This window comes from Heterocephalus glaber, unplaced genomic scaffold, assembly GCF_053883595.1.
Source record: "Heterocephalus glaber isolate CG9 unplaced genomic scaffold, H.glaber_assembly_v1.0 deba00001504, whole genome shotgun sequence".
In the NCBI taxonomy this organism is placed as follows: domain Eukaryota; kingdom Metazoa; phylum Chordata; class Mammalia; order Rodentia; family Bathyergidae; genus Heterocephalus; species Heterocephalus glaber.
In genome coordinates this window covers 49,388,629-49,522,193 of record NW_028258324.1, presented here as the reverse complement: position 1 = coordinate 49,522,193, position 133,565 = coordinate 49,388,629, and the positions used below count along the sequence as shown (strand labels likewise).

Here is a 133,565-nt window from a genome sequence, read left to right as displayed (position 1 = left end):
GAAGCTCCTTGGAAGAAGCAGAAGTGAGCCTTCCTTCTTCGTTCCCCTCTTTATTCCATTCAAGGTACAAGCCTATTAGTTGGTGCCCCTCACACCCATAGTGGTCTTCTGTCTTCAGTAAATCTACTCCGCCTCACCCAGAACTATGCTAATCCAATCAAATGGGTGTTTCTTACTCAAGTTGACACCACAGTTAACTAACACAAGAATAGTCCCTAGAAATGAAGTTGCTATACTGTAATCAAGGACAACCCACATTGTTCCTCTGAATGTCACTTAGTCCATCTGCAAAAATAATAATAATAATATCCAACCATACCTCCATGGGACGATATGAGAGTAAATGAATTGAAAGAGTGGCTATAAAATTCAAATTTTGAATTGAGTCCAAGATCATTCTATTTTTGAAAATGTATTTTTTTAGAAAAGGAACATTGAAAATTTTCTCAAATTTTATTGAAAAACATTCTCTTGTTGAATAATAATAGGAGATAAAATACACCACAGTTGTACTTCTTCTCCCTTTATTAATGAATTGAGCCACATCAAAATGCAATAAAAAAGGCTATAAGAGACTCCTAAGAATCATTCCAATTTTTATCAGTCATTTGCCCTTCCATAAAGTAAGGATTTCTATTAAAATGGTATTACATAGAAATGGAATTTTAATGTGTGGAAGTACTTTAAAATCATGAGACCACCTGCTAAAATGTAGGCTTATTTCTATTTTTTCCTTCGACATTGCAAGTGAAAGAAACCAGATATAAATGAAGCTAGAAAATGCAAAACTAGAGACCAAATAAAATGTGTTGCCCAAATATCCAACTCAAGACAACCAGAGACAGTGCTAGGCTCCGGAGGAACAATGACCATGGGAAAGGAGATATTCCTCCTAAGCAGAAAGACAGACAATGCAAAAGGCAAAACCCCAGGAGAAGGAGCAATGTATGCCTGGAGAACACAGAGAGGGATGTCACAGCCCAGCTGAAAACATGAATTACTTACCAAAAAGGTAGATGCCCTGAGAGCCACGAGAGAGAAAAAGTGCAAGGAAGTTGAAAGGGCGGGCACTCTAGAGGGAAGCAGACTCTTCATAGAACAGGAGAAGCAAGCACTTAGTGGACTTTTATTAATAGTCAAGCTTAACTCTTATCATGTTTAAAGTGATGAAAGCATTTCAATTAGAGAAATGTTGAGGTTATAAGCATAAAATTTTATACATTGTAAGTATTTAGGAGATACAAGTACTTAACTTGACCATCACTGAAGAATTTCAACTTGAAAAAAAAGAAAGAAGAAATGTGTATGGGAGAACAAAAAACACAACAAACAAGGTTCTTCCAGGATATAAACTGAGCAGCTTGGAGCCTGTAACACCTCCACTGATCCCTCAGACACAGCTAAGAAAATACATTTTCTTTCACTGAATTCCTCCCAAGTGTACAAGAAGTAGGACTGGGCCTCCCACGGGACCATGATGGTAAGAGCCACTGCTATGAGTCTTTTACAGAAAGGAAAAATCAAGCTCCAACTAAAAGCACTCAACATACTTAAGAAATCAACAAGGTCACAAATCACTATTACTACTATCTCCCGCTTGGCTTTTTCTCCTTGCTGCCAGATAGCGATACTGACAACATGTTACGTTTGAAAAGCTGGTCCCTGTGCCCAAAGCACCTTCACATGCATTAGCTTTTTTGATGTTCATCACAGGCCTGTGCAGTAGGTAGGGCAGTTGTTTAACTAATGAGAAAATAAAAGCTCATAAAAGGAAGGTCATACTCTACAAAGAGGTACATTGAAGTTAAAAATCCAGCTCTTACGGTCTATACCTGTTCCATCTTCCATTTCCATTTTAAGCTGCATAATGACCATGAGACTAGTTCAATTCCAGAAAGAATGAAACCTGTAGCAAAGGCTTCTAATTTTTTTGAGAGTCCCTTGGAGAAGTAGATGCTGTGTTTTAATACTTGAAAGGGAGCAGACCAGGATGGGCTAAATATCTCATGTAAGAGATACTGGCAGCAGGCTGCAGTTGCAGATGGGCAGAGAGAGAGAGACCAGGGTGCAAGGCTCCAAGCAGGGATTAAACATCAAAATCAGAAAGAGAACAGCTGTAGCCCCTTCACGTTGCAGTTTTAAAATTCCAAACATGTAAAGAACCATAAAAATCACAAGTAGGCCCCTGGATCATAACAGATGAATAAGGGATTTATAATCTTTAAACTGCAAGGAGAATGGCTTACATTTGTACCATTTCCTATTTTGATTACAATCATTGTCCTGAGAGCAGATTCATGTTGTGCCTTTTCTGATTCTTTTTGCAATCCATCACAAGGAGACAACAGAATTGTAATTCTGCTGCACATTCTTTGAAAGACAATAAAAGCCTATGTAACTTCTGACCTTTCCCAGTTGCTTTGTTTTTGGTTTTTTGGTTTTTGCTTGTTTGTCATAATTTGACTGGGCAGTCATTTTCTATTGTGGCCTGTTAGCCACTTCATTAACCTAGAAGGGCAAGAGGGTTTGGGCAATTAGTTTCCAGAATATTAAAAAGGTTAAAGCCAAAAAGCCTTCTTCTTAGTACTTTTCATAAACAAATTCAGGTATTACATTCTGATATCTTATTCCAGGCTCCCAGCCTGTAATTATAAGAAATGTCACAAAGAACGGCTCTCACTGAGTTGTTCTAAATGACATCTTTCTAACACTTTCTGACCAAATGTAGTTTATATGTCAGTAAACCTTGGAGAAATTTCTGTACCCTTCCTTCCCTACAATGCTGGAATACAACAGAATGTTCTTTATTCCTTAGAAGTGACTTTTTTCAGCTCCATCTGTTTTTCTTTATAGTAAAGGAACTTCTATAAAATTGATAAAGACCTCTAAAACAACAAAAAATTCTCATTTTTTTCTAGAAAGTCACTGCCTACAATATGATGAGTATATCAAAGTTCAAATGCAAAGAAGCAAAAAGACCTTAGATCCAGTGTCTCTGGGCTCTAGTCTTGACTATTAACTGTTATGTCCTAAAGTAGGCCCATAGAAGCATGCCCTTACCTGTATTATTGTGCTATATATATGCAACTATCTGAAAAACTATAGCTGCACCAATGCAGAAAAGCAAAAAAGAAGACATGGATTAGTGTTACATTTTTTTCAAGTGTTTTTTAAATCCCACAGTTGGGTAACTGCGGCATTGACATAAAAATACAGTAATTTTGTATTTTCATATTGATTTTTATATTTTATTTTGATTATGTTTTTAACATTTAGTCCAGCTGTATTGTCTAACTTACTATAGCATAGAAAATATATAAAGTGAACTGTAAGGCCTTGGGTTTGATCCCCACCACCACCGGAAGGAAGGAAGGAAGGAAGGAAGGAAGGAAGGAAGGAAGGAAGGAAAGAAAGAAAGAAAGAAGGGAAGGAAGGGAGAAGAAAATATACATTTTTCCTATATATATGAGGATCAACCACAGTAACTCTCTGCTATTGTAGCCTAAACTATTTCAACACAAAGAGTTCTCTGAATTGATGCACAGGTTCTATTTTATGAGCAAGACATCCCAACTTTGAGTCAGCAGTCTTTAGTTCTTAAAAAATTAGTCTATTCAAAATGGTCTATTAACCTAGTCTATTCAAAATAATTTTAAAATGTATATCTTTTAAAGGCATTCTTGATATATTTTACTTTTATGTTAAGTATTCAACATTCAGTAATACGAATTTTTGACTTACATCACATTTCAATTTGGATTAGCCACAGTGAAATTTTTCATATATATATTGAACATAAGAAACTAGTATCATGCGCATAACTTATCTGATGATGATAGAATTGTATTCCTTTCCCCATCATATATATTATATTATAGTATATTATAGCATATTATATTATATCTGCCAAAATGTGGCTTCATATACAGGCGACAGGTGATATTTGGGATTTCTGGGGAATTTCTCTTTGAAGGCTGCAAATGTTGGGGTAAGTCATATCATGCATTAGGTCATTTCCACAAATGCTTTAAGATAGATGTGGTAACCTCAGGAATTCTAGCAGCTAAATAAACAGCTTCTTGTTTGTTATTTTAATTGTGGCCATTACACAAACATAAACAAAATATCCATTCTGCTCTTTATCATTTACATGTACAATTGGCAAGCAGCATTTGAACAACAGTGTTGTCATTTAGTTCTTTTACAAATACTATTATTCTCAGACAATACATTAACTCATTCATTCATTTAATTTATTCCACAAGCTTTCAGGGACCATCTACTATGCAGACAGTGTGATGGTAACTGGCATGAGATATACAAAACTGAAAAGGAGATGATCCCTGAATTCAAGGCGCATATAGTCTAACAGAGAGGAAAACATAAAAAGATAAAAGACAAGATAAATAAAAAATAAAAACAGAAAAATCACAAGTACTATTTGTTAAGTGGTGAAATTTAAGTACAAACAAAACTCTAAGCAGGCTTGTCAAAGGAGGTATTATATTATTAGGGTTAGGTTTTAAAGGAGGAATAACACGCCTCCAAGTGGCAAAAGCTCAAAGGACATCCCAGATATAAGAAAAAAGCAAAGGTGATGTGTGAAGAGGGAATGTAATTTTAGTTTTGAGCTAAGCAAAATATAAGAAAAGGAAATTTACTTTCCATTGCCTCCTAATACTATACCCTAAATTACAAGCCAAAGGCAAAACTCCAATACAAATAATTTGAAACTTAATTTCTGTTCCTCTCTAGTGATGTGGACAAAGAAAAGATTTTGTTACTAATAGCCACAAAACGGCAACTAACTCGGGTGCCATGTGCTTTGCACATCATCATCTCTCTTGATTTTATGAGTCTTAGGGAGTACTCCAACCAGTCGTGAGCATTACTAAGACCTACTTTGCCTCATAATAAATGTTTGGGCTGGGATATGAGATGTTCTCAAGGGAGTCAGCCAGGATTTCAAACCAGAGGGTCCTCAGCAATGTGGCTGTGAGCAAATGGCTCCCAGCTTCTTGACTCATGAGCATTGCCAATGTTCTTGTACTGTGGAGTTTACCACAGAGCAACATCTCAAGGTGTTTAATACTTGTACCTAGCAATGAAGCTGTATGGAGAACATATTTTCTAGCCACAAAATAAAAATTCACAGTGTGATAATAGAACCTGGTATCTGAATGTATGAACATCATTTACCGCAATCATGTCCCCAAGGAAGATTCACTCTTGGTACCTATGCTATTCAATAAAAATATAAGGCCTAAGTGCAAACAACACATGCAATTTTTAAATTATCTATAGCCACATTTAAAATTAATTTTAATAATATGTTTCATTAGCCTAGTCTATTCAAAATAATTTTAAAATGTATATCATTTTAAAAGCATTCATGAGACATTTTACTTTTTATGTTGTGTTCAACATTCAGTAATTTATTATTACATAAAATAATATGTATTTTCTACTTACAGCACATTTCAGTTTGGGCTGGGCACACTGAAAGTCCAAAACAGCCATGTGCAGCTATTGGCTGCAGTACTGGGCAGCACAGTTCCATGACAAAGCGGCTCCCTGTGGTCTTTTCTTTCCTGCACCATTCTGCATTGATTGAAATCTCCAAGTAAGTGAAAAATTAGCCAGGGTTAATCAATAGTCTTGCTCAGGACATAAGGCAAATTCTCCTTTGTTCGCTCATCCATCTATTTCTGCAGTTAGCAAACATTGGCTCAGCAACTATTACCGTGTGACAAGTTATATGTTTTGTGAGGAAACACAAAATTAAAGAGAAGAAACTGGATCTCTGCTTTCACAGTCTAGTTGAAGAAAGACAAGTAAAACAATAATAATGCAATGCCTTGAATACTTTGACAATCTGAGCCCAGGGAGCCTTGGGAACCCAGAGGCAAGTCAGGAAATGAGCAGCGAAGAGAGAGCTGGGAAATCACACTGAGCACTGCAGGACTAGTCAGAGTTTAGTTGTAAAGCAGAGGAGGAAACACACATAGCAGAATAAGGATCATGTGCAAAGACCCAAGGCACCATTCTACAGAAGTCACAAGTAAAATCTGTGGTAATGATGAATTCAAGGCAAATATCTGCAAACTGGTTTTATAATCAACATTCCAGATGAAACTTAACAATTCTACAATTTAACCTGCGAATGTATGGTGCTGGATATGCATGGATGTAAGACATTGTCATAGTTGTTCAAATTTACAGGATTTTTAAAAAGAACCAAAGATTGCTGACTAAGTTGGGATGTCTTGCTCATAAAATAGAACCTGTGCATCAATCCAGAGAACTCTTTGTTGAAATAGTTTAGGCTACAATAGCAGAGAGTTACTGTGGTTGATCCTCTTAGCTTTAATGTAGAAAACAAGGTTCCTTGATATCTGCCTTGCCTACATCTCCAGTCTGATCTCCACCTTCATGTCTATCCAACACTCACATTCATATATACTGTACTCTACTTGGAGTACATTACTTCTGTTCCTCAAACACATAGCTAAAGTCTCTTTCCAAAAAAGTCTCATGCTTTTTCACCTCTAATTTCCAGAACTCACTGCCAGTTTCTTCTTAAACAACTCTTTAAAACTCAGCTCAAGTGCAGCCTCCTTTGAGGCAACCTCCCCATACTTTCCACTGTCTCTCTTTGGGTGGGTGCTGCCCTGTGTGCTCCCATGGACCCCTATAAATAGCCCTATCATAGCTTTTTTTTGTATCACTTCTTATCACCTTCCACAAGGCAGTTAAGTCCTATGGGGCAAAGAATACTTTTGCTTCTCTCTCCCCAGGACCTACTCAAATACTCAAAAAATGATTGATAAATGGATGAGTGAATGAAACAATCAATTAATCATGTTGTATTTAGAACAAAATGATGCACACTGGAGAATTTATGTGTTGTGGATAATTTAGATACAGAAGACAGAGTTGTACCTAATCAATCAAATGTTTTTTAGGCAAAGTAATTCATGATAAAAGGCATGAAAGTTTGTAACTAATTTAAAGGAAGGCAGATTTTGGCTCAAGATAGAGCTTCTAACAGCCAAAACAATATCCTTGACATGTTGGTCTATCTCAGGAATAAGCAAATTATGATTATGAGCCAAATCCAGTCCAACACCTGCTTTTGTAAATCATGTTTTATTGTAAAATAGCCACACTCATTTATTTACATTTTATCCATAGCTACTTTTTACCACATTGGTTGAGCTGAGAAATTCACCACAAACCTGGGGGCCTGCAGAGCCTATGATATTCACATCTCACTCTTTACAGAAAAGGTTTGCTGATTCAAGATATACTAATGAAGTTGTAAGTTCCCATTATAGCAGTTTTCAAGTAGCAACTGAATCAATCCAGGATGTGAATGGGACATGATCTTTAAAGGGGAAAATAGTAACCTTTAAAGTTCTTCCCTTCTGTGCAGGTCTACAGTTACAGGACTGCTTTCCATGACAAAAACAAGCCATATTCCCTAATTTGTCTTTGATTGACAGCCCTAAAATGGACAGTATTGCTGGTTATGGAAAAGGAAACCCTTCCTTATGTTTCTATCCATAGTTCAATTCACACAGCCTAAGTACAGCTTACTGCCTCTCTGAATAATGAAGGAAATAAATTTATGGGTTCAAGCATCCCCAGGGCCCTACCACAGGAAGTAGTTACAACTGATTCAAAGGAATCTGATCTGAAAGTAACCTTATCTGTAGCTGGCTCGGAGTATCCCACCAGACCTAAATCCAGGCTCTCTCTCTTGACCAAAGGGCAGCCCTTCAGCATCTGCTGAACCTGGTTTTAGGAAGCCAGGTACTCAAAGCAGAGAGGGGAGTCCCGGCAAAGTTACCCTGGAGCAGCCACCATAGCACATTTCTGTATTACTAGGTACACTGTTCTATAAATAAAAGAGGCACCAGCACAAATCCCAAAGACTCTTCTGAGTTGTCTACATGAGCTATCCACAAAGACTCATTCCATCGCATTACAAGTATCTACAGCCGAATATGTCAAGTCCTGGAAGATGCTCAAAGATAAAGGCAGCTGAAAAGACGCTGAAACATTTGGGGTAGAAATTATTTATAGCTGCTGTTCACTTCTTTTCAATAGTCTCAATGAAAGCCCCTGATGGGTTTTAGTAAATCTTCCTTCTTTTCCTCTCATGTATGAAGTGATTTTTTTTCCTCTCTTTTTAACACAGCAGCTCAGACAAGGAGTTGCACTCTTGCTCCCAGATTTCTGCTGAATCTTTTTATCAGTCTGAAGAAATTGGCTGTTTTAGGAGAGAAGAACTCTCTCCAGCCTTGTGTCCTATAAAGGAAAGATCACGTAAGTTATTGTTATCCAGGGTGAGCTGGAAGATACTCGGTGTTTGTTTTCCCTCCCCCCTATCTGGGGCTGGAAGATACCTGCAGCAATAACAAAATGATAGAGAAGATTTGCTCCCATGAAGCCTTACTGAAATGCTCCAGTGGAAGGAGTAACTGCAGGTCTGAAGGGAGCCATCGGTCAATGGGATTCAGAGCAGTGCTCCCTCCTCTGAACTCCTGTGGCACCCATTGGTTGAACTAGTCCTTAGCATTTATGAAATCCTGCTTTTCTCTGTTGAATGTGTGTGTATCATCCACTCAAATCATGTATAAAATTCCTTAAGAGCACTTTAATGTCACATGTTCCTCTCCATTTGTTTTTAGCACAGGGCTTTGAAAAGTATTTTTATGTGCTACTTCTGAAGCTTTTGAACTAGTTTGAATACACTTTAAGAATTGCTAGAGGTTTTAAGAGTAACCAGAACATAAAAGATATGAGGGCAGATTGTTGTTGTTGTTGTTGTGAATTCCTCAGATTTTTTTTATTTTAATGTAAAACAAGTAGATATTAATAAAGAAAATATATAAGCCATTCTATGAAAAAATAATTTTTCATAACAAAGATAATTAGAGAATAACAATGGTAAATACACTGTGTACCATTAGTACTTGGATGGAAGATTTTTCTTTTAATACTTCTCTGTGATGGGTGGAATAATAGCCCCTACCCGAAGATGTCCAATTTTAATCCCAAAACTGTGAATATATTATGTTCCAGGGAAAAATAAAGTAGTAGATGAATTAAGATTACTAACCAGATGACCTTAAAATAGGGAGATAATCCAAGTAGACTCTATATAATAGCAAATGTTCTTTAAAGTGGAAGAAATACATAGAAGAAAAGTTAGTGTTAGAGTGATGTTACGTGAGAAAGACTCTACCAGCCACTACTGGCTTTGAAGATGAAAAGAGGTCACAAGCTAGCAAAGTAAGTGGCCTCTGAAAGCTACATAAGGCAAGAAAACGATTTTTTTCCCCTAGAACCTCCAGAAAGGAATGACATCTGGCCACCAGTCAATTCCTCTTTTTCGACCAAGTTCTGGCCCTCAGAACCACAAGATAATAGAAGTGTGTTGTTTCAAACCACTAATTTTATATAAATTTGTTACAGAATTATAAGGAACTAATGTATTCAACTATCTAAGTCTTTTTCAAAAAGAAGGAAAGTTTAATATTTGAGCAATTTCCTTCCTAATAGATTCTACCTTCAAGAAGACCTAAGTCTTATTTGATCACATGATAGATTTCTACGTGACAGAGACTAAGGAGTCAAGTGACTAGACTCCTCATAGTCCTCATATTTTCATGCCAGACAATATCTATGGTGGAAGGCAAAGCTAGCCTTGGTCCTACAAGAAATGAGCAGTTATCTCTGTAATGTGATTTCACAAGAAAGGATAACATTGCCTCCACTTACTTCTCAAAAAATGCCCCTACACTTCCCCACTGAGCTCTAAGAACTGTGAATGTAATGTCACAGCCACTTGAAACAGGGCACCATTCTGCTTCCTGTAAGGAAGTCTTATATCTCTAGATATCAAGGGTCTAGTTTTCACAATGGATAGCCACTTGTCACAGCATGCGGATGACAAAATGTCAGTTTAAAAGTGGTGTCTCCAAACCCATTAAGCAGCTGATATTGCCAACTGACATAGGCTCAGAGTCAATGCTAGCTGGACACACAAGGGAACATACTGAGACCAGTATTTTCTAGGCCAGGTCAGAAAGGAGAAAGAATTTGGGCTCCAAAGACCATTTTTGCTGGGTGTATTACAATGTTGTTTACTGTCAACACTTAAAGGGGCAGGCTCCTCAGTTCAGTCTGTATAAGGTTGATTAACATGGAAGGGCTGCAGAAGCTGCCTCCTTTACATTTTCCAAGTGAAATAGGAGCCTCTAGGGTTCTTGTAATTGTTCCGTGCTGAGGTACAAGCCTAACACATTTATGGGAGTAGGCCTCTAGCCACTTCTTATGAATACACATAAACACACCTTTTATTACTCAATAACGTTTTCCCTATTGCAACTTTTTATGGATCACTAAAAAAATGAAACTTGTAATTTTAATTTTTTCAGGAGAAGAAACCACAGAAATACCAAATCTTCCAAATGGGAACTTCTCTTGCCTGCTGCCTAAACTAGAAATTATTTGTCAAGGGAGTGGTCAAGGTTTCTGCATCAAGAACTCAAGATATTAATTTGGTCCAAATCCAACTGATTTGCTCTCTAGAATGAGTTGCTGAATTCCTCTTTATGAGCCCCAAACCTCTTTCTGTGGGGTGCTTAAGATGCAATGCAGCAGAATTCATCAGCTCTCCTTGCCTGTGGGATGTGCTTCCCACTAGCTCTGTTACAGTCAGTACTCCAGAAGAACAAGAAACCTCATCATCCACATATACCTTTCCACTGCCACTTCCACACCATGAGTCCAGCCCTGCATGATCTATCTGGACTATCACAATAGCTTCCTAATTGGTGTCCTTATCCCCCCTATCTGATCTCTGATTTTTATAACCACACTGCCGGGTTAATCTTTAAGGAAAGATAGAACTGTATTGCCCATTTAGATGTTTCAATGGTTCTCCGTTTTTTACCAAGTGAAGTTCAATCGCCTTGGCATTTGACCTCATACATCCTGGCCCAATTACCTTTCCAGATGATCTCTCATTACTTTCCTGCACATATTCTCACTGCTGGCAATTTGGAAATATTAACACTGTGCAGCACACCCCACATGTGCTTTTTTAAAAGTCTGTCATTGCAAGCTGCAAAAACTGACTCTGGTTACTGTAGCTGGAAGTAAGCTGGAAGAATGTGTGGAAGTTCACAAGAACTGAAAAGTTGGGACCAGAAAGGACAGGAATTAGAGTAGTTCAAGGGAAAATGATCTCAGAGTAGCAGGAACTGTTAGACAATCTCTTTGAGGCACAGGCAGATTGTATAAATGAAACCCGAATTTCTGCCTTTTTTTTTTTCCTGCTCTGCTTAGATTGCAGTGTCAGGGAGTATTCAGTGGTCTAATAGTTGTGTCTAGAAAAACTCAGAACACCTTCATAGATAAGTTTACCAACTTTACCCAATGGAAAAAATCCACCCCAAATAAATCACTGTTGTGTGTTAAGCGGACAAATATTAGAGGGTAAGCAGTCAAAATGAGTCCTACCTCTGACTCACCATCTCCACCTAGAATGTGCATTTTCTACCCACTGAAACTCTGCCCATGCTTCAAGAGCCAATTCAGAAATCACTGTGGATGCTGAGCTCATTTCTCATGTGGTGAACTTCTGGTTCAAAGTGTGTCCTCCCTCTTCTGGTCCTTTTCATCTTCTTCCTTGTTTTGCAGTTTTTATGTTTTATGCTCTTCCTCACTATATTTATAATGAGACAGTCCCCCCCGCCATGCTTCAATTTCTACATCTATTAAAAGGAAATAGTAATAGTTCACAGGATCATTGTAAGTAGTATTAACAGCTATCTGTAATCTAAATTTTCACTGCCTAACAGATAGCAAGCCATCCCTATGCACTTGTTGTTCTTTTTATTATTATTTTTATTAACCTGCTAACATCATCATTATTAGTGTATAATTCTTTGAAATGGGAAACCATTATTCATTCATCTTTAGAGACCTTAGTCAAATATTTTATATACAAAAATGCTGTATCTGGCAAGTTAATAACTCAGTAAAGCAATCAATCAGTGAAAGAAAAATTTGGAAGCTGGAATTGAAACTGAGATTGAAGTACACCTGCCCTTTCTACTTCGACCAACAAAGAAAGGAGACCTCAACTGTAAGAGCAAAAATCATCATAGATGTGCCAAGAAATGGATAGGAAGAGGGCTTTGCATTGAATGTTTCATGGGTCCAAGGCAATTGGAGATACAGCCCCAGTTCTGTTTGGTTTTTTACAGCAATAAACCATGTCTGCAGACGATTTTAAAACTGGTTACAAAAACAAAGAAGGAAAAGAGAGAGGGAGTAAAGGAAAGTGAAGATTAATAAGAAATGCAGTGTGATTCATGGGTGATAGGAAAGACAAACACACACACACACACACACACACACACACACACATACCAGATCTAGTTTTCTAACCCTGCCAGTGGCCTACTTTAGATGTCTATGGTGCTGAGAGTGAGTACAACTATAATGTAGTGGTATTTCTTAGGTGTTCTTATTTCTCAAGGTTACCATTGTGAGTCTACTATTTGTGCATTCAACCTAAATCTTCCTCAAATCTAGTCACAAGTTCAGTCTCTGCTATGTTCTACTTGTATCTAGAAAGCTTCGCTTAAGTTTCATCTGGGTGGCTTAGGACAGATGAGAAAAAAACAAGACTTTCCAACAAAAAACTAGGGAAACTTACATTTAAATCTTGCCCATGCCACTCACTCAATAGCCTTGGGCCAGGCATTCATGTTCCTTCCTTCACTTTGGTCCATTTAAAGTTGATATAATAATCTTTAGATGAGTGCATTAAAGGTTAATTAGATTTTAATGTTTTCATGCCACTCAGAGTATGATTAAGATTATATAAATGGTATACTTTATTATAGATTCTGGATAAGAATTCTTTTTTGACTATATCTATATCCCTACCTATTCACTCTTCTGTTCTCCATATCACTATGTATTTTACACATTTTGCATAATCCCTAAAGGACTACAGCATATGGTTATGGGATTATGCACTTACACTTACATCTTTTTTTTTTTTTTTGGTACCCAGGATCGAACCCGGGACCTTGCGCTTTCAAGGCAGGGAGGCAGGCAGGGGAACCACTGAGCTAAATCCCTGGCCCACATTTACATCTTATTGATAATAGATATGTTCATCCCTTCTTCAGATTTTCCAACAAACAAAAGTAAAGCATTTTGAGGAAGAGGTGCATTATTCTACTTCACAAAAAGATATTAAGGAAACATCATGACTATACTTCATATATCAATAGATAGATAGATAGATAGATAGATAGATAGATAGATAGATAGATAGATAGATGTTGGGAACAATGCTACCTAATTCTAGGGAAAAATCATTTGATTAGGCCTAGTTCTTTCTGTCTACAGGCCAGCTATGGCATTCTGAGACATAATTTCATTTTGGCCTCGGATCACAATTGAGACCTTAGTGATCCTGTGATGCTCCAGGGCAAGACCACACCTGCAGGAGACACCCTGGGAGGAACCAAATCTTCATCTGCATAGTTCCTGAGAGGGACCAAATCTTCTTCTACATAGTTCCTCATTGTTCTTAGATTTCATCCCAATGTGAAGTACTGAACTCTACATATTCATTTGTTACATTTGTTTCTCCCAATGTACTGAATAAACAGTGCTGCAAGCACAGCAGACTTCATTTGGGTGAAGCCAGGACTTTGGAGGCTTCCAAAGCCAGGGCTTGGGAGGCTCCCGTAGGGTGAGCTCACCATTCCTGAATTGCCACTGGTGGTCTTTGTGTGGATGCTCATGTTCTGCATCCCAGCCTCCAGCCTGTTCTCCTCGCCCTCCAGCAGCTTGTGGTAGGTGGAGATCTCTACAGCACCAGCTTGACTTTCATGAGCTCCTGGTCCTCGTGCAGCTGCCACGCCATGTCCTGCTTCGCCTTCTGCAGGGCAGCCTCCAGCTGGGCCAGCTTGGCATTGGCGTCCTTAATGGCCAGCTCCCCACACTGCTCAGCATCAGTGATGGCAGCCTCCAGGGATGCCCTCTGGCCTTTGGGGGCCTCAATCTCCACCTGGAAGCAACTGATGCTGCTGTTCATCTCAGAGATCTCACACTTCGTGCAGCAGAGGTCGTCCCCATCCTTCCCAGCCAGAGTCTGAAACTCCTCAAACTTAATCTGGTACATGCTCTCGGCCTTGGCTGGGCTGTGGTTGGCAATCTCCTCAAACTGGGCTTTGACCTCAGCGATGATACATACTGTCCAGGTCCAGGGAGTGGCTGTTGTCCATGGACAAGACCACAGATGTGTCTGAGATCTGAGACTGCAGCTCACGGATCTCCTCTTCATACAGCTGCCTGAGGAAGTTGATCTCATCGGTCAGCCTCTCCAGGCAAGACTCCAGCTCCTCCTTGTTCATGTAAGTTTCATCCACATCCTTCTTGATGAGGACAAATTCATTCTCCATCTCTGTAGGCTTGTTGATCTCATTCTCATACTTATTCTTGAAGTCCTCCACCAGCCCCTGCATGTTGCCAAGCTCTGCCTCCAGCTTCGACTTCTCCTGCCCCATTGCGTCCAGCTGCCACTGGAGGTTGTTGATGTAGCTTTCAAACATATTGTCCATGTTACTCCGGAATGTCTTTTGTTGCTGTAGGAGGCTCCACTTGGTCTCCAGCATCTTGTTTTGCTGCTCCAGGAACCACACCTTGTCAACAAAGGAGGCGAACTTGTTGTTGAGGGTCTTTATCTGCTCCTTCTCCTGAATGTGCACTGCCTGGATGTTGGGGTCTACCTCCAGATTCAGGGGGTTCAGTAGGCTCTGGTTCACCTGGATGGCTGTGATGCCCCCCACAACCAGCAGCCCCTCCATAGCCGCCCAGACCCAAGGCTGCCCCGGAAGCTGCTGCTGCTGCCCATTTGGGAGAAGCTGGAGGAGCTGATGTGGGAGCCCAGCCCGCTGGTGTAGGAGAGGCTGCTGAAGGCCCAGGGGCCAGAGGTGGACACCTTGTAGGTCTTCTGGGTCACCCTCATGGACATGGTGGAGGCTTCAGTGAAGGCAGGGGCTTCTGGGTGCTCCAGATCATCCTGGTGGCCATGCCCTCTGTGATGTACCTGGACCACTTCATCCATAAGATCACCAAGATGGAGTATGGCAAGGCTGACAAGAAGGCAGCTCGGAGCAAGCCCTACTCCATGCACTGGAAACAGCACTGAGCTCTGGAGGAGATGGAAGAGGACCACGAGGAGAACCCTCCTGAAATAGATTCAGGAGAACCAAATGGTATTTCAAATATAATATACATATAGTAGTTACCTCTTGCATCAGACTTCCAAGTTCCTGGCATGTAACCCTTTAACCTGAGCTACTCCTCATGGAGTGGTTTTTGAGGCCCAGCATTTCCTATTCCAGCCCTGGCTCTGAGTCCAGAGATGCACTCTCTAATGAATGTCTTCTCTCCAGATGGCCCATGTCTAACACAGAAATTTCTCTCAAGTTAAGTGTGAAGATCCCAAGCAAGTCCAAAAAGTAGCAATAAATGCTGCTCTCATTAACAGCCCATGGACTTGGCTCTTCTCTAGCACTGAAGATTGTATGGCTGCCGAGCCTGTAGAGTTGAACAGAAAAATACCTCTGTTCTGTTTGTAGATTTAATACTTCCAGGTGGTTTTAAGAAAACTCTATTTATTTTCCTTCTCTTCCCAAAGCTTTTGTTCCATGTGTTCACACTAATATATAATCTCACCACACACAAACACAGATCGTCCAGATAAAACAAGACTCCACTCTTTAACAGGAATGGCTGTGCATGTAAAGACTTGGGAGTCTGAATCTCAGAAGAAGCAAAAAACCATTCATCAAGTACTTACTGAGTTTTTTCCTAAAACTCAGCTTATTGACAATTAGAGGAGGCAAAATCCTTGTCATAGGATAGGAGTGGCAAGATGGCAAGTTACTTACTGTCTTAGTCACTTTTTCATCACAGACACAAAACATGACACCCACAACTTAAAGGAAAAGAGGTTTATTTTAGGGCATGTTTTAGAAGTTTTGGTCCTTGCATGACTGGCAGAATGGGGGAAGCCCCTGGGCAGAGGAAAGCTGCTCATGTCATGGCGACCAAGAAGCAGAGAGTAGAAAGGAGGGAGGAGCCAGGAGGGAGATACACCCTTCCTGGTCACACCTCTGTCACACCTCTAGTGACTTCACCTCCTAACAGCCAGCCAGCTGCAGCCCCCGTAATCCAATCACCTTCCCCAAGCCCCACCTCGGAGCACATGAAGCTTTGGGGGACTTCTAGATATAAGCCATAGCACTTACTCTGCTTAATTATCTATAAAATGAAAATAATAACATCTACCCTGCATGCCACTAGGAAATGAAAATAATACACATAAAATCTATTAAAGAGCTAATAAATATTCAACATATACTTAAAGAAAACATACTATGCTAATTTTTAAAAAGACAAGCATTTTTCTTGCCTTCATAGAGCTTTTATTCTTACTAGATTCCTTCTTTCTTTTTCCTCGAGGGTTTCTAAGCAAGGGAGCAAACAGTGATGCACTAGAAGAAGTTTGCATGGACTTGCAAAAGTTAATTATTAAATATTTAGGACTAGTCTATAAACCATTGGTAACTTGAATTGTAGGAGTAGTTTTACCACACAAATTTGCAAACACTACAATTTAAGCTTCTTTTTCCAAAAAGCCAGTTTTCTAGCACATCTTCAGAAGCAATGTTATAAAAGTATGAGAAATTCTGCATGGTGGTATAGGGATATAGATATAGAAGGGATAGAGAACTGGATAGACATGAATTAAATTCTAGCCCTATAGCCTACAGGCTGTCAGACTTTGAGCAAGTCATTTGGCTCCTCTGGACCTTATTGTTCTCATTCATAAAATGGCAGAATAATGTAATCCACCTTTTGTAGTGTGCCATTACAAAAATACATATACTGGAAGGTGAACTACCATTCTCTCACATTCATTTCTAGAGGATGAAAGTACAAGTCCAAGGTGCCAGCAGAGTCAGTTCCTGGAGAGAACGCTCTTCCTGGCTTTCAGAGGACTGCCTTCTCCCTACGTCTTCACAAGGTCTTTCTTTACTGTATGCACATGGAAAGAAAAATCAGAGTCTCTGGTGTCTCTTTTTATAAGGACACCAATTCTACTGGATCAGATTCTTCTCCATGACTTCATTTATTTTTAACTACTTCCATATATATCCTTTCTCCAAATGCTGCTTCATTGGCAGGTAGAGCTTCAACATTTATGAACTGAGGTGGAAGAGACACAAACATTTGATCTTTAATATTATCTCATAGGTTTCTTGGGAAGGTAAAGCAATATACAATAAGTAAATACAGTGCCTAGTGCTTCACAAGTGCTCAGTAAGTATTTACTGTTAATACTACTGCATGTCATAAAAGTGAATCTGGCTTGGTGTGATGGGAAGGGAGACTGAAGAATGGAAGCCTAAAGTCAAGATCATTGAGTGGGCTATTGGAAAACCCAATCGCTCTCTAGACAAAGACAGAGCCTATCAAATGAAAACCCAGCAAGATATAAAAAATAAATTAGATATGGAGGTAAAAATAAGAAATCCTCTGAGATAGCTCTAAGGAGCCTGGGTGAATAGGAATTAATGTAAACGATAAAGATGAGAATCTGTGATAGGCCTGGGTGAGATACACCAAAACAATAGAAAGTTTAAGACAATCACCACAAATTCCAGTTTCTGACATTATGTATTTATTTACAAAATATTTCATTGTAAGGAACACAAAATGGTCAGAATGTGATCCCCATCTTTACTATGCCAATTTTCCAGTAAGGGAAAGGACATGAAAAGAAAATTGTCATGCAAGGTTGAAAGAGATTCAGACTAGGTACAGAAGATTTTCCAAAGAAAGTGTGGTAACTTCTTGCTGGGGAAAAACTAGGATTCCTTGAGAGTAGAAGCATGAGTCATGAAATACAGATTGGGTTTGGATAAATACGGGGATGGAGATTTGGATAGAGAGTGGCATCCTCATAGAGGCTTCCCTCTAGCAGGAGCAAAAGCACTGAAGTAAGAAAATGTATACAAGGGACAATTCAGTTCAGTTAAAGCATAGCAAAGGTAGCCAATTGGAGAGTGGTAAGAAATTAAGCTGGAAATGTCATCTAATATCAAACCACAAAGGTTCATAATAAAATCTGGGCTACAGAATAGGAACTTGATTTAGTAGGAAGTGCTGTGCCCCTACCATGTTGCTCAAATATAAACATCTTTCACCATACCCACAATTGACTGACTTAGACTCTTACATTCCCTAAGTCTCTAAACTTTTGATCAGCTGTGAGAGTGGTGTTTCTGTGAGAGTGGTTCTAAGGACTGAACCCCAAGACTTCACACTGAGCTACACACTTAGCCCATTTTTTAAAATTTTTTAGCAAGGTCTTGCTAAGTTGTCAAGGTTAAGCTCAAACTTATAATCCTCCTGCCTCAGCCTCCTAAAGTGTTGGGGTTACAAATTGTCCATCATGCCCATGCTGTGCTTTTAAAAAGCCTAATTCCTGGAATTTATCCACCTGCGAGTCCTTCAGCAACTAGTCTATCCAAGTTGATTCCATACTGCTCCATTTCTCAATCTCTAAAAAACTAAACTATTTCCATCCTTTAACTACCTTAGCTTTTCAACCTCAAAGCTTCTTCTGAAAGATCAAACAGAAAAGTCGAGCTGCTGTCACTTGTACAGTAGTTCATGAATGAGCTGCTGCATAGACTGCCAGGGCCGCCATAACAAGGTCCCATGACCAGTGGCTCAAACAATAGAGATTCATTTCCTCTCAATTCTGGAAGTTAGGATCAAGGATTCCAAAGGGATGGTTTCTTCTGAGGCTGGAAGTTAGGATCAAGGATTCCGCAGGGATGGTTTCTTCTGAGGCCTATTTCTCTGGCTTTTAGATAGCTATCTTCTCACCATATCTTCATATGATCTTCCCTCTGTGTGCCCCTGGCATCTCTTACTCTTCTTAGAAGGATATTAGTCATATGGGATGGGGGCTTACCCATACGACCTCAGCTACGCTTAACTTTATAAAGACACTGTCTCCAAATATAGTCAAATTCTGAGGGACTGGGGGTTAGGACTTCAATATATAAATTTTGGGGGAGGAGGAGAATTCAACCCATAACAGCTATTCAGCCAAAAACAAGGTAGGGGTGGGGTGGGGGGTAGGTATATCTAAAAACCCAGACAACATACCAAGAACTTTGGGAAGGTGTCCTCTGAGGCCTACTACTCTTTGGCAGTTCTGGGAATCAAATCCAGGGCCTTGTGTATCCTATGCAAGCACTCCAACACTAAGCTACACTTCCAGCTCCCTTACTGTTTGTCTGCTGACAGGAAGGACCTTAGAAGAAAGTCACAGGAAAGGTGTGAAGGCTGAAGTGTTTGAGGCTCCAGGCCTCATGAGTATGAACACCTGCACTCTGTCTTTCTCACTTGCATTTGTTCCCTACACTTCTTACTGCCTCCAAGCTCCTCTATGAGGTTGTGAAATTCTGGGAAACATGCCCAGTATTTTATTTATGTCCATGGGCCTAGAGGTCTGACACAAAATAGGCACTCAATAGATGATGGTTGAAAGAAGAAGGAGAGGAAAGGACAAAAAGGATGGAAGAAAGTGGTAGCAGGACAACAGGACAACCAGGCTCCTTTACTCGGATACATGCCTGCATCCATGTTTAGATTTTTAACTTAAAAAAGAGACCACACTCTAGAATCATTATATTCTCCTAGCCAAAATACCTAAAATAAAATCAACATGTACTGAACATTCAATAAATGTTCACTAAACTGAATTTCCTTAATGAAGTGAATCTGTTTTCTTCCTTCACATTTAGAGGGGATGATTTGTAGATTAGCCCTACTTAGAAGGCATTCACATGATATTGTACAAAAGTGACTTCAAAATTCAAGATTATAATAGGCTTGTTATTATTATTACTGTTATTCCAAAGTGTTGTGCACTAGACTACTTAAAAATCCCATTGGTAGAAGAAACCAGAGTCTTTTAAAGAATCAAAACTTAAGCAACCTGCCTTCTCCCTCTCTCCAGCACACTACCAAGAATTAATTACCTATTTGGGGGGAATGAACAGAGCATTATTCCATCTAGAATGGGAAAACCAGGCCCTCAGGACTCAGAGGGCTTCAAAGCTGAGCCTGCTAAGCTGCATCAATTTAAGGAGGATTTAAATGCTTTACCCTGCTTTCTTTCTGTCAGTAGTGAATCACATTGAGACAAGGAGGTCTGGCAGTAATAACCAGGATCCTGAATGAGGTCAGCTGCCACAGTCTATCCTAGGTACCTAAAGACTAAAAATGGTGGCTGTGTCTCTGGTCTTAGCCCACCTTCAAATTGTTATTTAAAACAAGGATTAGAGATTAGAGAGAAGTTTTCAGTTAAAAACAGATGAGTTTCTCTCAATTTCTAGGGAAATTAGGAATGCCTAGATGCTGCTTCTGATAGAATTGGCTTCTATTAGTGTACTGCAGGGCTGGTGCTGTATGATTTGTGCTTTATAGAAACCCAAAATCATTGAGCGCTCTGAAAAATAGCAGCCAAGCTGACTAAGCCTGGAGGAGCTCCTTTATCTGTGTCCCTCATCATTTTCCAATACTTTTTTTTTTCCTGCACCAAGTACTCCGATGAAAAGACAGCCACCCATATAAATCACATGAAGAGGTAAGGTGATGTGTTCTTTCCCTTTCTAAAATAAATGAAATTTTAAGCCATTAGCAAATCTAGAAGTGCACCAGTTGTAAAGCTCTCCACAAGCTTTCTATGTGGTAATTGGGGCAGAAGAATTTACTGACTTATTCAACAGACTTTTCTCGAGCACCTACATTATGCCAGGAATTGTTCAATTGGAGCTCATTGTCAAGAATTTGTGGCAGAATATTGAAAAGTGTATTCACTATAAACATATGTTGGACTGCCCCTCAATTTTGATTTAATTCAAACAGTTAAAGGTGGTAAATTAATAACTGCCACAAATTGTCATTTTCTAAGCTGTACTTGATGCTAGGTGTTGCTGATTGTATCACTTGGGCTAAGGTGTTGTGATTGATCTAATCAGTTGTCCTTCCTGGTATAATGAAAATGAGATAGCCTCAGAGTCATTAGAGACTCAAAACCTAAAGAACAGCTATGTCTGGAAGAGACCTCTGAGAAGCAATGATTCCATAAAGGTTCTAAATACAAGCAACAAAGAGACTTACAATAACCAATTTCTAAAGATCAACCTAGGAATTAAACCGAGGACAGTATCAATAACAAAAATGAGAAGACATTTAAGCAAGGCACAAACTCAGACTTCAACCCCACTAAAGGCAAATTCTGGGGAAAATGAGGTAGAAAAGTCTGATAATCAACCAGCTGGACACCCTGAACTTATAGCACAGGAAGTAACAAAACAAATGACTGAGTCTCTAGTAAAATTTAAAGCAGAAATAATCTCCCAGATAACTACTGAGATGGTGAGCAGAGTGAAAGACATGATTAGAGGCTCTAGAACAGAAACAGATTAAAAAATAGATGAGCTCAGAAACATGCTGGAAGCCATGAATGTCCAGCGTAAGAAAGAAATGGAAACCATGATCGCCCAACATAGGAAAGAAATGGAATCCATGAAGCAGATTCAAACAGATATCCAGGAGATTAAAAACTCCATTTAAAGTATTCACAGCAGATTAAGGGAATGTGAAGATAGAATATCAGATACAGAAGACAGCCTTGAAGTTAGTGAGCATGAAAACAGAGATTTCTTAAAAAGAGTAAGGGACCACAAGAAAGCAATCCAGCAGCTGCTAGACGATGCAAAGAAGAATAATACAAGACTGACAGGAGTCCATGAAAAAGCAGGAAAAAGTACAATTGACATAAAAAAAAAAAACCTGTTCACAGAATAGTAGAAAACTTCCCAGACAGAGGTAGAGAACAGGACATACAGATAAGTGAGGCATATAGAACTCCAAGTAGCCAAGATCAAAAAAGAAAATCTACACCTAGGCATATAACAGTCAAGATCCCAGAAACTCAACAGAAGAACATCACAGCAGACTTCTCAGCACAAACCTTCAAGTCAAGGAGAGACTGGAGTGAAGTATTTCAAGCCCCAAAAGAAAATAACTTCCAACCTAGACTGTTGTATCCTGCAAAATTACCTTTCAAAATTGATGGGGAAATTAGATACTCCCCTGACAAAGAACACCTGAGAAATCCTATGAATATCAAACCAGCACTCCGAACGATTCTAAACAATATCCTAGAAAAAAGACAATGACGGTCACAACTCTATGAGACCAAACAGAGGGAAGCCATCAGGCAAGGTAAGAAACTAAAGGGAAAAGGGGAAAAAATAAAAATAAAAGAGCCAACAATAGTAAAACATCATGACAAAAATGAGTCAATATCTATCAATTATAATCATCAATGTTAATGACCTTAATTCACCAATCAAAAGAAATAGACTGGCAAAATGGATTAAGAAGCAAAATCCAACAATATGCTGTATACAAGAAACACACCTAACTCAAAAAGAAATTCATAGACTGAAAGTAAAAGGATGGAGAACAGTTCTCCACATGACAGGAACCCAGAAAAAAGCAGGGGTAGCAATCTTATTTGCAGACAAAGTAGATTTCAAACCAAAACTAATTGAGAGAGACAAAGATGGTCACTACATCCTTGTGAAGGGAACAATCCAAGAGGAAGAGATGACAGTCCTAAATATATATGCACCAAATACGAATGCCCCCAACTATACAAAACAAATTTTAATAGACATGAAAAACTAAATAGGCACTAATACAATTGTACTGGGGGACCTCAATACCCCACTATCACAAATAGACAGATCTAGACAAAAAAATCAACAACAAAATTCTAGAACTGAACCAAGCTATTGAACAAATGGGCTTAATAGATGTTTATAGAGTGTTCCACCCCCACAAAATCAGAATATATGTTCTTTTCAGTTGCATATGTGTCATTCTCCAAAATAGACCACATGCTAGCTCATAGGAAATGTCTAAGTAAATGTAAAAGAATTAAAGTTATCCCCTGTATATTATCAGACTATAGTGCAATAAAATTGGAGATCAATAACATAAGAATCTGCATAACCCCCACAAACACATGGAAATTGAATAACACTCTCCTGAACAACCAATGGGTAACAGAGGAAATTAAAGAAGAAATTAGACAGTTTCAACAAGTAAATGATAATGCCAGTACAACATACAGAAATCTATGGAACAGAATGAAAGCAGTTCAATAAGGGAAATTCATAGCAGTGAATGCCCATATTAGGAAAACAGAGAGAGCTCAAAGAAACAACCTAATACTGAACCTCAAGCTCCTAGAAAAAGAAGAGCATGACAAACCCAAAGCTCATATAAAAGAGGAAATTATAAAGATGACAGCAGAAAACAATGCAATGGAGACTAAGAGAATGATACAAAAAAACACTAATGAATCAAAGAGTTGGTTTTTTGAAAGAATAAATAAAATCAATAAACCTTTAGCCAACCTTATCAAAAAGAGTAAAGAAAAGGACCAAATCCATAGAATTAAGAATGAAAAAGGTGAAGTCACAACAGACCCAGCAGAAATCCAGAAGATCATCAATACCTACTTCAAGAACCTGTACTCTAATAAAATGGAAAACACAGAAGAAATGGGCAGATTCCTAGATACATATGAATTGCCAAAGTTAAATTAAGAAGATAAAGAAATTTTAAACACCCCAATTACAATGAGTGAAATTGAAAACGTAATTTAAAAATTACCAACAAAGAAAACCCCAGGTCCTGATGGCTTCACTGCTGAATTCCACAAGAAATTTAAAAAGAACTATTGTCATTACTCTTTAAACTCATCAAGGAAATTGAAAGGGAAGCAAGGCTTCCAAATTCATTCCTGGAAGCAAGTGTTATTTTGATTCCAAAACCAGGGAAAGACCCAACCCAAAAAGAGAACTACAGGCCAATCTCCCTAATGAACATAGATGCAAAAATCCTCAACAAGATACTGACAAACAGAATACAGAGGGTCATCAAGAATATCATACACCCTGACCAAGTCAGATTTATCCCAGGGATGCAAGGATGGTTCAAGATATGTAAATCAATAAATGTAATACACTGTATTAACAGAGCCAAGGACAAAAACCATATGACGATTTCAATAGATGCAGAAAAAGCATTTGACAAAACCCAACAACCATTCATGATAACCCTATAAAAAGTTGGAATAGAAGGTCTTTACCTCAAGCTGATTAAGGCTATCTATGAAAGACCAACACCCATCTTACTAAATGGTCAAAAACTGAAAATTTTCATGCTAAAATCAGGAACAAGACAAGGATGCCCATTATCCCCACTTCTATTCAATATAGTTCCAGAATCATTAGCCACAGCAATTAGAAAAGAGAAAGAAATAAAAGGAATAAAGATAGGAAAGGAAGAAGTTAAACTGTCATTATTTGCTGATGATATGATACTTAAATAGAAGACCCAAGAAACTCCACCAAAAGACTTCTAGACATAATTGACAGATTCAGTAGAGTAGCAGCATACAAGGTCAACACTCAAAAAACAATAACTTTCTTATACACAAATAATAGACTCACTGAGGATTTACAGAAACAATTCCTTTTACAATAGCATCCAAAAAAAATGAACTATCTAAAAATCCATCTAACAAAGGAAGCAAAAGACCTCTACACTGAAAACTACAGCACTCTGAAAAAAGAGATCAAAGAGGATATAAGAAAATGGAAAGATGTCCCTTGTTCCAGAGTAGGAAGAACCAGTATAGTAAAAATGGCCATACTTTCAAAACTGCTATATAGATTTAATGCAATGCCGATTGAAATTCCAATAATATATTTCACAGAAGTAGAGAAAACAATCCAAAAATTCATCTGAAACCAGAAGAGACCTAGAATAGCAAAAGCAATTCTGGGCAACAGAGACATAGCAGTGGGTATCACAATCCCCAACTTGAAACTATACTACAAAGCTACTGTGATAAAAACAGCATGGTAGTCCCAAAGAAACAGGATCAGTGGAATAGATTAGAAGATGCAGAAACAACTCCAGACATACTCAGCCACCTCATCTTTGTTTGATAGTTTTGTGGGGGTTTTGGTACTGGGGATTGAACTCGGGACCTTGTGCTTGGGCAGCAGGCTCCAGAACCACTGAGCTAAATCCCCAGCCCACCACCTCATCTTTGACAAAGGAGCCAACTACCCTCACTGGAGGAAAGATAGCCTATTTAATAAGTGGTATTGGAAAAACTGGATTTCAACCTGCCAAAGATTAAAACTAGACCCATATCTATCACTATGCAATAAACTAAAATAGAAGTGGATTAAAGATCTAAATACTAAAACTGACACACTAAACTTGCTGGAAGATAGGTTAGATAGAACTCTTGAAGGCATTGGCATAGGAAAATACTTGATAAACAAAACCTCAGTAGCACGGGAACTAGCACAAAGAATCAACAACTGGGATCTCATTTTATTAAAAAGCTTCTGCACAGCAAGAGAAACCACCAACAGAGCTAAGAAACAACCTACAATGTGGGAAAAAAAATTTTAGCAGCTATACCTTAGACAAAGGACTACTATCTAGAATAAAGAACTGAAAAACATCAGAACTCTCAAATTTAAAGACCCAATTCAAAAATGGGCATCTGAAATGAACAGACATTTCTCAGACAAAGAGGTAAAAGCATCAAATAAACATATGAAAAAATGTTCAACATCCCTGGTCATTGGAGAGATGCAGGTGAAAACAACACTGATATTCCACCTCACCCCAGAAAGAATGGCTGCTATCAAGAAATCAACCAATAACAAATGCTGGTGGGGGTGTGGAGAGAAAGGAACCCTTCTCCATTGTTGGTGGGAGTGCAGACTGGTGCAACCACTATGAAAATCAGTGTGGAGATAACTCAAAGAACTAGGGCTAGAGCTCCCATTTGACCCAGCTATTCCCCTGCTGAGTATCTTCCCAAAAGAATTAAAAGAATCAAAGGGGAAAGGAAAGAAGGGAAAGCAAAAATTATGAGACAAGAAAAAAAATAGATACGACGTCTATGTAAATAGGGAAGGCCGCACAGGTAATGGGGAAAAAATAATAACCAAGATACATCATGTACAGGTAGAAGCACCCAATGATAAATGTAATTGTATTGTATACCTATAATGTACCAATGAAAGAATTTAAGGAAAAAAAAATTCGAATCCTACCACAGCGATATATGTGCACCCATGTTTATAGCGGCACAGTTTGTAATAGCTAAAGCTTGGAAACCGCCCAAGTGCCCATCAACTGGAAACTGAATAAAGAAGATGTGTTTTTTTTATAAAATGGAGCACTACTCAGCCATAAAGAAAGAGAAACTAGAGACATTTATAGCTAAGTGGATGCACATTGAGGTCATACTCTTAAGTGAAATAAATAGGACACACATGTAAATACCAAATAGTTTGATAATTGATAATTTGAAATAGGAAGAAAAGGTCCAAAGGGGTAGCAGAAGTGGGAGGGGAAGGGGAAAGGAAAGAAGGGAAAGGAAACATTATGAGAAAAGGAAAAAATGGAAACAAAGTCTTTGTAAATAGGGAAGGGTAGAGGGGGTGAAGAGAGGGCAGGGGAATGGGGAAAAAACAAGAACCAAGATACATCATGTACAGGTACAAGTACCCAGTGATAAATGTAAATATACTGTATACCTAAAATGTACCAATAAAAGAATTTAAACAACAAAAAAAAAGAATTTGTGGCAGGAAGGCCCCTGACCCAGAGAGCCAATGAAATCCTATCTTCCCAAGGATGCAACAGCAAGACTGAAAAGATTAAAAAATCATAGTGCCATAGTACCTATAATATACTTTGAACTAAATTTTTATAAATCTTATACCTATCTGCTGAACAGCATATATGTGTGTGTGTGTGTATAAATATATATAAATAAAATTGTGTTTTGTGTTAAAAGAAGTGAGGCTGAGGCAGGAGGATGGCAAGTTTAAGGCCAGCTTAGGCAATGTAACAAAACACTTTGTCTCAAAATAAAAAATAGAAAAGGACCAGGGACATAGCACACCAGTATAGTGCCCCTGGGCTTGATCCCCAGTAACACATTCACAGACATAAAAAAAAAGAATTTAGATCATAAATCAATAAATAGGTAGGTATATAACATATTCAAATATATGTGCTTTTTAAAAAAGTACCACAATTTTAAAACATTTTGAAATTTCTTCATTTATAAATATATTGGTGCTTCAAAATGTGAAAGTGCACTGGGCCTCTTTAAGAGCATAAACTAATAATAATAAAGTCCAACCATGGAAATGACTGCATCACTTTTTATTAAAATAATCTCAAAGTAACAATTACTATTTGTGCTTCATAATCTGTACTGAGGGTTTCTTACTGACTCCCTTTAGAATGGCATGATGGCATTTCACCATGATTTCAAGTTGAATTCTGCTGCCTTTTGATCTAAATTCTCTTGTATGGATGCCACTTCTTTTCTTCCCTCTTTTCTTTCCTTTCTTTCTTCATTTCTTTTTTAAGGTCCTAAGGATTGAACCCAGGACCTTACACTGAGCAACATCCCCAGCCCTTTTTTAAATTTTTTGAGTCAGAATCTCATTAAATTGCTCAGACTGGCCTCAAACTTGCAATTCTCCTACTCTGGGCTCCCGTACTCAATTCTTTCTTGACTTGTTGATGTATATATTTTTTAAAAGAGTCATTTACTCTCTTTCAGAGTGCTTGTTCCTTATCTTTTTGCAGGGTGGGTGGATAGAATACTTGTGACAGATGCTAAGCAAATGTCACTCCAATTTCAAGCAGATTCATATACAAGAAAAGGGAAAATGAGAACTATCAAGCTACTTCTTCCAAAACACTCCATGTACATTATTTCACAACATTCCTGTAAAGTTGTTTTATTATCTCTCATTATGCAGCTGTGGAAACTAAATCTCAGAAAGGTTAAGTAACTTTCCCCAGGTCACACAGCTAATGCACTAGAGTTGGGACTCATGCCCAAGAGCATCTGACCTCAGAAACTGTACTTTGGGCTCCAGATTAGGTAGGGTCTCACCTTTGGTCCTGAGGCTGAATGTGGAAGCATTTAATTGCCAAGGGACTCTATATGTACTTTTCTAATGAAAACAACTTTTACCAATGAATAACTCTACAGAGAGTTTGAAAAAACAAAGAGTAAATTTGGAGAAGTCAGAGCTCTGAAGTTTTTTTTCCCCCCCATCATATTTCCTGAAAGTAATTGTTCAGGAAGATAAGGTGGTCCTTCCAGTAAAACTGTGACAAGTCCCAGAAATGCTGGCTGCCTTGCAGGGGAGCGTATTTCCTGGAGCCGCGGCCCATCTAAAGTGCTCTGTCAGAGCTCCAGCAGAGACCAGAGGGCCTGGGATCCCGGCATGGCGCCTCTCTTCTTCATTCCACTTCACAAGCCCGCTCACAGGGCACCAGTCTGCTGGATGCTCACGTGACAGGCCTGTGTGAGAGAAGCCACCCCTTTTCAAGTTGTATTCTAAACACAGTGAGCCACCAGAGCTTCATTTTCCTTAAAAAGAGCAAGGTTTGAAATTCATAATATATCTTAATGTCCTCTTTGCAATTTTAAATTTTATTTTGAATTATTTCACCCTGTCTCATTTCCCTAAAAGTCATTTTCTTAGAGTTCTACTTCTTTGTAATAAAGAAAGGAAAGCAGAGCTTGGACAATTCTTTCTCTCTAGCACCTTTTGCCCATAATTTCTAGTATCCTTCAATGGGTAAGTTTTTAAATTCTCATTTACGCTCTTACTTCCCATTCTCTCCTTACTCCTTGGCCTTCAAACCACTATAAGAAAATGTTCTCACTTACGTGCCTTCCAAGAGTCATAGTGAATGGATGTTTCAATTCTTTATTTCCCTTGATCTCTGCAATATTTGATACCATTCCCTCCTTGAAATATTCATTTCCTTAGTATCATACTGTAATTTTCTCCTATTTACTTGGTCAGTCCTTTCCATTTTCATTCATATTATTGCTGCATCTTAAATATTATGTATTCCTGAGATTCTGCTTCCAAACATTTAATTCTACACTCTCCCTAGGTGACCTCATTCTCAAGACTTCAAATGTCCCCATTATGCTGTCTACCAAATACTGAAATTGTAATGAGGGCAAGGATCACACTAATCTCCCTCCAGAGCATAGAAAATTACTAATACATGTTTGTTAAAAACATTAAATATTATCTCCAGGTCTCCCTCTTAAGTCCCAGATAGCAAATATGGACACATTTACTTCTGTGTATATATACTGTACAAACATGTATTTGTACATACATATGTATACACATATTATGAATCCGCTTATTGGACAACTCCACCCAGATCTCCTATAGACATCTCACATTTATCTTATTCAACAGTCGTCTACCACTGACTGGTCCCCACCCTCTCTAGGACACTTGATTCTATCTTAGTAAATGATGTGGTAGAAATCAGGAACCTTGAAAGCTGTCTTTATAACTGTCTAGTCCCTCACAACCCCTCTTCTAAGATCCAATTATTCATCACACCTATTTATTTTTCCTTTGTAAATTTTTCCAGTCTATCCACTCACTCTGCCACAACCTGAGCTCAGGGCCTCATACTCGTGGAACTCCCAGAGCCTCTTCACTCATCTCACCCTCTTCGTTTTCTCTCCAGCTCCTGAACACCCCGACACATCTTCTCCATGCTGCGAGAATGTTTTCTTCTGGACACAAATCTAATTGCATACAATTATGCATCTGGGATCATAAGTTGCATGAATTTTCCTTTCTCTGTCCCTGTGAGTATTGCAACAGGCACTTTCCAAATAAGTCTCACTGGAGGCAAATGCAACCACATAGACAGCTCAGGAACAGGATCTAACCAACCTCCCTATGGGAATCATCCCTGGATCAAGAGCACCCTAGATTCCTACACATTAATCATGCAAGGGCAGTGTTGCCTGTGCCAATTTCTAGCCAATATACTTATCTTGAATAATACTTATTTCACTAATTTAAAATTATTACTGGCATCCTCTAGGCTAGTTAATAAACCCTCTGGTGCTAACTGTGATGACTGAGAGTTAAACATTGATACTAGCTACCTGAGTTAGAGTCTTTCAAATGCTAACTAACCTCCTATGGAGTGTGTATTTCTGATTAGAGTATTTTAAATATCAGCAAGCTGCCCCAGAGGTAAGTTAAACTAACTAAATACACACATATGTATCATACTTTCTATGCCAAATGATTTTAGACTAAATTACAGACAAAATTGTGCCCTATTTTGCAGGGCCCTACATGCATGCCTAATCTGCCCACTGCATAATTAAGCAGTGAAGAATGAATATGCAACAAATGTTTTGTAAATGAATAAATGAGTCACTTTACTAATCCATTACTTATAAGGACAAAGACTTGACAAGAACAAGGAATTCATTTCACCTATCCAGACTTCCAGCTTCCATTTCTCTGACAGCAGCTAATGTTACTCTGAACCGTATCATCTTTAGAGTTCAAGAATACACAAATATCAGCAATCTTATGTAGTTTGCCCTTCTATGGTGCTTCCCAGCCACCTTCAAATAACAAGGAGAAGCTAGTTTAAAGCACTTGTAAGAATTGAGTTCTATTCAAATGCTTAATGACAAACCCCCACAAGGAGAACTAGACCCCTACCTCTCAGTGTTGCCAGTGGCTTCCAACTTCATTAATATTCTTAATCATTCATGGGGGGTTGGGGTTGCCATGAAGTTGTCACAGATCAATTAAATCCCGGGAGCTTCCGAGGTGACATTCAGATTAGTGGGAAGGTGAAAGGAAATCAATTTTTACTTTTCGGACTGCAGGTGTCCACAGCCTTCCTGGTGTGAATAGTGAACTCTCATTTCAAACACAAAGACAAAGATGGCCTCTCCTTTCAGGACCAGTAGCTGATTGCTGAGGTGATATACAGAATAGGAGCTCCAGGGGTCTTGTCTTGCCATTAAGGGTACTGACACAAAGGGGCCTCTTTATCCCAGAAGTTAGAAAAAGTAGAGCATGGAGCATGGAATTCCTATTTCACCAATCCTTGAAGCAAAATTACTTCGAGAATTTGGGCTTCAAACAGGGATAAGAGCACCAGCATTCATTATGCAGCCAACACAGGAAGAAAAGAAATATTTTTTCGAGGAAGAATGTCACTTCAGCGGGGGGGGGGGGGGGGGGGATGAGTTAAGGTCGGGCAAAGTGAAGTTCATCATTTAATTAACAATCGCCCCTGACCTGTCTGACTCAGCTAGTGTGATTCCTGAATGGCTGAGTCACAGCAAAAGAGCAGGTAATTATACAAGTGCTAGAGCATTGAGAAGCTTCAGTTTGCACTGTGAGCAAACTGGATATATGTACTACGCTTTTAATATATTCTGCTTTCTAATTAACAATCAGAGCTGATTTGTCAGTCATTCCACCTATAATGCATTAAGCACTGAAACATAGGGGGAGAAAGCAAGTTCAGAAAATCAATTATGCTTATATTTGCATTCCCTCAAGGCATTGCAAAAACTGCCGAAATATTATCTTTCTCTTTACAAAGGAGCAGAAAGAAAGGGTGAGGATGCAATTCAGTTTAATGAATAAATCTCTGACTGTTTGGGGAAAGGTACAATAGCTGAATATTTATGAGCTTCATGATGAGAAATGTGTTTCATATGATCAGCAACTGTGGAAATGGTCTACCATTTTTAAAGAGTACAGGAACAAGTATGTGTTCAAGAAGTACAGAACTACCTTTTATATAGAGTCACCAGGAACTATTTTAAAATTTAGTCTTTCATTGGACAGTGGTTAAAGGAATTTCTCATCACTCCCACACAGTCACATGAGTGTAACAGGACACTCCTACACTCGAGGCTTCTCTAAAGAGAGTGTGAACTTATTGGGTGACTTTCTCAGCTCCTGTTCAGTCCTTATTCAAAGTATCTGCCTTCCATTTCCACCATTCCACCAAAATCAACCTAGTCAAGGCCACCAGTGACTCTTAATTTCCAAGTCAGTGAATGCTTCAAAACTAATCTTTAGGCACAGCCCTCATGTCATCATTATTTAGCCAACAGGGGGTTGACTTCTCTTTACTTCTTAAAACCCTCTGGTTCCTGACCTCTGTGATTGTAATTTTTGATGCTTTTTCTGCTCCTCTAGTCACCCCATCTCTACCTCTTTTCTGAGTTTCTTCTTTATGAGCCTGTGTCTTAAATATTGGTATCCCTCACGCAACCTGTGTATTTTCTTAGAGTGATATTTCCATTTATTCTGATGGTTTTAACTGCCACTGAAAGGCTAAAAATACCTAAATCTCTATCTCTATTCTAAATGGATGCCGGAACTTCAGGTTCAACGTCTAACTTCAGAAAGGCATCTCCACTTAAATATTCACCAACATTTCATACTCAGTTTGTCTGAAAGAAAAGTGATTGCCCTTCCCTGACTTTCCACTTCAGTCTTGCTCTTACCCTCCCATTTATTATTTGCTGTTTGTGATAGCCAGTCTCTAAGACAGTCTCCAATGTATCTTGCTTTCTGGTGTTCATGTTCTGGGAATCCCAACTCCTTTATTGTAGACAACTAAGTTAATTAGCTATCTTGTAGGCAGTTAGACAGGGCTGGTCCTCCAGGAGCCAATAGGAAATACAATGGAGACATATTCACTGACGTTCAGCATTATAAAAAGAGAAAAAGTACTATACTCACATACTTTCCCTAGAGATAAATAGTACTGACTGATATTCTAAATAGGCATTAATCACCTTAAGTGGGGACCAAAAACCCCCTAACCCATTTCCTTTCCAGAAATTCCTTGTTCATTCTATGTACACTTGCCACATTTGAGCCCTATTTAATCAATACTACCTGAGTGACTGTACTTCTAATCTTATTGGTTGATCATAGTTTTGTCCCACTTTATGCTCACCTTGTGATTTTCCATTGAATCTTATTAGTTGACTTTAGTTTGGTCCCACTTTGTACCTGCCTCACCTCTTGGCTTTGCTCCATAAAAAAACCCTGGAAAACAGGGCCCAGGGCAACCCACTTTCTGGGTGTTCCCTCCTGTCCCTCAGGCAAGAGCTGTCTTTCTTTCAATAAATATTCCTTACTCTTAACCTCTGCTGTTCATTCCGCTAGAATTCATTCTTTAATTTTAGAGAACATGAACTCATATTTCAAATATCTAGCAGGTTGGGATTTATAATATTTCCCTTGTTTGGATTATTTTGCTTATTTGGATTGCTTGGTGCCTTGTATCACTTTGAGTGTGGGATGGACCTGGTGACTTGGTTCCAACAATGGAATACAGCAATACATCACTTCCAAGATTAGGTTACCAAAAAAGGATACTGAGTTCTTGCTTGTCTCTCTTCCTCTTTCCCTGACTCAAACTGAGGAAGCCAGCTGCCATGTTGTGAATTCCTCAACAGAGAGACCCACAAGACCAAGGACTAATCTCCCCAGATAACAGCAAGTGAGCACCTGACTCCCCCCAACAGCTATGTACCTAAGCTTGCTAGCAGATTCTCCCCAAGTTGAGGTCCAACTATCTTGATTATAGTCCTGCAGAATTGATATATGCCATAGGAATTCACTGTTTATTAGATTAACCATTAAATTATTTTGAAAAAATACACATGTGAAATCACAAAGAAAAAGAGAGAAATGAATAACATGCTATGGACAATGGTGGTAACCTTTGTCAGGAAGTAAGATAAAATCATGAAAGGGATCACAGAAAATTCTCAGGTGTTGATACTATTTAAATTTGATAGAGTAATGAATTTTTCTTACTATCCTTAAATTTTATCTATATTTTATTATATTAGGCTTCTCCAAAGAAACAGAACCAATAAGGGGTATCTCTAATAGCAGATACACACATATTAAAAAATATAAAGAAATTGTAGCAGAAAACTTTCCAAGGATAAACAGTTTAACTTATAGTTAAACAAGGCATATAGAACCCCAAATAGCCACAATCAGAAAGCAACTTCTTCAAGGCACATCATAGTCAAAATCTCAGAAGTTCAACACAAGAACAGATCATAAAAAGCTTTCAGAGAAAAATGACAAATCACTTAGGAAAGTAAACCCATTAGAAATATAGCAGATTTCTCAATAGAAACCTTAAAGACCAGGAGAACCTGGAGTGAAGTGTTTCAAGACCTAAAAGAAAACAACTTCCAACTCAGACTAATGTATTCTGCAAAACAGTCTTTCAAAATTGATGAAGAGGGCCAGGGATTTAGCTCAGTGGTTTCGCCACCTGCTTTGACACCTGCAAGGACCCAAGTTCAATCTCCGGTACCAAAAAAAAAAAAAAAAAAAAAATTGATGAAGAAATAGTTTTTACATGACATAGAGAACCTTAAGAATTTTAAGCCCATCAAACCAGAACTCCAAAATATTCTCAAGGATATCCTACAAAAATTGGTTGGCAATGAAGCCAACCAATGATGCCAAAAAGTCTTATGCAATAAATACTTTGGGTAATGTGACCAGTTAAGCAGAAGGGAGGAAAAATGAATCAGCAATGGAAAAACCACAGAAATTATGCAAACACATAAAGATGAAACAATATACTCAAATAATTAATAAGTCACAGAAGAAATCAAGGCAGAAATTAGTTCCTAGAGTCAAACAGTAATACCAGTACAACATATTAGAACCTACTGGACACAATAAAATTAGTCCTAAGAAGGAAGTTTATAGTTACTGCCCATATCAGAAAAACAGAGCAAGTCCAAAGAAATAACTTAATGATCCACCTCACGATCCTAAAGAAACAAGAACAACCTAAAATATAAAGACCAAATAGAAATTAATGAAATTTAAACTAAAAATAATTACCAAGAATCAGAATCAAAGAGCTAGTTCTTTGAAAAATAAAATCAAACCCTTAGCCAGTCTTACCAAAGAAGGAGAAAAAAAGACATATCAAATTAGAAATGAAAAAAGTAAAACCAAACCAGACACCACCAAAATCTAGATTATTAGTAACTACTTCAAAAACCTATACTCCAATAAACTGGAAAATTCAGAAGAAATCCAGATACATATGAATTACCAAAACTGAAACAAGATGAAAAACCTGAGCAATATTATATAACAGGCAGTGAAATTGAGGCCATAATAAAAAATCTACCAACTAAGAAAAGGCCAGACCTGATGGATTCACCACTGAATTCTACAAGAAATTCAGGAAAGCTGAAATAGTACTGCCAAACTCATTCCTGGAAGCTACCCCTACACTGATTCCAAAACCAGAGAAGAACTCACTGGAAAAAAAAAAAATCATGGGCCAATCTGTTAAGTGAACATAGATGCAAAAATTCTCAACAAGATACTGGTAAACAAAACGCAACAAAGCTTTAAAAAATATACATCATGACCGAGTAGGCTTTATCCCAGGGATCCAAAAATGATTTGACATATGCAGAACAATAAATGTAGTAAGCAATAAAATAATAAATAAATGTACATAAACAGATACAAGAACAAAAATCACATGATCATCTCAATAGACACAGAAAAAGCCTTTGAAAAAAATCCAATATCTGTTCATGATAAAACTGCTGAAGAAAATAAGCTAAAAAGGACCTTAAGTGTGACAAGTCATTTGTGATAAGCCTACTGTCAACATCATATTAAGTGAGAAAAAACTAAAAGCTTTTCTTCTAAAATCAGAACAAGACAAGGATGTCCAATATCACCATTCCTGTTCAATACAGTATTTGAAACTTTAGCCAGAGCAATAAGGCAAGAGAAAGAAATATAAGGGATATGCATAGGAAAGAAAGAAGTCAAGCTATCCTGAGTCATAGGCAAGCCTTTACATAGAAGACCCAAAAATTTCTTCCAAAGGACTCCTAGAATTAATAAGATTTGTTATGTCACCCCAGAAAGAATGGCTGCTATCAAGAAATCAACCAATAACAAATACTGGGAGGTGTGTGGGGAGAAAGTAACCCTTCTTCATTGTTGGTGGGAGTGCAGACTGGTGCAACTACTGTGGAAATCAATACTTCAAAAAACTAGGATTACTTAAAAAAAAAAATACTTCAAAAAACTAAGATTAGAGGTCCCATTTGACCCAGCTATTCCCTTGCTGGGTATCTTCCCAAAAGAATTAAAGGAATCATACCACAGTGGTATATGCTCACCCATGTTTATAGCTGCACAGTTTGTAATAGCTTAAACTTGGAAATAGCCCAATTGCCCATCAACTGGAGACTGGATAAAGAAGATGTGAGTTTTTTAATAAAATGGAGTACTATTCAGCCATAAAGAAAAAGAAACTAGAGACATTTATAGCTAAGTGGATGCACACTGGGGCCATAATCTTAAGTGAAATAAATAGGACACACGTGTAAATACCAAATAGTTTCTCTGGTGTGAAAAACTAAAAGTGTAAATAAGGATCAAAATGTATAATTGATATTGTATAATAGGAAGAAAGGTCTAAAAGAGTAGGGGGAGGGGGCTGGGGATTTAGCTCAGTGGTTTTGCTGCCTGCTGCATAAGCGCAAGGACCAGAGTTCGATCCCTGGTACCAAAAAAAAAGCAAAACAAGAGTAGGGGAAGTGGGAGGGGTAGGAGAAAGGAAAGAAGGAAAAGAAAAAATATGGGAAAAGGAAAAAATGGAAACAAAGTCTTTGTAAATAGGGAAGGGTAGAGGGGGTGAAAGGAGGGCAGGAGAATGGAGAAAAAATAAGAACCAAGATAAGTCATGTAAAGGTATAGGATCCCAATGATGAATGTAACTGTACTGTATACCTAAAATATACCAATAGGCTTAATGGAAAAAAAATAAAATGAAAAATAAAAAGATTTGTTATGTACATGTACTAACTTTCTTCAATGAATGTAATCATTATGTACTGTAAACATAGTAATAAAAATTTTTAAGTTAAAAAGTATAGCACATACAATCATGTAAAATACATAAGACTTGATAATATAATAAATAACAATGTTACTAGATTATGTACACCTAGATACTAGATAAATTACTAGATATGTACCAGAGAGAGTACATCTCTATCATTATTTCCTACTTATAAGAAAAGGTGTACCGCAAAATAGTAGACATGTTACACTGCATGAGTGTAACATGAGTCTTGATCACACAACAGGCCATGTCAAAGACCGACCTGCATTACCTGGTTCTGTGTAGTACACTCTAGCATTTTGGCACAACAATGAAATCATCTGTTGACCTCAGAACATATCCCCATTGTTAGAAAAAACACATGACTATACTTCAAAATGATTAAGATGGTATATTTTATATGTTTTTAACCATAATAAACAAATTTTTAAGGAAATAGTTAATATGTTCTTCTCTTCAAAATGACAAAATAAGCATTCTTTACTTTCCATTCTGAAACAAGATTAAAGTGTTCACAAGGAAATCGTTTTTATTTTGAAAAATTTTAGAGTGACAAAAATGATGAAAAACATAGAGTTCATATTAAACCCTTCCCTCAACTTCCTCTAATGTTAGTAAGGCAGTAACCTCTTAGTCTAATTATCAAAACCAAGATATTAACATTATAACAATACTATTACCTAAGCCACAAACCTTACTTGAATTCCTTCAGTTTTCCTCCTACTGTCCTTTTTTTTCCAGAGTCTTCCACATTGTCCCTTTACTCTTCACATAATCTGTGGCATTCTTCATTGGTCGTTCATGTTCTTAATGGAGTATTAGCCAGCAATGTTGAAGAATGTTCTTCAAAGTGGATTTGTCTCATTTTTTTTTCCTCTTGATTGTGACATTAAGCCTTTGGAACAAGAATACTACTTATGTAATGTTTTGTTTTCCTCAGGGTTTATAAGAGAGTAAATGAAGTCATGTCTAATACTGGTGATGCTGACCTTGATCAGTGGCTGAGGCAATGTCTGCAGGGTTTTCTAAGGTTACTATTGCTCTCTTGTAATTAATGAAGACGGTTTGAGATCTGTGCTAATATATGCAAACTTTTGCCCAATGATTTTAGCAGCTGTCTTACTTAATGAATCTTACTGCTGTATTTACCTACTAATGATTCTGCATTTTCTTCATACCTTCTATTTTGTAAATTAATTTTGGGGGGCTAAGGAAAACCCTGTCCCTATTTATTTATTTATTTATTTATTTGACTATTTCTTTATAGCCACTTATATATACCTTTGTCTATAGCATAAGTATATTACAATTATTTTCTCCTAGTTTGTCAGTTGTCTTTTGCTTTTGTCTTTTGTTTGTCAGTTGTCAGAATGCTTTGTTGTGAAAGTTTTTTTTGTTTTATGTAGTTAGATTTCACAAATTTTACTTTTATTGATCCTAGATTTTGATTCATAGTTACAAAAGCTTTCCCTACCCTTTTGTCAAAATGAAAGAAAAATTTACACTTGTTCTCTTCCCGTATTTATATGCTTTAATTTTTTCACATTGAAATCCCTATCCCTTATGGAATTTATTCCAATGTATGGTGTGAGATGGTATGGAGCTAATTTTTTCTCCTTCCAAATAGCCACCACCATTTACTAAAAGGTACGGCTTTACCTCAGTGACCAGAGATGCCACCTAATAAACCAATATTTAAATCTACAACAATGATTATGAGAAGCATTAGCAGATAAAATTTCCAAAAAAATTACATGACAAAAACCAAATAGAAGAGTATTGACAAATAAAGTAAACAAAGGAAGTCATACCCCAGGATGCATGCAGAGGAAAGATATTTTATAATGATTTTTTAAAAATCAATTCATCAAGAATACATAATAATCTTAAATGTATATCAACTGTATTATCTCTTTATTGGTTTTCTGATCTAACAGAAATGCTATGGCTCTTATTTAACACAAGAGTTGAGTTGGAAAAATCATTCCTTTATTTATTCTTCTGGAATTGTTGTCCATGTCAACCACAAAGCCAGAGGCATTAATACAATAATTCCAACTGTAACTTCCTGACACCCCTGAAGTACAGGTCCTTAGAAAACAGCTGGGTGTAGTATTAATTCAATTCTTCCAACTGTTTTTTAGTTTGGTCGGGGGTTTTTTTGCTTTTGGCTTTTTAAATTTCTACCAATTCATTTCCATTGTCCTGGAAAAGCTTCAGATACTGAAAACTTCAATTTGTTTTAAAGAGAGTGGTTCTGAGATATATTTTTTTTTATCCTGAAAGATTAGACCATAAAAAGCTAAGCAAAGTAGCTGCTGGCTACATTACATAAGCCATTCAATTTTAAGTTAGTCCTGAGCACTTCTCTGCCTCCCACCCTGCAAAAATATCAAAAGATGAATCATTTAACTTCATAAACACTTGGTATTAATTGCAAACTGGATGATGAATTTTGCTATAAATGGGGTCACTTTGACATTTAGGAAATGCTCCAGAATCCAGCTTTTAAGGTGTGCATGGGGTGGGTGGACTAAGTAGCTAGGATGCATACCTGAAGATTTATCCATACGTCTGAGCTGTTGGAATCAGTGAGTCAGCCAGAGTCTTCACTGCGTGTTTATGAAATGTCTTTCCTCCAGGGAGTTCTCCTCACATTCATTATCTCACTAATCACCCAACTATTCCCCTAGAGAAAGGAAATTGGGGGGAGCATGCATTCTATTAGCTCTTTGGTTCCCAGGAGGAAATATTGAGTCTTAGAGAGAAAAAATAATTTCCTCATCTGTAAAATGAGTCCTCAGGCTTAGTCCATGCCTTTTGCTGTAGGTACTTGGTGAGGATGAAAGTTTGGAGAAATTCTTAGACTTTAGGGGGAAAAAATTACATTCGGCTAGTCAGGCAAATTATTAGAGATTATATTGCTATAACTAGGGAAATAATTTTAATAAAACTAAAAATGTGCCACACAAAATCTTATATTATTTCTGGTGGATGACAGTTATGATTCCAACAAAAGAGGCTTCTATAGTTTGGTAACCACTTGAAGGTACTGACATGTTATACACATAAGAGAATGAATTAATTATCATTTGGGGGATATCATCTTAACATGCAAAATTTTATTTAATCCTGGGAACAACCAAGAGAAAAAAAAAAGATTAGAAGAAGAAATTTAGCAAGTACATCAAAGTCAGTAAATTCCAGAGCTGAGATTTGAATTCAGGTCTTTTGATTTTTAAATATATATTCTTTCTTTTTCTTTTTTTTTTTTTTTTTGGTATCGGGTATTGAACTTGGGTCCTTCTGCTTGTGAGGCAGGTGGTGGAACCACTGAGCTAAATCCCCAGACCCTATATTCTTTCTAATACATGGAACATTCACCAGAAATGATGTTTCAACTCAATTTCAGTTAATTGCACATTTTAAATAAGGTAATTCACAAAATTGTCATGCTTCTGTATTTGCTCTTCAAGAAATACTGTGTTCCTGGATAAGAGTAAACTTGACTTTTGAAAGTAGAAGAGGGACAGACAGTGTTGCTCCTTAGGTAAGGCTGCCATGGGAAGGATGCATCTCATAACAACTCTCTGGAAGATGCATCATAATGATCCAAGACCTGGAATGTCTGGGGGCAGGGGTATTGATAACACATATCAAGAATGAAACTAGCTAGCATTTTTCACCCTAAATATAAATAAAAAATAATATCTAGAACTGAGAAAGAGTGAGGATCTGTCATTCTTAACCCTTGCTAGTGGGGGATGGAAATCCCCCAAATATTTTTAGACACCAATTTTGCAATACATATGAGAAGTCTTAGAATACCTACATATTCTTTAAGAAACTACTGTGTCAAGAAACTTATCAAGTATACTATAGTGAATATACAAAGGCTTTCATGACAAAATTTTATGTAATTATTTTAGAAGTTGAAAATAATATTCAATGATAAGAAATCAATTAAATAAATTGTGATAAATAAATATTGTTAGGATTTTTTGGCTATAAAAAGAAAGACTTAATTTGCTTCCAGTAAGGGAATATTTATTGAAACTATAAATGGTACAAAAAGAAGTTGGAATCTTACCTACATGATTACATTTCAATGAAACCAAAAAATAAAGTTTAAGAAGCACAAGTACCACTGCCATTAAGACCCCCCCCCCAAACTAGAATAGATTTAAAAGAACTAGAGAGTCATTTAGGACCTACCCACTTAAGGACCAGAATATTTGTCTACCTATCATCATTATGAATATGCTAACCCTGACTCCACCATGACTTGGCTACTACATATCTAATTGTTTCTACCACTTCTACTATTAACCAACTACCTTCCTCTCTGTATTATTTAACTTCTCAAAATCAAGTTTTTTTCCCTACTCTTGGCATCTACTAGTTTATTTTCTTCCAGCTAGCCTTTTCTGTGAGGTTAGTTTGCTTTTTGCTTCCATTATCACTGATTATATCTTCCTAAATGTTGTGTAAATTCCTAAAAGATCATGATTCGTTGTACCCATTCCTATTATCCCTGACTGGACAAGCTTTTGTGGCAGGCCATCTCAGAGGCCATAGGTCATTTGAACATCCATACATTTACTTTCCTTGGAAAGGTCAGAAGTTGAAAATAAGCCACAGGTGAACCAAATCTGGCTCATAGTCATGATTTGTTTGACCTGCACTTTGTTGGCCCACACAATGGGGAGATCAGAAAATTTCATTTTAAAATAAGATCTATTAGGTTTTCTTAAAAACCCAAAGATTCAATAGTTGGCAAAAGCTAAATACTGGCCTCCTTAAGATGAAGTATACTGTCTTCAGTTCTTTGTAGTCTGCCATATACCCCAATGTTTCTTATATTTGCCTGCTTACTTATGCTAATTTCCTAGTCTTTATTGGCTCTTGAGTTTGTAATCCCTGAATTAAATTCCTCCCTCTGCTCCAATCATTTGTGACCAGAATAGTGTAGTTAGGTGATAAGAAACACCTCCTGACTTATAAGAAATTATATGGTCTTGCTCTTTCAGCAGACAGCCATGAACAGGAAACTTGTAGAAAAAAAAATTATGGGCACTGCAGGCATTCTGATATGTGGTTTGTCCAATACACAAACAGGGCAAACATATGCTTTTTCATAAACATTAATATGTATCATCTAAATCAATAAGAGTATATCTTATTTTTATTAAAAACAGAAAAGTAAATTAATATACAGGCATTTCTTGCTATATGAACCCAATACTTTCCTGGTTTGAAATGTTAAATAACAAATCTCGAGGTAGTTGGAGAAAAAGCTCTATACATTCTATCATTTTAAATGGGAAAAATATTTTCTATTTTAAGCGCATCAAAAATATCAAGGTATATTTCACAATTAAACACTCTTAAATACCTAAAGTAAGGACCCAGTGATTTCTCCATAAATGCATTATATAAAACACCAACTACATAATTATTTCATACTCATTGAGATTTTAGTGGGTATGTTTTCATGTACTATATGACAACACAGTATAGTATCCACAAGAAATTAGTTTTCCTTATGTAATACAAGAAATGTATACTTTAATATAAATTTTAAACTACCGTGTGTTTTAAAGTTATGTAATGAATACAAATACCACTTAGTTAAAAAAACAAACACGGAAATTTTAAAAATATCTTTAAGAAAATAAGAAGTGATGTCAAGAAAGATGGAGGCCGCAGCCAGGTAGAAACTGATGCTGCCCCAGGCAGTGGAATAGAGTGGAAGGGAACAGGCAGAGGTCAAGTTCAACAGCAAAGGCCTTCAGTTCAACTATGGTGAATTCCAAGGATCTTATAAACAGTCCTCTCCTTTTGTCACTTGGTTCTCTAGAATTAGATGGCTATAAATAATTATCTAAAAGAGTTTTTAAAAAATGGACCAAAACAAAACCAAACCTGAACAGTCATTTCATCTGCATAATTCAAAAAATTTTAAAGATATGGCAATGGGTATTTATGGCTTCTCTTCTTTCATCTCCTAGGACCTAAAATGAGCATCCAATTGAACAAGTCCTTTGTTCATAAGTTCTTTGTACCATCCACTTCACTAAATCTAGCCTCTTCACAAGATTTAAGATTTTTGCTTTGTGTTAATCACTTCCTTGAAACCTTGGAAGTCAGCAACAAATGGCAGAATGAGTTTCTGCCACAGTCCATTCATTGTTTGTTATGATACATGCCAAATCCAGTTGATAAATTTGAAGACCTTCTGAATGTCAAAACTCTCCCATAAATCCTTTATGAAGCAGTGTTGCCTGCATCATCTGACTATATATCAGCATGTAAGTGCCACATTCAGCATCACCATCTGCAAACAATATGCCTTGAAGGCTGCAGTGTCTCATAAGCCCAGAGGCTACAATAATGACACAATGCTGGAAGGCAAAAAGACCATGTCACATTATCTCCATAATTGTCAACACTAGAAGGACATCAGGGAGCCCAGTTTATTATCAAAAGAGCCTTGCTTGCAAGTTTCCCATCCTTGTGTGCGCTTTGATGAATAGAAACAGTTAGTTCCTTGGGTAATCACTGAGCACTGCCTTGGCCACCCAATCTTAATGAGTCAAATATCACGTAACAGGCAATTCACTCTTCAATAGCCCCTAGAATGTGCTATGGTTTTTGAAGTGCTTCCCATCAGCAGAGGTTTTAGCTTAACTTCACATTCATTTAAAAGCAGTGTGAGCCTATTTTGGATGCTTTGTGTTGTGGCACTTTTGTCTCCATTTCTGAAAAGAACACGAAGGTGGCATTTGTTTCCAAGATAACACAATTCCATCAACATTAAAAATGTGCTGTGCCAGGTCAGTTATTTTGTCCATAGTTTTCTGGAATTCCTGGGCTCATGTTCTTCCTTTATAGGGCTTTCAGCTTTTCTAGAAGACATTTTAATATAATAATGTAGGGGTTGTAATGAGATAATGCCCAACATGTTGAAACTGTGCAAGCTCAGGGTTCAGAATTATCAAAAGAAAAACTGAGAATCAACTGCAGCATGGTCTCTATTTTCACCACTGAATTTGTGCACACATTTGTTCTACTGCTGTGATAGTGTGAATTTGTTATAACAAGTTTTCCTTTCAGATAGTGAATTTGGGGGAAAACTTTGTGTATGCCCTAAAAACAATATTTGAGTAGTAAAAATTCCAATGGCAAGGGATGTCCAGATGAAAATAAAAGGATATTAATAATGCCTATCCCTGATGATATAGAGTAATTTAACATTTTTTTCTTTTCATTCATTGATGCTTCTAATCTAATCTAAAATAAATGTCAATTTACAGTTTAAGGAAAAGAAATAAATCAATATAATAAGATGCAATCAATTAATATTTTTCACACCTGAAACATATTGTTTTGAGCCTCAAAGCAGAAAAGCACTTAATATTTTCTATGCTCTAATATTGCAAGGCTTTATTAAAATTATAACAAGATGCTTTTTATTTCCATTTTAGAGGAGGCCACCAAAACAGTGAGTCAAAGGAGACTTGCAAAGCAGGTGTCAGAAGACTGGTTTTTCAACATTTAGCTCAGCACCATGACAAGAGTATAAAAAAGACTTGTAGAAGAAACCAAGAAAGAAAATTGGGAGAATGTTTTCCACAATTTCATGACATCTTCCCTCCTTCCTCCATTCAGAAGGAAGAAGGATGATTCCGCTTAGCTGAGGCTTGGAGAAAGGCCTTCCAGGAGAACATTCAGAAAACTTGAGACAAGTTTTTTAGAATGTGATGAGCACAGTGAGCTGGATTCGGATGTATCCTGAAAAATCCACCACCTGAAGCAGAAAAACTCCTAGCTCAGGGGCAAGCTTGCACCAATAGAGAAGGGCTACACCCCTAGTCAATTCTTCAATAGAGAAGGGCTACACCCCTAGTCAATTCTTCAATCAGAGAACTCTGACAAAGAGGTAGAAAGTAAGGGTGTAGGGAAGGAGAGAAATTAAATTACAAGACCCAGATGGAAAGGAAGATACCAAACTGTGCCTTCCTTTGCCACCACAGATTTCCAAGCGAACCTGTGGTAGGAGAAGGAAGGTTTAACTTCAAATGAAGTTGTGAGTTTTGATGATCTCAGTGGACTGAATAGTAATGACTGAAAGGAAACTACCCTAGTGGCTACAAGTGAATGGAAACACTTTGTTTTTTGAGGATAAGAAAACCCCAGGGTTAAATTTCACTGGCACAAAATGGTTGGAGATTGTGATGTGGAGAGAACAAGAATAAATTTGCTTATAATTCTACCCTACGGAGTTCTGCTTGCTTGTATTACTGAAATTCCCACATGCATCACACTGTTATGTTTGCTACAATGAAGTTATGGAGTACATGATAATCTGCATTAGGCATAGCTTCTTTATCAGAGCTCATGGGAAGTAATTTGCTCTAGTCTGTTCCAGCATTCGTTCCCCTTCTCCACAGAAAATTATTTTTGTGTTACAGGCACCATGAACCAAGGAACTGGTTCTGCTGCCTGTGGAACTGGCTTCTGCTCAGGCTCTAGCTGCTCAGAATAAAATATGTGGTGCATTTCTAACAAATGTACCACTCTGCATGCAGCAGGCACTCTGAGTACAAACCTCATTCCTAGTTTCATCTTGCAGTTCCTACTCTTCCCCATTGTTTTCTTTTATTTTGTTGTGCTGTATTTTTGTAAACCACCTCGTGCTTTCCTAGTAATCTGATGGGACAACAGATACATTTATCATAAATGCTTATAAACTTAGCTTACACTAACTTATACTAAGATTCATCTTGAACATAATTTAACTGCATTCTGATAATTATGAAGGTACCAGGGTCTTGTATTGCCTTAAGGACATCAATATGAGCATCAATTATTATTGTGCTATATGTGGGATTAAGTTGATAGAGGAGCCTAATTAATGGTAGCTCTGATAACAAAGAAGTTTTCTCTTTGTTATTAGCCTGGGGTGGAGGTGGAAGGTGGAGAATAAAGTTCTAAAATCATTCTCTTTCATTTCTAAGTATTTCTAAATAACTTATCTACATCTAAGTCATTTAGTTTTAAAGGCACAAGGACTATTTCTACTTGATAGTACAACTTATACATATCTAAGATTGTGTGTGTGTGTGTGTGTGTGTGTGTGTGTGTGTACATGAGCATGTAAAACATTTTGATTATTTAGAATGTGGACCAAGTAGGATTTTTACCTCAAAATTAGTGTGAGCACAAATAATCACCTAATAATTCAAATAAAGAGTAATGTTGCCAGTAAAGATAGGGGGGAAGAAATCTTTATAAACCATTGGTGGGAATATAAATTAGTACAGCCACTAAGGAAATCAGTATAGAGGTTCCTCAAAAAACTAAAATTACAGGCAGGCATGATGGCATATGCTTATAATCTCAGTACCCAGGAGGCTGAGACAGTAAGATCGCCATGGTATTTGAGACCAGTCTGGGCTACACAGTAAGATCCTGTCTCAGAAAAACTAACATACAAACAAAAACCCTAAAATTAGAACTACTACCATACAATACAGCTCTAACTCCTCAGTAGTACCCAAAGGAGTTAAAATCAGCATGGTATAGAGGTAACAACTTAACTGTGTTTATCACAGCACAATTCCCAGTAACCAAGTTATGGAATCAGCTTAGGTGCCTATGAATGGATAAAGAACATGTGCCATATACACACAATGGAGTTTATTCAGCCAAAAAGAGGACTAAAATTATGTCAATTACAAGAAAATGTATGGAACTAGAGACCATCATATCAAGCAAAATAAGCCAAACTCAGAAGGTAAGTATCAGGTTTTCTCTTATATGTGGAATGTAGAAAAAGAATTTAAAAGATGACATGAAAGTAGAAGAGTGACTGTTAAAGAGGAGGAAGGGAATCATGGAGGAATAGATATGAGTAAGGTATGTTATATACATGCATTAAAATGCCACAATGAAACCCATCACTCTGTATAATCAACATGCACTAAAAGAGTGAAGAACTCTAACAAAAGTAGGCAGAAGGAAAACAGTGAAGAGAGATTCTAACATATTTCTAAAAGTTAAAAGCTACTGAAAGTGGAAACTTCCAAATGAGTAATCAGGAAACCAGAGTTCATAGAGGGAAGAAAAAAGACAAAAAAGAAACAGTTAATCTTAATTGCAGAACTCCAGAGAGGCCCCAAACTCAGGATCAGAGGTAGGAAGGAGGGTAGGAAAGGGGAGGGTGGTGAAAAGAATAGGTTAATTAAAATTCTTCTACTAAGAACTACTCCAGAAGATGGTGGAAGACATACAGAAGAAGGAAGGCAATAAGAAACAACAGGGGAAACAACTGTACAGAAAGTCATATCCAAAAACTATGTAAACTAAAATGTAGCTTGGTTTTGAGAATTGAAGAACAGTATCTTAATTACTTTTTCATCTCCTGAAATAAATGTCTGACACCTACAAGTTAAAGGAGGAAAGGTTTATTTTGGTTCACAGTTTGAAGAGGTTTCAGCCCATAGTCAGCTTGTTCCAATATTGTGGGATTTTAAAAGACCAGAGAGACCAATGGGTGAAATAGGAAGATTTTATTCCAGGATTTCACAAGCATACTGGCCCAGTGGACTTGCATCCAAAGGCTGAGCCCTGAACAAAGGAAAAGCTCCATTTGCTATACATTTGGCAGAAGGGGGTTGGCCTACCTAGTAGCACATAACTTGAAGGTAGGCAAGCAGAACAAATGCAGTTTGTCAAGCTGTGACAATTTTGCAACTTAACATATCCCAGTGCCCTTGATCAGGTAAAAACAGTATGTTGTGAGAACAGAAGGTTATAAAACTTTACTTATAGGGACAAAGTTGCTGATTTTATCTGTATTAGAACAAAGAACAAGAGCTGTATTGCTTAGGTTGGGGAAATTTATTTTTTTTCCTTTTTAAGTCTTCCTTCACCAAGACAGAGGGGCATGGCAGAGAAGAAACAGTTCTTGGAGAGAATCAGAGAGTCATCAACAGAGGAGGAAGAGGAGACTAATATATATATATATATATATATGTATGTATGTATTATACTATCCCAGATAGTATTCACTTAGTCATAATCACATAAGTGCTGTATATTAATTTTAATCTTTTGAATTAGCCTGTGAACCAAGTTGAAGAAACTTAAAAGTGTTACAGATGTCAGTGTTACCACTGATAGCAATATACAATTGAAGGCTAACAGGAGATGAGTCAATGTGGAAAGGTGAAGGGGAAGGAAGTCTTGGGGCTGTAAGAGGCTTTTTTCTCTGTGGGAGAAAATAAAACATGAGTATTAATAACACAGACTGTAGAGCCACCAGCTCCCTCACTTAGTAACCAGTTACCTCATACAAGTTATGTAATAGCTATGTGCCTCAGTTTCCAAATCTGAAAAATTGAGATCATAATGTATTTCATAGATCTGATGTGAATGAATCAATATATATGAAGGGTTTAGAACCAAGCCTAGCAAACTGTAAGCACTCATCTGCATAATATTATCTGAAACCATAAGTTTTGAGAGGCTGTCTTACTTAGTAAAAGAAAAAATTTAAAAGTAACAATTGTTTTAAATTAGGACACAGAAGAAAGAGATTTCAGCTTAAGCAGATGAAGTATTTTTTGACTTCTCAGAAATTCAAGTAATATATAATCAACTTTAGAGTTGATGTTTGAAAAAAAATAGCAGTGTTTGTATTACTTAAAGTTAGGGAGGTAACCATTAGAAACACTAAAACCAGAATAGTTACAAGGCCTTATTGTTTTTCTAATCAAATAAAGAAATAAGCTATTATTCTTAAAAAAAATAAAGCTAAAATAAATTTAGCAAAACTTAATTGTATGAAAGCTGAAACCCCCAAAGCCTAACAAATCAAGCTGAATCTATTCTTTCACAAATGAAAGCAGCCTGGCAGATTTATACGAAAGTGAAAAATTATCTCTCAGCCTATAATATTTTCCCATCTTTCTCACACTTTCCCAGGTGATAGCAATGCCACACCTCTTGGCAACAAGAGCCATCCTTGGGAGGTATAATGTTAATGTCTTATGTCACATTTTCAAACACAGTAAAATTATACTGGCCTAATGCCCAATTTCATTCAAACTTATGAGGCTTTTTTTCCAGCTCTCACTTGCAGATGCAATTTGTGTAGAGAGCTGAAACACTCACTCTGAAAACTGCTACATGGATTGTCAGTTTTCACTCCTCTTACAGGCCAGCAATCATTGCTCTTTGGACAATTCTAGTATCTCATAGCTGCCAACTCTCCCAGCTCTTTACCTAACACTCCTTCATACAGTGCTAGAAATTTGCTTTCTTTTAAAGGTACGTCTTCTTGGAATATTAGATTAACACCTCTGAGAGGAACTAAAACCCCAAAGGTACATATTAAATGTGGTTAGTCTTCATTTTAGTGATGTAGTGGATCCTCTTCCCCTACATACAGCTTTCCTACAGATACTGCAACATTTTCAACTGCTGTTTAGGACCCATTGTTTGTGAGGTTCTCTGCTAGGAGTTGACAGTGTAGTTTGACTGATAATTAGGTAGTAATATAATGAAATATAATAAATCTTATGATGAAAGTTAACACCAGATTCCGCTAGAACATAAAAGACAGGACTAAACCAGCATGGGAAGAGGAGAGTATCATGAAAGCCCTTTGAAGGAGAGACTAGGAAAGTGAAAAAGGAGAGAAAGAGAGAGGGTTCAACATAGATAAGGAGCCAGAGTAAGTGTAGGACACATTCTGGGAAGGGTTTATATGGGGAATTGGCAGGTGATGTTCTAAGGAGGTATTAAAGGAAGGAATTTATGATATGCTAAGAACTGTACATTTTCCCTGAAAGTCTCAAGGAAAGACCTTGAAATATTTTCAGCAGAGAAATAACATAATCATTTTGTTTTATGAAGATTACTCTAGCTATGAAGGATGGGTACCAGAAGGAGAGCAGGAAGATCAGTTAGAAGATTAACAAACCTTCCCAAGTGGACCTCTTCAGCCTCTTGGTTGCATGCCACTGATGGAAAATGAGCCACTGTTCTGCCTTGCACTTCTCCTCAGGGATTCCTGAGGCTTTGGGGTATCAAAGCATCCAGGCATTTATGCAAGTGCAGCCTTGAGTCATCAGGACTGAATCCCCTTCAACAACTGGGGCTAGAAGCTGAGAGGTCAGTGCCTCCCCCTCAGTAGTCAATCTAATAAGGCAAACTGTGCTGACTTTCCCTCCATTTCTATTTCTCCTCCTACTCCTTATGATAACTACCCGAATAAACTTGAACACTAGTCAGTGTCCCAGATTCTGCTATCATGGAGTGCAGGTTAATACTGAAAGTTAACCACATAAGTGCAGGAGAAAGTCGTGTGTGCCTGAAAGAAAGCACAGGCATGGGAATTGGGAAGAGAAAATGTATTTATTCACCGGATCGTAAAAATACAGAGTCCTCAGTCTGGCTCTGAGCAATAAGAAGAGATAGGCCTGGGCCCAGGATGGCTCTCAGGTGTCAGCACAGGTGGTAAGGTAGCTGGTGATGCTTGGAGAACTGTACAGGAAAAGAAGGAATAAAGTTGTGGATGGATGAAGGATGCCTGTCTCTTTTTTAAAAAAAGATGGAGTGTAGTTCTTGATATATTCTAGATATAATTCTTTTATAGAGTATATGGATCTTTGAACATGCAATGTGTGAATTGGTTTTAAATGATTAAGAGGCTTATGTCCTGTAGGATATCTATATCTCTATCTGTATTGCTCTAGAGATATAGATAAAGATAGAGATAGAGATAGATAGAGGGGACCAAAGATGGATATGAAGAAAAGTGTAATATGTGAGGAGTGGGCAGAAGATTCAATGTGATAGACTATGATGTGGCTTAATAGGTAGATTTTTTTTAAAAAAAGAGATGGCACAGGATCCAAAGGAAGAGTTTTCCAAAGGAGGGAAGCTTTGCAGGGCAGAACCAAAGAGGTCCTATAGATAAGAACTGAACAGCATGTATTAGATTGGCAAACAAGAAGCCATCAGTGACCTTGGAAAACTTCTTTCAGTGAAGTAAGTGCAGAAGCCAAAGATCTGCAGATTGTAGTATGGAGGGTCATGGAAGTCACTACTCCCTGCACCGAAGGCAGATAGGTAGGAGGTAGACAGATAGATAGAGAGATACATAGATACATAGATGGATATAGATAGTAGATAGCTAGATTACCTGTTCATTATTTTAAAATTTAGACAATAGAGGAAAGTAGAATTGTTTATTTTAAAAATTCACCGTTGGTCCCATGCACAGATAATAACTGCTAATACTTTGGTGAGCTCTCTGTAGACTTTTTGTTATCCATACACTTAAAAAAATTGATAATAAGCTATATACCATTTTATAATGTTTACATCACATAACAATTGGTAATTAACACCTCTCCATGTCCATAAATCTACATCCACAATATCATTTTTAATGGCTGTGTAATTCCACTTTAGGAATGAATCACAACTTATATAAGCAATTCTCTGTTGAAGGAAATAAAACCTTTTTGTTTTGACGATCCTGTAATACACCTATAAACATTTGCCATTCACTTAGGATCAATTTCGAGAAGGAGATTGACAGTATCAAAGAATATGCTTGTTTTGTTTCAAGATTCTACTAGAACTAGGCACCAGAAAGCTTATACTAAAAGCACTTCATAAAAGTACCTACTTCCACATACCCTTGACAATACTGCATCACTCACTCTGAAATAGCTGGCTTCTTGACTTTAAAAATAACATCTTGCTTTATTTTGCTTGGGCTTCTTATTAGTAATGTTGAGTATCTTTAACATTTACATTGGACATTCTTGGTGAATTGCCTGTTAACGACTTATTCACTCATCCTGGTATTTTCATCTTGATACTACAATACGTTTATGGATTAAATGTATGTAACTGCTGAGTGTTGTGGATGTTAAAATATTTACCATATCATCACTTATCTTTTGATTTTGTTTTGGGAAACATTAAAGCTCTTTTTATTAGCTTTAGGAATTACAGAAACAAAACATAGAGATGTGTACGAAGAAACACTAAATCTCATTCCTTTTCCATCCAATTTTTTTTTTTTTGTACCGGGGATCAAACTCGGGTCCTTGCGCTTGCACAGGAGGCACCAAAACCACTGAGCTAAATCCCCGGCCCCCTTTTCCATCCAATTTTAATCCTGTGGTAAACAGTGTCAACTGAAAATACAGTTATATGTTTTCAAACATGTGTCAACATTCTCTACTTTTATATTCAAGGTATTTTTACTTATAGTTTTTTATATCATCCTTAGAAATGCTTTTTAAAACTATATAAATGAGGGCCGGGGATTTAGCTCAGTGGTTTCACCGCCTGCTGTGCAGGTACAAGGACCCGAGTTCGATCCCCGGTACCAAAAAAAAAAAAACTATATAAATGTTCATCTTTGCTTATTTCTAATATTTTTAGGGTTTACATTAAAAATTTTAATGTCTGAAACTTGTACTAATATTTGATAAAATTTATTAATCTAACTTATTTTTGCCCAAAAGTCTGACTAATCTAGTCGACCAGATTATCAACAGATTAATAATCAGTTATCAATACTATAGTGTTTCCTTTTCTCAATGATATGAAGTAAACCTTTTGTCATAAACTAAATTCTTATATATCTTTGAACTTTCTATTCCATACAATTAATACGTTTGGTAACAGTACTATAATCTTCTAATTATTGGCACTCTGATTTTTAAAAAATAAGAACACTAATTAACATTTACAGTAAGAATAATATTCTATTATTATTATAATAATCTTTAACCATAAGAATAATGAACATTATTACTAATGCCAGTGTCTGATACACCAGGTTACATCTTTTATGTAGATCATCTCTACACCTTGTAGTACCCAATGATATAAGAATTTTAAGTATCATCCTCAATTCTCTTTTAAAACTAATAATTTATGAACTACTAGTTCGGTATCAGGAACTATTGTAAGTGAAATTCTCACAATAAAACTACAAGTGAGATACCATTTTTATCTCCATTTTGTAGTCAAAACTAATATAAAGTGAGGCTAAACTACTTGTCCTAAGTAACTCAGTTACCGAGGAGCAAGCTGGCATTCAAGTGCAGGAAGCCGTATTTCAACTCCACCTATACTATTCTGCTAAAACTTTAAAAAGAGATAATAATAATACATTTTTAAAAGAACCTCACTACCATTTTTCTTAGGATTTTTGTTGGTTATTTCCCAATAAATCAATTCATAGGATCTCTATGTATTTTTGAGATATATGTCTTTTCCCATACGGCATGTCAAATTTTGGCACTAACCTTTAAAATCTTTAAAGTATAGGAATTTTTCACCATATAAAAACAATCCATCTTTATAAAGTAGAACGTGTCTCCCTTGATGTTTTTGGCTTCCAGGTTTTTCCCACACATCAAGGTTATACATATTTTCTTCAATTTTACTCTATATTTTATACTTTTTTATTTTGAAACAACTTATTTTCAGAATGATATGATTGTGGGTATAACTTATTTTCTTCCAGATAAGTTGTCCATTATGTCAACATATTTACAAATAAACCATTCTTTAGGCACAAAAATACCATGACACTTCTACCATTCGTTAGTTTCTTATATGTACTCTGATCTTTTGTTTGGATATTTTAGATTCTTTACTAAGCCAGTTCTCTATTATCATCGCAGTACTAAGCGGGTTTATTTTTAGCAGCTTTGAGGTAAATCCCAACATCTGACAGGGCAAGTCGTCCACATTATATCTACAAACAATAAAATTGTCTCTTATTCTTTTTATTTATACTAATTATTTTATTTCTTATACTATTGACTTAGCTAAATCTTCACATACAGTGACAATAAAAAACAAAAGATGTAAGAATTTATTTAATATTGGGTTTTTGAGATAGGCTTTCACTGTATTGCCCTGGCTGATCTTGAACTCATGGGCTATTAGTTTTGTCTACAAAATTTCAGATAGATTAAAATTTTAAATGTAACTTCTAAAAATATTAGAAAGAAGCAAAGATGAACACTTATATAGTTTTAAAAAGCTTTTCTAAGGATGTAGTGTATCACAGAAAACCCACTACACTGACAGCCCTTACAGAAGAAACTGAAAATGCATGTGCAGAAATCTCAATGACCAAGGTTACCCAAGCAGCAGTTCGCTGTACTAATAAATGCCTGGAAGCTAATGGCCACTACTGTGAGCAGTTCTTGTAACTGTAGAGGCCAAAGGTAACTTGTATTAATCTCATGATGTCTCAATAAAATTAGTATTAAAATATTTATACAAATTTTTCTTTACTAGAAGTGTGTACATCAGTTTTGTGATACAACTTAATCTAACAAATTATCTGTACATTAAGTTTTTGTCTACACAGTCATAAAATCTTTGAAGACATATATATGTGTGTGTGTATATATATATATGTGTGTGTGTGTGTAATTATATTTTTGTAGCACTAGAAATGCTAGACATGCTAGGCAAGTTCTCTACCACCAAGCTACATCCTCAGCCCTGAAAACTTTTTATGTCATTTCTTTTTCTTGCAATATTAATTGGCTGGGGCTACTGTGAAATGTTTGCTAAAAGGTGATGTAATGAACACCCTTTTCTCTTTTCTAATTTCAGAGGAGCTGTTGCTAGAGTGCTTGCCTAAGGTATGCAAGGCTCAGGATTCAATCCCTAGCACCACAAAACAAAACAAACAAAGCAAACAAACAAAAACCCTATAACAATAAAAACAAACTACCTGCTTTTTCAAAGGAGAGATGCCAAAACAATTTAGTATGATTTTTATATATTATTTATGTCGATAACTTTTTATTAGATTAAGAATATCTCATTCTATTCCTAATTTGAAAGTTTTATCAAAATGGTTATTGCATATATCAAATGTTTTCCTGAAACTATTGAGATGATATAATGCTTCTCCTTTAAACTATTAAGGTATGAAAATATACTGATGAAAATATATCTAAAATTAAAATAACCTTATATTCCTATCGTAAATCCAATTTAGTCATGATATGTATTTCTTTCTACATATTATTTCATGTTAATATTTTATTTTGAAATAAAGTTAGCCTTTTTTTAAGATGTCCAAAGTTATCTAGCATTCATAAAATAAGTTCCCTTGCTCTAATATCTGTAAGAATTTATATAAAAGTGGTATGAATTTGTCATTAAATATTAGATAGTTTTAGCCAGTGTTATGGCTGTGTCTAGGTGTCCTCCTCCTAGAGTCTCAAGCAGTCATAGGTGGGGCTTTACAGAAGTGGCTGGATTGGAACTGGGGATTTAGCTCAGTGGTGCTGCCTCCTGCCTCACAAATGCAAGGTCCTGAGTTCAATCCCCTGTACCAAAAAAGAAAAAAGAAATAGTGACTGGATCTATAATATGTGATACTGGGATTATGGGTGTCTGATTACTAAATCAGTCCAATTGATTGGTTTGGCATAGTTCTAGGTGAGGATAATGGGAAGGCCCACCCTGGGTGTGAGTGCAACTCACCCTCGGGGCATGTAGCCTGGTTAGAATATAAGGGACAAAAAGAGGGCTGCTGTCATCACTTGCTGCTTCTTCAGTACTTTGCTGCTTTGCTGCCTTCTGCTTGCCATGAACTGTTTCTCCTCTGTGATGCCCCTCTGCTATGCCTCCCTGCCTTGGAGCCAGCCAATTATGAACTAAAACCTCTACAAAGGTTAGGTTTTTGTACCTCTGAGAGCTACAATAAACCTTTCCTCCTTTAACTTTAGATCATGGACATTTTGTGTCAGCAACAAGAAAAGTAACTAAGACAGACAGTGACGCCATTTGGGCTTAGTGATTTCTGTCTAGATGTTTTTAAATATAGATTTCATTCCTTTAGTGTTGATAGGAATGTTTAAGCTTTCTACTGCATACATCATTAAATTATGTTTTTCTAGAACTATGGCTATGGGAATCATAGTATTCACCATAGTAATGAGTCTGAATTTGCTCACATCTTCCTGCATCTACACCTCTGGATAGTAGTATACACATGGACTGTAAGTTTGTCTATGTAACATGTTTCAGCCAGTAAGAAAGTAGCAAAAATAACAAAAATGGAAATTAGAAAATTATTTGCTGCTTTTGGAATCTTGCTACCACATGAACAATCATGCATTGGACTACTGACAATGACATATGACTCCATCATCTATCACTCTAACCAAATACCAGTATACCTGTGCTACTCTGAGGAATGCACCCCCGGCATTGTTGACATCCAAATCCCAGGACTCTGTGCATATGTTAGATGGTAAAAGGGACTTTGGAGATGTGGCTAGGTAATATACCTTGAGATAGGAGATTGCCCTAGATTATAAGTGGTTGGGTCAGATGTAATCATGAGTTTCCTTAGGAGGAGGAGGCAGTAGATTTTTCTAGAGGAAATGGTGATATAAGGACAGAAGTAGAGATTAGAGTGATGCATTCATACTCAAAAGAATATTAGTAGACTTGAAACATTGGAGAAGGCAAAGACCATATTCTTTCCTAGAAAGTCTAGATGGAACCAGTACTACTGACAGTGGATCAAACTGTATTAGACTTCTCATTACCAAACAAAGGGAGTAAATTTGTGTTTTAGCCACTTCATTTGTGATAATTTGTTACAGCACCAATAGGAAACTAATACAGATTTTGGTATCAGGTGCAGTGCTGTTATAACAAATACTTTAAAATGGAGAAGTAGGGGTGGGGATTTAGCTCAGTGGTTCCACCGCCTGTCCAGCAAGTGCAAGGACCCAAGTTCAATCCCTGGTATCAAAAATAAATAAATAAATAAATAAATAAATAAATAAATAAATAAATAAATGAAATAGATAAGTGGCTATGGCATTATCAATGAGAAGATGCTATAATTATAAATAAAAAGATATAAAAGTCTAGATTCTGAGATAATGGATATTTTAATTATTTGATTAAACCATTTCATAATTATACATATTTCAAAACATCATATTATGAGTCATAAGTTCATATAATTTTATTAATTTAAAAATAAACAAAAGAATCCCAAATACATTGAAAAGAAAAAAGCCAAGATTGCCTTGAAGAATTGGTATTAGAAATATGGATGTTAATGACTCTACTAATGATAATTCAGAAGAAGTAAGAATCATAATAGAGAGGAATTATATCATGGGAATGTCTAAATTGTCAAAACAGGCTCTTGGTAGAAATATAAATGTTAAGTGTGTGCTGGGAAATCTCAGGAGGAAATGAGTAATGTTATTGGAAACGAGATGAAAGGGCCCCTTTTTATGTAGTTGCAGAGAATTTAGTGGAATTGTATCCTACCATTACGTGGGGTGGAAGGGATTGAATATGATTTACTTGGTTATTTAGCTGAGATTCCCAAGTAAAGGGGCAGCATGATTTCTCTTGCTCCTTTTAGTAAAACCAACTGGAAAGATACAGACTGAGAGGAGAAATGCTATGCAAAAAGGAATGAGAACTTAATGACTGAGAAAATTCTCTCCTTATCCAGATTTTAAAAATGCTAAATTTAGAAAAAAACTGCTGTCAAGAAAATGTGCTCTGGATAGAAAGACAGTGGCTGGAGAACATTTTCCAAGGGTTGTGGAATATCAATATGGTTGTACTTTTATGTGTCAATTTGACTGGATAAAGGGTTACCTGGATAGCTGGTAAAACATTATTTTATGGTGAGTGTATAAGGATATTTCTGGAAGAGACTGGCATTTCAATCATTACATTGAATAAAGATTTGGTCTTGCCAATGTGACTAGGCACCATCCAATCCACTGAAGGTCTAAATAGAACAAAAGAGCAGAATAAAGGCACATTTGCAATATTAGGGATGGGGCATCCATTTTCTCTTGCCCTTTGACATAGCAACTCTTGGTCTAGGACTAATACATCATTCATTGGCCTCCCTCATTCCCAGACCCTCAAATTTGGACTAAACTGCACCATCAGATTTCCTGGTTCTCCAGCTTGCGAATAGCAGATCATGGAACTCCTTGACCTCCATAATCATGCGAGCCAATTCTTTTTTTTTTTTTTTTTGGTACCGGGGATCGAACTCAGGACCTTGTGCTTGTGAGGCAAGCGGTGGCACCACTGAGCTAAATCCCTGGCCCAAGCCAATTATTATAATAAATCTATTATAAAGCATATGTGTAATTATATACTTTACATAAACATATACATTTATGTATGCTTATGTACATGTATATATGCATATGCATGTATGTATATAAACTATTTATACTATTGGTTCTGTTTTTCTGAGGAACTGTGAACTAATATTTTAGTAACACAGGTGGTTCTGGAAAAACAGAATTTTAAGGATGAGGTTTCTGAATTCATCTAAAATCTCTAGAACTGGCTTTCTAATCTTACTAAAGACATTAATGACTCAACTTCCAGTAGTAAAGAGAGTACTGATAGTCTCTCAAAAAATATCTGCATCAACCTCTTATAAGAAAGAAGAAGCTAAATGACTCTATATGATGACTTTGAACATCTGGAAAACTAAGAAATATGTGACAGGAATATAATGAATATATTTGTTGGTTGCTCCTAATGTCACTCAAAAAAGTTGAAAAAGAAAAGCATAATTGCAGGGATTCAACAAACACTACATAAATGACCTAGGAGTTTCTGGATGTGCACTGAAGGAAAAAAAAAAAAACCCTATTTCCAGTGGCAGTAGACTGAAAATGCTAAAAATCAAACACGGGATGTCATCCCATAACTAGCTGGATTACAATGCATGCTGGAGTCCCATCTGTACAGGGTGTCTATTGTTAAAGTTAGGGCATTGCTTGAGAAAGAATGGGTCCTACAAGCTGGGATGGAGCCATGTGCAAAGACCCTGATGAAGCAGGGAACACTGAATCCCTTCATTCATACCCAGAGGAATTGTCCTTCCCATCCAGCTAAAGTGACTTCAACCTAGGGAAGTGGCCTACCCTTCTCCAGAGGTGGTTTGTCCACAAACCCAAAACCTCACAAAATTCCTTCTCAGGCTGAAGATGTACCTCAGGACTAGAGTGCCTGCCTAGCTTGTGCAAGGCTCTGGGTTTAATAACCTGAATAGCAAGCACAAACAAAAATTAAAAAATTTTTCTCTTTTATGTTTTTAATCTCAGGTATTTTGTTATAGTAAAACAAAGCTAACATATATTATTTTACATTATTTAAATACTTTAATTTACAGCCTAATATTTAGTTATATATCTGAAGTGTAACATCACTCAAGTACTTTAACTCTTGTGGTTAAGTAATGGGTTAGTGCCTTTTCAGTTGTGTGCAGGATATTTTATTGTGTTAGAATTATAATCTTCTCTCTCTCTCTTTTGGAGGTCAAGTATACTTTACAATGCATTTGGGTACCAAGTTGACAAGGGATGGCAGAGATTACTGTTTCAATTAGCAGACTGAGGAAAACTCAACCTTACCCTGGAGGGCCAGAAATGATTACATTTCAACAGCTCTCCCACATTCCCAGGCCTTCATATTCAGACTGAATCACATCACCATCTTTTCCTGGAAAACTCTATTACAATTGTCTTCATCAATTTCCTCATCACTGGGACAAAATACCCTCTACCTGCAACTTAATGGAGGTTAGGTTTATTTTGGCTCATGGTTTTAGTCCATATATGGTTACCCAGCTGCAAGAAAGGAAGGTGTGGTAGACAGGTGTGGCAGAGGGAAAGCTGTTTACCTGGTGGTGACCAGGAAGCAGAGAAGCAATGGAGCCTAGAAGGGTGATACACCCTTCCAGGTCATTCCCACAGTGACCTGCCTCTTCTGACCAGATCCCACCTCCTAACAGCAAGTCAGCTGCAATGCCTCATGATCTAATCACTTTCCTAATACCTGAGGCTGTGGGGGTCATTTAGATCTAATCCATAACAATAATCAACAATCTGCTAAAGCCTTCCAAAATTTATGTTATGAGATTAGGCTTATGACTTGGCCGTGTCAACAGCAGGCAGGAACATAAATGAGATTATCCACAAAAGACATGTGAAAGATTCCTTGTTCAAATGGAGTGAATTGTGTGACATGTGAATTCACAAGGATTTTGAAAATATTGTACGAGAAACACTTACAGCTTGGTTTGAATGAAGAGAGGAGAAAATAAAAGGATTTTTGACTCCACAAATTTTACAAGCGGAAAACAACTGATAAAAACTTCATTGCAAATTGTGCCATCCTTCATGAAAAAAGGAAGGATTACTCATGTTAAAGCCTTATATATCCAATCAAAGCTTTTATAAGGATGTTCCTTGTCTTAGCAAATTATAAAGTCACTTTGTGTAGTATATGTATGACATCTTCCTAGGCTTTCCTTGGGCAGAAACTCAAGACATTTATAAACATATTTTTGATCAACTGAAGCAGCCATTTTATATCATGGAATTTCCTGTATCAAAGCTGCAACCTCCTGATGTCAGAGCAGCACACCAGGACCATAACTCAGCCCCAATAATAAATTAGAGGGACAAAGTTTAATGAAAGGAAGACACTTTATTTCTAAAGAGGAAAAGAAGGGAGAAAGGAGAAGACAGATAGCTACCCAGATAAGAATCAGGGTAGGGGGCTCCGGAAAGATGCAGGCCGGCTGGGCCCTTTGTTCTCAGCTGTTTTTTTTAGAGGGGCAGGTGAGTAGCTCTTTTCCTCCCTCCACCCAGAACTTGCCATCACTGGGTTGGCTTCCAGGTACCTCTCTGCCTAATGTCATTAATTCTGGTGGTCTAGTCTAGGTGTAGCCTTTTTACTGTTTACTTGTTCTTGACGTAACTTTTGAAGCCTTATCTTTGGGATGGGTGGCTAGTTGGCAAGGGGCCACCTTATTCTTTGTGAGCTCAGTTGGCAAGGGGGCACCTTATTCTTTGTGAGCTCAGTAAGGGGGTGTGTGGTTATCTATTGTGTTCTATAACCCTAGAGTGAACAATATAGTGACTCTAGAGTGACCACACATGTAAGCATGTATGTCGGTGCATAAGTGAGTACACACTGCCTTAATCAGCCCTCCCCTTGCTTCCACTATATTTTATTGTAGGTGGGGGCGGCTTATTGTTTGTGTACCAGACTTTCTGTGTCCTGCCTGTCAGCTCTTTTGCTGGTCTCTATGTGTAAGTCTCAAGGTCATTTGGTGTCTTTTATCTTTTTTTGTTTTTTCCTTTTTCTTTTTCTGTCTTTGACTTGTTTCCCAGAGGAATCTAATAAAGTTTGCTTTTAACTCTTTCTAGTCAGGATTAGCTAGATCTAAGGAGGCCCTTACTTTACTTTCTCATCTACAGACACCCGTCCCTGCGCTCCTTATATTCTCGCTGTAATTCTATAATTTTTAAGAATCACAAAGGCTATCATGGAACTTTTTAAATGTCAATAATATTTAAGAACTCTTAAACAGAGAAAACATTCACTGGTCATTTTTCTTTGATATCTAAACCTCCAAATAAAACACCATCTCAAAAATGGCCTCTCAAAGCAAGTCAAAATAGTTTACTGAAACTCAAGATTCCAGAAACTTTTTACACTAATCATTCTCTCTCTCCCCAATTCTAACAACATTCATTCACATTTTTTCTGTTCCTTATATGCTTCTTTCCTTGAACAAGTTATCACTTCCTTGGGGTTTTCCTCAAAGATCTATCTAGCAGCCACATTTTATTATCTTTGCTAAAGGACAATTGCAGATTCAACTAAATTAGTTGACATATTTTCAGGTCTTACAACAGGCTTATCTTTAAGTCTGATAGGACCATGTGCAACACACATTTCCCTTTCTAAAACATAATGTGTACAGTAATTACTGCTCCCCATCCCTTCTAAATATATTATCAAAATTGCTATGTTATCTGTTTTCACAACTGCAAAGTACTCCATGGTATGGGTGGATTCTTATGTATTCATCCTATTAGTGAATAGTGTTTTGATACAGTGATGGGGCCTTGAAGCCTTATGTACACACAGGTCATTTTCTATCTTTGTCAGCATATTTTGGGAAAAAAAATTAGTACACACAGAAGTCAAAGGACAAGTGTATATAGTTTGGCAGGTATTGCTAAATTCCCCTCCATAGAGGTTGGAGTCATTTTATATTAATACTAGAAATGTGTGAATACATTTCCCCACAGCTTCACCAGCAGAAACATTAACTTCTAATGATGTATTTAAAATGGCATGTTAGTGTAATTTTAATGATTGATTATCCGACATTTATAAGGTTCACTTTCTGTTTTTTGTAAACTATTATCTTATGGCAATTTTTCTGTTGTGTTTTGGAGACTAGTTCTTAGTGTCCTCCCTCTAAATACAAATTATTTGTTTTATATATTCTTCTCCTGGTTTTTGGGTGACTTTTAAAATTATGTTCATATAAACTTTTTTTTTTTTGGTACCAGGGATGGAACATAGGACCTTCCACAGGCAAAGGAACCAGAGCTAAATCCCCAGCCTATAAACTTCTTTGTATTAAGTTCCACACAAATTACACTAAGCTTTTGGTTGGACTTAAACATCTATGTTAATTTGAAAAAAATTACATCGGTTCAATATTAAATCTATTCATAAACATGCCAGTACTGTATTTTTGTCCTAGACGCTTGTCATTAGGTTTTCTCAGTGAGGACTTTTGATACTGCTCAGTATATAATGGGTATGCCTGATTTAAAATTCCATATTTTCCTATCATTTTAGAAGTTAAGCTATTATTTCTTGTGGGGGTTTTTTGGTACCAGGGATCGAACTCGGGACCTTGTACTTGCGAGGCCGGCACCAGAACCACTGAGCTAAATCCCCAGCCCTAAGCTATTATTTCTTCAAATATTTTCTATGCCCATTATTCTAATTTCTCTCCAGATATCCTCTTAGAGATATTGGATATTCTGGGTTTTTTTTTTTGTGCCGGGGATCGAACTCGGGACCTTGCGCTTGCGAGGCAGGCGCCAGAACCACTGAGCAAAATCCCCGGGCCTGATATTGTTTTTTATATCCTTAAAACATGGTTTAGTACTTTTCAACTCTGCCTATGAGACCTGGGTAATTTTCTCAAATGTTCTCAGCTGTGCCTCTATTTTTGTTTTTAAAAGTTCAATGTAAGTTCTTTTTCAAATCAAGCTTTAAAAAAAAAAAATCATGCTGGCCTATTACTTAGTATGAGCTTTTTCCTATAAATATATTAAAAGTATTTTTGATCAACTTATATTTCAGTTCTTGGAGTACAGTCTATTTGCTTCATCTGTTTAATGCCTCATTTTCTATTTTTGTTTTGAGATATCTTCGACCAGCCTTTTCTTATTTTTTTAAAGACTGTCTCATATTTCCTAAGCTATTTCTAATGGATCACTTTTTTTTTTTTTTACATTTTAAGATCTAGTGTAAAATTCATAACCAAAGTATAATCTTCTGTAGTCCCAAGTCACCATTTTCATAACATTCCACGATCCCCAAGGTGCCATCACCTATACCTGCAACAAGATGATCAGGGAGCAACTTTCCAGCACTTTTTGGCCTACATCTTGGTCTCAAATCCCATCTGCTAATTTTTGGTATCATTGTAAACTTACCACTCTGGCTTTGAGTTCTCAACTTCTCATACCTGAGTGTTTCCATACAGTTCTTAATCTTAGTTGTATGTTAAAATTATTATTTAGGGCTGGGAATTTAGCTCAGTGGTTCTGCTGCCTGCCTCCCAAGTGCAAGGACCTGAGTTCAATCCCCGGTACCAAAATAAATAAATAAATAAATAAATAAATAAATTTCACAAAGAAATGTTTTGATGTTTCTTTTAGGATGCCCATTTTGAATGTAGTTACTTAGTCATATTGTAAAAGTCCTTATAATTTTTATTAAGAAGTAGTGCCTGAGTTTTACTAACCAAACTTTTGGAACCTATTGATGAATCATACATCATTCTCTTTTAAATTGTCAACATAAGTCTTATTAATACATTTCTTGATGTTAAACCACCTTTGCATTCTTGGAAGAATAGTATCTGATGGGGTAAAAGCCTTAAAGCACTTCAAAAGGTTCATATAACAAATGAAACATATATGATATTCTCAATAGAGAAGAAAGTTTTTATTTAGCAGCCATGTATGAATCAGAATCTCAACACATGAAGAAGCATACATGCAAACTGACAATGAAGAAGTTTAAAGTTAAAATTAACCACCTGTTATATTTTGCCAGTGAACACTCAATACTTTTCTAACTTCATGCTGTAAATTATGTCCTTTTCTCATCTCTGAGAACCCTCACCCTTCTGGGAGAAACTCATGCCTTCACAATGAAATGATAAAGGTTATGTGTTTTCTGCCAGAAAAATGCATATAAACACACACATGCTCAAAATATTAATGGAAGAAGGAATAAACAAGCGAGCAAACTAAATTTAGAGCACAGGCTGATGAGGTATTCATCTTTGTCAATGAACATTTGTTTGAAGGAATTGTGTAAGACATGACACATAAAATACACTTGGGTTTAAAGTTGTTTATTTACAAAGTTCTTAGTACTATAACTACTTTTAAAATGTAGCAATTACTAATCTGTGAACTGGCACATATATGGCACAGAAAAAAGTCTACAGAGTCAAGCTATTAAAGCTGATCATTAAAACTTTTAAGTAACAGTGACACCTTTGCAGTACTCCCTAAACAGTAGGAAATAAAAATGCATTTATTCGTAGGAACTTATTATTTTTGTACCACTGATTATAAAGAAAAATGCGAAAAATAACATCAGACTCTGAAGAATACTTTATAAAAGAAAATGTCCAATTTTACATTTAATTATAAACCACAAATAAAGTTTACCATACACGTATCTATGCTTTTCATAGCAGATTATCAAAGCTGATGGCAACTTTGTAAAGAGTATAAACAATCTTTACCACAATTCTTCCACGGTTCTATACTTTGAAGTAAAATTCAATATAACATCCAACTAAATCAAAATTTACTAGTGGCTAAAATCGCCAGAACTATACTGTTTGTTTATACCTATATCTTGCTTTTGCAATATATCTAATGTTTTTTAAACTTTCTTTCCTTTTCTCAATTTGCAAAAATATTTTGAAGCAATCTTCTTTGTAATTATTTTAAAAAGGCAGATCTTTTTAAATCCACATACAAGATCTTGAAAATATTTGGGAAGAAAATAAACACCAAAGAGAGCAGTTAAGTACATCAAAGGGTACATGTGAAGAAGTGCCATACTATTTAATCAGAAATATATGCAGATTTTTTCTGGTAATTATTGTAATAATCATTTAATCTCTGCACAAACTGAGACGCACATGTATGTGTTTTTATAAATTCATTCACGAATACTATACAGATTAACAGTAGTATCTAGCACCCATCAATAAAATTTATTTACTATATTATGGGCTACAAAGCTACCGAAACATGAATAACTTAAATTCTGGTCTTCAGAGGGGAATGAGCAAAGAGACAAATTACATCAAAATCAACATAATTTTTACATGAATTAACTTGAACAGTGGAAGAGGTAAACCTTAGTCTTTTAAGAAGAAAATTAAATGGCATAGTTTAGTGTTACCTATCTTTTTTCCAGCTTTCACCAAGTGCTAATTACAAGTACCATTTAAGTCAGTTTCTTATTTGAGTACAAGTTTCTATAATTTAAATGTCATATCAAATGAGTTGTTGATCTACTTAAAGTATGACTTCGCCTTTCAAAGAAAGAAGGAAGGCTGACAAGGGAAGGAGATGGGATACCCTGTAAAGAGAAGACAAATATTTTAAATTTTTACTTTAAAAATTTGTAACATACAGTTCAGTATCATGCCTGTCACTTTTACATTTTACAAATTACCATAACAATAAATCAGAAGACATCTGATAATTTTAAACACTTTAAATGGAAGAAATTTAGAATTAGAAGAGAATTGGGATAAAACGTAAATGATTTTAGCATTCTGAAACAAAAACCAAATGAATACTGTAGTTAACTAGATGTTAACTCAACTGTTACAGATATTGGCTTAGGGACCTAATTTTCTTCTGTGAGATTTTTTTTTTTTTTGGTACCAGGTATTGAAATTGGGACCTTGCACTTGCAAGGCAGGCGGTGGAACCACTGAGCTAAATTCCCAGCCCTTCTGTGAGATATTAATGGTTCAATGTTGCAGATTATAAAAGAAAAAATTATAAATGGGTAAACAAGTTTTTGAAGTAAAAAGATAAATAAAAATGGCTTAATTAAGGCCGAAATAGGAGAGGTGAAACTACAATTTTTCAAAATTAAGTCATATACTCCTAGAGTGTTTGCATTCAATGTGCAATTCATATGAATATGTAAGCAGGTGTATTTACATATAAAATTATATATGTAGTATAAACATGTACATAAAATTTACTCCATATGAAAGTTGAGCAAAACACTAGTGCTTCTTTCTGCTTACCAGTGGTTAAATTACTGTTTTAGAGGTCAAAGTTAAACATCAAAATTTTTAGCTATAACAAAGAAATATGCACAAGAATATAAAACCCAAGAGTAGATATAAGTGAAAATAAAACTATAGACTACTGCTTTAACATATGTGATTTTACTCCTCAAAGAAATAATAAGAAATAAAACTCAGTCTCTGCTGTTACTGGACCCCATTTGTATAAACAAAACCACAGTATTTACATTAGTATACCAACAAGCCAGATTGAGATGTTTCTTATTTATCTTAGAACATATCTCAATCTCCGTCAACTGCCTATCAAATAAATATGCTTTGAGTTCATTAATAGTAAGGTTTTATCAATTACTTTTGTAAATAAAAGAAGTTAGATGTTTAGAGACACATCCTTCCTCAAAAAAGATGGGAGGTATTAATAATTATCTCTATTTTTAGAAAGTTAAATTCTATACCAACTCCATAATAAGTCTTTCAGCCCGTTAAATCAAAACTACTTACTGCTAATGATGATGTGCTAGAAAGGCGACTCACTGCATGTTTATCATTGCTGGGAGGACTTCTTCCCTCCACTGAGTTATGGGATGGCATGAGAGCCATCCGTAGAGCTCGTTTTGGAGTTTTGGAAAAAGAGAATGCTCTTGTAACCTAAAATTAAAAAGGGATACAATTTTTTAAATCTAGACAAATTTAATTTGGCTGATAAGAATGTGCATAAAGAAAGCCAAATATAGTACTTTCTACAAAGAGTATGTGGCAGGATTTTCTTTAGTATAAAGCAGTGACAAAATATAATTGTAGACTGCAGATTATTCTATCTTGCATTTAAAAAGCATTGAAGTTAAAAAAGTGGAAGGAAAACCGCCTGCAAGATAAGAAACCTGGGTTCTTACCTGATTCTGCCACAGACTAGTTGTGAAACGTTTAATCCAAAAGCACTTGAATCTCAATTTCCTTACTGGAAGAGTGAAGAAGTTCCCTTGAATCATCACTTAACATGTTTATCTACTATATATCATACATGCTAAATGATGGAAAATATAAAAATGGTATAAAGCCTACCTTTCAAAGGGAAAGGAAACAAAACTAAACTTGTAAAACTATGATGGCCACAATTTTCCTTTGGAACACTAAAATTCTACTTCTACTTTAAAAAGCCTTATACCAACATATTTATGTAGTGCTCAACAACTTCCATGAGATAAGTAAGGAAATCATCATCATATAAAGACTAAAACATTTCCAGAGATAGGAATTGATCCTAGGTCTCTGGACTTAACCATATTTCCCTGAAAATAAGACCTAACTGAAAAATAAGCCCTAGCGAGACTTTCCAGGATACTACCTGAAAAGCCCTACCCAAAATAAGCCCTGGTTAAGACTGTTAGCCAGATGGATCCATTTAGTATATCCACTGCAACACATAACAGATGTACTGAATTATAAAATAATATTAACATAATAAAGTATAAATAAATATTGATATTAATACTTAATTCAACATGGCGTGTTATAATAGATGCACTTAAGGTACTTGTGCAAAATGAAAAAGTGTTTTCTGAATTTTGGTGCCTGCAATTTTTCATCACCTTTGTGTGGGCCATCAATCTTAATTAACTATCATCATTTTTGTTGCCACTCCTGTCTTGTAACTCTTCAATTAACACTTGATTTAATGGAAACTTTGTGAAGCCTCGCTTCCAAGAGGTCGGGACTTGGGTGAAGAATTCATGGAATAAACTAGCTGACAGCTGTATTTCCAATGCACTACAAGCAGGCTATATAGACAAGAAGTACTCAATTAAGGAGAGCTCAATTGCTGGACATGAGAGATTGCAGCCAATGGTTTTACAGGAAATTAAGTCATAAGAAATTCAGCCCAGAATTTAGAATTTGGAGAGTTATGATGATGTTCAGAAGACAAGGACATGACTGTATGTGAATAAATGTAGATTTTTGTACATGAATAAATGTAGATTGTTGCATGTGAAAAAATACGACATTCCTTGAAAATAAATATTAATGTATCTTTTGGAGCAAAAATTAATATAAGACATGGTCTTATTTTTGGGAAAACGTGGTAATCATGTGCCCTTTGATGAAAAATGATGAATGCACATATATCTAGCTCTCAAACACCAACAGTAGATTTCTAATGTAGCATAGGTCATAGAATTACCACTATAATAAGAATTGGAAAGATAGTAAGTTATAATTACTGTGACAAAGAAGTCACTGAACTACAACTATTACCTTTGTTGGTCACTTTCTAGAAACAAAGAATAGCTTTGTTGTAAAGACTGTCTTTATATTGGTACAGCAATATGACAATCTGAAAAAATATATATTTTAGAAATACGTCAAATAATTTCACTATAACTCACCTTTTTTGAAGTCTTTTTTATTGCTCTAGATGCTCTACTCAGTGTACTATCCATATCTTTTGTATTTACTTCAAAGGATTCTGGATCAGCAGTATACATGAGATTCTCCTTTTGAAAAGTAATAATTATTTTTAAATGAAAAAATAACTTTCTAAAATCAAACCTTTAAGCACTCATATATGGGAGTTTATAAAGGAAAGTATTCTAGATTTGTGATGTACTTAAAATACTTTCTACTCTAAAATATAATAATTTAAGGATAGTGGGAAATAACATTCAGCAAATAAATAATTTTCTGCAAGGATCATAGACACCAAGGCCACAGAAAATAGCCATGAATATAAAATCTTACTAACAACTCTAAAATGAACAACTTTGAAACTTAGCAGTCTTAATGCTAAGTCTCTGCTACCAAGCCAACAACAGACTTTCCTTAATACAATCTCAAATTAAGACTTAGAGTTCCTTCTGTTTTTTCTTCCTCTGTTCACATCTGGAAGGATTCTAACTCAAAGGTTCTAAACTTGTTATCAAAAGGCTCCTACAGTGAAAATGGATAAAAATCAGTGCAAAATCTTGTGTGAACAAGTGCAGGGTGCACTTTTCCTGAGGAGAGGATTCACAGATTGTATCACATTCCCAAAGGACTTAAAGAACTCATATAAGCCAAAAGCCACTGATCAAAATTAACCTTAAAGTGAGGAAACTAATCTGTAAGTAATTTAAAATATTACTTATTTAAATGTCTTGGCTTTTAGAAGCAAGCAAGACAAAATGCTTTTGCATATTACTATAAACAGCTTTCACTTTATAAATCTAGACTCTGAATTGGTAAATTACCTCACTATTCTGGCACTGTAATACTATGCCTGCAGGACTGTCATTCTGTGGCTAGAGAGAATTTCAGGCAACTCTGTGAAAAAGTTTTTCTGAAAATTTTCTCATATGTAAAATGTATATCTGGTATATCTAATTGATACTACTGCTCACAAGGCTAAAATAAGGTAATGCATAGAAATACTATGCAATGAAATACTAAACCTCTTTACAAATACAAGATGTTAAATATTACATTCTACAATTCCAAATTCCTACCTTGGCTCTGCATCATTGAGAGCCACATAGATAAAGCCTGGGTTTACTAAAACTTCTCTAATTTTTGGAAGTAGCCTACATGTTCATCAACAGATGAATGGATAAAGAAAATGTCGTATTACACACAATGAAGAGTACTACTCTGCCATAAACTTGAGGCATCTGAATCAGATCCACAAGCTTAAATATCACATGGTTTCTCTTATATGAGAAACTCGAATTATAAATAAAAAGCAAAACAAAAGATAAATAGGAAGTAGGGAGAGAGATCTTCTCAGATGGGAAGGGGATCAAGAGATGTAGGGAAGAGGGTAGGGGGAGAAAAAGGGCATGAAAAAAGGAATTAGGATACAGATATACAAGTACCAACTCCACACAAGGAATGTAAGCATTCTGTACTGCAAACATGTAATAAAAACATTTTGTTTTTAAAGAATGAAATCCATTCTGATATTGGGAAATGGGAAGGGGAACAAAGGCAGAGGGAGGAAGGAAGGAAGGGACAAGAAAAACAGAAGAAAAATGGAAACAAAGCTTTTGTACATAGGGAGGGGAGGGGCCTTGAGGGGGGAAGAGATAAAATAAAATTTATTAATTAAAAAAAGAAAAATCCATTCTGCCTATTCCAGACCTTCTTTTCCATTTGATCCATTTACTATATGCCTCTTATCTAATCACAATTGGGAAATAGCACTTGTAATTATATCTTTTAAAAGCAACATAACATAATTTGAAAACATAGCCTTTTTTGTTTTGTTTTTTGGTTTTTTTTGGTACCAGGGATCGAACTCGGGACCTTACACTTGCAAGGCAGGCAGCAGAACCACTCAGCTAAATCCCCAGCAACATAACAATTTGAAGTTAAAAAATGGAAAGCACTATTTGAAAACAAAATATAAACCGCAAATAACCAATTACGATTTATATTTTAGTATTACTTCTTATATTTTCCTATACACATAAAATGCTGTTTGTTTTCTGATAGGGGGTAAAACACAGGCTTGCTATGTAGCCCAGACTGGTCTCAAACTTGTTTCATAGTCTAGATAGCTGGGAACTTGAGATCCTCCTGCCTCAGCCTCCCAGAAAACTGGGATTACAGGTAGGCATAACCATATATAGCTCTAAAATGTTTCTTATAAGACAACTGGAGTCACACTATGTAGTTCTGCATTGCACATTTTTTAATTAGCAATATTGTTTTTTCAAGCCATTAAATATTCAAAGGAATGAGTCCTAAAGAATACCTTACAGTTCTGATTATGCCATTTTCTAAGCTAGAACATTAAATATAGAAAAGTAGAGTGTGAATATTTTAAAAGCTAGATATATCAAATTCTATTGGAAAAATTTCATTTTCCACACTAATTAGTGACTGCCAGCATAATGAAAAACTACCAACACATACTATCTAAATTTTATTTTGCTACTTTACTAAACTCTTCATATAAGTTTTTCTTTTTTGAGACAGTGTCTTTCTATATAATTCAGGCTGCCCTTGAACTTGCTACGTAGCTCAGGCTGGCATGGAACTCACAGTAAACCTCCTGCTTCAGTCTCCTGAGTACTGAGATTGCAGGTGTGTGCCACCATGGCCAGCTCAAAATCTAATAGTTTTTAATCAATCATCTTATCATTTGCAAAACAACTGAATAAATACCCCATGTCAATCCATGAGAAGAAAAGCAGCCAGAAACCTGATTCAATCTCTGATTTTCCCTGTATCCTCATTTACACACACACCCCCAGACCTGTAAGATTCCACATTATTAAGACTATCTACATCTCATAGTAGACGGACCATATTTCCTACTTTATAATATGGTACCATAAGCTAGGTGGAACTATACAGTCACATGGCATTTCAACGATGGGCATAGGAAACATCATCAGTGTTCAGTATCTTTAGTTAACCCAATGAGCACTAAGCTACACACCCCCAGCCTCCCACCACCTTTTGATTTGAGTCAAGGTTTGGTAAGTTGTCAGGCTAGCCTCAAACTCCCAAGTGATCCTCCTGCCTCAGCCTTCCAAATAGCTGGGATTTACAGGTATAAATAAGCCATGCCTGGCTTTGTCTGCATAATGTTACAGGACCACAGTCGTATTTGGGTGGTCCACTGTTGGCTAAAAAGTCATTACATGGGACATGACTATATCTTCAGTTTTACCAACTTAATTTTATTTTCATTACAATTTTCAGTTTGACTTCAATTTTATTTCATTTATCAATAAATTACATATTGAAAAATGTATTTGGTAAAAATTTTTTGTTTAGAAGATACAGAGGCAAAACTAGAAAAAATTTTGACATGCAAATCTATTTTGCCATTATGTTCTATTCTTACAGTATAATTTGTCAATGTTCATTTGAATTGGTCAATTTATAGCAATGTTTGAAAAACTGAAAGCTAAAAAAATCCAAAAGAATTAGCTGGAAAACAATTCGGAACAATAAGAGAATTTATCTGAAGTGACTGATTAAAAAATGAACACACATATATCAAAGATGCATCTATTTACAAACAAATTTACAAATAGCTAAAATACCCATTTATGACAGTGTTATAGAGAAAACTGTCCAGGAATAAACCTAATAAATGCATACTTTCAAAAACTTTATGCTCGTATTTCTGGAAAGTGAAATCTAAAAGGTTATGTTCCTGAAAAGAAAGACTAATAGGGTAGGATAGGAGCATGTGACTTACATTTTTGTGCACTATGCCCTTGTTTTTTCCTATTACGTGCAAATATTATTTTAAAATGTAACAGAGGGTAAATATCAGCATAAAGCTAAATATGGTAACAAATTTACTTAGAATAAAATATTTAGATGCAAAATGTTTTAATGTATATAAGGAAACTAAAGTCTGTGATCAACTTTGGTAAAATGCTCCTTATAACTAGAGGCCCCTAAAAGTTAAAACTAACAGTTGTTATTATAGAAAAGTTTGTTAGCAAGTTTATTCTCAGTTTTTCCTATTGTTATCATAGCTATTACTATATAATAAAAAGGGAACAGATGGCTTCACATTTCTCTTAATTGACAAATCACTTCTAATTTAGAAGAGGGGCAGACAGATACAAGCACTTCTACATTCCTAGAAGGCTCCGGGTCTGTAATGACTGAAAGAATAAACAGCTGGCTAGTTCACCAGTGGCTAAAATGACAGTATATATCTTTTGCTAATGTATAAAGATGATACTTTCTTACCTCTCTCTGCAAAGAGGAAAGTAAATAAGGTAAGTCATGGGCAAAGTGCAAAGGGGAGAGAATTTATTAGCAGTCTTAGGCTTCTTTTTGTTATTTTCTTTCTCAATAATTCTCATTCTCCATTCCAAAAAAAAAAGTTTCTACTTTTAATCCTCTAAATTTATAAAATAAAAATTTATAGCACAACCAAAACTCATTTTTATAACAATAATATACAATTCTAAAAGAGAATTTGATGTATTCAAAGCATTAAAGAAGTTTTAGAATGGCAGAAGGGTTTCAATCTGCCCAAAATCCACATGTACCTAAGACTAGTACTTCTGAAGACACAAGCTGAAGCTGAGTTGAAGACTGGGAAGTAGAATTTAATCTATCCTGTGTATCTCAATGGGATAGATTAATTTCTACTTTCTAATCTTAACCCCAAGAAACTATGAGTCTCGGCTACAAATTTTGTAATTCTATTCATGGAATTAATTCACAGAAAATTACCTAGTATTTCTAACATATTAAGCCAATGAGCCCATCTATGTGAGTTATCAGAATCTTTTTCTCTCCCTTCTTTCCCTAAGCTCAAACTCCCAGATGCTAAAGAAACAATATGTATTATGTGTCCTTCACTTACTTCATCTGTGTCTTAGTGACTTCTTCAAACTCTATAATCATGTATAACTTAGAGCTTCTGAGAGCCAAATTAAGTAGTAGAGCCAAATTAAATAGTAGTATTAATAGTAGTCATATATATTAACAATTTACTACAGATTGAGCATCCCTAAAATAAAATCTAAAACTTTTTGAATACTCATGACACCATAATTAGAAACTTAAGCATCTGACCTCGTGTAACAAGTCAGAGTCAAATGATAGGGACAATAAAAAATACTGTATAATATTACTTTCAGGTTGTGTGTACAGTGTGAATTTTGTGCTTAAACTGGGCACCATTCCCAATATATCTTGTCATGTATATGTAAATATCCCCAAATCTGAAAAAAATCTGAAATCCAAAACATCTGTGCTCTAACAAACACCCAAGCATTATGAAACCACTTTTAAACTAACCAAATCGAAGTAAGAGTAACACTGCTTAAATTCATTTATTAATAAAATTATACTTTGAACATTAGAGGTTAGAAATCTGTAATGGCCTCAACAAAGCTACCACCTGCCTTCAGGAAATACATAAATCTCAAAATATGGACCACATAATTAAAGTTTATATGTTGAAAAGAGACTGAAAATATATACACCAAAGTATTCTACATTGGGAAATAAAAGAATATGGGGCAACTTATCTGAGACTATCAAGAGGGTTTGACCAACAATAAGAATGACAGGATTCTAGTTTTGATTTATATTAATCAGCCACTGCTCTTGCCTTTTGTTTCACATGCTAAAAAAAGTAAAAAATAAAATAGATCAAATTTTCTTTCAGCCTGAAAATTCTATTTCTTAAGTCATTTAGGAATGGGCATGACAAATGAAATAATATAGAGTAAGAAAGATAGCGCTACTCAATTTACTTTTAATTAACCAAGCTCTATTTAGGGGATCAAGAAATACATATTAGGAAGACAAAAGGTGATTCAAAGAATCGGATATTTTATAACTTTTATACATATATATCTGTCATATATATTTTAGATACACTTTCTCTTCAACATGGTAAAATGTTCTCAAATTAGACACTGAGTCAAGGCTTCTTAAAAATTTACTATGTGTAAACTGACATCACTGAATATCTGGATTTACAAACAATTCTAAGAGCAAAAATTTCAACAGACTGAAATAATTTTGTGACCTAAGAGTATATATCAGAACATGCTTAAAGGTTTGCTGCCATCTTGTGGGTATTTTTGCATTTGTTGCTTCTATTTCAGTTCTAGGATTATTAGCCATTTTGTGGCTATTAATTCAATAGATTACATGTTAAGGAAATTTTTGCACCAATACACTTCAGTACAGTATTAGAGTTATAAATTTGGAAAGGACTACATAAGCCACATGGTCTTACATTCTGGTACTACAGAAGTAATTTTTATAGTAAGTAATCATTACACTGTAAGGAAGTCCATTTTACACATAGATACCTATAAATGTCAAAAAATTCTTCCTTATAATAAGCATTTTTGTAAATAACAAAAACTGTCTTCATCATTTTTCTTCCAGCATTCCGTTATATCCAGTAACATGTTTACCTCGATGAACCTTTTTGTAGAACAAATAATCTTTTATATATGACAACATATTCTTAGCCCATAGAAATTTAAAAAACTAATCAAAAGTTCTATTATTATAGGTGGGAGGGGGCTTTAATTAAGGGTTGTGTACCTTATAAACTACATTATCATTATCTTCCAAGGTCAGATTTAAGTATGACAAAATGTTTTATTCCCATGGGAATGGCTAAGACAAATCTGTTACAGGATTATTGTACTGAAAAGAGTGATCTATCAATGCATTCTATTCAATCTACATAATTTATGCAGGGAGTAAGGGCTCTATATTTCTCTATCACATGTCCATCCCTTGTATGTAAAGGAAGAAATTAAGTTATCTTTTAGGAGACCTAGATCTACTATAGGCTACCAGATTTCTGGCAAGTCATTTAAGTTTGATTTTCTCATCTATCTTCACTTTAATCTGCATGTTATAATTACACACTTGATTTTAAGAGTTAACATGAGAGAAATGGTGTGGCAAGTTGTCTCAAAAGGAAAAGCAACATGCTATAACACACTTCTATTACTTTCAATAAGATTTTTTTAAAGACTATCTTTTCTTAATACATGGTTGAAGATTCCTAATCCAAAAACCTAAAATATGCCATAAAAAACAATGTAACACTCAAACATTTTGAGTTTTCAGATTAGAAATCCCCAACCAGCGAAGTCTACATAAATACTTCAAAATCTGAAATACTTTCGTCCCAAGCACTTTTAATAAGGCCTATTCAAACTGTATTAATGACTGCAGACCTAAGAACACCTATTATGAGACCGGCAAAGCAAGATGGTGGCTGAGTAGATTCATAGTAGTAGTCTCCCCACAGACTTACCAGTCTGAAATGCTACTCATCCACCAAACTATCTTCACAAAGAAGCCAGGTAAGAGACCATACTGCTTGCTTTTAGTGTAAGAAAAAGATGCAATAAAGAAAGCAGGAAGGAAAGAGATGCCTGCATCATCACCCTTTCCTCATCTTCAAGGAAAACAGGATGCTTCATGCTTAGAGAAGGGAGAGGGAATTAAGTCCAGACCTCAGATTTAAAACCCGCTACCAGGCTCACATGGGTAAAACTTGGTGTGGGGCAAAATCCCATAAACATGGACTGAGCCACTGCAATTGTGCTAACCCAGCAGCAAAAAGACTGCCTCAGTTACACATACCCCAGCCTTGGGCAGCAGAGCAGGGAGCAAGAGCAATAAGACTCCACCTGCTAGAAAGCAAGCCACAAAAGCTAGCATACGACTTTGTTTTGGAGCTCAGTGCAAGACTCACTGCAGTAAGTCCCAACACAGAACCCAGCCCAGCAAAACCCAAAAGCCCCATTCCCGGGGCAGAGATCACAGATGGAGCCTCTAGACCTGGCAAAACATCAGATAGAAACCTCTGTGCCAGGGGGACACTCAAGGTTTGGCCCGCATGAGCCCTACCCAAACTGCAGAGGTCTCTGTGGCTGAGACTGAATACGACCCAGCTTAGTGTCCTGCTTGGCACCCAAGGGACTGCTTCCACCACCAATCCTGAAACCTCAAGCCGCACAGCTATCCTCAGGCCACTGGTCATAGACAGTGCCTCTGGACCTGTCCTGGGTACAACCTCAGAACTGTGTGGATTCTTGTGGCTCTGTGACTCAGGTGTGGTGCAGCTTAATTATCCATTTTGCTGGCCAAGGTACTGCCTTTACCAACATTATAATAACTTTGGGCAGTAGTAGTGTGGAGTGTGATCCCATTCACTTGGGAGAACAGGGTTGTTGGCATAAGACTGTCTCAGAACTCAGTGTCAGGCTGGTGAAACCTAACTCTAGACAGATCCTAACAGCACTTGTCCCCATTAATCAATAACTTGACTGGATTAAGAGACTCCTGGAAAGGTGGCTGGATTGGGGGTGCTACACTCCTAAGTGGATGCATCCATTGATGTTCATAGTGGAATGCACTGTTAGGAGGAAAGTCACTGGGGTTGCACCTTTGGAGGGTAAATCTCTGGCTAGCACTCTTCCCCTGTGCTCTGTTTCCCAGGCATCATGAAGTGAGAGTAGCTTTGTTCCAACATGCCTTTGTACCATGATGCTTCTATGCTGGATCATAGACTGAAACCATGAACCAAATAAACACTTTTCTCCTTTAAGTTGTGTGTGCCCAGAACTTTGTCCCAGCAATGAGAAAGCCAGCCAGCAGAGCACCTACTCCTGGGCCTGTGGCCATGGACAGAGTCACTAGACCAGTCCCAGTGCCAGTCAGGGACATGTAATCCCAGTCTACTGAACTTCTTTCCAGTCAACATCACCTGAGTCTGCATGCAGCAGTCTTAGGGCCCATGTCTACCTCAAAAGAAGGCAACCCACGGCAGTGTGGGCCTTGCTCCTACCCCAGTGCTGTGCTGGTTGTAGCCAGTTGTGACCTCAGGATGTGACATGCCTCGGGTTCTGCCAGAGCAAGGTGGATTCCTACAGTAACCAACCACAGGTCAGTGTGACTGTGGACTGGCTTCTGGGCCTGCCATCAGCCCCAGAGAGGCTTCAGGGATGAACTACCCTTTTTAGGTACTCCTAATTCACACTGAACAACATACCAACTGCAGATTTGAGATAAACTTGGATCTAGATCAATCTTTACTACTGAAACAGGGACAACACACAAATAGCACATTCACAGACAACATGGACATAGGGTGTCAACTAGTCCAGTCCTGAAAGAACAGAAATGACTACAGGATCAGAGAACACAGCAACCTGCCTAAAATTTTTGGGAAAACAGGCACAAAGCCAGATTACAAAGACTAGAATAATATCTAAGCCTTCAATGCTCAAGTGATGTCACACACAAAGGGTAATCAAGAGACTTCATCTAACAGTAAAAATTAGGTCCCAGAAACTGACCAGACAGTAACCACAACGATGGAAAATTCAAGATAGCTTAAAAGTTTAGAAAATTCAATTAAGCTCCAAGAACACACAGAGAAAAGATGAAGTATTCTAACAGAGAAACCTAATGGAAAGATAGAAGCTGTTAACAAAAAACTCAAACAGAAATCGTTCAGCTGAAAAATACACTAAGCAAATCTGAAAATATGAAGGAGGCCATCGATTAAGATAGATCAAAAAGGGCTGGGGATTTAGCTCAGTGGTTTCACCGCCTGCTGTGCAAGCACAAGGACCCAAGTTCGATCCCCAGTGCCAAAAAAATAAATCTTCCCAAACAATTTAAACTAGTGCATATACACACAACTAATTTTTCTGCATATATATCAAACTAAAATTCTAATTCATAATTAATAAGTCACAGAAATGTACAGGTCTGAAGGCCCTGCCATGGAATTTACATTTTCATTATAGCATAGATGTAAGAACTTACAGCATCTGCTTTACAAATGGTGTTGGCTACATGTCGACACAGCATCTTTAGCCAGTTGTCTTTTGGAAGTTCATCTGATGTCATCTGGAAACTGAGCAGCACATTTGCCTGCTCTGTTGGTGGCCTCACAAGCAAGGCAAAAGCATTACGGCAATCTAGGGTTCCAACCATAAACATTAAGTGTTACTCTTTGGAGATATCTAAGTTTACTTTTCTCAGAACCCCAAAATTCCCAGGAAATTTTCTCTTCGCTACCCTATCTGTTCCCTCTTTTTTCAACTAAAGGAAGAATATCACCATATTAAGTTGAAGCATTGAAAGGAATTATAATAATAATAATGTCACATATAAGAAACCTACAACTCTATAATATTAAGCAGTATTTTCTCTGATTTTTTTTTTTTTTTTGGTTCCGGGGATCAAACTCGGGTCCCTGCACTTGCGCAGCAGGCGGTGAAACCATTGAGTTAAATCCCTGGCCCTTTAAGCAGTAATTTCTGTGTCATTTAACATTTTCTATGAAGTTTAAGAAAAAATCAGATATCATTTCTTAAAATTCTAGAATTTGTTTCTAATTAAAATATCGTAAGAATAATTCAATAACTTACTTACATCACAAATAAATAAAAACCCAAATATTAAAACTGTTATGAAATGCTTTGTGATCAAGATGCTAAAACAACAAACTCTTTCATAACTAAAATCTCCCAACATAGAGATTTAAATAAAGTACCCCATGTCTTGATGACAAGTAAAATTAGCAGTGTAAAAGTTGCTGTTCAAGTTTTCTTTAAGAATCCTTTCTCACAAACTCATTAGATATTCCTCTATCATTAGAGGAACCAGTAATGGAAAAAGCATTATACATTATAAACATTTACATTATAAAATATAAATATATATGCCTAGAATCCAAAATATAGCCATGAACACACATTATTAGATGCCAATTAAACAGATAACCCTGTTTCGCGTATGGAGGTGGGAATTTCGGGTAATGTCAAGCCCTCAGAGAACCCTCTCAAATACTACCAAAGTTAAGAGAACCAGCTTTCCTTAGTACACAGCAATAGTTTGGATCTGGGCTGTATCCCAAAGGCTATACACTAAAAGCTTGGTCCCCAGCTTGGCACAATTTAGAGGTAGTAGAAACTGTAAGAGGTGGGCTTGGGGAGTTTTGGGGTTTTTTTGGTTGTTTTTTAGATGGGACCTTGCTTTGAACTCAGGCTAGCTTCCAACTCATGTTTTGTAGCCCAAGCTGGCCTTGATAACTTGTGATTCTCCTGCCTCAGCCTCCGAGTGCTGGGATTGCAGGCCTCTGCCACCATACCCAGCTAGCTTATGGAGGTTTTAAATTGATGCAGGCATGCTCTTGAAGGGGACTGTGGGACCCTGGGCTTTCTTTCTTCTAAGATGTCTCAGCCATCAGATGAACAGTCCAATTCACCTTATGCTTTCCATCATGATGTGCTGCCTCACAGCCCAAAGCCAGTGGGGACGAAAGGTCATGGAGAGAAACCTCCAAAACTATAGACCAAAATAAAACTTTTCTCTTTACAGGTTGATTATCTGAGGTATTTTGTAACTGTAATAGAAAGCTGACTAAATACATGTGACTTATGTCAAGTCTACCAGTTACCTTGGGTATATTTATCTCACACACACCTTTCCGTAAACATTATCTTAACTACAATCCCTAAAACCACAGCAATTGGTAATAGGAAAGGTATTATGATATAAAATATAGGCAATAGATTATAGTGATTTCTTTTGGATTCTAAAGAAATAAACTTCCAATGTGGGGGGCCAGGGATCTAGCTCAGTGGTTCTGCTGCCTGCTTCCCAAGCTCAAGGTCCCGAGTTTGATCCTCGGTACCAAAAAAAAAAAAAGCTTCTAAAACTAATAGTTTATTGAGCCTTAGAAGATAAGAATATCCTACTGGTTGAGGTAGCACTTTCATTTGAAAAACAATTAAAACTCAAGTCTGCTCCTAGGTACAGAGATAGGACAGAGGCACAAGCACAATTGCAGTACTTTACCAGACTAACTATACTTAAGGGTAATGTATCAGTTTAAAAACCAACCATAAGGGAACAAATTAAATCATCAATGTATAAACCATTTTTATTTAGCCAGTAATTTGTATAATGAACATACCTTCTGTCTCTCTTATATCCAAAACCTTCTTAATCTGAGATAGGGGCATTAGACAAATATGCTTAAGAGAAGCTGGGGGTCGGGTATGGCCAGGAGGACTCCTAAAAGTGCCAATAACTTTGTGCCGTTTTCTTGCTATCTGTTTATAGAAGATGAAAAAGTCATCAGTAATATGAACAAAAACAAAGTCCAAATACTTAAAAACAGAACTAGTCATATAAATCTATATACAATTGGGCCAGGGATTTAAGCTCAATGGTTCTGCCGCCTGCCTCAGAAGCGTAAGGTCCCAAGTTTGATCCCTAGTACAAAAAAAAACCCCAAAAACCTATATACAACTTATTTGACTGTTAGTCATTCCACAGTAACTATGTGATAATAAGCACAGCTACTCTGTAACAAAATCATTCCAGTAACTGAGGTACAAAAATGTTCATGTTTATGTAGACGAGTTCTAAAGTCAGAAAAACAGGCCAGAGGATAGGGTGTGTACAAAGTCCCAAAGGTGTAAAAGAACTACAAGCCTTGTAAGAACCAATAATATCAAGGGATGAAAGTTTCTTGAATAAAAGACCTTAAGTTCAGGAAAAGGGGAACAGCTGTTCTGGGATCTCTGTTTTGGGTTCACATGATCATTAATAACAGTTTAACATATTTAAAATATTTCAGGTCCTATAAAGTGACTGGATAACACAGTAAATAAATAGTTCTTGCTCTCATTATTTATATACTATTGAGAAAGAGAAACATTAAAGAAGTAATTGAAAATACATTAAACAGGGCCAGGGATCTAGCTCAGTGGTACTGCACCCGCCTTTCAAGTGCAAGGTCCTGCGTTTGAGCCCTGGTACCAAAAAAGAAAGAAAGAAAGAAAACACATTAAACAAAAATGATGCAAATTATAAATTTAAGGAGCCAATATTTTAGACTATATCTACCTAGACTAGGAACTCACACAACAGGAAGAGATGGGTAAGAAGACAAGGGCAAAGTGAAAAAAGGAACTACTGATTCATAATGATATAGTGAGGTTTTATGAACTTTGTAAGTTCTTTTTATTTTTGTTTTCATTTCCATGAAAGCCTAGTATATTATTTTGCCTTTAAAAAACTGTGTAGTAATAACAGATTTTATTGAATGATACTAATATAAAATGAATTTGCATTAAATTACTTGAACTGAGATTGATTAGTTATCATCATGAATATGACAAAGTAAAGCTGGAAATATACTACTCTGTGTTTAGGTTATTGAGAAGACAAAAGCTAGTCAGTACATCATATTCGCAATGAAGCAGAAATATAAACATGTCTATACTACATGTTAAGTGCTAAAATTCATTTACATAATTGTAGTGAAAATAAGCAATAAAGACTTAAAATAATTGTTTTCACTGTAATATGTGAATATACTTTTAAATTTGGCTAAGCAAAATAATTAAATAATTTTTAAAGCATTTAAAAAAACAACAGAGTACTGAAGACACAAATGTTAGCAAATAAAGGTTAAAAAAACCTCTCAAAACATATAAAATATAAAAAAGGAAAAGATATCCTTAAATCCAAAATTAATTGAATTTAAGTAAAATATCACCTTTCATATTAAAAAGAATACAATATAGATTATACTCAGACTGTTTCTAACTTGTATAATTTAGTATGATGCTTGTTATAGGTTTTACGTTAATGAAGTTATATCACTTTTTATCCCAAATTTGCTGTTTTATTTTTCTTAAACAAACAAGTTAAAGAATTTACTTAAGATCTTGAATTTTGATGTCCAAATTTTGAGCAGTTTCTGTTGAAATGATTTTGAGAGAGAAGCTAAAAGAGAGAACAAAAAGTCACTAGATTAAAGAAAATGAGAGGCCAGAAACATAGAAACTATAAGAGATGACCAGCCACAGAGATCAAAGTAGAAGGGAACTGGCTCATCAGCCAGTTAGAGGCTTTGGAGGGAGTAAGATTAAAAGGAGTCACTGCTCTACCAGGAACTAGGAGATAATAATCAAAATGGATTTGCAAAGAAGATCAGATAACCTAATGTAATAAATAAATGGAGCCAAATGACCTATGGACTTCAACAGGAAAAAACTAAAAACGCCTTAATAGAAACAAATAAACAGAAGTGCACACACTAGTAAAGTGCCATGATAATGTAAACTTAGATAAAATATGACTGAAATTGATTGCTTCCTTTATCTAGCCTTTATTCCCAAAAGCAGGACAAGCTAATATTCTTATTATGGGAAGACAGGTCACAATTCTGCCTCACGATTTTCTCAATTCAGGGTACAGTCAACTATATATTATGTCCCCTGTGCCCCCCAGACAGGTCTCACTGTGAAGGCAGCTCTTACTCTGCCTCCTTTTTGTACTTTTTGAAAATTATTGACCAAATGAAAATATTATTTTTCAATAACCTCATAAAAACAAAACTACATTTAATACAAGCCACTTTTTGGTGATACTTTACTGTGCCTGTAATTGCTCTGTGCATGGCTTGTTCTCTAAGATTCCTTTGTATTTCATACTTTACAAAATAATGCACATGATAAGAGGGCAAAACTTCAAGAGAAATAAAATAGAAAAGGATAAAACGAAGGAGCACGGACTTTAAAGAAAAAGGAAAACTACCAATCACTTTGATGAAGGCAACAGAAAGTTACCCAGTAACTGAAATGTCAAATGAGTCTTCTTGTTAATGTCTGCTTTATCAAAAAAGAACATTTTTCTCTTCTGAGATGAAGAAAAATGTACTCCTTTTCATTCCCCCACTAGACTGTTTAGTTGTATAAAAATACATATCCAAAGAAATAAAAATAAATAAAAAGAACACAGCAACACAATTCAAAAATTTGTAGGGGTTTATAAGAAAAAATTTAACATGAGTAGATGAGAATTTTAGAATTAGACTAATTACAACCCACCTGGTATACTGACCATACATTCACTGTAAAATCTGCTCATTTAAAGAAAAATTTAAAAACCACAGAAATTCATAATATTAAAATATCAAGTTATGTTCATCTTCAACAAAATACTAACTTCATCTCTACTGGAAAATCTACTCAAATTTCAAAAAGGAGAGTTCACAATTATTTTGCAAATCTTCAATAAAAATAAATAGAAACAAGAAGTTCCCAAAATTCTTGACCTAAGCCTTTAATTTGCATAAAAATAAATTTTGATTTTGACCTGGATATGAGGTCATGGAAACTTACCATGTTTTTTAATATCAGGCCTCCCATAAAAGTATTATACTGTATTAAATCAACAATTGGTCTGAATTTTTAACGACAGTGATTATTTTAGTTGAATTTAGTACTTTAATCAAAACTTGGTTTTAAGAGTTCCAGCCAGTCACAAAGACAACAACAATTTTACTGTATTATATTAAGTACAACTTTACCTCCAGGCAGTCACTGAAGAGAAAGAGAGTTACTTGCTCTCCTTTGTCACAGGGGTGCTCACCTAGAGAAACAGTTTCAACTCGCTGCACCAAACTTCGGTGAGAAGATAAAAGATTTGCCTGTATAAATTGAAAACATTAAAAAGAGATCACTTGTATAGAATAATTTTTAACAAGCTATAATTAAGAAAAAACTGATGCCAAGATTTTGTTTATATTAAAGCTACAGAAACCTCATTAACAAGAAAAAAAAATAAAATGACAATCATCAAAAAATTCTTACTGGACATCCATCTACTTCATAAACGACATCAAATATTTGCTTTTGTGCTTCTGTTTTTCTTTTATCTTCATTGATATGCCTGCAAAATTAATTGAGCTATTTTTGAATATGAAAATGGCATACAAATACATCTCATTTCACACACACAAAAAGTTCTCTCATGTGAATTGATTTTAATTTTGGTAAGTGAATCAGTTAAAATGTTTCTTTAAAGTATCAGTCTATAGAATCTTTCAGAAAGATTATACCTAGAATATACCTTACTATACTCATTACACACTTTGCAAACCTACACAACTTTGAAATTCTAAATGTTAGTTCCGTTAAGGTTTTATGCAAGTCATTCCCAAGTCATATGCTAACCATTTCATTAATACCGAAATGAAGACTACTGCTTCTAGACAAGATAAAATAAAAAAAGGGATTAGATTTACCCTTCTGCCTGAAATAATAACAAAAAGTTAAAATATAAAGAAACAAGGGTTAAAACACTGCACATTACAAGGCAAATGCTACAACTATTCCTAGAGAAAGCTTCCTCCCTGCATAGAAAACACAGGGAATGCCTTGCTACATCAGTAAGTGAAAGAAGAAAAGCTCAGTCTTGTCAGGAAAAGTGGCTTGATTGCCAGAAACCGAGAGCTACACACAGAAAGAACTTCACAGGTCTGCAGATTGTCTCATCGTGTACTCAGCTGAGCACTGATCAGTTCCTGTCCATAAGGAAACTACCTGAGGTTGGAGAAAGAAGCATCCAAAAAGATTAGAGGTAACAGTGCTCAGTTCTGACACAGCAGTGACATCAGTCAGAGTGGACTGATCAATCGAAGTGAAAAAGTTTAAGATTCATGTGGCATCAAGATAGAGTACTAAGAAGGGTCAGGTATCACTGGAAACAATTCATTCTAGATGAAAAGTTGTTCCTAAACCTGTCAAACAAAGTTTAAAAGCAAGACATGGAAAGTTAGAACTGTATTTAACTACATCCTAGGAAAAAGTCTCAAGAATATTTACAGCATTACAGAAATATCTGGCATTCAACAAAGTAAAACTGACACCCAGAGTCGAACAGAATAATACAGGACACACAGAGAAGCAAAAAAATATGACTAAAGATTAGAGAAAAAAAATTGAAATTGACACTGAGGAGAGAATTAGTCAACAATTTAAAGTTTCTATACACACTTTATAGGTTCAAACAGGTAAAGGAAATAGTGAACATAACAAGCAAAAAGATGGAAGGTAGTCTGTATTTTAAAAATACTCCCTCCGCCCCCAAATCCCAACCCAGTCTTCTAAAGATGGAAGCTATACTGTTTTAGTGGAAATGCTATATATCCTGGATCAGAATAACAGATTAGACAGTAGAGAAGAAAAGATTAACAAAATTGAAGACAGCAACAGAAACTATAAAATATTAAACAAAAAAAAAATGGCAAAGCATTAGTAAGCTACAGAACAAAATCAAGAGGCCAAATACATGTGAAATTTTAGTGTCCCTAAAAGAGAAAGGGCAGGGAAGACAGAAAAAAATACTTAAAGGAGTATCAGTAAATGTCCTAAACTTGAAAAAATGGTAGAACCTGAAACATAATGAACCTCAAGCACCAAACAACAACAAAAATAAAACCACCAAAGCAAATCACAAAGGGCATTAAAAATAGTTAAGAAAGAGAAAAGCACTGTTGGAAGCATGAAAATGACACCCAAGTGAAAGAAATAAACAAGAAAGTTAAATATATACTTGGTCTCCTTTCTACTGTTTCTTTTAAAGGATATAAATTATATTAATAATTATAACCATATATTGTGAGTTTGTAAAGATACTATATATTAAAATAAAAGCACAAAAATGGGGAGAGAGAAATAAAGGAGTAAGCTTCTGTATCTCACTGTAATTAAGTCCATATAAATCTAAAGTAGATTCTGCTAAGATATATATGGTACAAAGCAACCAACCAAGAAAATAAGAAAAAGGGAAGAAAACCCTATGGTTAGAAATAATTACTGAAAAATTAAACTACAAAGAATACTCAAAGTAAAAAGAAACAAAAGGCAGGACAGAGGAATGAACAAGACATAAAATGTGAGAAAAAAAAAGTAGGGCTGGGAATGTAGCTCAGTGGTGCAGCGTCTGCCTGGCAAGCGAAGGTCCCTGAGTTCGATTTCCAGTACCAAAAAAAAACAAAAACAAAAAACCCCCCATAAATGTCAGGGTAAATCCAATTCTATCAACAACATGAACAATAAACATTAAACATTATTGGAGTTGACCCGCCAATCCCAAAACAGAGATTATCAACTTAAATTGAAAAGAGAAAATAGACCAACATACTATCTCCAAGAGACATTTTAGATTCAAAGATAGAAATAAGTTGAAGGTAAAAGAATAGAAAAAGGCATCATGCAAACAGGAAACAGAACTGGAGCTGGGCATGGTAGCATATACCTATGATACTGGTTACTCAGGAGGCTGAGGCAGGAGGACTGCCAAATCCAAGGTTTGTCTGGGCAACTGAGCAAGACCCTGTTTCAAGATAAAATTTAAAGGGGGATGGGGTGTGTTGGTGATGTAGCTCAGTGGTAGAATGCATGCCTAGCATATGCAAGGAACTAGCAGGGTGTGGGGGGCAGACTCAGAACTGGACTGGCTATAATAAAATAGGCTTTAAAACAAACATTGTTATAAAGAGGGGCATTTTATAAGACAAGTCAATCTACAAGGAAAATATAACCATATAACACAAACATATATGAACTTGATCCAAAATATATAAGGCAAAAACTGACAGAAATGAAGAGAAAACAGACAATCCAAAAGTAATAGCTGAAGACACTAATATGCCACTTTTATTAATGAATAACACTATCAGGCAGAAGATCAAAAAGGAAATAGAAGATTTGCACCACGCTAATAAACAACTAGACCTTACCAAAATCTACAAAATATTCCACCCAACGAATGCAAAACACACATTCTTCTCAAGTGTACATGGAATACTCTCCAGGGTAAGCCAGAAAGTAAGCCTCAAAAAATCTGAAAGGACTGAAATCAAACACTGCTTCTCTAGTAGCAATGAAGCAATATCAGAAATAGTGAATAGGGGCCGGGGATTTAGCTCAGTGGTTCTGCCGCCTGCCACCGCCTGCCTCGCAAGTGCAAGGACCCGAGTTCCATCCCCAGTACCAAAAACAAAAAACAAACAAAAATCAGAAATACTGAATAAAAATTCTTAAAATTCAGACATATGGGCATTAAACAACACAACACACTACCTAATAACCAACGGGTCAAGAAGAAATCTCAAGAAAAATTTTAAAATACCCCTGAGATAAATAAAAACAAACGTATAACATTAAACTTTTAGGATGCCACCAAAGCAGTGATTAAAGAGAAATGAGGCTATAAAAGAATATTAATAGAAAACAAGAATGATCTTACATCAGTAATTAACCTCCTGAAAGACAACAGGAGGGGCATCTAAGTGCAGGCAGAAATTAGGAAATAATTCATTATAGTGACAAATAATGAAATAAAAAAGAGAAAAAGAAACAAATCCAAATTACTTTTTTGAAAAGATCAACAAACTTGACAAACTTTCAGTTAGCTGACCCTGAAAAGAAACGAAGATTCAAATTACTAACATCAGCAATAGAAGACTAGGCATCATTACTAATCTTACAGAAATAAACAACTAGAAGAGGACATTATGAACAACTTGATGGAAACAAATTAGATCACTTAGAGGTAAAGAATAAATTTTTAAAGACTCACACTGACCCAAGAAAACAAAAAATATACCATTATCAATAAAACAAAAGATAAAAATCAGGCAACCACTTCAACAGGCAAAGTATTTGTCAAAACTTAACACACTTTCATGATAAAAACATTAAATTACAAACAGGTAAGGTTTCAATACGATAAAGGCAATTTATTAAAAACTCACAGCCAACATATACTCAGTGGTGAAGACTGAATGATTTCCTTCTGAAATCAATATTAAGACAAGATGTACATGCTCACCCTTTTCTTTAAAATTGTACTGCAACAACAAAAAATTGTAATGCAGCTTCTAATCGGGGTGGTCAGGAAAAATGAAAACACAAGGAAAGGAAAGGAAAAAATGCAACTATCTCAATGCACAGATGATATGACTCTTGTTTATAGAAAATCCTAAGGAATTCACTAAAAACTTATTATAAAAAACAAGGTCAAGACATGCGTGGTGGTGCATGCCTGTAATCTCAGCACTCAGGAAGCTGAGGAAGGAGGATCAAATTGAGTTCAAGGCTAGTCTGCACTACAAAGTGAGACCCTGTCTCAAAAAACTAACAAAAACAAAACAAAACAAAACAACAAGGTCAGCAAGGTTGCTGAGTATAAGGGCAACTGTATTTCTATACACCAGCAGTGAAGCACTCAAAGGTGAAATTGAGAAGGCTGTTCCATTTACTATAGCACCAAAACCAATAAAATACCCAGAGTAAGTTTAACATAAAAAATACAAAGCTTACACTCTGAATACTTCAAAACATTGTTGAAAGAAATTGAAGTACTACAATGGAAATAAATGTTCGTGGATCAGAAGATTTAATATTGCTAAAATAATTATGCTCACTGAATTGATCTATAAATTCAATAAAATTCATATCAAATTCGCCAGTTTTTAAAAAATTGTTTTCCAGAAACTGACAACATGATCCTAAAAACCATATTCAAATGCAAAAACCCAGAATAGCAAAAACAACCTTAAAAAGAAAGAACAAAGCTGGAAGACTCATACTTCTTAATTTTAAAACTTTAAGCATAATAATCAAGACTGTGTCAGACTAGGAAAACAGATCTACAGATCAACAGAACTGACAGTCCAGAAGTAAATCCTTACTTTATGATCAACTGATTTTACTTTTTTTAAGTACTGGGGGTTGAACCCAGGGTCTTCACACTGCGCTACAGTGCCCAACATATGCTATGCTATACTATGCTACACTATGCTACACTACCCCTATGCTATTTTGAGACAGGATCTCATTAAGTCCCTAAATTGCCTAGGTTGGAGACAAATTTCAAATTTCTCCTAAGAGTGCTGGGATCACAGTCCTACACCACCATGCCCACGTCAGCTGATTCTTAACACGGACACAAAAGCAATTCAATGGAGAAAGGATATTCTTTTTCAGCAGTGTTACAACAGACTTCCATACTAAAACAAAAAAAGGGCTTGCTCTATACCTTGATCCATGCCCCATATACAAAAATTAACTCAAAATGGATCATAGACCTACTGATTTTTATCTAAAGACTGAAACTAAAGCTGAGCATAGTGCCACATAAATGGAATACCAGCTACTCAGGAGGCTGAAGAAAGACTTCAAGTTCAGAACCAGCAAGGGCAACTTAGACTGTCAAAATTTTTTTTAAAGGAATAGGGATGTTGCTCAGTGGTAGAGCACTTTGCCTAGCATGTGCAAGGCCTTGCGTTCAATTCCCATTATGGAACGGAGGTGGGGGAGACTATAGGTTAGATCAAGATTTTCTTAGATATTATAAAAGTACCATCTACTTTAAAAAAATACAGTATACATCAAAATTTAGAAATCTTGAATTTTTTTAATGTTAAAAACTTATGCCAGATTAGGAAAACAATAGATGGAAATCACACATCTGACTAGAACTTTTAAACTAGAATATATGGTATAAACAATTCTCAAAATTCAATTTTAAGAGGCCAACCCCTATTTTTAAAAAGCAGACAAAAGATCACTGAGCCACATCCCCAACCCTATTTTATTTTTCTTTTGAGGCAGAGTCTTGCTGAGTTGCCCAGGCTATGCTCAGGCTTGCAATCCTCCTGCCTCGGGGTTCAGCCTCTTGACGAGCGGGGATTACAGGTGTGAACCACCATGCCCAGCTTACCATACATTCTTGGTGGGAATGTAAGATAGTACAATCATCCTGAAAGTAAAATATTTTTAAGAGTTACATACACATCTACTATATGACTTGGCCATTCCTATTCCTAGCAAGTTATCTAAGAGAAATGAAAGCACACGTCCATATAAAAAGACTCATAAATGTTAATAGCAGCTTTATTTGTATGTAATAGCCATAAAAAGGAATCAAAATATTCATCAACACAAGAATAGATAGATATATTCATACAATGGAAAATAAGGAATGCCAAATTTAAACTATACCTTTAAACATATGTAGTTTGTTTGAGGGGGGAAATGTACATATTAAAGCTATTTAAAAAAAAAAAGACTTGTATCTATAACATATTAAGATTTAGAAATAAAGCATGTGTACTAGTGTTACCAAGATTGAATTTGAGGAGGTTTTGGAGGAGATATTAATTTAAGGAGGTTTTGGGGGAGAAGAACTAGAAAACTGATGCTTTCATTATTTCCTTTACCTATTGTATTTTGGTTATTTTAATCAACCATAATAAGAATTTTATTCCCTAAACTAAATGCTCAAGAATCTCAAGAATTTAGATCTGGTCAAATTCTGTAAGATTTATAAATTAACATCATAAAGCAACACTAAAACATCTCCTATAGTTCAACACTTATTGAAAATCTACCATGAGCAAGGCACTTAAAAAGATATACTAAAAATATCCATAAGTTCTAAGAATACTCAAACACTGTAATACTGAAAGAGAAAGAACTACTTTCCTTATTGATTCAATGTATTATCTCTATAGCGGCCAGCCTGACACTATTCTAGAGCCAAGTAGTTAAATGATCAGTTTATTCACTATTATCTTTTTTTTTTAATTCTGTTATTGGTACATTGTAGATATACAACAGAATTACATTTCTCATTGGGAATTGTACCTTTACATGATGCATCTTGGTTCTTATGTTTTCCCCATTCCTAGCCCTCCCTTCACCCCCTCCACCCTTCCCTATTTACAAAGACTTTATTTCCATTTTTTCCATTTCTCATCATTTTTCTTTTCCCCTGCCCCTCCCACTACTCCTACCCCTTTGGACCTTTTCTTCCTATTTTACATTTTCGATTATTCATTCTAATCATTGGTACATTTTAGGTATTCAATATAATGACATTCATCACTGGAAATTTGCACCTTTACATAGTTTCTCTTGGTTCTTATTTTTCACCCTTGCCCAGCCCTCCCTTCAACCCCTCCAGTCCTCCCTATTTACAAAGATTTTGTTCCTATTTTTCCATTTTCTCATATTAATCCCATTCCCTTCTATCCTTTCCCCTAGCCCTCCCACTTCCTTCCCCTTTGCCCCTTTTCTTCCTATTTCACATGGCCTATTATACCTTTTAGTCCTTATTTACACTTTCAGTTTCTCACATCAGAGAAATTATTCGGTATTTATACATGTGTGTCCTATTTATTTCACTTAAGAGTATGGCCTCAATGTGCATCCACTTAGCTATAAATGTCTCTAATTTCTCATTTTTTATGGCTGAGTAGTACTCCATTTTATAAAAAAACCACATTTTCTTTATCCAGTCTCCAGTTGATGGGCATTTGGGCTGTTTCCAAGTTTTAGCTATTATAAACTGTGCTGCTATGAACATGGGTGCACATATATCACTGTGGTATGATTCTTTTAATTCTTTGGGGAAGATCCCCAGCAGTGGAATAGTGGGGTCAAATGGGACTTCTAGTCCTAGTTCTTTGAGGTATCTCCATACTGATTTCCACAGTGCTTGCACCAGTCTACACTCCCACCAGCAGTGGAGCAGGGTTACTCTTTCCCCCACAGCCCCGCCAGCATTTGTTCTTGGTTGATTTCATGATAGCAGCCACTCTTTCTGGAGTGAAGTGGAATCTCAGCATTGTTTTCATTTGCAACTCTCGAATGACCAGTGATGTTGAACATTTTTTCATGTATTTATTTGTTATTTCTACTTCTTTGTCTGAGAAATGTCTGTTCATTTCAGATGGCCATTTTTGGACTGGGTCTTTAAATTTGGGAGGTCTGATCTTTCTAAGTTCTTTATAGATTTGAGATAGTAGACCTTTGTCTGAGGAAGAGCAGGTGAAGATTTTTTCTCACATTGTGGGTTGTCTCTTCACACTGCTGGTGGTTTCTCTTGCCATGCAGAAGCCTTTTAATAAGAAGAGTTCCCACTTGTTGATTGTTTGAGCTAGTTCATGGGCAACTGAGGTTTTGTTCATAAAATCTTTTCCTACACCTAAGTCTTCAAGGATTCTACCTAACCTCTGTTCCAACTGGCTCAGAGTTTCTATTTTAATACTTAGATCTTTAATCCATTTTGATTTTAGTTTAGTGCATGGTGAGAGATACAGGTCTAGCCTTAATCTTTGGCAAGTTGAAGCCCAATTTTTCCAGCACCATTTATTAAAGAGGCTATCTTTCCTCCAGTGAGGGTGTTTGGCTCCTTTGTCGAAGATGAGATGGCTGAGTGTGTCTGGCGTTGTTTCTGCATCTTCTAATCTGTTCCACTGGTCCTCAGGTCTGTTTCTTTGCCAGTATCATGCTGTTTTTATCACAGTAGCTTTGTAGTATAGTTGCAGGTTGGGGATTGTGATACCCCCTGCCATGTCTCTGTTACCTAGAATTGCTTTTGCTATTCTGGGTCTCTTCTTGTTCCAAATGAACTTTTGGATTGTTTTCTCAAGGTCTATGAAGTATGCTGCTGAGATCTCAATTGGAATTGCATTAAATCTATATAGCAGTTTTGGAAGTATGGACATTTTCACTATATTAATCCTTCCTACCCAGGAGCAGGGGAAGGCTGTCCATTTTCTGATATCATCTTCAGTCTCTCTTTCAGAGTGACATAGTTTTCAGAGAAGAGGTCTTTGATTCCTTTCATTAGGTTGATTCCTAGGTATTTCAGTTTTTTGGATGCTATTGTGAAAGGAATTATTTGCCCTATTTCTCTCTCAGTGAGTCTGTCATTGGTGTAGAGGAAAGCTATTGATTTTTGTGTGTTGAACTTGTAACCAGCTACTTGACTGAATTTGGTTATTAAGTCTAGAAAACTTTTGGTGGAGTTCTTGGGGTCTTCTATATAGAGTATCATGTCATCTGCAAATAATGACAATTTGACTTCTTCATTACCTATCTTTATTCCTTTTATTTCTTTCTCTTGTCTAATTGTCGTGGCTAACGTTTCCAGAACTACATTGAACAAGAGTGGTGATAGTGGACATCCTTGTCTTGTTCCTGATTTTAGTGTGAAGGATTTCAGTTTCTGACCATTTAGTATGATATTGGCTGTTGGTTTTTCATAGATGGCTTCTATCAGTTTGAGGTAGAGACCATCTATTCCAATTTTTGTAGGGTTTTTATCATAAATGCGTGTTGGATTTTGTCAAATGCTTTTTCTGCATCCATGGAAATAATCATATGATTTTTGTCCTTGGCTCTATTGATATAGTGTATTACATTGATTGATTTGTGTATATTGAACCATCCCTGCATCCCTGGGATGAATCCCATTGATCAGAGTGTATGATCTTCTTGATGATCTTCTGCATTCTGTTTGCCATTATCTTATTAAGGATTTTTGCATCTATGTTCATTAGTGCAATTGGCCTATAGTTCTCCTTTTCGCTTGGGTCTTTCTCTGCTTTGGGGATCAAGGTGATGCTTGCTTCCAGGAATGAATTTGGGAGTATTGCTTCCCTTTCAATTTCAATGAAGATTTTAAACAGTAGTGACAATTAGTGACCAGGAAAAGAAAAATCACTTCAAAATTGTAAGGGACCATGAGAAAGCAATCCAGCAGGTGCTAGATGATGCAAAAAAGAATAACATAAGACTGGTTGGGCTCAATGAAGAAACAGGAGAGAGTGCAGATGACATAAAAAATCTCTTCACAGAAATAATGGCAGAAAACTTCCCAAGCAGGGGAAAAGAGCTTGACATACAGATAAGTGAGGCATATAGGACTCCAAATAGCCTTGATCAAAAAAAATCTACACATAGGCATATAATTGTTAAGATTCCAGAAACACAACAGAAGAACAAAGTTCTCCAAGCAGTCAGAGAAAAGAAACAAATCACATACAAAGGAAAGCCCATCAGAATCACAGCAGACTTCTCAACACAAACCATCAAGGCAAGAAGAGCTTGGAATGACATATTCCAAGCCCTAAAAGAAAACAGCCTCCAACCCAGATTGATGAACCCTGCAACACTATCTTTCAAAATGGATGGAGAAATAAGATACTTTCATGATAAAGAGCACCTCAGGAACTTCATGAATACCAAACTGGCATTCCAAAAAATTTTAGACAATACCCTAGGAAAAGACAATGAGGATCACAACCCCAGGAAACCCAGCAGAATGAACCCATCTGGCATGACAAGAAATTAAATGTAAAGGGGGAGAACCCAACAAAAAGAAAAAGTCATGGCAATGACAAGTCAATACGTTTCAGTTATAACCATCAATGTTAATGGTCTCAATTCACCAATAGAAAGAAATAGACTGGCAGAATGGGTCAAGAAGCAAAATCCAATATGCTGCATACAAGAAACACACTTAATTCAAAAGGAAACTCATAGACTGAAAGTTAAAGGGTGGAAAACAATATTCCATGCGACAGGAACCCGAAAAAAAGCAAGAGTAGCTATCCTCTTGGCACATCAAGTAGATTTCAAACCAACACTGATTAAGAGAGACAAAGAAGGACACTACATCCTTGTAAAGGGAAGAATCCAAGAGGAAGAGATGACAATCATAAATATCTATGCACCAAACACTAGTGCACCCAACTATATAAAACAAATACTAAGGGACATGAAAAGTCATATATGTACTAATACAACTGTAGTGGGGGACCTCAACACCCCACTGTCACAAATAGATAGATCAACTAGACTAAAAATAAGTAATGAAATACTAGAACTCAATCGAACTCTTGAACACATGAACTTAAAGATGTTTACAGAGTCTTCCACCCCACAAAATCAGAAAACACATTCTTCTCAGCTGCACATGGGTCATTCTCAAAAATAGACCACATACTCACACATAGAACATGTTTAAGTAAGTGCAAAGGAACTGAAGTTATCCCCTGTATATTATCAGACCATAGTGCGATGAAATTGGAGATCCATAGCAAAAGAAACTGGAAAAATTTCATGAACACGTGGAAATTGAACAACACATTTCTGAATAACCAATGGGTCACAGAGGAAATTAAAGAAGAAATCAGGCAGTTCCTTCAATTAAATGACAATGACAATACAACATATCGAAATCTATGGGACACAATGACAGCAGTCTTACGAGGGAAATTCATAGCAGTGAATACGCATATTAAGAAAACACACTGAGCCCAATTAAATAACCTGATGCTGAACCTCAAGCTTCTAGAAAAAGAAGAGCAGGACAACCCCAAAGCTCATACAAGGGAGGAAATTATAAAGATCAGAGGAGAAATCAATGCAATGGAGACTAAGAGAACGATACAAAAAAAATCAATGAAGCCAAGAGTTGGTTCTTCGAAAGAATCAACAAAATTGACAAACCTTTAGCCAACCTTGTCAGGAAAAGGAAAGAAAAGGCCAAAATCCATGCAATTAGGAATGAAAAGGGTGAAATGACAACAGGCCCAGCAGAAATCCACAGGATCATCAATACCTACTTCCAGAACCTATAGGCCAATAAGATGGACAACACAGAAGAAATGGACAGATTCCTAGATACATAGGAATTACCAAAGTTGAACGAAGAAAACCTAAAAATTCTGAACAACCCAATATCAACCAATGAAATTGAAAATGTAATTCAAAACTTATCAACTAAGAAAAGTCCGGGCCCTGATGGCTTCACTGCTGAATTCTACAAGACATTTAGAGAGGAACTACTGCCACTACTGTTTAAACTCTTCAATGAAATTGAAAGGGAAGCAATACTCCCAAATTCATTCCTGGAAGCAAGCATCACCTTGATCCCCAAAGCAGAGAAAGACCCAACTGAAAAAGAGAACTATAGGCCAATCTCACTAATGAACACAGATGCAAAAATCCTTAATAAAATAATGGCAAACAGAATGCAGAAGATCATCAAGAAGATCATACACTCTGATCAAGTGGGATTCATCCCAGGGATGCAGGGATGGTTCAATATATGCAAATCAATCAATGTCATATACTATATCAATAGAGCCAAGGACAAAAACCATATGATTATCTCCATAGACGCAGAAAAAGCACTATTATAATCTTATTAATAGTAAAGAATTACCTTGCAATTTTTGCTTACTGAAATGTACATAAATAACAAATAGTATAAGTTAATTGTTAGAGTACTCTAAACAGGTAAATCAGGCAGGTAACAGGTTTGTAGCTCTTTTCTTTTGTGAAAGTATGTAAACAATTTGACTAACTACTTCACAGTTATATGACTGCCTACACTTGATAGTTTTAAGCAATATCAAAAAAAAAAAAAAAGAAAATTATCACCATCATAGCCTCAAAATTATTATCCTGTTTCCAGGATAATAAATCCAAAGCATGAAGGCTGACTGATAAAATAAAACAAAACCAAAAAAACAAAATAAGAAAAAAATAAATAAAAGTATCGATATAAACCTTTCAACAGCAACAGAAGCTGTTACTTAGAAGGGAATGGAATTAATATGAGAAAAAGAAAAAAAGGAAACAAAGTCTTTGTAAATAGGGAGGAATGGAAGGGTTGAAGGGGGAAGGGAAAAAAAATAAGAACCAAGAGAGTATGTAAAGGTGCAAATTTCTACATCTAAAATGTACCAATAAAAGGATATACAAAAAAAAAAAGAAGCTGTTAGTAGTTTAATCATTATTCTCTCAAATAGTACAATAAGAAATAGTATATTCTCTCAAATAGTAGAAAGAAGATTCAGCTGGAGCTACTTAAAAGTTCTTTCCAAAGTCCCCACTGCAAGTATTTTAAGATATGATTGCATACCGAATGACCTCATGGAAGCTCAGAAACCAGGCAAATATACCTATTAAACAGAGTTTAAGTGACTTCCATGAGGTAAGGGCAACAGTTTTCTACTCCCATCATTTCAAAAAAGATCATTTCTGATCAGGCCTATGTTTTCAAGTTAGACTCACAGCCACCAACAGCCTAAGTTTAATCACCATGCTCTCCAAATCAATTTGAGTTCATACTTTTTATACATCCCCAATTAATAGTGTCAATTTAATTCCATAAAATTCTAGATAAGAAACAAAAAGTTAAAGAAAATAAGCCTTTCATTTCACCAAGGTTAAATTCCCAAGTTGCATTTGGATACTTTGTATTAATATGAAGACAAAAATAAGCTACGATGGGAAAAATGTAAAGAAAATGTCTCTGCGATTATTAACATTATCAAATTTCTAAACCACTATTGCTTTCTGTACATAAAAATTTAATAATTTCTGAAACAAATGTTTTAATTAAGCAATATATACTATTTCTCACGTATAAATACACTAATAGAAAAATAATTTAGATATTTTACAAAAATTTGCTCTTGATATTTTTTCTCTAATTGATGACTATGATATCAATTCAATTCTTTTTTTTTGGTACTGGGGATCAAACTCGGGACCTTGTGCTTGCAAGGCAGGTGCCGGAACCACTGAGCTAAATCCCCCACCCTATGATATCAATTCTCTTCTAACTTTAAAGAATAAAAAACAAACAATCCACTTACGTCATTACTTCTTTTAGGGACCCAATAGCTTTTTCTAAAGTGCTTTTGTCAGGATTTTCATCAGCTGTATGTTTCTTAAGATCTGTAATAATAAAATATTTTCTCTATGATTAAAAATAATTCAATGGTTTTCCATCAAAGACTTAAAAATGCTGTCAATCTTGATATAGACTGATTATTTTAAAGATAAATCTAATCTTTAAAAAGTTTCAAGCATGTTCCCAAACAAAGCTCTCCTGACCTATCTGTTAAGATTCTCATATACTTTTTTTTTGGTATGGGGATCAAACTCAGGACCTCACATATGCCAGGTGGGTGCTGTGCCACTGAGCTAAATTCCAGGCTCTCATATACTTTTTAATACTAAGTTTATACTAAATTTTCAGAATATGTCACTGATTTTCTTACACTGCTGTCTCAATTTCCTTGTAGTAACACCTGGAGACTCCTTGCTTCCTCAAATTATCCATAGTACTAAATAAAAATAAGCCTCAGTTAGCTCAGAAATCATTCAATATTTGATAATGTAACCTAGACCACATCACAGAAGGCATTTGGTGTCTTAAAAAGTAAATTTTGTTATTCTAAAGTTTATGCTTAACACATTGACTTCCATACCCACCCAATCCTTTATGTACAATAACACAAAAACTCTTTAAAAGTTAATTTTAGTCATGACACCATTTGATGGTTTTCTACAAGTACTTTATAAATCTATGAAAATATGCAAATTAGCAAAAAATTGGTTTTGGAAATTAGAAATTCTATTTACATAGTCATTAAAATCTATATAAGATCATTTGTTTGTTTTGAGAATGGATCTCACTATGTAGCCCAGGATGGCCTCAAACTTTTGATCCTTTTGCTTCCATCTCCTGAGGGTTGGGATTATTGGCATGAGCCACCACCTGGCTAAAAGGACAGGTTTTAAAGAGTGGGAATACCACCTGAGTACTGTGTGGCACCCCTGTAACCTCAGGAGACTGAGGCAGGAGAATCATAAGAATGAGACCTGCCTGAGCAATCTAGTGAGATTCTGTCTCAAAAAATAAAAACTGAATGTGGTGTTTCAGTATATTTACTTGTAATATAGTAAGTATATGTCTATAGTCAAAGGAATTTTAGAGCTAAGTTTCTGTATCTTCTTGGATTTTTACAATATATTTAAGATGTACACTTAAATGTTGTCTTAGTATCAATATTTGCTATTGAATTTTTTCTCACCTTTTATCATTTCTCACCTATCATAACTTATTTCACATTGCATTATATTCAGATCATTTGTATAACAGAAAACCTTGGCTCCTATGCAAATGTTGCAGCAAGCCTCATATTTGTTTTACCCCCCTCCCCCGCCCCTCAGTTAAGAGACATGAGCTTTGGGATGAAGCCTTTAAAGAACTGCATGGGCTCTTAAGTTGGGCTCATGGTAAAAAAAAAAAAAAAAAAAAAAAATTGGGCTTATGGTGGCAGTGTCATTTAAATATGTTTTAATATTTGCTTTTTGGTTTTTTTGGTACTGGGGATGGAACTCGGGACCTTGCACTTGCGAGGCAGGCAGCAGCACCACTGAGCTAAATCCCCGGCCTTGTTTTATTATTTTTTTAAAAAAATCAACCTACCATTGTTTACAAAGATAATTTAGTAAGGATTAAGTGATTCTATGTATTTTTGGCATCCAAAACCACGTATCTTTTTACTTCAAAGTGAAAATACACATTCAAAGATGCTTCACTCTTAAAATAGATGTACAAAGCATTAAAATAAATAAATAAATAAATAAATAAAAACTGGGCTCAGGATACAGCTCAGAAGTAGAGCATCCCTGGATTCAACCCCCAGCACTACATTAAAAAAAAAAAAAAAAAGTGTGGGAAAATCATTTTATAAGCTAATAATTCTCAATTATATCTGCTAACTAAGGAAAATAAAAATTATCAGTTTTTTGGTTAGCACTTTAATTAATACCAAGCAAAACAGTCACAAAATTAGCCTCATTAACTGCTATACATATTACTATAAACTCAGGGATCAAAATCTTACAAATTTTTTTCCTCTTTATAATTTAGTTTTCATACTTTAATTTGTAGAAATGTAATGAAACCTGACACTATCATAAAAGTCTTTACTATTTTAGTCAACTAAATGTAAAGGAATGTGTATATGCATTATTTTAACCACAAGGAAAATTTATTCATAAAAATTTCTATAAATCCCACTTCTACTGGTATTTCTAATTTAAGTTCTAAAATAAACAGGTAAAGGTTTCAAGAATATATTGAACAACCTAAGGAAAAAATAAAAAGTATTAGACCATGCACACAGAATCTAGCTAAAATTCCAAAAAGGACTAAAGTCCAGAGATGTAGTTCAGTGGTACAGCACCTTCCTGGCAAGCGTGAGGCCCTGAGTTCAATTCCCAAAAAAAAGGGACTAAAGATATTTGGGACATATGGATTATCTCTTTTCATGTTGGTGAATTTTTAAAGTGGAAATAGAAAAGGTATGATGCTAGTCAATATAACTGATGTCGGAATAAAGGATTTCAGGCCAGACTAAATTTTGTAGCATCAGTGACTATTTTTCAAGATTATCCAAAAAGAAATGTAAGTTTTAATGTTGAAATCTACAAAACTCTGAAAATAAGAAAATTTTCAATTTTTCAGAAGAACTTCCATGAAAGTATCTGCAGTGATCTGAAAACAGACTTGTACTTGTCTCAAGTACCATTTAAAAGTAATGCAACACTGGGGAGCCTCTGTACTGGTCGGATGAGAAGTTCAACAAGGCTTTGTCGTCCACATTCTGGCTTAGCTTGGTTTATCTGAAAGGAATTTATTCAACATTAAAAAAAGCCTTTTCGCAAATATGAAATACCTTACAGTTATCATATTACATCTCACCTTCAGTATCCCTGAAAAGAACTAATGGAGAATGAATGGGATGGCTGCTGCTCTCTGGCAGATTACTGTGGTTAAATAACCTCCCAAGACCCAAAATTACCTCTTGGACACCTGAGCTAACCTTGTATACAGAAAGTGAGTTCCTCTACATATCCACTCTTAAGTTTTTGTTAGGTCTACATCATTTACAAGAAAGAGTTTTAAAATATTATGTTGATAGCACTGGGTAAACAAATAAGAAACTAGTGAGAAAAAACAAATTAAAGGTGTTTTGAAAGCTATGTATAATTGTTGTTTTTTCTTTCAAATAACCATATATAACCAAAAAAGGTGCCATAAACCTGTAATCCCAGCACTTGGGAGGCTGAGGCAAGAGGATTCCAAAGTGAAGGCCAGCCTAGATAGACTACATACCAGGGCTTTGTTTCAAAAATTAAATAAAATAACTGTATACAACATTCTCATCGCTCAATTCTCCCTGGGCCTCCATTACCTAATAAGTCAAATCTTCTGAAGCCAAAGTATCATTTTACCCACAGGTACAACTAAAATTAAAAGATAACACTGAGACATTTTTTCATAGGGATAGTTTTACTAACGTTATAATTTACTTAATGAATTCCTTCGGAAATGATTCAATTTTTACTTGAAAGAAATATACATTACCTTAAGAAAAGCATGAAATCTGGGTTTCTGTTTTTCACATTTAATAATTGTTTCCTTGCTCATTTCAAAGAAGTTTACAAAGGGGGGATATGTTTTTACCAAATCTTTTGACTAAGAAAAAGAAAAGGGGAAAGAACCATTAATTTGTTATGCATGTCGCTCTTAGATAATGAACTTAAAAACCAAAAAACAAAAAGTCATCATTTGACATATTAGCTTCAACGTAAGTTTCTTCATAAGCTAAATACAAAAATTTATCTCATAAACTTCTCAGTAAAGAGTGAGTTAATTCCTAAGTAAGTGTACCAATTGGTATACAGCCTAATGTCTAAAAGGTAAAGACCCAGAAACAAAAGCATATTAAAGGATATTTTACTGATACAAATATGACATTTTAAAATTTCCTTAATTCAGAATATATGAATTAGAGTTGATTTATCTAGAATCTAAAAGCATGCTATTATTTACTCAAAAGAATAAACCACCATTAAAAGACCCATTTGTTAACCAAAAACAGCAGAAAAAGGAAAGTTATTTTGGCTGAGAAGACAAAGTATCAAAAAGATCTGTGGCAATAATTTACATATTTAGATTCTCAACCAACAGCCCTTGCTCCAAGTAATAGATTGTACAGTAGGACGGTTAGGGATAGGACTCAGAAAACAAAAGTACAGGTACCAGTACTCAAGGCACTGAAATTTATAAATGGTACTCAAGGACATTTAAAAGAAATGTAAACAATAAATCCTATTCATGGTACCCCATATCAAAAGGAACATATTTTATAAACTTAAACTATGTAGTTCTTATGCTACTAAAGAAGAAGTAATTCATTAGAAACCTTTAAACAGAAACATAATGACAAGAAAAAGTAGTATCAAAAAAAAGAAAAAGGGGGCCGGGGATTTAGCTCAGTGGTTTCGCCGCCTGCTGCACAAGCGCAAGGACCAGAGTTCGATCCCTGATACCAACAAAACAAAACAAAAAAACAACAAAAAAGAAAAAGTGATATCAATGAAGAAAAAAGAAAAAAAACCCTCAAAGTTTCAAAAAAGTCTTTGAACTGTGAACATTTATGTAGAGAAAATAAATTGATACATAGTAAAAGTATTTTAGCACAGTGCAACAATTAGTGTTCTTCTATGATCCTATATTGTATACAGAAAGCACGTTTCAGAACAATTCCAATATATTTTATAAACACAATCATGTGAAAGTTTTAAAACGTCTCACACTTAAGTAAATTTCCTTTCCTGCCAGTCCTTGATATTATTTTAATGTGAAAACGTAAAAAATAAAATAAAATACTTACATATTTAAGAAAGATATTGCCAATGCTTTTGCTTTCATCCCAATTAACAATAAGGTCTTCAAGATCTTCCTGAAATAACACAAATTGAAACTTTTTAAATTAAATTTGACAGCTCTTTGAACATCTTTATTTCCAGGATATTCACTGAAAAGAAGCTCTTTAAAAGTATCTTAATATGGGCCGGGGATTTAGCTCAATGGTTCCACCGACTGCCTCGCAAGCGCAAGGTTCCCAGTTCAATCCCGGGTACCAAAAAACCAAACCAAAACAAACAAACAAATAAAAGTATCTTAATTTGATATGCAAAATAATCAATATCTCAACAATATTCTGTCCCAACAAGGAATTTTTTGCCTACAAAATCCTTTAAAAATTAGCAATGAAAATATAAACAGCATTCAAGTTAGTAAGCCTAAGCCTAACTTCCAAATATGAAAGTTCAATATCCTTTATTAATTATAGAGAGGATTCGTGTTATAACACAACTGTTTAATCCTGTTGCTAAAACAGGATTTAACATACATACATGTCATTTAACATACCTAAGTCATCGAAAACTGTGGCCTGTAATGGGGTCAGCAAATTCAACTTAAAGGGCCAGATAGTAAATATTTTAAGGTTTACAAGTCATATGATTTTTTCCACAAATACTCAGCTCTGCATTCAGAAATAATCTATAAACAAATAAGTATGGCTATGTTCTAATAAGAATCTGTCTACCAAAACAAGCATGGGCTGGATTTGGTCCATGAACCATAGTTTGCTAATTCCTGGTCTACAAAATTCCTCATAGTCATTATAAAATATTATATATCTACAAATATCTAGAAGACATTTAAAAGTTTTATGATAAAACACAAATCAGATGATAAAACAAGATGCAAAGAAATAACGTGCCCTAGCGCCCGGAATTTAGCTCAGTGGTTTCATCACCTACTGGGCAAGCGCAAGGACCTGAGTTCGATCTCCGGTACAAAAAAAAAAAAAAAAAAAGAAAGAACATGCCCTAAATTGAAATTCTAAGTGATTAGTGATTTTAAAGTGGAAATCAATCAATAAGCTATCATAGGTTCTCAAAGTGTCATTTGAAAGACTCTGGTACACACTTTCGATGGGATCCATGAAGTTAAAAATATTTTCATTATAATGCTAAGGCATTAACTGACTTTTTCACCCTCCCTCTCTTATAAGTACACAGTTTTCTAGAAACGACATGATATGTGATATTGGAACAAATTGAATGTAGAAGCAGATTATGAGAATCAGTCTTCCATTATACTAGACAGTAAAAAAAGAAAATTACAATATAAAATAATACCACTCTTCTTACTAATTATTTCTGTTTTGGAAATTAATTATTTTTTTCATAAAGAATGTGTTATTTATGTTACCATTTCATGAATTATTTTAAACCAATTACTACGTTTTTAAATTAGACATCCATCCTACATTAAAAAGATGAACTAAAACCCTTACCGCAAACAAAAGAACCCTTAGAAGAAAACATAAGAGAATATCTTTAAAATCCTGGGCTAAGCACAATTTGTTAGCTATAACACCAAAAGTACTGCACATGAGAGAAAAAAATAGAAACACTGGATTTCATCAAAATTAAAAATTTTTCTATTTTAAAAGGACATGTATCCAAAATTTATAGAAAATGTTTACAACTCAATAAAATAACAGTCTAACCAAAAAATAGGCAAAAGATCTAAGGAGACATTTCACCAAAGGTGATATACAAATTGCTAGCAAGCCCATGAAATGATGTTCAACATCATTAATCATTAGAGAAGTACCAATTAAAACTACAAGAGATTTTACTTCATCCATTAGAGTGGCTGTAACTTAGAAAACATTAAAGGCAATAACAAGTATTGAATGATAATGTGGAAAAACTAGAAGACACATATATTACTAGTGGGAATAAAAAATCCTGGCAATCTCTTAAATATTTAAAATATAAAATTACTATCCCAGTAACCCTAATGTTCATCATCTGCTAAATGGGTAAAGAAATTTGATATAATGAATATAATGAAACATTCTGTCATAAAAAAGAACAAATGACTAACATGCTACAATCATATATGAACCTCAAAAACATGCTAAAAAGACAGTATACTATATAAAAATATACATGCACAAAGCCCTGGGTTCAATGGTTCCATCATAAGCACTTAAAAAAAAGATTGCTTTTGGGCCAGGGATTTAGCTCAGTGGCGCCCCTCCTGCCTTTGAAGCACAAGGTCCTGAGTTTGATCCTTGGTATCACAAAAACAAAACAAAACAAAACAAAACAAAAAAAATTGCTTCTGCGTTCAATCCAGTTCTAGAAATTAGCTGAAATATGATTGAGATTTTGGTAAAATACAAAACATATGCATTTGATAAATTGTATTCTCACTATCTTATATTTTATATCTTTTTGCTCATGATATGCATTAAAAAGAAATTTAATGTTTTTCTCTGAAAACATTCTATAATTCAGACTGATACTTTAATTAGAATGTAGAATAAATATTTGGGATGTTTCATGGAGAAAATTGAGGTTTAATGTGGTTCACAGTTTGGGGGATTCAGGTGGCGCCAAAAAGGAAAGGGCATGATAGAAAAGCATGTTGATGAAAGCTACTTAGCTTATGGCAGTCAGGAAACAGAATTAGAAAGGAGGATCCAAGAGGGAGACAAACCCTCCAAAGGCATGCCCCCAGTTACACACTCCTTCCAACCAGGCCCAACCTCCTAACAGCACATTTACCTATGAATTCATCAATGGATTAATCCCCTGATGAATACATTATCCAATCACCTTCCAAAAGCCCCACCTCTCAACACATGAGGCCTTGGGGGGGATGTTCAAGATCTAAATCATAACCCTAGGTGACATTGTGAGACCCTGAACTCAAAAAAAAAACGCCAATCCTGCCCAAAACTCAACACCCAAATATCACAGAAATATAATTAAGAGGAAGATAGCACTCTTATATAGTTTCTGCATTTATCTCCCTATAAATAGAGAAATAAGTGACCTCCACGTTCCTTACAGAGTTATGTATTTTTAACAACTGATATAAACATATAACCCAAGAGCAACTACAATAGGAAAGTAACAAAAATAACACTAAGAGCCACATATCTCTATAGAAAAGGCTTATAAAACCATAACTTCTATTTTAAATATTAATAGAAATTTTTAAACAAGGAAACAAGTATTAATAAGGTAACAGAACGGACAAGTGATTCAAAAAAACAGAGTAAGAGTTTTTAAGTATAAAACATACTTAGTTAATTGGAAATACCTGAAAGAGTATAACAAGTATGCACAATCAAAAAAATTATTACCAACCTATTATATACAAATTTACCTTTATCTTAGTGTGTACATCAAAGATATCTGGAATGCTACCAAAAATAGTCTTAATCTCTTCTGGTGCAAGGATAGGGCCTCCACGTTGTCCTTCCTCTTCCAATGGTACCTGAAATAACTAAATGAAAAAAATGAGTGTTTAGGTAGATTGTTAAAAACAAAGACAAAAAGAAAAAGGCTAAAATATAGACAGTGCTAAAGGAGAGATGACATGTTGATGATGAAGAGAAAAAAACAATAAAACATACTCTCCCTAAACCTGAGATATATTTTTTCTCCTAACATTTTCTATTCATTTACTTATCCACTTGTGTATCTGAGAGTGTAAGTAAATAAATACGTACAAGTATATATAAACAGACCCATGAAATATTATCTCATGTTAGAAGCTAAAAAAGTTCATCTGTTTTAGAAAAAAACCATTAAAATTTTTACAAGAATAATTTCTTCTTTATTGAAGTTACAAGGAAGAAAGCAATAAGCAGTTATTTCCAGACATATGTCCAATATAAGTACTAAATGTTTTAGAAATTACAGTATAGAAACTTCATTTAGGGGAAAGAGAGTAGATGTGATACTGTAGGATCTGTCTATAAACACATTACTGTTGGTATCAATCTAAAAAATAAATAAGAACAAAGCTAAAAAAAACAGGGAAAAAATTCAAACTAATACAAGGGCAATGTGCACACATACGTGCATATATAAGTCCATTCCTACATATCAATAATTATACAAGTTGAAAATAAAATTTTAAAAGCAGTAATCATTTATAACAAAAAATACTGAAGTACAATAAAATATGCACATATGCTGAAAACCACAGAAAGCAGATGAAAGAAATCAAAGAGTTAAATAAAGATATAGTCATGGATTGAAAGACTCAACACAGTAACACTGTTGATTCTCCTACAGGTTGATCTATGCATTTTAATACAATGCCAATCAAAGTTTTAGAATTTTTTTGGGATACAAAAAATCTGAGTCTAAATATTATATGGGAAGGCAAAGAATTTCTTAACTACAAAGCCACAATAGTCAAGCCTGTATAGTATGGTAAGAGGAAAAACATATAGACCAATAGAATAGAATTAAAGTCCAGAAAAAAAAACTATGCAAATATAGTGAAGTAATTTTTTGCAAAAGCAATTCAATGGAAGGATAGTCTTTCACTGAATGACATCAGAACACTTTCCCATAGCCATAAATGAACATCAGCCTAAAAATAACACCTTACACAAAAATTAATTCAAAAGCTATCATAGACCTAAGTGTAAAACCTAAAATAATGAAACTTTCAGAAGAAAATTTATTCAGATTTAGGCTTTGATAGAGCTCTTAGACAAGATTTCAAAGGTATGATCTATAAATGAAAACAACTGATAAAGTGTACTTTAAACATTTGCAAATCACGTACCTGACAAAGAACTAATATCCAAAATACATAAAGATTTCTCAAAAATCAAGAAAATAATCCAAATTTAAAATAGGCAATAAACTTGAATACTTATTTCTATAGGAAACCAACAGATTATCAGATGAAGGCAATAAATGTTCATTACTCATGAAAATGAACAGTACTGCCACAATGAGAAACCATTACAATACCTATTAGAATGGCTAAAATAAAAATTACTGAAACTTTTAAGCACTGGTGAGGATGTGAACAATTAGAACTTTCATATGTTGCTGACAGAAATGCAAAATTGTATAGCACCTTTGGAAAAACATTTGGCAGTTTCCTACGAAGTCAAACATTACTTTCCATATGATCCAACAATATCTGTCCTCTTGGTATTTACCCACGAGAAACAAAAATTTATGTTCACATAAACCTGTACATAAATGTTGATAATAGCTTTATTCATAATCACCAAATAGAAGAAAAAGCTCAGATGTCCTTTAATGAATCAAGAAATAAACTATGGTATATCCATACAACAGAATACTATTTACTAATAAAAAAGATCGCACTATTGACACACACAGATGATTCAAGAGCTAAAGGACCCCAATCTCAATAGATTACATATAATATGCTTACATTTACATGACATTCTCAAAAAAGACAAATACTATAGTGAAGTAGTAAAAGAGAAGAGTCAAATCAGTTATCAGTAGGTGGATGGTGAGGAAAGGACATGATTTATAAAGGAAGAGCACCAAGAAGCTCTTCAGGGATAGAAAAGTTCTGTATTCTGATTGTGGCTACATAAACCTTCACATGTGCCAGATTTCATAAAACTGTATGCCCTAATTGAAAGAAATAACCCTTAACTAGTAAAAATACCTATTCAAGATTTTTGCCCACTTTAAATTGGATTTAAAAGTAAAATTTTAAAAAGTCAATTGACTACTAAAGTAAAAAAAAATAATAATGTATTATTGGGCTCTTAACAGAGGAGTGATAAAAATTACAAACTGTGCCAGGGATTTAGCTCAGTGGCTCCACAAGCGCAAGGTCCCGAGTTCCATCCCTGGTACCAAAGAAAAAACAAAAAATACGTGTATTTAAATTTAAAATTTATTACAGTAAAAGAAACACTGTTATTATTCCCCCTCAAAATATTCCCCCTCACTTCAAACATACTTATCCCATCATTTTTGACACATTTTGAAGCACTTCTGGAAGTCCTCTTTCATGAATGTCTTTAGGTGCACTGGTTGTCACGGCTATTTCAATGTCCACTGAAAATGTTTACTTTTCATGATCATGTTGGCTTTGGGGAAAAGTCAGATCCAGTGAAGAAGGTGGATGAGGATACACTACTGCTCTTATATGTCTGCCATCTCATTGGATGGGACTTGGGAGCATCATTCACTGTACTGTTTTCCTTAGCACACCTCGATACTCACAAATAAGGACTTCCAGAATTGCTTCAGAGTAGCAAGAATGATGGGATGCATATTCAAAGTGAGAGAGAGTATTCGGAGGGGGTTAATGGCAATTTGTCTTTATCTGTTTAGTGCATTTTAAAAAATTTAAACATTCACTGTATTTTTTGAGCACCCTTGTATATAGAAGTAAATATAGCCTTGTATATAGAAGTAAATATAGAAGTAAAATGATTATCAATGATAGCACAAAGAACAGGATGAGTTGAGTAAAAGTTTAAAAAATACTATACACAGTAAAGAATTACATGAAGAATTGTTACTATCAGCCAAACATCCACATGCACTGGGGATGGAACCTAGGGCCTTGGCATGCTAAGCATGAGTTCTACTATTGAGCAAGCAATTCTTTATTTTATTTTTTGTTGTTCTGAGGCTTGAACCCAAGGCCTCTGCACTAAGCTATATCCAAAATCCTATTTTATTTTGTTTTAAGATAACATCTTGGTAAGTTGTCCAGGCTGGGCTCAAACATCAAATCCTCCTGCCTCAGCCTCCCAGAGTCCTGGGAAAACAAGTGCATACCACCATACCCAGCTAAGTTAAGTTTAGTTAGTGAAAACTGAAAGTTAAAAATTAAAGCCGATTTTTGACTCTAAGAATATTTGCCTAATCTGATGAAAGTAAAGTTTCACCTTAGTGGGCAAAGAATAACCACAAAATCTGGTTTCCATCTTACCAGTAAATTTGAAAATGTACATAGCCTATGACTCAGCAATTCCAGTTTCTCATCCAGAATGTTCTCAAGGAGACATGTTTATATAAGAATATTCACAGTAACACTACTACTAATAAAACAAAAGCAAAAAGAACAATTTAAAATAACTCCTGTTGATATTATAACAGTAGAATAGTTTAATGGGTCTATCACACAGAAGAGTTCATTGAGCACCATGCAATGGCACAGACAGATCTCAGGGACACTTGTATTTGTGAAAAACCAAGAATCATTATAAATAAACAAATATTGCTTTCTTACAGATGTGATAGGTCTACAAGCTATACCTCTGATGAGAGGAAAACAAATGGGATTGAGGAGAGTTTTCAAAGACACTTGAAATCTTTTAGAAGCATTCCTTCATCTAAATAGCATTTCACTGAAAACCTTAAACAAAAATATTCAGACAAGCAAAATCCATCAAGGTTCATTAGCCCCCACCCACCCCGTAATTTTAAAAACATGCTGATCTTTGCTTTAACTGCCCTCTACAAAATTTGGTAGCTAAAACTACTGAAACTACCTTCCCCAGTATTTCTCAGATCTGTCCTTTTCATTTTTACTGATCCTATCCTATGAAATTCAGAGCCTCAAATCTGAACGAAGACTGCCAAAACAGCTTCTAAACTGGCTTCTCCCTTATAAATTCCCCTCTTCAATACCCTCTTCAAAACAAACTAAGCAATCCTGAAATACAACTCAGATGATATCATTATTCTCTTCACATCAAAAATTCTCCTGTAGTTTACCAATGAAAATACCATTCAAAGGCCTTCACCAGTCTGGTTTGGGTAATCTAACCTCAACTCTCACAGTACCCATATACCTCCCTGCTCTTACTAAGTAATCTGCCTTGAATGATACACTTCATTCACCTGTATTGTTTGCCCAATCTTAAATTCCCATCCATATTCTTTGTATGTAGGGATCATACACTTTAAATTTCACTTCAGCTGTTCCCTTCATAATGCTTTTCCAATAAACAACCATAGAAAATTCCACTTCAACACCTTCCTTAAACTGGAAGAGTTGTAAAATTCTCACCTCACAAATCTAATACCTTAACTAAATCTTCCTTACGAAGCTCATAACCTTCAATGTGGTATTATAACCAGCTGTATAGGTTTTAGCTCCTCTTCCAATCTAAGCTCTTTTAAAAACAGAAATCCTCTTTAGCACTTGGCACAGTACTTTTTTTTATTAAAAAGCACCAGAAAATTATACAGTATTATACAGAAAGAAAAGAAACTTCTGGATATTCACCTAATGGGGGATGTACGTTAAAATAAAGTTATTACAAATCCAATTCCAAAGAACAAAACACTAATCTTAAAGCTTAAAGACAGCACTAGGTCACAATCTTTTACATAAAAACTTTGAAGACTTTATACTAAGCAAAGTGGTATGAAACTTATCTCCATCTAATAATTTCATTTTTAAATAACTTCTTGAAAAAGACAGTTTGGTGAATTTACCTGATATACAAATTAGAATTCTAAAACTTCAGTGAATTTTACCATAGTCTGAAAAGATTTATATTTCTAGGTCATAAATACTACCAAAGTGCACGAATAGTGTAAGCTGAAGAAATTTTCTGCCACTCAACCGCATTTTGGTTCAGTACAAAATTTCCCTTGAATAAGAACAAACCTGATTTAAAACAAGTAAAGAGTTTAATACAGCAGAGGGCCTGATAAAAAAATCTTAACTACTGCTGAACAAAACATTAACTGTAAAGAATAACTTATCCATGTCCACCAAGAAAGAAATTTTTCCATTTCTTTTGTTTGCTTGTTTGTTTGCTCTCTTGGTCTTTTGAGACAGGTTTTGCAGGCTGGCCTCATGGCAATCCTCCTGCCTGAGCCTCCCAGAGTATTGGGATTACAGGCCTACGGCACCACACTTGGCTTCTTTCCATTTCTTATTCATGCATTTTAGAAATGATACAAGTAACTGATCACCATTAGGTTGGCCCTTAATGAGTCATTTTAAGAATTCAAATAAAGGTCAGTTAAAAACTAAACCTAATCAGAAATTAACTATCATTTTTCTATTCAAAGATGTGCCTGGTGGCCGCTTCATTTTCCTGACAGTACCTCTTTAATTCAAAACAGATTCATCTTTTCTACAGATGTCAAAATAAGTTCCTATTATTGTATCTTTCAGAACTCTGAATTTCAGTTTATTCCTTAATATCTTCTTTAATCTCATCCTATATGGATTCATTATAATTATTTCTCTTCAGAAATAACTTCACAAAACATTTTAATATTGGTAAGCAATAGGTTCACATTTATTTACAGCTAACCATTGCATATTTTGTGCCACATTACTGAAAAAATAGCAATACTGAAAGTATTGTTAAGCTTCCTTGCTATTGTTTAGACGATCTCTTTTCAAATGCATACAACATTAAGGCAATGACTTTGAAACGCACACTTTCAGAAAAACTTTCTACCACTTCCAAATATAAATACAGTACCCTGGCAATCTGAAAGTTGTCAGAATCAAAATGGGATCACTTATGTCAACCCTAACCAAAGAGTAAATACAACCAAGATGTTATAAAAAGGAAAGGTTCTTAGACAAAACTACATAATAGTAACTAACACAGACTGCCAAACCCATAAATTAAAGATGCCACTGCAACTTTAAAAACTTCTTCTATGAGGACATCTGCCTACTGCCTGCTCAACCTCATAATGACACCACTCATAAAAACTGAAGCCAAGGATTGTTTCAAATCATTTGATGTAATCCTCCTCATATTTGTCTTTAAAAGCTTTCCTTGCTGCAACTTCTTTCAGCACATCTACAGTTCATTATGGTACACATATTCTTACTGCAATGCTCTGCTAGTCCCAAATAAATATCATTTTTCTTTGGAGAATCTCTGATTGTTTTAGGTTCACAAGGTACCTGTAAAGTTCTGATTCTAACTTGAACCTAAGTTCACTTTGTGTGTGTGTGGTGTTGGGGATTGAATCCAGGGCCTTGCACATCCCGGGCAAGCAGCCTACAACTGAGCTACAACGCCAGTCTTTTTCATTCTATTTTTTTGAGACAGAGCCTTGCTAACTTCCCCAGACTGGCCTCCAACTTATGATTGTCCCACTTCAGCCTCTCAAGTTGCTAGGATAAATAACAGGTATTGCTGTAGTTTTGGCATTACCCTAACAGAAACTTTTACCACACATTTTCATTTTTAACACGTATATTCAAAATATATGCATATATAATTTTGTTAGAAATGGTATCTTCAAAACAAAATCCCACAAAGGTATAAAAATAAGAACAAAAATGGGGGGAAAACTTTCAGATTTTATTCTAAGCAATACTAAAATGCACTTTACAACCAAATTTATACTTACTTGAATAATTGTTGCCAATATATTTACATAATTACTTTCAGTCTGATAAAGTTCTTTTGCAACTTGCCACCTGGCCGACTGCTTTGAAGGAGCTGGGGTAGAATTTTTAGAAGACTTACTACAAGACTTCGGAGTTTCTGAAAAGTAAAAAGGAAGATTTAATAGAAGCCAAATCTAAATACCAAATACTACACAGATGGAGATGGGGATCCTGCTCTTATACCACCAGCACACAAATTTTTATTGAAAATTTCCACATAGGCCAGAAAAGAAAAAATCATTGATGCCAAATTGATAGACATTTTACTAATAAATGGTATATGCTTCAAACGTGTCAAGGTCATTCAATACAAAGAAAAAAAGCAATTGTTAACAATTAGAGACTAGAAAGAGAACAATATATGATACTGGATTAAATCCTGGGCCAAAATAAAATCTTTTTTTTTTTTTTACTAAAAAGGACATTAGAACATTAGTGGAACAACTAGAGAAATTTGAAATTAATAGTTTATAGCATTCATCTCATTATAAGGTTATGTAAGAAATATCCCTATATTTTTGGTAATCAACATTTTAAGCATTTAGTTATATGTGCATTCATATCTGCAACATACTCTCAAACTATACAGATATTTTAAATACGTGTGTATAGAAAAAAATTCTGAATTACTTCTAAAGTGAAAATGGTAGAATATTTCCATTTGGAGAATCTGTATAGAAGGTACAGGGGTCTTTATAAAGCTAAATAAAATAAAATAGAAGTGACACGAAAAGTTTAAAAAAGACAAGGTTATTATGATTAAACAAGTAAAATAATGGAAAGCTTTTCATATATTTATGGAGGAAGCTCTCCTCACTGCCCACCCTAAAGAAAACATAAACTGAAAATCAGTTCAAAGTATCTTAATATAAAACATCCAGTCCATCCCAGAATGCAAGTATATTTTGTAAGTATTTCATGAAAGAAAAAAAATTGGAAAACATTTTTCACAAAAGTGTAAAATACATTTTCTTACTATCAATATGGCTAGAATACTTCAATGTTATATACAGAATCTCCTAATAAGTTTTTTGACAGGAAAAGGGATGTATAACAAAAAAGTGAAATGTGTGGTATGAAAATAATATAATACATATTTCCAGCATATTGACTTTACTCAATGGTAATTTTAAACATTTTTGTACAAAAACAATCACGTGTACTATTGAGTGCCAAATGATTTTTAAAGATAATAGACTGGAGCCAGTGATGTAGCTCTGTGGCACAGCACCTACCTGTCAAGTGCGAAGTCCTGAGTTTAATCCCCAGCACCAAAAATTAATTAATTAATCATAACAGACTTCAAAGAAATTACTCACTTTCATTGCTTCAAGCTATATTCACCAGATACATAAGCCTCTGTCATTATAGGACACTTAGACAGAGAAAAAAATTTAGATACACTGATCTAATTTAATTATATTTTGCCCATGAAGGGATCTACAAACTGAGGATACTATTTTTTAGAGTACCTAATATATTAGCATGGTTATTGTCTATTTCCTTTAATGGTTCATTTTCTTCTGTCTCCTAAACTGCATATTCAAATTTTATTAGCTCTACATTATCTAATTGTCATCTCCCTTCCAAATACATGTTTCAATTTTTCCAAATACCCACAGGACATTTCTTAATGTAACCAGGCTTTCTTTAAAACTTCACTATCTTCCTCCAAAATATAATTGTCCCATATATGCTAAAGCAACGTTTCATTTAAATTAATGCTTCACCTTCATCTTTTACTCCCTTCCTATCACTCCAGTTTACTCAGTATTTCCCTACTGCTTCTTATTTGTCTTTCCAACCACCTATCTTGACTCTGCCTTATTATCTCACGGCCTAAGCCACTACAGTAGATCGCTTCATGGTCTGTCTTCAAACTGCCTCCCCCAACTATTCTTCACACAGTCTATCACAAATTATCTGCTCTACTGCTTTAGATTCCTTGTTGATGACAATATACAGTTCAGTCATGGTAGTCTGATTTCTAAGTTATCTAGGCCCTGATTAGGTCTTAAATTAGGTCTTTCTAATTTAACTATTACTCTTGAACACTATCTGATATTCCTTAAAAATTCAATCTGTTTGCTATAATCTGTATACTTTATATTCTCAAATTCACCTCAGTTCTCTGGACTAAAATATACTTTCAAGTCCTTTCATGACTATTTAATAAATACCAACTCTGTACTAGGGTCTGAGAATAAAGAAAAAAATAAGAGAAGGTTCTTGTTTTATTATAGCTCACATTCTGATGAAGCAAATAACGTAACAAAGAAGTATTTATTTTAAAAAGCACTTAATTTCTAACAGCAAGAATTACTAGTTAAACAACAGGTAAGGAGGCTGGTAGGAAGAAGTGGTAGAACAGGATCTAATTTTAGGAAACCTAGTAAGTTCTCCTTGAGGCAGAGAAAACACGCACAAACTGAGACACTGGTATACCAGAAATATTTGAAGAAGAAGAAAGATAGCATGACTTACGTTGACAGAGTATTACTAGAGATTGTGATACAATACCGCTTTTTATTACCACCATGAAGGCAGGATTACATAGGAACTACATAACTACAATAATACAGCCACTAAGTTACTCTAAAGCAGAAGAGGGCATGATATAGAAAAGATAAAAATGAAAATGGAGAAATCAACACCTTTTTACAGAAAATGCTGATAAAAGGATGATAAAGGAATAGAAGAACTGAGCGGTAGAGAGAATCAAAAGTTCTTATTTGTTTAAGATGCTTATCAAACATGTTTCAAGAAGGTATCAAGCAGGCAGCTAGACAAGAAAGAAGACAAATTTGGGGGTCATCAGTATACAAATGGTATTTAAAGCCAATTAAATGAGATCATTTAGGGAGAATAAACAATGACTCATGAGGAACACAAAACATTTAGATTCAGAGTTGGAGAAAAAAACTAGCAAAAGAGGATGAGAAATGATATCACAAAAGCCAAGAGGGGAAAACAAAAATGTGCCCATGAAAGAGAAGCTGTTCATAAATTGAATGCTATGAATTGTATTAAACACTATCTCAATAGCAATTTTACATAGTAGAGACTATAGCTCAACTGAAATGATTGAAAGGATAATGACAAACAGGAAGAGTCAATGAATCAAGATAATTCTCTGAAGCATTACTAATGTGAAAAGAAAACTGGGACAATAAGTAGAGACAGGGGCACCAAGAAGATTTGGGGTTTTTATTTCTTAACTCGAGAAAATATATTTGTCTGCAGACTAAAAAGAAAAAGACAAATACTGATAATCAAGAAAGACGAGTTAATTGTAGGAACATTCCTGTATTCAATAAAAAGTAAACTCATCCTCCTAACTTCATGCTACTATTTTCTCCACAGTTGATATAAAAACTTCTATGATTTTGTTTAGCTAGTTTTAAAAATTTGCTTTTGAGGCTAAAGATGTATCTCAGTGCCAAAACACTTGCTTTTAGCATGTGCAAGACCATAGGTTCCATCTCCAGCACTAAGCAAGAAAAAAAAATCCTTTTCTGTTACTCTCTAGCTATAAGCATAGGCAAGCTGCTTAACTCCTTCCTATCTCAGTTTAGTCACCTATAAAATAGGGACAATAAAAATTATTATTGTACACAAAATACATAAAGCCCTTAGCATGTAAGTGAACAATCAAATAGAAACATTATTGTGCTTAACCTCTTCGTGTGTATCTTTTCTCCTCAACTAGAAGAAAGGTAGTTAAACGCAAAGCCTTTCAAATTCACTGTAGTAGGAATTTATCTATATACGAACAATTACTCCACTCCACTAAATTTTAAAGATTAATTTTTTAAAATGTAAATTACCTCCACAGTTGATGCTAGACTCTGGTGTATTGGAGATGTCAAGGAGTGATCCGATAGAAAGGGAATGTTCAGCTGATGGACGCTTACGGGGGGGAAAAGGTGACACGTCTGTCTCTTTTGAAAGCTGAGCGAGTGACTCTTTTAAACGACGTCTTTTGCGATTGCTGTTTGGAGTATGTAGAGAAAGCAGTGACACTGATTTCTTGAGCTCAGGAGTATTAGCCTGTAATCAAAAGCACAAAAGCTCAATTTTACTTCTATGGCTCTTTACTGAGACAGGGACAAGACAAAATTATAGAAGGGTGAGAAAAATCTGGATTTTTCCAAAATAATTTGACAACCCTACACTCTACTAGATATTTCAGAAGCTTCATAAAACATAACTGTCATGAGACCACTCTAATCGTCCAATCCCAGTATCTCATTTTTTTTCTACATACCACTATCACCATTATATATTCATCTGTTAGCTTATTTACTGCCTAGTCCTCCATTAGGTTATAAACTCTAAGAGGGTAGACATCACTCATATTCAGTTCACTTTTCCCAAGCATTTGATATAGTACTTTCAAATATTTGCTGAATAACACTTGATTTTTAAGACCTCTCTCCCTGAACATAAAGCTTTTTAAAACTTCATGTTAAGAATTTTACATTGGAACAAGCAAGAGTCTAAAGAAAGTACAATATGATTCCTATTTAGATTTTAAATATCAAGAAATAAACCCAGTGGGGCAGGGATTTAGCTCAGTGGTGCCGCCACCTGCCTCACAAGCTCAAGGTCCTGAATTTGATCCCCGGTACCAAAAAAATCAAGAAATAAATCCATTCCTCATTTTTATTATTTCACTCAAAATTATTAAATCCCAAGCTGAAGAATATCTTTTAAAGCTTGCTATCATTTGAATATTATTCTTCACTGATATCAAGCATGAAGGCTGGATTTTCCTTGCTTATATAACCATTTTAATGACATCTCTTCTCTCTCTGAACTCTTTAACATATTGAAAACTTCTTGATTCTGCCTATCAAATTTTATCTACCAGCCTTTCCCTTGATCATTTTTTAAAGTCATATTTAAATACTTGCTATTTTAATGTATACTCCAGCTTTCATATCTTTTCTTCCCACCTGCTGTTCTAACTTTCATGTCTTTACCTGCCTTGTTGAGCCTAGTACATTGGCTCAACATTTATTTGCCCTTTGAGTCCTGCTCAGAAAGAGGAAGTATATTACTCATTTGCAGCACACATTATTCTACATTGTAATGGTCTGTAATTATATCTCTTCATTAAGTTTTTAAGTTTCCGAAGACAGAGATGTCACTGTCATGATGGTACAGGTACCATCAAGAATTAACACAGAATGGCATATATTAAGACTAAAATAACATCTATTGCACTGAATAGTTTCATTTAAATCTCCATGTACTAAGAATATTACTTGATATTAAACTGTTTAATTATTCTGAAACTCATTAGCATATCATAAAAGATGACATGGATGTTGATTATACAATGTTTTCTAAACCTTCTCCATAGAAAAGTATTATTTTTATACAATCAAGTTCACAGAACAAATACCTAAGTGTCAAAAAACATACCTTTTCATACAAATACATAGTTTCTCCAGCACGGGCATCCATTTGAATGCTTCCCCAGAACCACTAGGTGAGAGAAAAATATTTTAATTAAGAATTTAAATTTACTTTATTAGAGAACCTCCTAGTAACTTTTTAAAATTTCTTCCTAGAATTACTTGCCTCTTGCTTGACAACATAAAGTTTCTTTGAAGGTTCAAATGGAAGTTCTTTTACTGTATTCTCTTCAACTATAAGGTGAGTGCATCTTTGATCTCCAACTGGTAAATAGTTACCTCCTAAAGAGGATTGCAAGCATAAATAAGCCAACCTACTTATTTCAAAACCTAATTCATAAAGAAGCATATTCACTAAGAACTGATTAAGTTGGCCTAAGGAATAAATATACGTAACTTTAAACTTAAGCTAAATTTACCTTGCATTTCAGTCATTTCTTCCATATTGGTTTTCTCTTCGTCTGAAAATCCCAGGAAACTTAAAATGCAATCTTGAAATGGAGGAACTTTAAATTCATTTCTAAAATCATCAACCGCTGCACAGAAATCCCTAAAATTGAAATATGATCTTCTAAAACCAGTTTTACTTAAATTCAATTAGGGAGTATCAATTTAAAAATCTGGAGTAATTCTCAAAATATTAGCATAATGTATTTCTTGAATATATTTCACATTTGGTCCTGAAACAGCCACAAAAACTTCAGTTTAAAAGAAAAAAATTGGGGGTGAAGGATGTAGCTCAGTGGTAGAACATGTGCTTAGCATCCAAGAGGCAATGGGTTCAATATTCAGCATCACAAAAAACAACAACAAAAAGAACTGATGTGTTCTCAAGTCATCCTGGAAGTAACTTCTGATAAAATGTGATCATAGGTAGCCTTTATAAAAAGATTCAAATGCTTGCTGTGTATTTAAATTTTCATATGTGTTTTAGGAGTTTCTTAGAAATCGTAATGAGGAAATGCCAGAGCAAGAAACCATAAGGTTGGAAAGTTTACCAAAATAAGAGAATAAACTGCAAGCAGCAATTAAAATATAACCACCAAAATATAAAATAAGAAAAAATATAACACAATGCAAATACTCAAGATGTGTTAAGCTATTATCCAGTAACTTTAGAATGTTTATGTCAATCGAAAGTATCTCACAAAGTAAAACCTAAAGTATACCACAAATGTCTTTCAATTATCTGTTGTTTTTAAAACCTAGGTTATAAACTACCCACAGATTGAATTCATTTTTTTTCTACACTATCTATGAATTTACTGTTTTGGCACATAGATTTATCTTTAAACCATATGCTGAATTCACAAAAATGAGCTACTGAATTCCTAAACACTTACTGTTCATTCCGTCTCTCCCATGCTTTATAAATCCAATCTGGCTTCATAATTGGAGTACCCAGACTCACAGCAACCTAAAATTAGTAATATTAATTACATTGAATTATCATCTTAAATAACCTCATTCAAGGAAGTTCTAAACAAATATATATATCTTTTTAGCATACTTTTAGGTTACCATTCATCTGCTTTAGAACAACGTATAAAGAAAATTAAAAGAAAAACTATCTCTTGATCACACAAGTTGAAATAACTTCCATAGTGTCCAAACTCTTTCTGTATTTCAATTTAAATAAATACAGTATATCTTGCTGAGCATGGTGGCACACACTTGTAATCCAAGATACTTGGGAGGATGGGAGAGGAGAGTCACAAATTTAAGACCAGACTGGGCAACTTAGCAAGACCTCATCTCAAAATAAATAAAAACGGTCAGAGAGCTGGGGATTTAGCTCAGTGGCATCAACCCTGCCTCTCAAGTGCAAGGTCCTGAATTCGATTCCCGATACCAAAAAACAACAACAAAAAAGGATTAAAATACAGCTCAGCAATCCCTGGGTTCAATCCTCAGTATGACAAATAAACACACCAGATAGATAGATAGATCTTTATTAAGCTGATCCTTATTAAATTTCTATTCTCTTTTCTTCATGTTTACTGCTATGTAAGTATTGACTAAGTGCTACAGAAGAAAATATCCCATTAAGTCACCAAAACCTTACATATGATTTAGAAAGTTTAGGGTAATTTTTTTTTTTTTTGAGACAGAGTCTCACTATGTAGTCCAGGCTGGCCTTGAACTTGCTATGTAGCTGAAGATGGCCTTGAACTGGTAGTGATCCTCCTCCCTTGGCCTCCCAATTGCTGGGATTACAGGCATGTGCCACCAAGCCCAGCAACTTTTAAGATTACCCTAAAATTACCATTTGCTACATAAATAAACAGAGGGAGTGTGAGAACAAATGACAAATTAAATCTTGCTAAGACATTCAAATACAATTTTAAACTGGGGATTTCAATCTTCATAAAAGTGCTTTCTCCTGTGTTCATAATTTCCACAAGTTAAATCATAGAACCACTTTATAAAAACACCTCTGTTCTTTTAAAAACCACTTAGAGTAAAATATCTGCTCTCACCACACTTGACCACTTTATTACCAATGATTAGGGTAACCTTTGCTAATATTATTCATCTGCCTACAATGTTATCCACCTACTAAACCTCAATCATACTCATCTTTTAATACCTAATTCAAGTTCCATTGCCTTCTTAAAAACTAAGGGACCATACTCCTACGATTTAAAACCTTGCTAAGTTTGCTCAGCAAAATTTGAATTTCTGATCCTCAATAAATTACAGGAAAAATAAAGATAAGAAAAGTGCTATTATCAAAGACATCCCAAAATAACGCTGTATTGAAATACATGAATATACTAATTTTACATACCCTGAATTTTTCTCCTTGTGTGCAATTTGCCACCAAATGTGTAACTTTTGAATTAAAATCTTTTCGAATAACTCCACCCATATGATGAACCAGTGTCACCAATCTGACCTCAAAAGAAAAATTAAGTAACACTGACTTTATCACTGAATATTTTAAGCAATTAAATACAACTCATTTAGCATTTTTACTTTCTACATGTAATGTTCATACAAGACTTTTATGAAGATATTATGTCAAAAAAGGATTAGTTTGTCTAATGCCATAAGTAAAATTATAGAGTTGTGCTTAATACAGATCACACAAGGCTAAGTTAAACTAGTTTGCATACTTCGTAAATATAGTACACTTTCAAAAATACCATCCTGCCTAAATATTTTGTTTTATTTTTAAACGACAGGTTATATCCCATCAAGAGTCTTTTCATAAAATTATAATAACTCACTAATTCCAATATACAAAATATTGTGAACCCTAGAAAAATGTTTCTATGACTTATCTAGGGCAGTAAAAATACCTTAAGACTAGATTTATAACAGAAATTTGCAATGTATACACAAAAATTTCAAATAACCAATGCAGCTGATATGATACTTAACAAGATAGTTAAGATCAGTAAGTTATGGAATTTTTTGGTTAATTCACAAGCCAGTGATCCTAAACAAAGCATTCACTTCTTTACAAAGAGCTTAAGAATTTGTTTGCTTACAAAATTTAAAACATGGTATATAGTCATAGCATTTTTTCCTCCAATATTTTAAAAATAAAATCATGATACCAAAAGAAAACAAAAGCCAATTTTAAACTTATTTTGCTAGGGGAAAAAAAAAAATCCTTGAATAAAATATTTTATAAAACTTACTAGTTCTTCTTTCTTCCTGAATCCAGTAAAGCATAAGACTAAATTCATCATACTTGTACAATACAACGGACGACATGAAAACGGCAAAGGCTAAAGGCAAAACGATTTTAAATCTGTGAGTTTTATTTTTAGTAAGAAATAGAAGACATCTTTCTCATGCTGAAGATATTTCCACTCTTGCCAGTCAACTAATCCAATCCAAAGATTTACTGGTATTTTTTGATAAGTAACAAAACCCAGAAAAATCCAGACTGCAAGTTTACCAATAAAAACATGTCCCATGATTATCAGGTCACATTTCAAATACATAACCTAAACACACTTTCCAACTGGGAGATTAAACAAAAAATAATTTATATCTAAAGTATTTGTCCCAAAATAAATTGACATATGAAATATTGTCTACAGGCAAAGATACCAGATTCATACACTATAATAAATGTTTACAATTAATGTTATAAAACGGGTCAAAGGCATTTTAAGATAAACATTAGGTAAATATAACACTTATACATGAACCAAATATAATTTCTATTTTTAAGTTAAAGGAAATATTAGTAAATATTTTTCCCAAGGGTAATACATATACCAGAGAATGATTAAAAAATAAGATTATATATGATTTCCACCATTATGTAAGAATTAAAGGTTATCCATGTGTATTCATAACAACAGAAGCAAAAATGACAAAGCAATTTTAAGTGAATAATGCAGCTTAAGAATGCAATGCAACAAAATCAGGAAGGGACTAAATATGCTATAATTCTTATATTGAAATGCTGTTTAAAATGAAAAAGCTAAAATAATTCCCCTAATTCTAAACCATGCAGTAACTGGTAGAAATGGAAATGCAATATCTGTATATATGGAAGAAAATAAAAAAGTTTATGTATGTGTATATATTTCTGGAACATAAGTTTGAGCAAATTATCTCTTCAGGGACATTATAGGTCATAAAAGTATGTGTATGTGTTTACACACATATATAGTTATCACTGTTGAACTTTCAAAAGCCTTAAATACACATTACTGAAGTTTATAACAGAAGAAAAAAGTTCGTAATAGGAAGAATTACTTAGTACTCTGGGAGTCTGAGATAGAAGGACTGTAAATTCAAGCCGAGTCCAGCAACTTAATGAGTTGGTGAGACTGTCTCAAAATAAAATAAAAATGAAAATTCTTTAAAAGGGCTAGGGATGTAGCTCAGTGTGAAGGCTCTGGTCTCAATCTCTTGTAGCTGGGGTGGGAGGGAATATTAAAGGAATATATTAGAATAGTCACTATTATTCTATATACTGTATACTTTCAATAATTAACAGAATCTGCTTATAATTTTCAGAAAACTTATTAATAAAGTTAACCTTGAAAAATCGTAACAAATGTACATTGTTTCTTACCTCTCCTTTTTGTGCACAGTCTAATACAACTGGTGGTCCAATAATTCTACAATCACCCTTGTGTAAGTCATTAAAGACAGAGTTCTGGAAGTCTGTAACTATGAATACATTCTCAAATTCTGGAGAATCCAAACTTTCAAATTCTTCCATTGAGTCCATCTTTATACAGGTTACTTTAATTTCCTTGATTTTTTCATGATTATTAGAAATAAAAAAAGAATTACATACTCTATAAATTATTTTCTCAATGAAACTTAAAAATCAATTCCCTATCAACATTTTAAACATATTTTTATATTTGTAGAAAACTTAAATTTAAATCATAAAATAACCATTACACATGAAAAACTATCTTTACTAACCTGTATTTTATAAATACATCACACTATCCATACTATACTCTTAAATTTGAAAGATAAATTATAGACAGTATTATAAATTATTATAAATTTATGTCTTACTATTTAGATGTTATAAATCATCTAGTATATATACTAAGTTCAATAAAATTAGAATGCTGAATTTTTTTAAGTACACATATTTTGATACTAGGATGTATTAGAAAGACGTTCACTATTTTTATTCTAACCAAGAAAATACCATACATGCAATTCTTCCTGCACAAATTACCTATCTTCCAAAGAGAAAGATTTGAAATATTTAGACAGTTGCAGTATGACAAACACAGGATATAAAAAAGGCAAGTTACTTATAGTGACGTAGTTTATACTATACAACTACAAAAAAGGAATGAAAGTACTAAAGAAGCTCTGTAATTCTATGTAAAAAGAACACAATCATTAAAAAAATTCTAAATGGGTAAATAAATTGTTGGGCTTAATTTGCAAGGTTGGAGTGCTAGGATGAATGCCCCTAACACTCATATGTTGAAGTCCTAGGCCAGAATAAAATATAACAACCGATCTTAGAATAAGACTGTATTTGGAAACAAGGACTTCAAAGAAGTAACTAAGGTTAAATTAGAGAATGGGGGGGAACTAATCTAATCTGACTGGTGTCCTTCTAAGACATTTATGGCTAGGGAAGTAGTGCAGTGGTAAGAGCTCTTCACTGGCATGCTTCAGGCCCTGGGTTCAATCCCTAGTACCAAAAATCAATTTTAAACAAATAGGAAGAAATATGGACACACAAAATAAACACCAGAGATGAACATAAACAGAAAAAAGACCATGTGAAAAGGAAGCCATCTGTCAAGCTCACAGAAGCCTTTGGGAATACTAAACTCCCAGCACCTTTATTATGGACTTCTAGCCTCCAGAACTGTGTGAAAATAAAATTTCTACTGTTACATTATCCAGTATGTGGTATTTGTTCTCACAGTCCTAGCAAACCTGGACTAGAGAATTAGATATATTTGATATGCAGAGGCCAATTTTTTAATGATCATAAATGCTATGATTTATAATTTGAGAAATACAATAAGGATTTAGACTAAATATAAAATTAAGAAGCTAAAAATTAAAAGAAAATTATCAGATCTTTGTACATGCTATGTTATTTAATAATGAAGTCCTTATAAATTTGGCATTATCTAAAACAGACATTATAGTTCTGGGTTTCAGAAACACTCAAATTTTAAATATAAGTATAAAATATGTACAGAATCCACCAAAAAAATGTATACATGCTTCAGGAAAAGAAAACAAGTATGATTTTTTTTCAATAGATGGTGTTACCCTGTATGGGGGGACCCTACTGGATGTCATATATCACAGAAAACCCACTACACCGCCAACCCATAGAGAAGAAACTGAAAATGCATGTGCAGAAATCTCAATAACCAAAGTTACCCAAGCAGCAGTTCGCTGTACTGATAAATGTCTGGAAGCTAATGGCCACTACTTTGAGCACTTCTTGTAATTGTAGAGGCCAAAAGTAACTTGTATTAATCTCATGATCTCTCCATAAACTTAGTATTAAAATATTTATACAAGTTTTTCTTTCCCCGAAGTGTGTATACATTTTTTTGTGAATTCTGTAGTTTCTTTGTCAAGCTTCAGAGTGCACAAAATAAATACACCTCGTGCTTAATTCCAATCACCATAAAGTGGAATAATTCAATCCAGGAAAGTGCAGCATGCCACATGCAACGAGATGCTTGACCTACCATATTAATAACACTTTTTATTAATTTTTCATCCGATTTTCCAGGACAACTTTCTCTTATTTTTATAACAGGGACTTCCATTATTTTAATAGTCTGTGGAAAAGAGACTTAAGTATAAGATTAAAAAAGCTATGAAATTATGTACACACTGATGGAAGAAAAATCACTTTAGAACTTGACTGTAAACCAAAACTCCATACCTTTAAGGCTTTTATAAGTTCTTCTTGTTTTCCAGCTTCTTGAACCATTACCACTCTTGTTTCAATCTGAGGCATTTCTTCTGTTAAAATTTAAAACATTTAAATATGTTTATTAGGTATTAAAAATGCAATAGATTAATTCCTAATCTTTCTCTTGGCTACATCTGAGCATGTCTTCTATCTTTAAGGAGATCATAACATCCTCTAAAATTAAAATGGCTTACTTCCTAATTTAGTAGAAAAATATTTAACCATATATTACTTTAGGAAATGAGAAAATATGTTGTAGCAAAGTATACAAACAGAAGCGTTCTTCTAACCAAAGAAAGTACTATCTTGCATAGCCCTCCCCTTCAATAGCACATGCTTTAGAAAAGACACATTCATAAAATAGTAAGGGAAGAAGTGACTTAATCAGACATGACTGATTAAATTCTAAGAACAATTTTGCAGCTAGATTTCCCTCATACACAAAAAAAGCAATATCAATATTAAGGTGCCTCATCTTTTTCAAAGTTAGAAAATATTAATTGAAATGATAAGCAGAAAATCTACATAGTGTAAAAGGATTGTCATATTTATTCAATACCTACACTCTAGTTTAACAGTGGTTATTACAGTTCAGTCATAAGAAAATTGCAGGTCAGTAAGTTCAGGACTAAAATAACAATTCAGTGTTTTAAAGCAGGTAATAGATTTACCTTCAGCGTATGAAGTAGAACCAATAAATAGGTTTTCCTTCGAAGTTTCAGTAACTTTAGAATCAAAAATGGAAGAGTCCGCCATGCTAGTCCCCCCAGTAGTGGGTGTTAATACACTACTGTCAGCCATTTCTTGTAGTGTTCTATGTTGGCTGAAAAGATGAAATTTGAACAAAAAAATACATGAAGTAAGCATAATCTTTGGGCAAAAAAAAAGCATTAGACTCTACTTTTACACGTAGTCTATAAACAATGTTACTCATTTTTCTTAATACTTATACAAAGAAAGTCTACTTCTCTGAGCTTCAGTTTCCTCTTCTGTAAAATAAAGATATTAAGACCTGACTCATCAGTATATAGTAAAAATAAAAAATGTATCCGAAGTACACAGACTATTACCAGATACAAGAAACACAAAAGGTTGTCATAAATATTGCTCTACCTTCCTCCACAACTCTGCCCTCAACCAACTTATTTCTCTTCTATATTCATTTATAACACCTCTATAACACCTACCACCACCAATAAATGTGAGACCCAACTTAGCAACTTAGCAATACCAGGACCATGTTGAGAACATTCTCCTCCATTTTGCAAATATGTGACTTCCAGCTGCACTCTTTCTCCTGGGAGAAAACCCCACCCCTAACCAATGCATGTAATGGCAAGGTAAAATAAACAGAAACTGTGTTTCAGGTGATCTGCAAGAATCCGTCGTAACCCAGGGGAATGGGAGGAGGGACTTTTTCTGTGGTTTTTCCCTTTAAATATGCAGTCTTCATTTCAGTTGGGGCCTTTTGTCCTCCGACTTGATTGGACTGTACATGGGTCCCGGCCGGAAAATAAAGTTCTCCAGTAAATTCTCATGACTGTGTCCTGCTTCAAGAGATCGTCGCTAATCTAATCCGGACCGAGGTCCAACAATAATCTTAGCAGAAAATATGGGATTGTGAGACCTAACTAACTCCATTTTAAAGTTTGACTCCATCTTGGAATAAGACAGTAAAGTGGCCTTGACATAAATTCCACTTCACTGAAGTCAACTATTCCCCTAGTCTCCTTTGTGCCCATAAACTAATGATAAAATGTCCTTGCTGTGAGAGAACAGATAAAAAAAGGACACAGCTCCTAACTCAATCCTCTGTCTGCCCAGAAAACAGATGCTCCCGGGCCCATTATCTGTAGAACATTCTGTCAATGTGCTGATTGTTCCTTTTTCCCATAAAATCTACATGTAGCCACCCCTCAACACTCCCCCATGTACACCCCATACTTGATAAATATCAACCAATCATGTAACTGCTAAATGGAAAAATCCCCAAACCTTGCTGTAGCCACAATAAAAACCCTGCTGATTTGAAATTCGGGGCTCTCAATTCTGATCCGCTGTGTCGGTGACGGTTGAGTGCCCCTGCTCGAGCTTGAATAAACGACCCTCGTGTGTTTACATCGGAATCGGCTCCTTGGTGGTCTTTGGGGACTTCGCGATCTGGGCACAACAGGATCCACCCTTACTCTTGATTTTCTTTTTTTGGTACCGGAGATCGAACTCAGGTCCTTGTGGTTGTGCAGCAGGCGGCGAAACCACTGAGCTAAATCCCCAGCCCTTACTCTTTCCTCTACCTTTTTCTCCCTTCCCAAAATTCCTATCAACCCCATCTCAATTATTTCTGGGAACCGGTCTTTCTCCTCCATGCAAACATCAAAATGGCCACATGGTCTAATACAACAATCCCAATCAATTTATCAGTTTCTTCAGAAACCATTCTCTCATGGCTTTCAGGGTTATGGTCCTAAAGAAAAATGTGACCATTTCTAACAACCTCCAAAAGCACTCCTTCCTATATACCAAGCCCAAATTCAACAACAAATTTACAATTTAGTTCCAGCCTATCTAGTCAAACTCATCACCTCTAAATCCCACGTCCCAGTCCACATACAATATTTGCACTAGTAAAAATGAATTTCCTAGCATTTTCAAACCCAAATCATAATGTACTTCACAACTACCTACATATAACAGTGTTCAACTTTCCATTTCAAGCCACTACTCCACTTATTCTTTACAAGTTTCTCAGAACCAATCAAATATAATGCTTCCTTACCAGTATTTCACATTACAACCCACTTTCTTCTAAGATTTAACAATTATGCATGGGTTAGTGGCAGTATAACTCTCAGAATTATGAAAGAAAAATCTTTTTATTTTTTAGACTTCCAAGAGGGAAGAGTTGAAAAGTTGGCCAAACAGGGAATAAAGAAAAGTATAAAAAATTTTCATCAGCTCAAACTGAAGTTTTTATATGTTATCTTGAAGTAAAATTTTAAAATATTAAACAAATATAAAGAAGAAACCACACCATTATCTGGAGGTATATAGCTGATACACATCCCCCTTTCCTACTTCTTCAGGCCAATAAAGTATGCAAATACTTTGCTCCAGATTCTTAGCAAAGAAATGGTTTAAAATTTTATGTTGTGAAAAACAGTATAGCACCATTAGCATCATTTCTGGCTTGTGTTACTAGGTATCATGAAATGTGAACAATAATAACAGACCTTCTGCACAGCTGGAGGCCATACACTTGAAACTTAAGTCAATTTAGCTTCATTTTTCAGCTCTGCACTCAAGTAGAGTAAACCTGTTTCCTTATGGGTGAAGCAGACAAGGTGACACAACTCAATTCCAACAGTCATGAAAACTGAAGAAATGATGTCTTAAGATAAGTGACAAGTATTAATTCTCAGTGGTAGACCATTTGCTGAACATGAACAAGAACCTGGGTTCAATCCTCAGCACCACAAAAAATTTTTTTAAAAGTTATTTTCATATAATATTCACAACATAGACACAACCTGGGCAATCATTGTTGTAAGTTTCTCCAAAGGAGTGCTCCAGTAGTTTTAAATTCTTTTCTAGTATCTATAAATTCTATCTAGCCCCTTTTTTAATTTAAATCTTCTACACTTACATCATTTCCAGTGAAAAGAAAAGGCCCTATTACAGGTTTCCACTCAAAGCCTCCTTAAAGAATGTTGATTAAAAGAGGAAGAAAGCAGGGTGTGGTGAACAGGCCTTTATCTCAGCATTCTGGGAGGCTAAAGCAGGAGATTCCAAGATTTAGCCCTGCCCAGGCAATTTGGTCACTTTTCGAGATCCTGTCTTAAAAACAAATTAAAACCAGCGTGGTGGAGAATCCCTGTAATCCCAGGACTCTGGAGGCTGAGGCAGGATTGCTGGGAGTTCAAAGCCAGCCTGAACTGCTTGGCCCTACATAGTGAGTTCAAAGCCAGCCTGAACTGCTTGGCAAGACCTTATCTCAATAAAATAAAGTAAAATAAAATAAATTTAAAAGGGCTAGGGATGTAGCTCAGTGTGAAGGCCATGTGTTCTATCTCCAGTAAAGAAAAGAGAGACAGAGAGATGAATTAACCTGCCCTAAAGATTAGAGGAGGGGAAATTTTAATTTAAAAGTACCACTTGATGCAGTCAGGACAGGAAGAATAAATTCAAATGTTCTACAGAAAAGTTGGGTAACTATGGTTGAAAATATTTAATTGTATTATTTCAAAATGAGTAACAGGAGTTGGCATATTCCCAAGACAAGGAGATGATAAATGTTTGAGGTGATATAGCAATTACCCTGATCCCACACACTGTACACGTGTACTAAAATATAAGCATTCCTCGTTTAATGACCCAGCTCCATTCCTGCAACTAGGTCATTAACTAATTTGGTCACTAAATGAGAACTGTATACAGTACGTACAGGTACATTTCAATATTCAGAAGAAACGGTCAAAGACTCCAACTTGGTGTCTTTTGTTTTTATTTGCATAATTCTTAAAAGCAGTACTGTAATGCATAAGAAAACAAAACTACAGTGCTGTACTGTACAGTACAATAAGCAAAAATTACAGTGCTGTATACACAAGGTGTACTACACACAAAAAAAAGACATGGAGGCTCTATAAATAAGATGTACAGAACTGTACCAAAAAAGATGGGTTCTAAGTTTGAACAGTAGTTAAACAGGTAGGTTATTAAATGAGGAATGCCTGTATCACTCCAAGGCTGGAGGGACACCTCAGTGGCACATGTGCTTAGCATGAGCAAAGTCCTGAGTTCAATCCCCAGCACACAAAAAAAGAAAAGGAAAGAAAAAGAATGAGGGAATGATCCAATTGGGTCAATTAATTTTTTTAATTTAAAAAAAATACTATTGCAGTTTTTCCATGCTTCCCTCTTTAAATGCCATTAAAACAGGTGATTCAAAATTTATAGAAAAAAAAGAACAGTCAACAGTTGCTGTAATTAATAAACATTCAACAATCCAGTTACAATACCATAATCATTTGTTTTCACATTGTGTTGGGGAAGTTTGTAAATAAGCACAGTAGGGGATGGGGATGTGGCTCAGTGGCAGAGCACTTGATTTGCCCAGTGTGCCCAAAGGCTTGGGTTGGATTCTCAGCACCAAAACAAATACACACTACAGGCACAGGATCAGTGTTCAGAAATCAATACAGCTTATTTCTCACCTCTGAACACCATCAAGGAGCTTCTGACTAAATGGAGTATTACAAACAATGTACTATTATACAAACAAATGTACTATTATAAACAAACATTCGTTTTAGATTACCTTTTACTCAAGTTCTTTTTACCAACCATCGTCCAGAGCAAAGGGCCAAAATGCAATACTGGATATACTTGGTGGTGTTACTCACAAACATTATGATTAGCAATATTTATTTCAAGCTTAATATGTGGCAGACATCGTCCTAGACCTTTTACTTGTATTTAATCTTTGCAACAATCCTAAGAGGAAAGTAAAATTACTATCCCCATTCAGGGGATAACGAAAGCCTAAAACAGTGATTCGAAGCCCAAGCTGATTCCAAAGGCTGCGCTTTTAACCACCAAACCATATACATCTGTGGTCAGGAAGGAGAGGGGGGCGGGGGGAGCCTAGCTTTTACATGCGAAAATTAAAAATTAAACTTCCTGCAGAGACGAAGCCAAGAATCCTGGAGTGTAACCACCAAGTCCGGAGATAAGCGGCCCGGGCTGCGGCCCCGGCCTCCGGCTGCCAAGGACCCTTTCTCACGTCCTTCCCTCCCTTCCCCACAGACACTCCTCCGGAAAAGCGATTCAACCACCCAGCAGAGGGGAAGGCGCCGGCAATCTCAGGGCTTCGGCTCCCCTCGGCGTCACGGCCGGCTGTGGGGTCGGGTGAAGGGTTCCCAGGTAGGGAAGCTGGGATGCTCCAGTACGCGCAGGCCCGGGGTGAGAGTGCTGACTGCAGGAAAAGGAGCCCACGGCTCCGGGACGCTCGCCTACCCACACCACTTAGTCCTCACCGCTCTCAAAAAGTTCTGAGATCCACTTCTTCAGGCGCGGACTCCTCTCAAGGATACCGCCATTCCTCCCCAACGGCGGCCACCTCCAATTCGAAAAGCGAGCCTCTGTCTGTAAGAGCCATGCCGATTGGCGCGTGATGTCAGCCTCCTGCTCATAGGCTGAAGTCTCCAAAGGGCCGGTGATTGGCCGCTGCTCAGTGCCCGCCTCCCAGCAGGCGCCGATTGATTGGTTGTACGTGTCTTTCAAATAAGCCCAACGGCCCGGACTAGAGACCTTGTAGCGAAGTGCCCGGATGTGGCCAGGAGGTGGCGGTGGTGGCTTCTTCGTTCCTCTGAGAATCGCAGGTGTTTCCGTGACTACCGCGTGTTTACTCAGTAAACATCGCATTTCCTGAGAAAGGTTTATGTGGATTCCTCCCACCATCACCTCCAACTTTTATTTTTCCTAAAAAGCGCCGTTACGTTCTTTAAATTCTTACTGTTTGTTGGATTTTTGTAAAAATATAAGCGTGCACTTGAACAAATTAAATTATGCAGAGACTCTCCTGGCGCTAAATTGTTTCCTTGCTCCTCCCTTCCCCCTACCCTGAGAACTTGTCATTTTCCTCTTAAGTCTAGCAAATTCATTGTTTTCCTATGATTGATATTGCTATAATGGAAAAATATATTTCTCTTCATTTCTAAATAGAATATTATATTACACACGCTTAAGAAAAATACACTTCTACCAGGTGATTCCCACCTGTTTTTTTTATTTAAATAAAGGAAGAAAGGGAAATCCATTGCTAAAACCATAAATCTGAACAAGAGGAAAACTTGTACTTTGGGACGGGACGCTTATTATCTCCAAAAGGTCGTCGGGATTTCCATTTTTCACTAATTTTTTCAGGTAACCTTAGAGTGCCTGAAAAAATTGTAATACAATCCATTAAATGAGTGAAGCATTCTAAAAGTATTGGTTTCCCTGCTCACCGCTATTTATAGCCTGCCCTTCATTATAATCCTGTTATAACCGTTAGGGCAAAAGAAAAGAAAAACAGCCATTGAAATTT

At 35.5% G+C, this 133,565-nt stretch overlaps 1 protein-coding gene and 1 pseudogene across 5 annotated transcripts; both read right to left on the bottom strand.

Moving 5' to 3' along the window:
* Window positions 1–13,667: 13,667 nt before the first annotated feature.
* LOC101699136 (keratin, type II cytoskeletal 8 pseudogene) lies at window positions 13,668–15,076 on the bottom strand (annotated as a pseudogene).
* A 49,130-nt stretch (window positions 15,077–64,206) lies between these two features.
* Ect2 (epithelial cell transforming 2) lies at window positions 64,207–132,670 on the bottom strand. Of its 5 annotated transcripts, XM_004834608.3 has the most exons (25): window positions 132,514–132,670; window positions 127,150–127,301; window positions 126,449–126,528; window positions 126,249–126,341; window positions 124,121–124,303; window positions 122,724–122,813; window positions 121,865–121,972; window positions 120,417–120,490; window positions 119,493–119,623; window positions 119,240–119,355; window positions 119,081–119,143; window positions 117,478–117,700; window positions 113,611–113,747; window positions 106,625–106,744; window positions 103,257–103,325; window positions 101,945–102,055; window positions 101,103–101,199; window positions 98,376–98,457; window positions 84,715–84,793; window positions 84,432–84,551; window positions 81,021–81,159; window positions 78,863–79,017; window positions 68,971–69,078; window positions 67,088–67,234; window positions 64,207–65,898 (listed from the first exon to the last, which is right to left on the bottom strand). In XM_004834608.3, exons 2-25 carry the CDS (start codon window positions 127,277–127,279, stop codon window positions 65,809–65,811), a joined length of 2,745 nt encoding a protein of 914 aa, XP_004834665.1. In that variant the 5' UTR covers window positions 127,280–127,301; window positions 132,514–132,670; the 3' UTR covers window positions 64,207–65,808. The 5 variants fall into 5 exon arrangements, with proteins under 5 accessions (XP_004834665.1, XP_021109904.1, XP_021109898.1 ...); XM_021254245.2 differs by lacking the exon at window positions 121,865–121,972; XM_021254239.2 differs by lacking the exon at window positions 126,249–126,341.
* Between the last annotated feature and the right edge of the window lie 895 nt (window positions 132,671–133,565).

What these genes read in the sequence shown, in the direction of transcription:
- Ect2 (XM_004834608.3), bottom strand. Translation starts at nt 127,279, where the DNA reads ATGGCTGACAGTAGTGTATTAACACCCACTACTGGGGGGACTAGCATG. An exon ending in AGAAATGACTGAAATGCAAG is followed by an intron (nt 119,356 to 119,492) that starts GTAAATTTAGCT and finishes AATCCTCTTTAG; the next exon opens with GAGGTAACTATTTACCAGTT. An exon ending in TATTGGCAACAATTATTCAA is followed by an intron (nt 106,745 to 113,610) that starts GTAAGTATAAAT and finishes TTTTTCATTTAG; the next exon opens with TTATTTCAGGTACCATTGGA.